At 38.6% G+C, this 144,179-nt stretch overlaps 1 protein-coding gene across 3 annotated transcripts; it reads right to left on the bottom strand.

Annotated features, from left to right (window-relative positions):
• Positions 1–13,151: 13,151 nt before the first annotated feature.
• Positions 13,152–119,224, bottom strand: PLCL2 (phospholipase C like 2). 3 transcript variants are annotated; one of them, XM_054190741.1, is made up of 7 exons: positions 118,928–119,224; positions 117,584–118,212; positions 57,446–59,932; positions 53,780–53,983; positions 37,175–37,250; positions 22,944–23,053; positions 13,152–14,414 (listed from the first exon to the last, which is right to left on the bottom strand). In XM_054190741.1, the coding sequence occupies exons 2-7, from the start codon at positions 117,911–117,913 to the stop codon at positions 14,235–14,237; spliced, it is 3,387 nt and encodes a 1,128-aa protein (XP_054046716.1). In that variant the 5' UTR covers positions 117,914–118,212; positions 118,928–119,224; the 3' UTR covers positions 13,152–14,234. The 3 variants fall into 3 exon arrangements, 2 of the variants coding, with proteins under 2 accessions (XP_054046716.1, XP_054046717.1); XR_008464754.1 differs by lacking the exon at positions 13,152–14,414 and adding an exon at positions 50,530–50,618 and having other exon boundaries at positions 22,999–23,053; XM_054190742.1 differs by lacking the exons at positions 13,152–14,414; positions 22,944–23,053; positions 37,175–37,250; positions 53,780–53,983 and adding an exon at positions 54,027–54,799.
• Between the last annotated feature and the right edge of the window lie 24,955 nt (positions 119,225–144,179).

Genomic DNA, 144,179 nt, shown 5'->3' on the forward strand with positions numbered 1-144,179 from the left:
TAAGCTTAACTTCTTGTTTGATAAGATAACAACTTGATAATTTTGTGCTAATATTCCATGTCATGCCTGAAATCTTAAATTTAAAATAATTAAAACTACCTAAAATTAGTTTAATGGTATTGATATGTAATTAACTTTGAATGGGAAGACAGCATCCTGAAGATTCCTTTCTAGTGGAGCACCATTAGGCCTGACCATTGCTTTCAATTACTTTATACTGATCTGAAAAAAACCCTACGATTAGGGATACAATTTACAGAGGACATGTATTACTGAAGCGTAAATAAAAGTGAGGAAGTCATTTGTACAGGTGGATTTGCGTCACGCGACTACATGACAGCATTAAACACAGTTAGGAAAGAAGAAACGTGTGATTAGCAACGGGAACCCACGTGGCGTTTAGTGAAACAAGGAATCATGTCTCTGTCATTCCTGAAATGCTGTATATGTTTTCATAATGTCAACACCAGGATTTATGCTGAGAGATCAAAAAGGATTAACAAGGAAGGCAAAAGAATGACTTGAGATCTTGACAATGCACTTCCATGAGATAATTCTATCTATCTGATGTGTAATATATATTGTTTCAGCATGATTAGACGGCAAGAAAGCTTTCTGATTTCTGATTGTAGTAGGATCTGTTATCTGATGAACTGGTGAAAGCTCAAGGTAGACAAACTCGAACTAGAAGTGCAAGTTTTATCATGAGAAAAACTAGCCTTTGAAAAATATAACCTACAAAAATGGTTTAATTTTTAATTTTCATCATTTTACAGCTCTTAGGAAGGAAGGGATGTGGACTTAAAGACCTGCTTCAGATGAAGACTTTAGGCAGGAGATGGTAGGTGAACTGGTGTTTATAACCAGTGTTAGGCAAACTAAATTATCTGAATTGTTTCTTCCTAAATCTCTGAATACCTCTTTTTCTCATGTGCTGAAAGGGTATTTGCCAGAAATTTTCAGTAAAGTGGATCTGAGACCAACTCAAGCCTGCACAATGGCATCCCTGATGCCGAGGAGACGGAGCTCTGTCCTTTCCTTTCATTTTTTGCAGAGGTACAGAATAAACAGTGGCTGCTGAGATCATAAATTTAGCTGTGTGGCAACTTTCAGGAAAGGTGGCAGCAGTGTTATAAATAGGGGCAAGCAAACCAACTGAGATAAAGTTAGAAACAACCACAGCCTGGGCCACAGACTAATATTTACACAAAACGTGGAAAAATTGGAATATAAATATCTGCCAGTGACTAAAGTCAGGATGTTTTATATGAGAAAAGTACCCCAGGGAAGACATCGGATAGTTATTTGCATCATGACTGACATTTTCAAAGATGGGGTCCCACAAGAGTAGCCCAACAAACCTTGATTTTTAGTGGTGCGGCTCTATTTTGAGAATGTTGGTCTACATATAGCCATTCCCAGCAGCAGTGTTGACATCCATCTGGCCCAGCTTTTGCTCACTGGCAGCTGAGTCCCTTCTAACTACTGCATGAGATCTGTCGGTGAGAGTGGCAGTAGTTTAGTTTTGTTGGAGTATCCTCAGAGAGAAAGTCCATAGCCCTGCCACGGAGTAGCCAGAAATAGATTGTGGTGCACCCCAAGTAACAAGTTACACATAAACCATACAGAGCCTTCCTGCCAGATCCCAGACACCAGCACACCTGTCCTCTGTCCCACAGACACTTAGTCATATGTTCAGCTGGGGTCAAGAAAGCAGTATGGTTTGAGGTCTACAAAAATATATTTCCCTCTCAAAATATTCCAGGCCAGGCCAGACTCAGCTCGGTCTCCAAACACGCCTGAGATCTCATTTGTCTTCTGGATTACAGGACACCAAACAACTCTTCCTCTACTTGCAGTTTGCTTCCTCAGGGAAGTAATTTGGAGGCTGAGCTCAGTCCTCCCAAAGGTGTGCACATCTTTCAACTGGCAGAAGGATTGAGATGCCCTCTGTGCGAATTGGATTTGTCTCCCTCAAAACTTGGCAAGCACAAACTTTATGCTACTTGGAAAAAGACGGAAGTGTGTTTCTTAGAAAGGTCTTGGCCACTCCTTGCAAGACAAAGTTATTTGATTTCAGAGAGTTTTCCTGCCTCAGTAAAAGACCGAGCAGCAAAGCCACCTCCAGTATGAGCATTTGTTACAGGTCTCTGGAGACAGCCAGCTCTGCAATGCGCTGATGTAGACATTGAATCTTGGAAGAGCCCATACAGGATTTCACCTCAAAAAACCTCTGATGCATCTGATACTTCGCAAGATCAATGCACGAGGTCTGCTCACGCCTGTATGATGCTGTTATGTCCTTGCATAGATTCATATATTCAAAGCTCCTTTTGCTAGGGCAGCCTTGTCTATCTAATACTCCAGCACAACTCAAAGTCCTCTTCCTTCATCAGTGCTGTGCGTCAGCATCCCCCTTGGCAAGGGGGAGCAGAGCAAGCCCAAGGCAGCGTACACAAGCAATAAAGAAAAGTCTTGCTGCTATTCTTTTTGGATCTATTGTACTTTCTGTTTTTGGCTCCTCAGTTGCTGAGTCCTCTCTGTCTGTCTGTGTGGTCAGCCTGCGGTAGAGGATGAATGCAGTGGTCGTTGGTCACATACTTACCCGAGAGCACAAAAGGCTGGGTGGAAGAGTGTTAGGCTACATATATGTGTCAGCTGCTGGCAGCATCAAGCCAAAAACTGTTGCGTTGGTGGGGAGTGCCTTCACATGTAAGGTGCAGCACACGAGAATAACAACTTGCAAAGCACCTGATCCCCTCATTGCCTTATCAAAAGGGAAAGATCTGACCACCCTCCTGCCCGGCTCTCCGCTTGCTCGCTGCATGTTTGTGCTCCACGTGGGGACAACTGCTGCGTTAGGGGTGGCTTTGGGCTGCTGGCCTCTCTGCCCACTGCTGTGACATTGGGATTTGAAGCACTGCAGGGTCAACGGTTAATGAAATAAGCACGCTCCGTTTCTCAGTCATTTAAACTATTTTCACTTGTGTCAGGTTTCATTTCACAAACTCCTCATGTTGTGCCTGAAACCACTTGGCAGTTTGAAGCTTTTGAGAGCAGTTTCACAATGGATCATCCAGTATGTGGTAATATGTCTTGACGATACCAGAGTAGTGTTTTGTATTTCTTCCCTTCAGACCTTCCAGCTGAATTTGAATTTAACTTTGTTTTCAGTGCAAGCATCCTTCCAACTCCAGATTGCCTCAGCATGCTACAAACCCCTGGAAAAGTCTGAGCTTTCAGCTCTTGTTTGCAGTTCAGCTGGCTACGACAATTTACTTGAGAAATAGTTGGCAGTCCAGCCTATTTTGTCATCTTCCCTGCTTCTTCTGCAATGTTTGAGCTCTTTCAGTCTTAGAAGAGCTGTGTGCCATGAGGAGAAGAACAAAGTCCCACTACGGAGACATTTAAATGCCATAAAATGTCACAACATCAGATAAGCTTCAAGATCTTAAAAAAGGATTAAAAGTGCAGAGAGTTTATTGGATGCTGACATGCAGTTAATAGCACTTTTGCATGCAATGACTTCACACAGTGTTTCTGTGCAGTTTTAAATGTCACGTAAGTGTATAAATTCCATTCAAACATAACCTTTATTATGAGAGCATCAATAACAGAAAAATCTAATTAAAGGATAAAAGGCTTGGTGGAACATAACCTTTTTCATATCAAATTGGTAATGAATTAATAGAATTCTATGAAGGACATTGTTTCAGAGGAGGACTGAGAAGCACAGACAAAACCGTGCCGTCCACCACACGGTTTAGTGGAAGTTCCTCCTCTCTCTTCAGCAACCCATCCTCTCCCTTTGTAATCCTGAGTGATTTTTTATTCCATGTGGCTGCATCAAAATACATGAAAACAGCAGCTGGACCTTTGAAATCCCCCCATTTTGTTCAGCTCGAATCATCTACACTGGGACACTTGCCACCTTGCCACAGTCTATTACACCCAAGCCTGTGGCTGATGAATTACAGCTCTGTCAATCGGCCTGTCTAGCAAATTGCCAGCGTATGAGAAGGAACCCAGTATCATCAGCAGCACTACAGAACACCATGGACAAAGTAATAGCAGGCTACGTTTCCCTCGTTCAGCGCTTACCCCAGAAAACTAGGCCATGGTGTCCTTCAAACCATAATGAGAATTACTATTGAGAGGACTGTCAATCTACATAACAGAAGAAATGAGGCTTGACAGTTCAGAAAATTGGGGATAAGTACAGTAGCAGAACCAATTACTACAAAAGGATTCATTTTTTCTCCACAGTCAGTCTGAAACAACTAGAAATGACCCAGGCCAAAGCTGTTGTCTAATTTTGACAATATATGCTTAGCTGTGTGTAGCTGTTGATTTTATCTGGTAAGACTTAGAATGTGATAAATTTCCATTTAGTGTCTGTCTATCCCTAAACCAAGGTATGAACATGCCACATCACACTGCAGACAGATGATCAGGACAGCTCTCTTCCCTTTCTGTTTCTTTCATTATATCCTATAGAGTCACTACAAGAATAGTTTTTCATCTTGTTCTTTGCATTTCCAAACGTCACTTGCTTTTCTTCTACACTGGTTGTTCAGAAATGATTACTTTTCCTTCCAGACTAATTGAAGATATTACAAGTCATTTGATACATACTGTAGACAGAGAGTCCTCACTGACGGTGAGAACAAAGGTTCAGAAGGATGTCTGAACAGCACCAGGTTTTCAAGTGCTTTTCTCCGTGACCCTTTGCTCCCTAATTCTGCAGGGTCCCCTCGTTCCTTTTTCAGAAGTGCTTTCACTGTCAGCCCCCGGCCCCTTTTCTTTCTCAGCCAGGATCTGGCAGAACAGTCCTTCCTACAGCGAGCTGATAACGCTGTGGTCGCTGGGTCCTGCAGTTCGTCAGCAGCTCATCAAAGCTGTAGGTCTTCATCTCTGCAACTCTTTCACCCTGCCTCGAAACTGCTCTGTGGGGCGGTTTGAGACCCCACCAGCTCAGTGACAGTTGTGGGAGGAGAGGAGAGTAACCGTGATAGAAGTGGCAGGTTTGGAAGCTGTCGGCAGCGGGAAGCACGTGCGTGACAAAACCACATTTCTGGAGTCCCCGAGAAGAGTCTGTCAGCGCATTGCAAGTAAAGCTATGCTTGCTGCCTTCTTGGTACGCTGAGGGTAAGGACCTTTGTGTTACAGGTAGCCAGTGGCAAACAGCAGAAATACCATAGGCCTAAACAAGAAAAATGGATTCAAAGAGATTTTTTTTTTTTTTTCTGAGCATCATCACATGAGCTGACAAACACAATGAGGACTTTGAAAGTAGGCCTGCATACCCCCAGCTGGGTGTCTTTCATTGCTGTTGTCCTCTGCCTTTTGAATTGGCTCTCCAGCTTTATGTAGCTGCCATCAAGCCCTGCCAAGCTAAAGACATCTCTTGATGTCAAGTATTTCACAGATACTTTGCTACAACACTGGGAAACATTCAGATATAAAACCTGGTTTCTGCAGTCCAGTTTATAGTCGGGGTTTGTGGGACTCGGTGAGATCACATAGTTCTGAATAGGTCTGAAATCTGTGTATAGTCCTTCATAGTGTCAGTAATGCTGGGGGGGGAGGCTTATTTTTAACATTTTTGTGGTATGATAATGCTAATTGTAAGTCACATGCCCTAAACACATAACAGAAATATTTCTATATTTACTCAAAAACACAGGAATTATCATGAGGCTTTAAATGCATGATCTATCTACTGGAGCAGCTAATGTTGGCCATTGACCTGTACCAATTGTTTCAGCAGACAGCTCAAAGTTCTCTCAATCATTATGAAATAGAGGTTATTTTAGGCCCTAATGTATGACATTTAATCATCCCTTGTTTAGTGCAACACACTGTAACTCTGAGATTCTGTATAAATTGCAACGTGTCCTTGAACTCGCTGAGTAAGTCAGTCTCAATGAAATCCTGTGGCTGTGACTAGTTACTATAAAGAGAAAGCATTGGCCTTTATGGATTTCTGTATTTTGCAGCCTTTTACTTTATTAAAGGCTCTCACCATTTACCTACCTTATCTGTATTTGAAACAGTTCAGTAGAACCTAGAAACAGTAATATCTGAATACCAAATATACACACTTTTACAGTATCACAGGTATTATCACTTGCAGTGCAGATCATAAGATAATTTTAATCTGGCTCTTCTAATAAAAAGTCTATGAACAGAATCTTAAGTGAGAGGGTCTGATTTTCAGAGAGATTCAGCACTTGGGGGAATTGCATCGATGTCATTTGCATGTTATATACTTAGGCAATTTGCAAAAGCTGCAATTCCAGCCTTGCTCATTACAGTGTTATTTATTAACTGTCATTCTAGTCTGTATCTGTACAAGAAAGCAAGTATGCGAAAAACATAGCACTGCGTGGAAACTGCACTGAGGATGTCTTTTGCTATGTGGATGATAAAAACAGTGGAGGTGATTGATTTTTAGAGCGTGTAGTGCTCCAACCTGTTCTGTGCATCTCCACCAGCATAGGTGCACAGTACCTTTTCAGGGTCCTACTCCTAGGATCATACCGCTCTCAGTAACGTGGCTGTGGTAGGCAAAGCCTATCACTGTGCTTCTGGTTAGCCTGAAACACACTGTTCATATTTGATCATTGTTTTTGCAGTTTTCCTCTGGGCTTCGAGCTGTGGCAGAGATTTTATGTGGGTAGAAAATGCCATTTTCCTTTTGCCAGAATTCTTCTGGGGAGATGCTGTCAGAGTGCTCCATCACATATGATGGATCATCACTTACAGAGAATTATCTCTAATACAAAATTGAGTTTTTATCTTGAACTGTCATGTCTGAGAAGTCTCGCCTGTGACACAGGGGAGGGAAAGGAGCTGGATTTAGTAGCTGATTCCTCCTCCAGGACTGAATACATCCTATCTCTCATACCCAGTTCTGTCCTTAATCTCGTAACTGCTGCCGCCTGCCCTTCCTGAGCTAAGAGGTCTCCTCTGTTAGTACCATCCCCAACTCAGCCTCCCCCAGTGCTAAGCTGTGCTCACCTTATAGTGACCAGACTTTCAGCCCAAAACTATGTGTTGCCACAGTGCTGACAACACTAGTGCTTGTCATGCACTCGGGCTCTTACTATTGGTGAGATATTAGCTGCTACAATCATGTTGGAAAGAGTGCTGGAAAAATACTCAGTTGGCAAATCAATACAACTCTCTCCAAGCGAATAAACTTTAGATACTGGTTGTGAATCAAGGCTTGGAAAAAAAAATGGGAGGAAAGTGTACGGTTCTGTAAAACTGTGCAAATCAACATAAGCACAAAATAACTGCAGGCTAGAGAAAGAAGTTCAGGGAACGCTGTTTCCAGTCCCGCTTGACGACTGGTCCCCGTCACAGACACGAGGCTCCCTGAAATGGAGGGACGGCCATTACTCTCCACAAGTACAGATTCCTGGTCTAAGAGGTGACCCTTGTTTCTCCATCCAAACAAATTCTGTCTTTTTTCAGTAATCCTGGCACAAGTAGCAGCACCGGTACATTATATAAACAGATATTTGAAGATTTTGTTACATATTCTGACTTAAGAAATTTAATCGTTACATGCCTAAGGTTGTATCAGAATCACAGCAGGTATCATCAGCTCTGGAATTTGGGACAGAGACGTTCTACAGCTGAATCCAAGGGATTCTTCTAAGATTTCTGAGAAGGTTTTTTTGATCCATAAAATAACGTCTGAGATAAAAAGAAGTGCTCATGCTGTGAGCCACAGCATAAAGCCCATATTAAAAGACTAACAAAATCTTATTTTACTCTCTTACTAGACAGTAAAAATATTGAACCCCCCAGTACTTGGGACCCCACGCAGACATGCTTTGTTTGTAATCAACTAAGATAGGATTTCTATGTCATAGTTCATAATCAACCGACAGGATTTCTATTTCAAAACCCTCTTCACCAACCAGTGGCACATTTGAGTGGGTCTGATAAGTGTCTGACGCTGACAAACTATGTAGGGATCAGTGCACTTTGTAAAACAGCATCTAGTGAAACCTAACGTACGTGGCACTCAAACACAAAAAGTGCTGCCTTCTCACGATGCACTATTTATACGCCAGTTTATTTCGCTCCTAGCCGCCTTCTGTGGGGGTTATTTTATTTTCTGCAGCCACACAGTATGTTTCTTCTGCTACTTCAAAAAGTGGTAGGTGTCATTTCCTCCAATTCACCGATGGAGGAAGCTGAGGGCCGGAGAACAAAGCCCAGGCCTTTGAGTTCCTGCGCTCCGTTTCCTGGCTCCGCTGCTTTCCTTCTCCCAGACGGTCCCCAACGCCGAGGCCAGCGCGGCACCCAGCCCAGAATGGCCTCTGCTCCTCCAACGTTCATCTCCACGGCAAACAGATAACTAATAAAATATCTAAGCTCGCTCAGAGAGCTCTTGTATGGCCTGCAGGTGGCTCGGCAAGGCTGGATTGCTCTTGACAAAGCACAAGAGGTTCGCGCCAGCTGAATCTCTCTTTTTTGTGCTGCTCCCACTCCAGCTCGAGCTGCCTCCATTCGCAGGCCCGTGCCTCCCAGGCCGCCTCTCAAACGCTGCCCTCCCGCTAACACACATTTCCTCTCAACTTCGCTGTGCCAAAGTGGCCCCCAGCGGGAGCTCGGGCGAGCTGAAGTGGCACAAGTACGAACGCACGCAGCTGGGCACGGAAAGCTAAATTAAGAGTTCAGCCTTCACACCTGACCGCTCTCCCAGCATCGCTGCTCTCTTCGCCACGCCAGATGATATTGTCAAGAGAAGAAACATTACGCTTTTGTTTTAGTGCCACCGTGAAGCATTAGGGATCCCGCAGGATGGCATGCCATCCCGTGGCTGCCCATATTCCTGGGCAAAAATTCTTTCTTTTTCTTTACATCCAATTCTGCCTATCTTCCTCCTCGTCACTGCTGCCTTTAAGTCCTTAACTGCTTTTCCAACTCAGTTGAGCACCATGGATGCTCCCCTGTGCCTGTGAGGGCTTGTTGTTGCTCTTGTACTCAAGTCCTGTTTCTAATCTTTCTGCTGTGCAGATTATTGCTACCCTGCCTTTCCACAGCCACCCAGAGAACAGAGGTGATGAGTCAGAAAGGGAAGTTTAATACTGTCCAGAAACAGAAATAACCAGAAAACCTCAAGAGTTTTACTGTCTTTTTCTTACTGAGAACAAACAAGTTGTAATGAATAAAGGACGTCACATGGGTTAGTTTTGACAATTATCAAACTGACCTGGCCCACAGTTGCTTTCAAAATACTGAGAGCAAAAGGAATCAGGGGGTGGTAAGAACTGTGGAGATTATTATTTTTTTTTAAATGTTTACAGGAGTTCAAAAGACCGGAGGTCATTACAGGATATATGCAGCTCTATTAATTTTTAAACCCAGTTATTAAATATTCCGTTTAGAAAGCTTAATTGGTCAGAATGAGTAGGTGTGAAGAGAAAAAAAGTGGTGAAGCCTTACACCCAGGAGCAAGGAGCTCAAAAGGAGCAAGCTGGTGACTTCACCAGCTTCAGAATTTTGCCCATAATATTAAGACCCCATGGGCTAGTCATCCTCCAGCAGCAGCTCTCCAACTGTTAGCTATATGGGGATAAAACAATTTCACAGTGGAATACAGGCCATTGCATGGGCATACTGTGCCATGAATGTGGCTATACGATCGCCCTTTTTGCAAATTCTACATATTTATTTAGAACCTTCAATAAACACGAGTGTGAACCAAGGTAGCCTAAGGATTAATGAAAGATACACTGTGCACAGGACATGCAGGAGTTTCCTTGATCTGTGCGACAAACAATGTGTACAGAAAGAAGAAATCAGCCTTACTGATAAAATAACATTCATACAGTAGAAGACTAGGAAATCATTGAAACGGAAGGGAAACTCAAGCACTGCAAGAGGGGAGCATTGGGTCCTTTCAGATTAGTTCATTTGATTAGTAGACCAGAGTTATAATTTTTAGTCATCTTGGAACTCAATTCCATTTTCATGCTGGCAACTCTGAATCATCTCTCTCTCTCTGCTGCTTCAACTTCAAAACAGGAAAAAGTGAATGCAGTAACCAGCCATGGAGTCTTACAAAAATATTCCTGTGCTGTACAAAGTAGCTGAAAAAAAAACGCTTGACTCATACAGCATCTTCTACTGTGGCTGCATGGGCCAGTTTGTGGAACTGTGAGGGGCACCAAGCTAGCGCTCCTTGGTGCATGAAGAGAAGGTAAAGAAACAAAAGGGGAAATTTTTCAACACTGTACTTAAACCCTGATCCTACTGACTTGAGTAGAAGACTGCCACTGATAGCAGGAGGGCCACAACTTTACCAGTAAACAAAGCCTGGCCCCCAGCTTTGTGTTGAATGCTTTTGCTGTTTTGGTGGCACCAGTGGGTTCAGCAGTGCCCCTCAGAAATTCCTGGAGAAAAGAGTTGTCTTCTGTAGTTGGCCGGTGTGTTTGGAGGATGGAAGGCATGGAGGGCATGGTCCTGGGCTCTGTAAATAAATATCCAATGGCTGGTACGTACCACAACAAGCACAACCGATGAGGAGGGGAGTTTAGGTGGGAAGAACGCAGATGAAGCTTAGAAAGATGCTCTTCTTTTCAAACAGGCACTGTTTATCCTTTTTCTTGTATTCAAAAAAAGAATTCACTGTTAAGTGTCTACTTGGTTAATCTGTATGTGAACTCTTCCTTTCCCAATTAGTATTTTCTTTTAAATTGAGCAATATATTGACTTATGTCTCCATACATACCCATACTCACTCACTGATTACTGGAGCCAAACAGAAGCAAAACAGTCAGATAAATAGTCACTTGTGTTTTGGCTACATCTTTCATCGTTCACAACTATGTAAAGAGTTCAACTGTATACAGCACATTTAAGAAAATAAAGGCAAAGAAAAACGTAAAGTCAACCTGTGACTAATTTCATCTGGAATACTTCACCAGATCTTGGGTGGTTCTTCTTCTATATTATCTGAAATAAATAGTGTAAAAAATGGACTAACAATAAACATAAATTGCATCATGGATGCAAAGAATGCTTTAAGAAAATACAACTGAGAAAAATATGCTAATAAATTTGGTTTTGAAATTATCATCACTGGGTTAACAATAGAACCTGATACTTCGCTTGCAGGTGTTTATCCTGCATTCTTTTAACACGCAACATGTAAACTCCCTAAAGGATTTTTAACTACACATAATCTTTCAAAGTATCTGCTTGACTGAGTTCATTTTAATGCTTTATGGTACATACAGATCTAGACTGAGTATGATTAATGCACAAAAGTGACCTCCATTTAAGGAATCAGCATGACATTCAAATCCAATCACATTTAAGTGGTCACTTAGCTAAATGCATATATTTTAATTGTTTTTCTTTTTTTTTTTTTAAGCAGATACTATGTAAGGATATTACTCCAAAAAAAGTATTATCTTCCTTTCTAAAAAGATTGAACAGGATCAGAGTAGGCAGAGTTATAGCTCTGCTATGAGGACAGCGGAGCACCTCTGCTATGAGGACAGGCTGAGAGAGCTGGGGTTGTTCAGCCTGGAGAAGAGAAGGCTCCGGGGAGAGCTTATAGCGACCTTCCAGCAGGGGGTTGGAACTAGGTATCTTTAAAGTCCCTTCTAACCCAAACCATTCTATGATTCTATGACTCTTTATCAGGGAGTGCAGCGATAGGATGAGGGGTAACAGTTTTAAACTGAAACAGGGTAGATTTAGATTAGATATTAGGAAGAAATTCTTTACTCTGAGAGTGACGAGGCACTGGAACAGGTTGCCCAGAGAAGCTGTGGATGCCCCACCCCTGGAAGTGTTCAAGGCCAGGCTGGATGGGGCTTTGAGCAGCCTGGTCTAGTGGGAGGTGTCCCTGCTCACGGCAGGGGGGTTGGAACTACATGATCTTTAAGTCCCTTCCAACTCTAGCCATCCCATGGTTCTATGATTCTATGATATATATTGCACAGTTGAACACAGAAAATCTGTCCGCCGTCACTTATGTGATACTCATCTTTCACTTAATTTTTTTTTGCCTTAAAGCAAAGAAAAAGTGCCAAACTAGTTTTAATCCTTTCAATGTTCCCTCAACTCTTTCAAGGTTGTAATGTGCTAAACAGAAATATATAAATGCTAAGAATATCCAAGCATTCAATTCTGATAACCTGGTTGGAGAAAGAGACTCCACGGGCTTCATTTGTGATATAAATTACGTCATTCTGTAAATACCATGCAAATAGTGGTGGGCCAGGACTGCAAACGAAGCTTTACTGGCTTTCAGGCCTTTTTGAAGAACAATGCTAACTGTACCGACGTTTTTCCACAGTCCACACCTTTCAATTAGGACTAAAAATCGGTAGTAAAATTGCAACAGCCTAGGTTTTGGTTTTTCTGATAAAGTGAAACCGACCTTTTATATTTATGGCCCGGCTGTATCTTGATGTGACACATTATTTTACTGTAGATAAATCAGATTTAGATCTGATAGATTTGGCCCTGGAAGACTAATTTCATACTGGCTTGGAATACAGTTCACAACACTGAATTTCATGTTGCTTCCCATCAACTTGAGGTGCAACAGGAAGACTTCCAGCTGACAACATAGAGGACTGTCTAAAAAGCAACGTTTGCAGGTTTTTACAACAGGATAAATGTTTGATTTTGTACAACACAGAATTGAACTAGATCCTGGCAAGATAGTAATATTGAGGCTTACAATCTGTCACTGAAAGAGCTTAGCACCTTCTAAAACTGCTCCTAACCCAGGCAGTTTGACATTTAAAAGTGCAGGCTCAGGATGTGACATTTACTACGCAAATTGTTTTCATCTCTCCCCCCCACCCTGCCTTTAATTTTATAATGACTAGAAAATAAATTTAAGTCCCTAATAATTCAGATTAGGTGCAAGTATACCGATGTCCTTGGACAGAGCTCCATTGACTTTTACAGGAAGTTATATATATGTAGATGTTCATTACAGTCTGAATGCAGAGACAGCATCCTGACTTGGTTACAAAAACAAAAATCCGTGTAGAATGCATGTCTTGAAGACCTCTAATTAAAACAATGCTTTTCAACAGACATCACCATCTTCCCCTTTTTCACCCCAGCTGAACAAAACCAGCATTTTGATCTCTGTAGCATTTTGCTTGTTTTTCTTCAAATTTATTAGCTTCTGTAATTATATAGTCCATTTTATTGTTAAATCAGAAACAGTAAGAGAACACTCTAGGTTGGTATAATCATTTTACAATGAGAATATCAGCTACAATACCTTTACCTAATGTTGTCAGAAAACAAAAACAGAACCAGAACAGCAATTTATTTATTTTTTGACAAACCTGCTTATTAAGATATTACCTATTCTGTAAGGAAGAAAATACTTGAAAAATAAAAAAGTTAAAATTTAGTTAAAAGCTTTACTTGTCTGGGAGCAATCTCATAAAACTCTTTTTAATATGAGCACTTCACTTCACAAAATGAAAAAACTATTTACAACATTTTGCTTGCAGTTTGGTCACATTATCTACACACATTTGCAGAAGATCTTAGGCAAAATAGGTATGTATCTTCTTCTGACATAGGCTATCAGATTGATTGCACATTTTCCTTTTACATAATGGCTCTCCTATAGTGCACTGAAGTCAGTGATCACTGTCTAATTACATTCTCATTTTATTTTATGGCTCAACAATAAAATCAATACCTCTTCAAACCCAAGTATCTGAGCGGCTGAATTACATATAGTGTGAAACATGTGGATTTTACTTGTTTGGCCTGATTTTCAAGAGACTAATTCACCTCGCTAGCACAATTAACAAATTGTGCAAACGAATAAAGGACCTGTGCATCTAACTCGCTTGAAAATCAAAGCATCTTGTCAAATTCTGTCAACTGACTTCCCTCTAGTTACAGCTCATTTAAAAAATGTTCATTTCCCTATGGCACTATAATGAACTTTTCAGCACACTATTACTGAATTACAGTATCTTTTACATATATACTATATTTTGGCCAATAATGTAATTTCCATGTTACACAATATCATTGCCTTCACAAACAGAGTTGCTACATACATTCACAGTTTCAATAGATTGTAATTAGCTTCTCCAGTTGTGCTTTAAAAATTCCAAATATTTTCCAACAGTAAGTGCAAAGCAAATGTCCTATGCAGCTACAATTGGTCACAGAGTTATAAACTCCATAATTACGAGAAGAGCGTTCTCTCATTCTCCATTTTCATCACCTGCTTTTTCAGGTATGACCTCCAGACTTCGGCGAGGCTTTGAGATTTCGGCATTTTCAGTGCCTGGCTTATTGAGTCCACATGAAAGAGTGGCATAATGGATTTGTTTCAGATTCTCCAGTGCTTCATTTTTAGCATATTTGAGAAGATCAGCTTGTCCCTGTAAGAAAAAAATGCAGTTAGAATACACAATTGTTAATAGGATTATCTTCCCCCCACCCCCTGTTTGTTTCAGATTAATGGTACAGATGCCCTGCTCAAAAACAAACCCAAAAATCAAACCAAACCGAACCTCAAAATTGGATTACTTGAAGTTAGTAAGAACCAAGCTCTACCTAACATCTTTCGGGAAAGTAATCTGTGCTGTATTTTTCAATCCATGGGGACTATAAAATGTTTCTGCGTAGAGAAAATTGTGAAGGCTGATTTTAATACTTCAGGGAGCAGTTAAACTGTTTTGGGTTTTGGTTCTTTGAGGTGTTTTTTTCCTAGCAATGTGATTCATTCAATAGTAGCACGGTAAAGGATCAAAGTTTGTCAAAGCACGAAATATGAAAATACAGGTTTGTCAAAGCAACATGTAAGAAGGACAGTGATGACAAAGACTTCACAGGGCTATTTGCAGTTCAGCGCTATCCCCCATTACTTGCCATCTTACTCTTCACTGTAAGTTGTAAAATACTTTACAAGTACTTAAAGTTGTAAAGTAAAGTACTACTCATCATGGTAAGTAAAACTGTAAGAGAAACTGTTCCAGACTTAGGCAATTTGTCTCTGTCCTGCATTATTAGCTACTCTATTTCTTTCTATCGATTAAAGCCCTCTAAGGGGGCAACAGTTCTCATGATACAGACTTTGGACAAGGCAGTTCCTGCCGCCACTACCTGCCTGCCCTGCCCACACGCAGGAATGAGCAAGGCTGCAGCTCATGGTGACCACGTGTGTCCTACCGGTGGACATAGGGAAGTTCACAAGTATGTGCAGAAAGTCTGGAAGAGCCAAAGCGACGGCACTGCACCTGTGCTCCCGAAGAACTGCCCCACAGCTTACAGAAAGGAAAATGATGCTTCAAAAATAACGTATCTTAAACAGTGTAATTTCCAACTGAAGGGGAGAAAAACACACACGCACACACAAACCCAAGTACTGTAGTTCCTTGAGACTGTCAGTTCCTATAAAGTCTAATAATGTACGAACACTGACTGCACCTTTTCCTGTAACTGGGGTGCTCATGTCTGTCCTGTGTAAATTCTGCCTCCTGACAGACACTTCTCTTGAAGAGATGCTAATGTCTTTTCTAGAGACATAATGGCTATGTTGCCTCTCCTTTGCCAAATAAAGTTGAAATCCAACTTTACTTTTTGATTTAAAAATTAAAGGAGAGGTAGAACAGCAGTCAGACAAAAACATGTGTGCACTCATGGTGTGATACTTCAGCCTTTCTTCTTTAGCAACTCAGAACATAAATACTACCCTATGAAGTAAGCAGAATTACGCATTTGAGGCACACAAATTGAAAACAAATATTGCTTTCTTCAAAGAAATAATGCCCCCCCTCCCCTTATCCAAGACTATAATAGTCAAAGTGGTTTTTTCTGATTACCAGACAGAAAAAAATCTGGAAGTTCACCAATAACAGCATAAACTTCAATAGTATTTTCTTCTACAGAAAACCAGGGCTACTTTTTCTTTTAAATCACATACTTTTTTTCCAAACTGACAAACAACTAAAAGCTAATTTAAAACACTCCAGCAGACTAAATGAGTCATATCTGGAGTGCATCTGTTTCTAGCCCAAGTTCCATTTTACATGGATTAGGAGAATATAGTTCTGGAACTTTAATCAAGTTGTTTATTATAGGCAGAGCTGCTAGCAACAGTCTATTAATAAGGTGGCCCAAAATTTCTCATTTTAAAAAAAACAAAACTGCTTTCAGTTGCTTATATGCTTGCCAAACTTTAACTACTTCAGCTGATACTCTCTATACAGGATTTTTTGCCACTGGCAGACTTTATTTTTATTACCATTTAATATTATTCTTTAACCTCATCCACATGGTTCATTCAGTTCTGAGAATAAAGATGGGAAAATGCTGTCAGAATTTCTGTAACAATCTCCCATCCTTCCATCCCCACTCCCACTTGGGGTAGGGACTTGTAATTCAAACGACTTCAGGGACCCAGAGCAGTGGGTTTTGTTTATTTTTAATAAACAAAAATCAGATTTTGAACATGGTTAGTGCAATCACTCAGGATTGTATTCGCGATCATTCTTCACCTCTTGACAGCTCCAGCAATGTGGCAAGACAATGCATATTCCATTCCCACACAATAACGAATATGCGTTATAAAAAAAAGTTGGGTTTTTCCTGTATGGCTCCTCCAAGTTGTCTTGCCACCAACATTTGGTTGCCAAAGCAGGCAGTCCAAAAGCCAGACTGGAGGAAGGGAAGGAAGAGCCTGGAACAGGGACTCTGGAGAGGAGGCGGATGGAGAAAAGGAGGGGGTGAGAGCGATCTCTGAGACTGACCTGGCAAGAAGTCTAGGGCTGCAGAAAGGGAGGTCAGACTGTACTATACAAAGTAGAGACTAGATCTTACTGAAAGAGGAGACTGTGAAATAATGACAAACGAACACAGTGCGGCAACACTGAATTTGGACCAGACAGGTGAGTGCAGAAAGGGAAAGACTGAGGCAACATTTGGGATTGGAATACAGAAAGAAAATGAATTGACAAAATCCAACACAGTAAAATGTGATGAAAATGACACTCAAGTAGAAGGACTAACAACTCAAAAAGAGTGAGAGAGCTTGGTAATGGGATTAAAAGTTGGTGAGACAGAAAAACAAACAAAAATGCAGAGCAGGGAGAAAACTGCAGAATACAACGAAATCAGGTAAGGTGATGAGAAAACTAAAATTAAGACTCATCAGGAAGGATCCCTAGAGGAGGCAAAGTGGGGGCAATATGATCTGGAAAGCAATGGGAGAAAACTGCCAGAAGAGAAAATTAGGCACCAAGTAGGAACACAATACCGGATGATGGAGTAGAGAGAGGAAAGAAGAAGCCAGGGGTTAGTGGGAATGGCTGGATTTTCATCAGGGAACTGGGAGTGTCTGGATAAGACTGATCAGAGAAGAAGAACCTTGTAGACAAGAGAGATCTGGGATAAGGGGCTGTATTATTGTGGACAACAAGGGTTCAGACTAAACACATTCAGCCAAGTGGGATCAAGTTTAAACAAGGGTGAAACAGAAAAATGAATCTGTGTGTATCAGATACTCTCTTCTCCAACACTTAGAAGGAAGCAATTGATTTCTGAATGCCACTGAACTCAGAAAAATGTTTGTGAAACCAACTGGTTGTCATTATCTGCTGGCAGTCTTGATCCAAAGACAAAACAAGAGCAACCACTGCTACCAAATACGGCACAAGCTCAAGTGAGAGAGGTCTGCGCAATTGATGTAAAGTGCCTAGCTCTGTTGATGTACCATCATGAAGCCATATGCTGGGTAAAAAAAGCAGTATGCATCTTAAAAATGCAAGTTGTAATCACAGTGAACAGTGTTGAACAGTAATACAACACATCTGAAAGGCAGAAAAGTAAAAAAGTCATCCAGATCTGAAAAAATTGCCCCCCCCACTCAGTTAAAAGAAGTCAAAGACTTTCCTTCTGGTTATATATCAAATGTCTCTTGTCCAAGGGCTCTCAAGATTCAGTTTCAATTCTATGCTGAAATAAGATCATGTGCCATTGATTTAGTAAGTAAATTAATAGTACTGTTGGTTGACTACAAGCTGGAACACAGCAATCTCTCACTTCTGTGGGCTACTCAAAGGCCTTTCACCTTCTCACTAGCCCCAAATGGCTATATGCCACTTGCTCCTAAAACACATACTGCAAAGCCAATACAAGAAACCTCTCAATGGCTCAAACCCTAGTCAAGCAGATTCATCATAAGGAAGTACAAAAAACCTACAAAGCTGATCCAAAGAGACAACCCAATGCTGGAATCTAGAGCAGTTGCAGAACCAAACCTGTATAATGTTTCTCACTATATGGTAGGGCTGGCTCTGTCAGCCTTTCACCTCTGAAAACTGTAAATGAGTTCAATCCTTTAGTGTTGTCCGGCAAACACGCCACAAAACTCAAATTTACTCCCAGGACTGTGGTTAATGGGCATTTTGTGAAAATTCCCATCTAGGAACAGGCCTTGCACGTCACAAGTGCAGAGCACTGCAAGAGCACTGTCCTCACAGCAGCAGACGGCAATCGCTGCTGCCTTTCCTTCACCATGGTTTAAATTCAACTAACAGAACTGAGCACTATGTAACTTCAGTATCTGTTTCACACATTGATATTTACAAGCTTCAGAAAATGAATCAAGCATCAAGCTGTTTTGTAGGCAGACATGAAAAAGACGTTAAAGAACATCAAAGTACAAAACTGATATTCATTCATAAGCTTTTAATAAACAGCAACAACAAAGGATGTGAACTAATGTGGAAGCCCAATTCAATATCTTTCATACCGCTCTGTGCCAATGTGCCTGCACCAACTACTCTGTTTTGGTTTTTTTTTTAAATCAACATTAAGAATCTTCTGTTTGTTTTGTTGCCTTCAGCTCTTGTCTAAAGGGGCAGTGTTTTTATATCATAGCTCTTGAAAGGTAATTAAAAACAAAACCAAAATGGTTCCTATCAGTTCTCATACCTATGAAATGAGATATCATTTCAGAGCCAATCGTATATAGCATCAACTAGAATGTCTCAGCACAGCTACCTTTATAATTTGGTTTGTATTCATTCATGATTTTTGGTTAGCAGGTTATTCAGTAAGTGTGTTAACATGAAAGTAAAACTGTAGAGATGACATTTGAAATAACTGCATGGGCACCCTTTCCCCCTCAAAATCCCAAGAAACTTCCCAAGAAAATCCCAAACCAGTAATGACGGGGCTTCAGCTCAGGTTCTGGGACCCAAAGCTCCTATCAGGAAAAGAAGCCAATATCACTGGGATGTGGGAGGTTTTCTGAGCACCTACAGGACTAGGCAGCAGCTATCAGACGCTTTACGGATGCCCCATGGTGACAACAGGGCTGCCTGAATCCATTTGCAGGTTTGGTCCATAAAATTCAGATGATTTTTTTTTTAAATATATATTCAAGAAATTGCACCCCTATAAGTGGCTTGAGTGTTCCATTTATAAATACACTTATAAAATTAATGTGGGTGCAGAACCGATGTCATTACAGAGATAACAGATGCCATGAACTGCATGCCTTGGGATGAAAGAAAGTAATTCAGGTTGTCTAATGTGACATGTCTAAAAACTCATAGCCAACAAGAAGCATCTAACAAATGCTGGAGTGAGAAGTCCCACCTTCATTCTGAGTACTTCCACCAAACTCTCACCGTGTGTTTAAAACAGTTCTTTGTTGCAAAGACTAATTTAAAGATGCTGTTACGCTCTTCCTATGGGCATCTCAAATTCTAAGCCTAGATAGGTTTTTTCCAAAGTTTTGCTATGCCAGGAAAGTCCGTAAATTGTTACATTATGTTGTTTGTAGAAGTCTGCTGCCAGTGTACTTAGAGTGATTTTCTTTCTTCAACTGTGTACTCTTCCTGGCAGGAAATGTGATTATCTATGTTTAGAAAATAGGAGTGCTATCAGTCTGAGTAATGACAATAAATAAATTACAAGCAAATGATCTTGCAAACTGACTATTTGAAAGAGAAGAATATTCTCATACTGTACAATCTCTAAATCTCTCAGATAGGCAACAAAATTCACTAAAGCAGACTAAATTTACTCTAAGTGATATTCTGAAGTTAAACAAGTATCGGTATGTGCATATATGGGGTGCATAAGAATGGGAATATACACATACACAAATTGAACAGAGATATTTCAGCTGAATTCAAACATACTATACCAATAATAAATTTGGCCACATGGCTTCAAATTAGCAATAATAAAATCCTTTAGAACAGCAATTGTAACGTGTGTGCGCGTGCACACACATGTATAGATATTTAATAGCTACGTCAGACGTTCTAAACAAAGAGTTCCCCTAGAATTAAGCTGTCAATTTTGTTATTTTATCCAAGTTTCCATTGCATCAACTGTACTCAAAATGTCCCAATTGAAAAAAAAGATCAATATGTACCTTGAGGGTAAAATGCAACTTAATTGGTTTGGAAATAACATCAGCCACACCATGTGAGCATTCTGCGAGTTCTCTGAGGGAGCTGAGGATGGTGCTCATGTAGAATTATTTAGTAATGCTGATCAGAGCCACACAGCAATTCCTAAATCATAGCCAAGAGACCACGTAAAATACTCTTTATAATTACAAGGACAAAGAACAAAAAGTTAAATCCATCTAAGCATGGCACTGCCTTTGGTGTGTTGGTTGCTCAATTGTCTTACTTGTTGAACAGCAAAATTTGGGGCCACTGAATAGACAGGGGTTTATTTTTGTGCTGTTCAAGAGGGAAGCTAATTTGACACAGGCAGGGAATTCAACAGAAAAAATAAATTCTTAAAGTGGCTCAGATTGTCACTCTCCTGATTAATTTTTGCTCTAAAAAATGCAGGCATCCCTGTCCTCACGTATTTTTTAGAGAACTAGAAAAATGGAAAATGGAAATGGAAAAACAGTATTAGATCAAAATTATGCTTGCAGGTCGTTTTCTCCTGACAGGAAGCGTAGTGTCTTAGAAACGGATGAACTTTTTGTCTTTAATTATGTAACACAGGACAAGTTATGGTTACAGCCTATCGTTAAGAGTTTGGAGTGAAAAACCTCAATGTGTTACTTCAAAAAAATCACAGCCTCTAACTTTCTGTACATCTAACTCTGAATAACAGCACTTAATAGATGTCTATGTGAACTGTAATACTTGTAAATAACTTTTAAAATGCAACAACATACCAGAACCTTCTGTAACACCTCCTGTTAATGTTTTGACAACAGGCTGATTAAAAATCTCACTGATTTTTTTGATAAAGTACTAATTATGGGACAAATTGTACCTTCCTACAGAAAGGACCTTAATCTGCAAGTAGAAAAAAAACAAGTCAACATTGAAGAGATTTTCTCAATAATCTCTTCAAAAGGAAGGCCTTTTAACTTCATAATTATGTTAATCCTAAGGATATGCACAAAAGCCCTTCAGTGCTCTGAAGAGCCAGAACTATCATGTGGGTTCTCCGATTCCTGGCTTAGGCAGAAATCACGACTTCACATTTCAGTCGCTCATCAACTGCAAACCTCACCCCCGCCAACCCTTATGTTCTGAATGGAAAGCAGAGACGAAGCAAAGGTATTGCTGTTTCAGGCAGCATGAAAATAGATCTCCCTATCCAAGCTGGTATCTGATACCTTTGACGGAAAAGTAAAGAACGGGTAAGAATTTATTTCCTTGATGTTTGCCCAAACCCACTGAAGTGATTCCTCTATATCCCCTAGGTAGCACAGGAATGGTACTTGATCATCCCATACACTGTCTTCAGGAAACTCCACTCTAATAAAGGAAAAGTGACAGTCTGGTCCTTTTACCTATAAGCAGAACCTGCACGCATATTTTTAGAATGTATTAACTGTACACGCTGGGGCAAAGTTAACCTCTTTTTGATTCTCCTCTGCATTGGACTTGTGCAGTGTAACACAAGGGGGACCAGAGCACCAAGCAACACCGTGAAAAGCTTAACAGTTGAAACCAACACGAAAAGCTGGAGAAATACATGTGTACTACTGCTTTTCTGTAGTTGTTCACTGTAAGAAGAGGCAATAGGGAATTCTATTTTCAATAAGAACTAAAAATAAAAAGTAAGCGGGAGAAAATAATTTTCTTTATAATTAAAACAGACTTTAATGTAGTGATGAAATATTTGAGTGGGAGACAGGAACTCATTAGTGGATGTAAACACAAAACTTGAATAATTTGGGCTAGAAGGATAGTGTCATGGGAATAAATTAAGGGAAGCAGTTTTGCTATCTCTATAAATTTTTATATACTCTGCTGAGATGAAAGACCAGTGATAAGAAACCTGAACTGTTCCACATTCTGGTTTCCTGAGGGTCTCTGACAGAAAGCTTTTTTATACTTCATCGCTTATTGTCGTGTCAAAATGTAAGCAGATGCGCTTGACAGAATGCAAAGAGAATCTCTAGCTCATATACCATCAACTTACTCCAGTCTGGATTGTTAATGTAATTTGTATGTATCATTAATCACCATTCATCACTGACTGAAATAGCAACAGCTTCCCTTCTGTTTTCCAATAACTGCATTAACCTTAATACCCTTTCTCCCTTTCAAGTCACAAAGCAGGGTTTAAACAGCAGCACAGCTTCCTCCCAGCTCAAGTCGCCTCACAGAAATCAATAGTCATTGTTTCACCCATGTATTCAAGATTACAGGGGATGCTGTTCACGTTAAAGGGTTGTAAGAAGAAAATGTCAGACAAACTAAATGAAACAACCCCCCCCAACAATAGAAAATAAGAAATATTCACACAGAGAGTCTGCTGTGTTTTCAAGTTACATAAACTAAACTGAATATGGTTACAAAAGTGAATAAATCCAGTTGAACTGTGACACAGAGTAAAGACCAGTAACAATATTAGAATGCCAGTTGTGAATGGAAAAATACAGTAACTAACCATGGAATACACATTACCTTTAAAATTGTAATGTTCCACGTAAAACTTTCTACTGATTTTTGCAGTTTTCTTTCTTTTAAGCCTTCTCTTGCTCCTATATTGTGCAGGTTTTCATGAAACTCCATTGCTGTGGAAAATAAAAGAGGGAAGAATATAATAACTATTTTAATGCATTTTTTGATCACAGAGAGAGATTTGAAACTCATAAGGAAAAACGACAGTGAAAAAGCTTCAGAAATTCTATTCCTCAAGCACAAATGTATCTGGACTAGTAATGTGCAATGTTACACAGCATGCCAATACACACAGATCTCTCCAAGCCAAAATCCACACTGAAGTACCTGTTGGGTCACTGCCATACAAAGATGGAGCAAAGCAAATATTTACTATACAAAAATCTTCTTTAAGCGCAACCAAACTTGTTGCACCATACATAAAAACCTTTTTGCGAGTTGCTATAGATGGGAACAGCAATTTCATGAAATACTTTATCCGAACAAATTTATTTTGTGCCGTGCTCTTTTATGCACTAACTTTACATCACAGTTGTCCGGCTAACAGTTTATATGTTGGGGCAGCCCAGAAAATAACCTTGTCACCATACCCTGGAGGAGAAAAAGAATAGTTGTGAAGAAGGGGCACCAAGCAAACCCCTAAGGACATTTTACCACACCCATGTAAACTACTGTGTCCACAAAAGCTCTATCTGATAAACTGGAAACCAAATTATAGCTTAATTAAAAATTATACTTTTAATTATGTTGAGATCTTCTATTTGCCCAGGGAGTATATGTGCTTCAAAATTTACATGTAAGTAATTATCATGGAATAACCATACAAACTTGCATTGGCTGTCAATCCTAGAGTAGACTGACTTTTAAGGACATTATAGTATCTATTCTTCGTAAGCTCTCTACCCGACACTCATGTCTCATTACAAGAAAAAGACTGATACACACACACATACATTTTTAAAATTATTCATAAATTCATTTGAAAGACGAGATTGTTCCTTTTAGCCTTTCTTACTATTTTAAATTTTACTACAAGCAAAATAAATGGCAAATAGTTTCCCTGAATTAAACGACTGCATCATTTTTATTTCCAACACTTCTCCATAGCTCTGCCTCTGCCCCTAGAGTACAGCTTCAAGTAAACCATTCATATTCTACTTCCCCAAAACAGATTTCTAACCAGGTGAGAAGTTAAAGTTCATTCATCCACCACTGTTTCCAAGTATCCAATTCCTGCTCACATCATCAAAAAAAATAAACTCCCAATATGATCATGGAAAGATTATGCACAGATCCATATCTACAACAATAAATTTCTAGAGCCACCATAAAAATACAGATTTTCTGATCTGTAATATGAATTTGGAGACTACACTGCTAAACTTTTGGAGTTCAGTACCTCATTTCCATCTTTATACATATTGCCCTTCAAATCCACAGGCATTAGCGATCGATAATAACCTTGAACTGAAGCCACTCAGAGAGAGATTAAGAATAATGGTGAGGGTCTGCATGATCAATGTGAAATTGGTGCTTTGTAGATTTGAGATTATTCTTATGTATACAAAGTCAGTAGTATCTCAAACACAAACACAGAAGAGCTCTTTTCTGGTTCACTGACTACCTTCTGTGGTGACTCCCTTCTTTACACTCATGCTACGCTACATTTCTGTTCTGCCAAAGCCACTCCACTCCAGCTGAATATTCCTGGCAGTCAGCAGCAACATCTCAGGGCCCTTTTTCAGAAAATGAGACAAGTCAGACCATCCTGCCAGGGCACACACATGTAAACCCTCAGCAAACAAGTGCCTCCTGCTTAAACAGCACTAATCACCCCCCTATCCTCAGCATCTCTTCTGGACTGGACAGGGCCACTCCTCATTATCATGCTAAACTAAAGTCATCCTACTCTAAATCTAAACACACAACCAGGGACAAGGAGATTTGAATTTATTTCTGTTTCTATTACTGGTTCGCCTGATAAATTGAAATGAGTTATTTCACCTCTTAGTCTCAGTTTGTCCATCTGCTGAATGGACCGAATAGTATTTGCTACACAATATATGGACAACTTAATTTTAGAGTACGAATGCAGCACAGCATGTAACTGTTGCCTATATGTCTCTTGCTATTCCCCTTCTATGTCCCTGCTTGGTTTTCTTGCATTTTGCCTTAGAACTATTTCATGCATTCATAGTGCAAAGTAATGACAAAAGTGTTAAATTCCAAAATGAAACTGACTTCTCAGAAGATAACAGAAAAAGGAAAAAAGAGGAAAGAGCTTTTCATTTACAGCTAAATTAATAAAACAGAAAATGTGTCCATATGAACACGTGTAAAAGTGCCTTTAAGATATGCTTGCAAAGAAAACTGAATGTTAAATGTCTTTTTTTTATAAATACACAGGATTTTCTGTCTCCTTGCAAGTAAAAATTCAGCTCTCGCTCTACTTAAGATATAGTAAGCAAATTACTTTTACGAGGCCTAATTACTTCTAGAATTTTTAGTCCATTAATAATTTTGACCTGCCTGAGAGCTCCTGGACAACAACAGACATAATATTAACCTGATTTATCACTCTATCTATTTCTGCATACGCCACCTGCTCAATCCAAGAAGCACGAGTTACTCATGTTTTACATTTATACTGGCAGATGCTAAAAAGAATATTATCCACAATTTTCTGAGTCATCACAAAGATTATATAGGATATGTATTCTTCTTGTGTTCAGATCGAATTTCCTGCATTTTAATTTGCTCCCATTGCACTAACGTTTTTACCTATAATGAAATTACTATTGATTGTTGTCTTGAGCCAGAAAGATCAGTTCTAAAAGCTTCTTCTGATTGGAGATGACAACTTTACTAAAATCCATATTTACACAGAATCATTGAGGTTGGAAGGCACCTCTGGAGATCATCTAGTCCAGCTGCTTTGCTCAAAGCAGGGTCAGGTAGAGCAGACTACCCAGGATTGTGTCCAGTTGGGTGTTGAATATCACCAAGGATGGAGACTCCATAACCCCTCTGGTGTGTTTGACCACCTCTTCCCGTGTTTGACCAGCCAAGACCCCGAAGGAGCCTTCTCTGGCCCAGGCTTAACAGTCCCAGCTCTCTCAGCCTCTCTTCATACGGAAGAAGCTCCAGTCCATTCATGAATCATCCTTCTGGCCCTTGCTGGACTCTCACCAGTATGTCTATGTCTCTCTTGTACTGAGGTGTCCAGACCTGTATGCAGCACTGCAGATGTGGCCTCACTAATACTGACTAGAGGAAAAGGGTCACCTCCCTCAGACTTCTGGCAATGCACTTCCTTAGCTATGTGCAACTTCTTGTCCATCAGGACACCCAGGTGCTCTTCTCTGAACCTGCTTTCCAGCCAGTCAGCCTCCAGCCTGTATTGGTGTGTGCACGGTGTCATTCCTCTCCAGGTCCAGGACTCAGCACTTCCCTTTGCTGAACCCTGTTCCTGGGGTTCCTGTCACCCCTCTTCTCCAGCTTGTCAAAGTCCCTCTGAGTAGCAGCACAACTACCTGCTGTATCCAGCCTCCTCCAAGTTTTGGATCTTCTGTCAGCTTGCTGAGGATGTGCTCTGCCCCATCATCCCGGTGATAAAGGAAGAGGTTTAAACAGTAGTAGCTCCATTATCAAGCCCTGGGGCACACCACTGTTGACTGTCCTCCGGATGGACTTCATGCTGCTCATCACAATGCTTTGAGCCTGGCTGGTCAGCTAGTTTTCAGTGCACCTCACTGCCCACTTATCTGGCCTCTACGTACTTCCTTAGTTTGTCTGTGAGGGTGTTACGAGAGACAGCGCTGAAAGCCTCAATAAAGTCGAAATAAAGAACATCCACTGCTTTCTGCTCCTCCACCAAGCAAGCCACCTCATTGCAGATGGCTGTCAGGTTGGTCAAGCCCAATTTCCCCTTTGTAAATCCATGCTGACTTTTCCCAATCACCTTCTTGTCCTTCATGTGCTTGGAAATGGTTTCTGGGAAGATTTACTCCATCACCTTCCCAAGGGACTGAAGTGAGGCTGACTGGCTTGGTCATACTTTTTACCCTTCTTGAATTTGTTAAACTGTGGTAACTCTACTGATAATGACAGCGTGATGAGGGTTCAAACATCATTACTTGATTCCCTTCTGAGTTTCTGCTTGTGGAATATTAGGGCACTTACTTTGCATAAGCTGCATTAATAAGTCTGGTCAACCCTACTCCACCGTAAGGGCTAGCTGACAGAAGCCACAGAATTTCTTATTCTCGCAAAACAAAAACACTTCCATCTTTCACAATATGACTCAAGTCTTCCATGTTAAAGGCCAGCTTTTCAGCGAAATATTCACCCCCACTGTTGTAAGTCATGTAAATACACTGTAACATATGTAACTAAATAGAAATATCATGATGCAACAGGAGGTTTTTAAACAGAATAAAATACTGCCAACAAATGTTCTCAATCACAATCAAAGATTTCACAGCATATCCTTCTCCACTGCAGTACACTTATTTTTTTTTTTGAAGCATTCTCATAACCAGTCCTTCAGTATTTCCCAATAATTATTTTCTCCTTCAATGCTGAATCACTTTCTGGTTCCCTAGTGAATGCTGATTAGTTTAGTTTGAATTTCATGATTGTCTTGGTTTTGCCCTCCCTCAGACCCTCCCCCCAACCCCTGAATGCATTAGATAGCTTTACCACTTCTTCATCCCTCCCGGGAATACCTTACCATTCAGGCTGCTCTTCTGAAATTTTATGGACAATTCTTTTCTCATTTTCAATAACTTCAAACAGCATGAGGAAAAGAGAAGTGCTATAAAGCTGATCAGTGCAATAGGAACCCTACAGCACGTAAGAAGGCTAATAAAAATTTGCTTTGTTAATCTAGCAAAAGGAAAACCAAAAGAGGAGTAACTGCTCTCTAGATACATATCAGTCAGGTAAGACACTGGACATCAAAGAATCATTTCAGCGAAAGGGCAATATTAGGACACATGTCCGTCAGTAAAATTGGAATTTATCTAAAATTGAGACCATTGTAGATGTGGTACAGTAAGCAGCCTTGAAAAGGAGAAAATGACTCAAATCAAAAACTCATATTCATTTTAAAATAGAGCTTGACATGATCAATTTCCAAAAATTGTACCTGGTAGTAGACTTCAGGACCTTCCAGGCCTGTGTTACCTCAACCAGCTGCATACTCTGAATAGTATTACATGGCAGACCTCAAACCTGCATCAATTTATGCTCAGCATATTCTGATGGAATGTTTATGTCTAGAAACTAAATAAGAACCGATATGACAGTATAGGAACTGGGATGTCTTATTGCTACGACATACTTCAATAACAAAAACCTCTTTCCTAAGTAAAACATACACGACAATACAACAGTCTTGATGGGCTGATAAGAATTCTGAGCCATCGCTTGCCAGAATTAGAATGTTAGCTTTATTTTATAGTCGTGGATTTTTAATCAATATTTTAATTATCACAAATATGTTCAGAGGATCCAAAACCTTTGATAACTAACAAGATGTCAGCTTATAATATGCATGCTATTGTTTTGCTGATGCTTGAAATGCTGGAACAAGGAAGATGTATTTCTGTTGCTGCCCTGTGTATTGGATATGTTGGCTTTGTAGTGCCAACGTTACAGCTTCAGGGAAAAGCTTTATTTGGGGATGCATTTCAGAAACAACATTGTAAATACTATTAAAAGTTACTCCTCTCCAACTGCATTTAGCTTGGAAAAAATAGTTTCTTAATTTCTTCGAAACAAAATAACTTCATATGAAATTCGCTATCCTTAATTACTAACTAGAAATGACACCTCTTGAAATTCGGTTAGAAATTCCTCCCACTACTGAGCTTTCACTATAGTTCCAAGGTAGTGTACTTACGATATTGATTAAAATGTGACATATAAGGCAGCATAAGTGATTCTGCTAGTTTAAAACTAATTGAAGCATAAAAATTACATATATTACACAAGTAGCCTTAAGTCACTGAGCTGTATGTTTATATTTTTGCTTTTTTACTGTACAATATATATATCTTTATTGGAAAACTGTGATAAGTATGTTTTTATTAAAATCAAGATGTGAAAAGAGACTGAAAAAAAGGAGAGGTGGAGTTCAGACTGTTTGGAACCCTGTAATATTTAATTTTTTCCTAAGAGTTACTATCACAAAGCCCTGGCATACAACCTCAGTTTATAGGAAAAAAATTCACACCTTTTCTTTAACTGAGAGTTGAGACAGTCATTTTTCAAGGAATCCTTAGCAAAAGAGCAAGCACAACACTTGCTATACTGTATTTCTAAAGCCAAACTTCTACTTGACATGCTCATTTGTTTTCTTTGATGAAAGCTTTCTTGCCAAGAGCATGATTTACAACCTAGCTGAGACATGACTACACAGCAGGTGGGCTCCTCCTGGTATAGGTGTTTACTCTTAACAAAGAACTTTATCAATGAAATAGCGCAATAGTAAAACTTTGCCAATAAATGCATATACTGAGCAGGCCTAATATGAAATGGGTAGCAAACAATATTTGTCTATACATGTATAAAATACACACTGATAATACAGCAGTTAAGCACAACTTCAGTCAAGTCAAATGTAATTTATTTCATCCTTGGTAGAGAACTTTTTGATTTAAAAGCAAACCAAATACTTTTCAAAAGAGTAATACCTAAGTAATAAACATTAAATAAACATTAAATATTTTTTAAATGGAAGGAAAACATCATACAGCTCTTGATTAGGTTACTACATATTGCAGCTCAATTACTATGTACACTCATCTCGAATGCTTACAGTTTCTGTGAACACATTGCATCCATGGATTTGTTCTTTACAAGAAAATAAATCCAAGAAAGCACTTTATAGATCAAAATATTTCTTCCTACACTGTGTAGGTTAAATGGTAATATAGGAAAGAATTTTAGGAAAGAATTCAAGCTGTAAGTACTCACTTCCACATATAAATATTTAATCTGTACATACAACTGCTACACATGGCAACATCTTCGAAAGCCATGGCCTTAGTTTTTTACAGCATTAAATATGTTTCTTAATATTTTTATTTCAGATTATATTCCCTAAACACTCATGTATTTCAACCTCACAAACAATTTCCTCTTAAAACAAAATCTGTCAGAAAAGTGATTGGGAAAGGAGTCTGGCTACTAGATCACATCAACAATATATCAAATAAACCATGTTACAGAAGCAACAGAAGTCACTATATCTGTGAATTCTCGTATATTTTGCTTATAGAACACTTCACACAAAGATTCAAAATGAACCTTAATAAATTACTACTTAGAACACCTCTGTATTATCTAAGGATCACTACTAAGTGCAAAAACTGAACCATAACAGGAACAAGGATTAGACCCTCAAGCACTTCCAAGCACCTGCTTCCCACTGAAGTCACCCAAAACATTTTACGTCATAACTAGAGAATCCGAATGTCATTGCAGATTCTGAGTGCACTGTGCTTCAGCTTCAAGAAGCTCCAGGTCTGAATTATTTGCATTAAAAATATTTGGATTAATACTTGACGAAATAATGTATTAATTAAAAAATACTGAACAACTAATTTAGTTATTTCAACTTCTTTGGCAACGTGCAGTATCTCTGTAGTAAGTGGAAACGTTCCCCAGACACAGACAGCCACGTACTGCCTCTACTGAAACACATTTTGGTACCTGCTGCCCTTTTATTCTTTAAAAGTAGCAAAGACAAATTCTATGCCTGAGATAACCTTCTTATCCCAAACAACAATGGCATTACAGCCTGCCAAAAGCCATGCTCTCTGCAAGGACTGAATTAGTATTTAGTCTTCCAATCCAAACTCATCCATTTCCATACGCAATCACAATAATTCAGTTTTCAATGTGAGACACTTTCCTTAATGCCACTTATGACATAAGATGGTCACCAACTTCTTATGAACGTCAGAAGAGATTCAAAGTAGTTGCAGCACCAAGCTTACACTGTTATGAAGTTATAAAGAGGGTATCTGTGGCATCTGGCCTTGATTTAATGAAAACTCGGTTACTTCCAGGAGCTGAGTAACCAGCTTCACCTTCCTCAATCACTTCCAAGAACATTCCTGTGTAACATTAATCTTCTAGTCAATGAAATGCACATCAAGCTACAAAACACATAAAACCCACTCACTAACACTCTTTCTGTACCTCCGACACAGCAGTCCCACAAAATACACAGAAAACCAAGCCTTCACATATTAAAACATTTGCTCTGAAAAGAAGAATCTTGGTATTTTACCCCCAATGCAGGGAAAACTTTAATCCACAAGGACAGTCCTCCATGAAGTCAGACTACATTTCTGCATGTGGGTGAAGTTAAGCCACTACGATGTATGAGAATGAATTAATACTGTCTATAAAGGGCAGAAACACAGAGCTATGAGGGAGAGGATTTTTCCAAAGACTGCTGTATCCATCTTTTATTTATCAGCCTTGATCCTCAAGAGAGAACAATGAAAGTCTAAGGAAAAAAGATCCTGATTTTATTGAATGCTAGAAAGCAGTCTTAATACAGACATTGATTATGGCACATTATAATTTCTCCCAGTCTTCAGATCCTGCTAAGCCCACATATTTTCACTGGCAATAGTAATTATTATCTCTTCTGCTTCCACAGAAATGTAACTTCTCCTTTCCTTAGTATCACCTTCTGGTCCAGAGAAGTTGGGTACCTTTTTCTTTCAAATCGCCTGATTAACACAATTAGTTAAACCCAGAGCCATTTCCCCAACCTCTAATTGTTATTGTTTGTTGCTATTGTTTAAAATATGAAGGGGGATGTATATCTGAAAGCCTGTTCAACTTTTCAGCGCTTTAGCTAATAATACATATTACAAAACTTGTCTTTCAACCATACTGATTGTAACGCTTTACTAACTCTGCTTTTTTTTTAAACCCTCATCTATGGATAGGTTGGAAGAGTTGGTTAGTCTCAGTCAGCAGCTGTTGTACTAGTTCTGTTGTCACATGTAGATACAGATAGTCCATGGGGAAACGAACGGACTCCTCAGCCTTTCCTACTGTTTTGGATTAGACTGTAGTTAGGATAACAGTGTGGCCTTTGAGCCAATCTTAGTACATAAAATGTCTGCTGTGTTTCTGCACTCTAGTATACTTCTCTATATCTTAAGAGATATAATCAATCCTGCCTCTTTAACCATTTTAGCAGATAGAAGGCAACTGCTAAAAAATACAAACTACAAGCTAATATAACTGATTAATTTTGTAAATATATCTGTACTTGGAAAGGCTATTTAAAATCAATAATTCTATTTTAGCCTCTTGTAATTTTATTCTGATTTCCAGTACATAATCAAATTTTCCAGTCATTTTTGCTCACTGAGGTTGCTGAAAGTCGAATATGTAGCTCTGGCCAGTCATCATTAATACAAGCTGATCTTTTATTGGTCTAGAATTGCATTAACAGTAGGAAAAAACAAGGCGTCATGTGAAGGAGCAAACTCAGAACAATACAAAAGTCTGTGCTGGTTTAAGTGCTTGCCCTGAGAACAGCAAGTGAGATCATGAGAATATCCAGCCATATGGGAGATGTATCCTAGGAATCATCCACCCTTGTGCAAAATACATCAGATTCCCCCAAAACCCAACACCATCCAAGGTATTACAGTGAGCTATGTATGAGGAGCAATATATGAAAAACATGGTGTACGATTGGTGTGAGTAACAATGGTGAGAGAGATTTGAACACAGAGGAAAAAGATCAATCACGTATTCACCCACGCTACCTAAGGTGATCTAAGTGCAATTCTTCACTCCCTCCATCCCCCAGTAAAATGTGGCTTCAAGAATATTCAAGGCCCAGGAGAGGAACAGGATTACAGAGGCAGGGAGTATATGCAATGACAGTATAACCTGACCTGCTGTGGAGTTGCACCTGAAGATGCTTAGTGGAGCTGCGTGAAGAAGAAGGACAAATAGGAAAATGAAGAAATGTAGAAAAATGAAGCAAGACAGAGTAAAAGAGGAAAGAAAAAAAACCGGTAAAATAATGGTAAAATAACAGTAAAATAATGGACTGAATAAAGAAAGAAAGAGACCTAAGGGAAAGGATTCCCCCCAACATGCCCTTTATTCACACCTCTCCTTAACTATTGGAGACAGTCTATTGTGCAAATAGACCTTCAGAATGATGCTGTGACACACATGGAGAAAGGAGTTAAAACAATTTGAAAGCTGTCCTAGAACAAATGGGAACAAGGAGAGAACACAGTAAAACAGGTATTTCAGAAGAATGAACACTGTCTGAGAGGGGCCTCAAAGTGCTATTTTATTCACAATAGGTGATGTTGGAGATTTTATGTGATGGTGGTAAACATTGTTGATTGTCTAACAGTGAATGTCACGAAAAATATAGTAAAGTATCTGATTCTAAGATTTAACTTGAAGATCAGCGTGTCCTACTGATGCAGCCAAACACATTAAATATTGCTCAGTTATGAAGGCCAACGGTAATGGACAAAGCAGCATTTCTTCACTACCCCACATATGAAGCCATAGTTTAAATGCAGTGGCTTCTAATCAAAAATCAAGACTCACTGATGAGAGGAAGTATTTCAGAAGATGTGGATTAACAGGTTCTACAGGACTTGTGTGAACTCCACAGTATCCATACTGCAAACACTGTAAACTCTCACGTCAGGGGTAACTACAAAAATGTTGGGAAAAACTGATCTAGTAATTTCCTTTCACTTTTTAAATAAAAACACAGTTGCGTGCCTATATATCCAGTCAAAAGTGCTCCTCAAGATTTAATTATATCAATTTCTTCCCCTCTGTTAATGGATTATCTAATCTGCACATAGCATGTAACACAGAGTATTACTTTTTCTGCATATTACACGCTTTCTTTTGGTGGACGCTAGTCTAAAAACAATTTAGATTGCAAATAACAGGAACAAATACAAAAGAAACAGCTCTGTAAATGCGTAGCTTTGCTGGAAGGCTTAAGCAGTTAAAAGGGGAACCGAGAAATATAAGTATTAGGACAAAATTGATTTTATTACTTTGATTTTCAACTACAGGATGTATTTGCAGTGCTTGTATGGCCACCATCATCATCTTTTTCTGCATGCAGCTAAGACATTTTCCCAATGGATATTGTGCACCACATTTATCTTTGACAGCACCCAGAATGTCTGGATATTCCCTTTCTTGAAACTGTATCCTGTTTCTGACATTGCTGAAGGACTTCTTTGGAGTACGTGTTAGAAAATGTACTGATTTTATGTCTTTTGCTACTTGCAGTATTTAATAAACTAAGTCCCTGCTGGTTTAGTCACTGTACAGATGGAATAAATAAGACAGTCCCTGCTCCAACAACTTAGAATCTGAGGCAAAAAGGTAACAGATGGGTAAAGAAAGAGTGTGGAGTATAAGGAAGCAATGAAAACTATTTTGGTTAAGGTGGTAGGAGGACATGTGTCAATCTAGCTGTATCTGTGGGATAATTTTAAAAACCAATTCAAAGGAAGTAGCCTGGTGGATGTTTACAGTGAGCCTGTGGGACAACATGATGGAAAGCATGACGATGGCTGACAATCTATCAGGCAGTGGAAACTCTCGCTACCAAATGAGCAAACACAAGAAAAGCAAAAGCAGCTCAGTCCTGACGTACAATGAGGAAAAAGCAGAGAAATGAATGTTAGGGACAGACATCAAAACAACAGCCAGGAAAATGACGTACATAAAGCAAGGCTGTAACGGTCAAAGAAAAGGACAGTACAGCTGAGATCCCAGAAGACAAGAACCAGAACAAGAGTTCTGACTGAACAAATGACCATACAGAAAAAAAAGCTGGAATGCATATTTATGCATTATATTAGCAGTAAACTGACACTGTTAGAATTGCATACAATACCTTAATTTCCTGAATTAAAACAGAAACCTTGGAGGCTATTTCTTGTGGGTACTGTCAAAGCTACTTTTTCCCCTACACACATTAATTTACCCTTCCTGATGTTACATTTCACACATTGTTTATAATCCTCAGTTTCACAAGATCCTCCTGTACTGTTTCACAGTCATATCTACATTTGGTTATGTTCAATAATTCTTTGTCACCAGCAACCTGTGTTCGTTCATTATTTGACCCCCCTGATCATTTATTTAATGAATACTCGGAATATCACACGTTCTTTTGAGTTCCCACTGCTGAACACCAAATTGAATTCCTAGGCTGTGGTTCTCTTATTTAACCAGTGATGAGCTCAGGCATAATTTAAAGCAAAAGAATGCAAAGGAAGATTCTAAAGAGAAGTACAAGAATGATGTGAGTTGGGTACAAAGGAGGCTAGGAATGAGGTAAGGTGACCTGGACATTCAAATTCTTTACCCTAGAGAAGATACAGGAGCATTTTAGGTCTTTAACAGTTAAGGGGATGGACTGGATTATCTTTAAATTCCCTTTAGCACCTCCATTCTATTTTCTTGCAGGATCTTTAGCTGGCTTAATAGCAACAAAATAAATGGCACTGCAATCATTTTGAAGTTATGCAGATTTTTTTCTTAGTTCTGTTAAGAATGAGAAGTACAGTGGGAACCAAAGCAATATTATGTTTCCATATCTTTTCATTAGTTACTGTATCTAAAATGCTTTCAATAACTATTTAATTAAGAACAGAATGTGTCGAGTTGAAATTAATATGCTGATATGAAGAAAGCAGAAGTTTTTTCATATGGTTTAATTTTAAAGAACCAAAATGAGAAGTTTAATGTTCTTAGAAAAATTAATAGCAAAGAACCTGAATTCTGAAAAAAGCCATCTCAAGAATAGTACCTTTCCCTATTCAACAGGCCATCAACCTAAGTAAAAAATAATGGTGCATTTATTTTAAAATTAGGTCTGAACTGTAAAGGAGACTAAAAGTCTTATTATCAGACTTAACTTAGAAAACGGTTTAACAGAGACAGTCCACTTTGTCTATTTAACAGAATTCTCTTATAAGCCTGCTCATGACAATAAAAATTTTACTCCTTATTGTCAGCTTGAGTACTTCTTCTTATTTTAGCAGCTTTTTCACTCTTTGAGACACAGAACAAAAAAAGCCCAAACAAGGGCGTAATTTTGCTTTTTCCTTATCAAGAAACTACACAGGAAAATGTATAATCTTTTACTCAGAATTAAATAGAGCAGCATCTACTGAAATCATGAGATCAATTAGTCATAAGAAAATCTTCTAAAACCATTGATGTTAAAAGGTAATTCAGTTCAGCTCATTCATCTTTAAAAGTACCTTGACCCTGCAGGGCTAAAGCTGCCCTAAATAGCAGGATCTATTACATAATCCATACTTAGGCTTATGTCACCATGCTGGAGGTTTCTCATTTAAATGAGATCAAAATCTCCACTATTTAGCGTGGGCTTTAAGTCTTTAGCATTCTTAAACAAAGGATTCTTGGACCAATCTGCACTTCATGTAAAATAAGGTTGCAAGACTCAAGAAAATCAGACATATGGAATCTGTATGAGCCAGCAGAAACAATTCTGAAGGGCAACAATTTTAAAATATGAGGTAAAATAGGCAATTATCTTTTGCCTTACCTCTAACCAAGGATCTTAACTGCTTGAGACACTGATGAAGCTAAAACAATATGGCACACTATCACCACAAAAACGGGAGATGGTTCAAGAAGTAAGTGTACAAGTCTACAAGACAATGTATGTCTTATGGCAGCATGATAGATTTTGAGTTTGGTATTTTAGATAAATCTCTTCATCTACCAAAAAGATATGTGAAATACTGTTTTGTCAATCATGGCATTTATGATTATTTATGTTTGACAGCTTGAAGTAAGTAAGACAAATTAAAATCTTAAAGTATTTTGACAGTTCTATAGTTTGACTAAAGTTCACAGAGTCTGAGGAATGTGGGCTGTGAATAAAGGGGAGATCTAGAAATTCAGAGTGGGTAAGCCTTCCTCCTGCTGATCTGAGTTGGACAACACCGTTAATAGAAAAGAGTTTGTAAAGGAAGAGTGGGGGTGGAAAAGCATTATTTATTTTTAACTTTTCAGGAAAAGAGAATGAGGAAAAGAGACTGAAAGTTACAGGAAAGCAGACAAGCAGATCAAAGAATGGAAGAAAATAATGGAAGATGTTCGGAGCAGCACTAAGTTCTTTGTAACATTTTTAAAAAACAGCTTGTACTCACCTGCTTTCTGACATTGTACTATCTTCTCATATAAGCTATCTGTATTTTCAACTAGAGTCCTGATGGTCTGAATCATCTGTAGAGAAAAAAATTAAAATATAAAAAAACCCAGTAAAATTCAATTTTTACTGAAAATTTTTAATCTGTAAAAGATGCTTAAATTTGAACTCAAATCAATAATCTAGTATTTGTTGTTAACATAACGAATACATTCATTTTCCTGGTCATGACCAGGTAGGGAAGTGCTCTAAATGTGACACAGAGGCATAAAAAAATACAATGGTTTTGGCCTGGTATCTGGGAACACTGAAGTAAAATGTCTACTCCATTGCATATCAAAGCCAGTGGAAATTATACAACTGTCTACTAGGTAATTCACTTTTGGTGGCTTGGGTGAAATAACCTGGATACAGGTTTCCTCTTACTCACTCCGACACTCAGGATGATGACCACACACCACCCAGTGCTTTCTTTTTCCTAGGGATCATCCCATTTCTTTTCCACATTTGTTCCTCTACATTTTCCCTTTCTGTGGCTTGACCTGTACATATGTATGAGACAACACTCCATGGAGGAAAACAAATCACTCGAGGCTGGTACTGAAGGATAACAAAAAATAAATGATTCCTTTACCTGATCTTTCTAAACTAAAAGCCTTTCATGGAAGCTCAGCTGAAAGCACGCCGATTAAGATGGAACCGTGCAGATTTTCAGCCTAGGGTATGTACTGAGAAGTAACGACTTTGCTTCACACCTTACCCACTGACATCTCTGGTATCCACTCAAGCAGACAGATTTCTCATCACTAAAACAATGACTAAAGTTTGACATGTTACTTATGTGGGTGTTCATGTAGATCTTTCTTTTCCTTCGTTGACCACAATTGCTGTTACGAGCAGGAATGTTCCATGTTACAGAAAAAAACCCCAAACATCTCTAAGACTTTTCCTCAGAGAAATAATACTCTAAGAGGCACGACTACAGTAGTCCTTCCTCACATGTATTAGAAGGAGCCTTCTCCAGCTGAGTGACATTGAGGCTGTTTCTGTGAACATTGCTCTGAGGAATACATCAATTTGGATAAGCAGGCAAGTGAGCCTCAGATTTTTAATGATGGCAAGCGTGCAAGTCAAGAGGAAGAACACCTGCACAGATGTAAACTGCTCTACAGACTCCTATTATTCCCAGCTACACAAAAATCTGGTTTATTTAAATTACAAAGCATTTAAAAATAATTCTAGTTCTGTTTCTATAATTAAGATTTAAAATGAGAGAATAAAGAAAATTATGCAAAACTCACAACTGCATGTTTATGCTATCTATAAACCATATATGAACAAGCAACTTTATAGAGTATGTGGAGGTCATCGTACTGGATAATTTAATTTAATCTTCACATCCTGATTAACCTCTATTTAATTTAGAAGTATCTATTTACCTGTATTTACATTAAGTCAGTTTTTAAAAAAATAAATGCAAATTATAATAAATGAGGAAAAAATAACTTGGTAAGGTTGCTAAGCTGCAAGTGAAATACTTTAGCTTACTCATTTTTAACTGAGTTGTTCTTTGAATATAAATACCAATATTCATTCAAGCAAAAACTGGCTATAAGTAGAATTATGCCGATTAATAATTAGGTGTAATAAATTGAAGACAACTATTTTAAAGAGAAGCATACTTTAATAACAGAATACTGTATTTCACCCAGATAGCCTTCTATAGGGAGTGCTGCAAACTGACTATTCCTGATGCGTCAAGGAGAATGCTGCATTTCACTTTGTTTCATTATTATTTGGTCTTTAAAATGGTATTCAGAAATTGAAATGAAGCCACTATAAATCTGCTTGAAAGGCAAGGATGTTACCTGTTTCAACATGTGTGTCATGTAACACATTTGCTTCTGTAACGCACTTAAATGAAGAGAACCAAAACACAGTTGACTTCAACAGCAAATATACTTCCAATAACTGATGTTATTTTGCTAACTAGCTGAAAGGACACTGTAAAGCATCCTCCACTGAGTTTCTGCTCCATTGAAAAATCACCTTGAAAAATGAAACACTGAGCACGTATGGCTCTTGTTTTGTCAGGATGCTAACACGCAATAAGGACTACAGTGGGATTCTCTGTTAATAAGAATCCTTTCACCTGAGAACCCTTTTGACTGGAGTTCATAGCAGAGAGACCAACCGTGCTGCCTAGTCAAGGTATTTGTTCTGCAGGAACTGTAAGAAATACTGAACTGCCCTATGTTAGTCTACTCTGTGTTCCTGACCCCATGTGTATAATAATATATTTCTAAGTCATCTCAGTTAGGTCCAATTCCAGACACAGAACACCTCTATCTGCTCTGTTTCCTTCATATAATACATTCTACATGCACATCTGATAACTTAGAAATAGCAGAGAACAAGTCTCATTAGATTAGAAAACTTACTCTGAGATACAGCACTGATTTTCAGAAATAAGAGAATTTGTTTACCTTCTGTATTGACCAAGCAAGAAAGCTGTACTCGTTCTGCAGATGAAAGGAAATGAAACTAATTGCTGCATTAGTGCTCTTTCATGACAGCAGGGCTAACATTGAAGAAGAATTTATAATAACATGCAGATTTAATATTTCACAGTTTTGGTATGGAAAGCTACTTTGCCTAAACATGAAAAGCAATGCCCTCTTTGCAACTTTTGAAGAAAAACGCCAATGCATTTCATGTGACAGAAATTATTCTAATATCAATTTTTATATTACCAAGGCTAGAAACAGTTACTTTTTTTGTCTTTGGTCTCTAAAATATACACAAAGCTGTATTTACGATTAAATACAGATTTAAGATTAACAGCACCACTAAGCAAAACTGGCTGAGCTAGCAGTAATTCAGGGCTTGATTGTCACTACCATTCAATCAATATTATATTACACCCCAATTGTCTTGATGTCCTTCACTAAAGAAATAAGGGAGCAATATGCTGTGTGCATGAGTAGGTGTCACCTTTTAATTGTGTTTGATTAATAATGTAATACTATTAGTTCATTATAATTTTATTCTTATACCGTTCTTTGCCATGCAGTCACCTTTATGTATGCAGCTACTTGTTAAATGACTCTCATGGAGTGTTTGAACATATAAATGCTTTCCTGTGTTCAAGCCAAAATTGTAAGATCATGAAAACATTCATGTAGGTATTAACAGAGACTGAAAGACTTTTGGTAGACACAGCATATGGCACAACTGAGTATAAATGGTTCTATTTAAACAGAAAATTAGCCTGATCCAAATGATACTTGTCTGTACATGTGAGCTTGGTATAAAAGCGAAGTAGAAAATGATGAGTAAGCAGAAGCTTCAGTGTGAAAAACACTATGTCTGCAGCAGAATGAGAAATGAAACTCTCAAGGCAAATTAGTTGTGGAAATTGAGGAGAAACACCAAGTAAAGTCTAGTATATATTAGACTAGTCTATACTGATCAAGCCAATCAATAAGAAGGTATTCGCTAACCACAGCCAACTTTGAGAATATTATCAGTGCCAAAACGGGAAAGAGAAATGCAAACAAACTTAATAGAGAACACCCAGTTACCAGCTTATCATTAAAAATGTATTGCAAATTACCCATGTCTATTCTAAGAAAAGAACAGATATTATATGAAGTTCAGTAGCTACACTTTCTAGCAAGTCTTTTACAATATTAATTCCCATCTCTAACATACGTCTGTTTTTTCTGGAAGTAAAGATTCAAAATATCCAACAAATATTTTTTAAATACACAATGTGTAACACTTGCTGGAATTGCTTCAGCTCTCCCTTCAATTCCCACCCCACCACGCCACCCCAATCTTAGTATGACCAGAGAACTGCTCTGGTACTCGCTACATACTGGACTATCTTCCTAAATTTTTTGGTCAATGGAAAATGGGAAATGCAGAATAGTATGCTTTATGAGCCTTGAAGTCACCACATTTTTGCAGAGGCCAGGCTGGCAGTCTGATCTATTCATCAAACTCTATTTGTTAAATCATGCATCCATTTTACCTAGTTATCAGAAGAACTGTAAGTAATTCTAACAAAAGGATAAATGTCAAGAAAGATGTACAAAAAATTAAATTATTCTTGACTACTCATAAGGGGTTTTAGAAATAAACACAAAGTGATTAGTCCAGAGTTCTCGGTGAGGATTAGAGACCTGTATTATTGCATATTGTCCCTGCCTTAAAAAGTGTGATGACAATGGTTAGAAATCAAAACAATTCTTCCTCCCAACTGATGAAACTGTGTTGCCAATATTGGTACCACTCACCACTTATGTCACCTTCACAAATCAAATTAAGAAGTCATATACTTAAAAAATATATCTATCCTCTTCTTCAGCAAAATCAAATGTATCACTAAGAGAGACAGTTAGAGAAAACTAAAAAAAGGAAAATACACAGGTCCCTTTAGGCTTATTTTTTATGTTGCAGAGCCTTGTTAAGTCTGTTTTGTTGTTTTTTTATTAAAGAGATAAGTGCTAAGAACTAACACTGTCTATGTCAATGCACATACATAAATGCTCACCCATGTATTTGAGACCTTTCATTCAGTTTCAGCTCAATTTGAACAAGTATGGATCTATTTCTACTAGGCTCATAAAGACACGTCTTCTGGTAGAAAACAGAATATCCTGTTTATGCCTCCAAAAGTATATGCCAGGGAAAAGACGTAGATTGAATTCAACTCTAAATATTTTAAACATCACATTTAACAAAGAATACAGACCTTGAGAAAGAAATCTTAAAAAACCCACAAGGATTTATTAATTACTCTGCATGTGAAACTGATGAACAGAGAGACATTAGGTGCATTTTAAAATGGAAAAAGCAGCCAATCATAAACTATGTCTGATGAAACTCAGTGAGAGAAAATATCTTCACTGACAGAGTTGTAACACAAAGGATGAACTTTATTTTTAGCAAGTAAAGCACACTACATATTTACATTTTGAAATCTGTGAATATCTATTGCTAATTCTCTTAGACCTGTTACATTCCAATAGTAAAACTGAAACTATACTTACAGCAGGTATCAATCAAATTTTATTAAAATGGCTCTCTCCACAAAATGCTGATTGCATTCTCCTTTCATCTCAAATCTCCACATATTAGAATATGCTTAGAATATAGCATATAGAATAGGTATAGTTCAGAACCCACAAACTACACCATTTCTGATAACAGTTTAGTATGCAGTGGCCAAACCCATTTAACAGTGGTAATAAAAAAGTAATTTGCATTTTCCAGCCATTGATTAAGTCCAGAATAGTACAAATAGCACCATGAACAACTAGCGAAACACAGGGCATTCCAAACTACAACACGTGTAGTATCTGCACCATTTCAGAAGATATGTGTTACCCAGAGAGGGTCAGAAGTTGCTACCATTGCCTCAAGCCGTAACAGCAAGAAAAAGAACTCTGATAGGGACAGCATATAAACACTTCTCTTCTCAGGAACCATTGTATGTACTGGGAACTCAAACAAAATATAATCAGTTCTAATTAAATATATGTGTAAGCTGTATCCAAGCAGCCCACTTTTCAATATCAATGCACACGAAGGCATTTTTGTTGTGGCACTGGAACAAGCGAAAGAATTGTTCTCGGTCCTTTCAGTGACAACTACCACGGTCAGCCTGATCTGAAGTTGCACGGAGTTCTTTTGAACTACATATACTGCCTTTGATTTTCCACTGGAGAAGAGTGGTGTTACAGCAATAAGGAAGGAAATGACTGGAAAATCAGATTGTAAACTTATATTAAACCTCAGAACTCAGACGAACTGTTCTAACGGTGTGGACACCACACTGAAACCACTCTGAAACGTCCAACTTCTAACCAGCACCACCATAAACAACAGATGTGGACTTCTAGTAAGCAGGCGACTCATGTTTATGTTACTGAGCTCAGTTCAAAACTTGGTAAGCAGTGATAAAAACCTTCCACCTACCACCCCTGAGACTGCTAGCACCACCAGATCAGGGCTACTCAGTTTTAAAAGTAAAGGGTCCTCAAATTCAAACAGGAGTGATACACAGCAAAGAAATGTGTTGAAGTGATTGCAAAGTAGAATCTTAACAGAGGAGACAATATACTTTTCTCTGTCCCAAGCTCAAGTTACGGTCTTCCAGAAGATCTCTTAGCACAGCTTCAAAATATATAAAGAATACCTTGCTAAGTTGCATGGGAAAGATAACTGAATAAAGATAGCTGAACAGTTTTCAGAGACTACAACTTTCTGATGACTACAAAGGACAAGTGATGAGACAGGAAAAAAGCTGCGAACGCCCCAGCGGAACGGATTTTTATTATTTTTCTTTTAAGGTTTTTCTTCAAATCCCAGAGAAATATAGGGGTGACCCTTTTCCTCTAGTCAGCATTAGTGAGGCCACATCTGGAATGTTCAGTCCAGTTTGGGTCTTTCCAGTACAAGAAAGATACAGACTTACTGTCCAGCGCAGGGCCACAAAGAGAGTTAAGGGACTGGAGCTTCTTCCGTATGAAGAGAGGCTGAGAGAGCTGGGACTGTTAAGCCTGGGCCAGAGAAGGCTCCTTCGGGGTCTTGGCTGGTCAAACACTGGAAGAGGTTGCCCAGAAAGGTTGTGGAGTCCCCATCCTCGGTGATATTCAACACCCAACTGGACACAATCCTGGGTAGCCTCCTCTATCTAATCCTGCTTTGAGCAAGGCAGTTGGACTAAATGATCTCCAGAGGTGCCTTCCAACCTCAATGATTCTATGGAAATAAGGATTTTTGCAAAGCTGGCATCTCCAATCAAAAGAAATGTTCAGAACTGATCTTTCTGGCTCAAGACAACAATCAATAACAACTTCATTGTAGATAAAAATCAGATGTGGTTTTGCCCAGACAGTCTAAAGCTGCTCTATAATCAAGAACAACTGATCTTTCTACTATCCAAGCATAGTCCAAAGTGCCAAGGTAAGAAAACAAAACTGCTAAAGGCTACTTCTGTATATACAGAGGACTCCTCACATCAAACTAAATTTGCTTCAAAGCAGTAACTTTTTTAGCAAACATATTGTCTAACTTAGAAATTAGTTCTCCAATTATGCAAGAAAATAAATATAGCACAGAAAACATAGAATCACTGAGGTTGGAAGGGACCTCAGGAGGTCATCTGGTCCAACTGCCCCTGCTCAAACAGGGCCACTTAGTGCAGGCTGCCCAGGACCATGTCCAGATGGCTTTTCGTTATCTCCTAGGGTGGAGACTCCACAACATCTTTCGGCAACCTATTCTCATCCTCAGTCACCCTCACTGTCAAAAAGTGCTTTCTGATGTTCAGACAGAGCCTCCTGTGTTTCATTTTGGGCCTCTTCTCCTGGCACTGGGCACCAGTGAAAAGAGCCTGGCTCTGTGCTCTTTGCACCCTCCCTTCAGGCATTTATACACATTGATGAGATGCCCCGAGCCTTCTCTTCTCCAGGCTGAACAGTCCCAGCTTTCTCACCCTTTCCTCATAGGAGGTATGCTCCAGCCCTTTCATCACCTTTTTGGCCCTTTGGTGGACTCTGTCCAGTATGCCCATGTCTCTTTCATACTGGGGAGCCCAGAACTGGACACAGTACTCCAGGTGTGGCCTCATCAGTGCTGCATAGAGGGGAAGGATCACATCCCCTGACCATAATGTACATCATATATTATGATACCATTAAGCATTATGTTTCCCTTTAGACTTTAAAACACTGTTATCTTCCGAGACAAATGCAGAGGAAATTTCTATTACGCTTCCTGAACTCATTGGCATATTATGATAAAAACATAAGGCTGTACCTAACTGACAGTGGCAGTACATCCCCATAAGTGGGAAAAACATGAATAGACTTGGTTTCACTTTTTCAGCCTTCCTTTCCTCTCTCATCTCTTTTTGAGATGTTTTATATTCTAGGAAACACATACATGGAATAGGTTTGGGGTTTTTTTCAGAAACAAGCAAGACAAGATTATGCCATAATGCAGTGCAGGAGCATGAGAGATGAAATCCACTTACCCAAACTAATTCTTGTAGGCCCGAAAAAAAAAACAGGACATCACCTGTTCCTAATTCTGCAGTATCCCAAAACAAATTAGATTTCCCACAGCTCAAAAAAATTTACCAAACAAACAGTCCACAAGTTCTTCATTAAAAATTCTTATTTCTTAAGTCCTTATGAGTAAAGTATTTGAGAAAGACTATGTTGAAGATAAAGTAAATAAACCAATCACCAACTCTCTTCTAAATTATGCACACAATGACATTAAACTCCTTTAAATCATTTAAAGTAATTTCTCCTTGCTTTCCTGACACTCTGGCTGTTACAGTAAAATTTTTTTGGGCTGCATCAAAAGAAGTGTGGCCAGCAGGTTGAGGGAGGTGATTCTGCCCCTCTACTCTGCTCTCATGAGACCCCACCTGGAGTACTGCATTCAGCTCTGGAGTCCTCAACACAACAAGGATGTTGGAATGGGTCCAGCAGAGGGTCATGAAGATGATCAGACGGCTGGAGCACCTCTGCTATGAGGACAGGCTGAGAGAGTTGGGGTTGTTCAGCCTGAAGGCTCTAGGGAGACCTTATAGCAGCCTTCCAGTACCTGAAGGGGGCCTACAGGAGGGATGGGGAGGGACTCTTTATCAGGGAGTGTAGCAATAGGACACAGGGAAATGATTTCAAACTGAAAAAGGGTAGATTTAGATTAGATATTAGGAAGAAATTCTTTACTGTGAGGGTGGTAAGGCATTGGAACAGGTTGCCCAGAGAAGTTGTGGATGCCCCATCCCTGGAGATGTTCAAGGCCAGCCTGGATGGGGCTTTGAGCAGCCTGGTCTAGTGGGAGGTGTCCCTGCCCATAGCAGGGGGGTTGGAACTAGATGATCTTTATGGTCCCTTCCAACCCAAACCATTCCATGATTCTATGATTTTTAAACTAAAGGTGATAGAATGAAAACTTTATGTAAAAAGTGGACAATAAGGAAGCACATGTATATGAAAGGAAAATATCCTATATCTGTAAAAAGAAGCAGATATTTTTATCATCCCTATGAAAAAATGAATAGGTAGTGTTATTTTTGAAGCTAAAACTATAAATAACAGTTCCAATAATGACAAATTTTTCAGACGGCAGAAGTCAAAAAGACAAACAGAAAATTAAGAATTTATTGAGAAAGAAAAGGAGAACTACTATGGGAAATAAGGAGTACATTTAAGAGAAGTTGCTGTGCATCTGACCTATTTTTATGCTCTTCCATAAACATAGCATTGGACTACATTAGAAACAGGACAGTACGCTAGATGAACTCCTCTTCCTAAGTAGTCATATTATTTTATGCTCTTATAAATACCGTGAGTCAGCCATTAGCCATAATGGGATTAGTGAGAGGACACAAAACCTTCACCGTTCATGCTCTCAACAAAAAATGAAGAAGTCTTGACTTCCCAGATGCATCAAGTTCTCATTATCAGAGCTTTTCAATCAATGTAAAACAGCTCATACTTCACAACATTTGGCACTGGAGCCTGACTATCCAAAATTAGACGTTTGTTTCTGCCCTTGTGGACTGAAAAGCTCAACATAAGCTGAGGTTATCATCTGCAGCTCTGTTTTTGGAAGTGTAATTGCAACATTCAATTTAGAATGACTGTCCTGTTATAGAATAGAAAAATAAAAACTTATAATAAGCAACATAACTCCCTTTGAAGAAGCTGCCCAAGCTATTCACTGTATTTTCCATTAATAACTTGTTTTCCATCAGTTTTTGTGACAGACTAACAACTACACAACCAGTAACTATTTAAATTCATCTCAAAAACCAGGATCTACAGTTATCATCATTTATTAAACATGTCAAAAACCATTACCTGGGCTATTTGAAACCTTAAATTGCAGTGAATGATGCATGTTTTCCCTTAGATCTCTTCACCCCTGAACTGTATCCGTTTATTACCTAAATAAATACAGTTCTAACTCTGCAGAGACTTGATAATGAAAGTAAACATACTGTACAAAGCCAGAGGCAATAACGGAAATAGTGAGACAGTGTGTGTTATCAGTATTTAAATATTGCATTTATATTGCCAACTCTGAAAGTTACTGTTTTAACGCACATTGTAACAATCCACCACCAAGACTGAGAAAGTTGTTTAAACTCGAAGCACCCACATAACTCACACCTTGATGATCTTTGCAAATCTAAGGGCATCGTTAAGTCATGCATCTTCAAGAGTACTTAGCTGTGTTGGCTAGATCAAAGTTGTTGGAGCTGTACCTACTGTCTCTAATCCACTTACTGCAAGAACATACCCTACTGCAAAAATCAACACAAGCAACTGTCTTAATAGTTCTTTTCCTATTGAAACATCAGGTTAAATTCAACAATTACTCCAGCTATCGGGGAAGAGCTAAGAACTTTAAAAGGCTAAAATTTTTATAGTAATTTATTTTCAATGTAAGCATTTGAAAAGGGACTTTGTCAAATGTTTTTGGAAAATCCAACCAGGCTAATCTTCCATGTCTACATGCATCTTGACTTCAAAGAACTCCAAGAGCTTAATGAGCCCTTCACTTTATAAAAGCTGTATTGACTCTTCCCCAACACAACATGTTTCTCCATGTTTCCTCTAATTTTCTTCTTCAAAACAGTTTCTACCCATTTTCACAGAACAGATATCAGCCTGTCTAATCTGTAATTTCTTGATCTTCCCTGGAAACCTCTTAAAACACTGGCACCACACTAACAACTTTGATAGTTGGTTTTAAGTGAGAGAATACACACAACAATTAGCAGTTTGGATACATGAACTCTTGAGATCTTTCAGAACCTTTGAATGAATATCACCTCTTTCTGGTAATTTTTTTCTCAGTCATTTCGCCTTTTGCCTTTCTATTGGCATTTGTTAGAGATGAATTCTCCCATGAGTCCTTCATAAAGAAGCATTTCATGTGAAACTTCAATCTCCACAGGTATGTGGAAGCAAAAATTAATTTAGTGTTGTGGCTTTATTTCTTTTCCTGAGGCTTTCTTTCTGGTCTTTCTGTGTGTCATACACACTCTTTGACAGGCTTCCTGTTTCTGTTATTTTCAGAAAAGAAGTAACTGTTTTTTAAGTCTGTGCAGGTCGTTCCTGAAATTCTTCACTGTTGGCTTTCTTATATTTTTTATTTAAACATGGCAGGGTTAAATATCTATTCTGTCTTCCTCATTTGCACATCACTTCAGCTTTTTGGAAGATGCCTTCTTCTGAACAACACCTCCTCCTTTTTGTTCTCCTGAAGTGTTGTTTGATAAGTGGTACATATTTACTTCAAGCTCCCTGTGTGGTATCTTTAGAGTGTCTATGATGTCTGTTCTTTTGATGACTACTCTTAGCTTTTTGTTTTAACAAGGTTCCTTATTTTTATGTAGTTATGCTCTTAAGTATAAAAGCAAGGAATAATAGCTTTTCAATCTTCTGTGCAAAGCCTAAGTTCTTTGCTTTATAAACCAGATGATGCTATGATGCTAAGAGTTATATTGCAACGTGGAACACCCAGGGAGCTGGACTCCAGAAGACATAGGCTCAAGAATAACATTCTGAACCAACTAGGAAACTGAACAGAGCTATCACAGTCTATGACAGTTACATATTCCTCAGAAAACGGTACCAGATGGAAAAATCTGGATTTTCTTCAGGTGCACAAAGCAGATAGTGGTAAGATGCTATCACGTGATTTAAAAACACGAGATCCAAAGACTGAGTTCAATTACAGGAGACTGATGACCAACTCAGCCTTCTCTACAACAATCAGAAATTGAGTATTCAGATCAAAAGTTACACAAGAGTTAAAGTAACATGTTCACTCTCTCCATTTTAGGAGATAAACTGGGAATTACCAGCACTGGATCTAGTATTTTTTGGTTATCCCAGAAGTTTGCAACCTCAAATTTGTGGAACCAAGACCTCTCAACTGAATAACTCCGGCACATTAGTTAGATTAGATGAAGTAGAAAAGTCTTCATCTACTTGTTCTCTCAAGATACAATTCTATAACCACAGCAGAATAACTGAAATCCCTCTTACTGTATTTGCGAAGTAACCATAACCAAGCACCTACATTAACAACAAGATAACTAAGACAGATTTTATGAACTAAGCATAACTCAAAACAGATCTGTTAATCATTCTTTTTTAGGCCCTCTGAAAGAGCCAATGGATGTATTCTTTGCTTCCTTCAGACTTATGACCTTCAACGCGATATGCCCGATACAGAATTGCCGCACCCAATTCTACTGTATTGATATCAAGGTGAGTTTTAAAGGTAGAGAATACTTGGAGATTTGAGCAGTTGCTGAAGTATGAGAGGACTATTAACATTTTACAAAAACCTTGACAATCAGTCCTTCCTAGACAGTCTTTTAATAAGCCCTACTAGTACCGGTCCATTCTATAACTCTGCAAGGTATATTGTCAAACTATCTACTTCCCAATGGGATGGACATGTTCAGGTTTGAAATATAGGCTATCATATTTACTTTATGTCATTGGCCACATTTTCAACTCCATAACATGAAGTTAACTTCCACATGATTGCATATACAATCTGCTGTATTGAGTCAGCAGTTGAAACGAGCTAACATTACGATAATTGGATTTAAGTTTACTATAGAGCTACTGATCACCAGTCAGATTCCAGTTTACTAGCTTTGCTGTCTTTTAATACCTCTCATTTTCATCATCTCACAACTGCCACCACCAGTAAACACAGCCCTTGACCCTATCCCTAGGGTGCATATACAAAATCTGTTCATCTTACTTGATTTCATTTGAATCAAATACACACCTCCCATACTGTAGTCTGCAAACATTTTGAATTACAATATAACTTCAAGATTTTAAAAAAAAACACCACCAGAAACTGTGAAAAAATGGATCTCGCAGCAATATCTAATAAGGATTTAATAACATTTAATCCTAATTATTGTAGCAGCATTAATTTATCTTCTTTCACACAATTACAGTCCTCTGCCTTTTCTGTTAGCTTTCCTCATAAAAGTAGATGCCTGCCTGCAAAGTCCTTATCTTCATCAGATGGGACACTTCACCCTCCACAAAAGGCAGACACAGACAGTAAAGTTCTCAACCATATCTGGCTTCATTTGTATGATCCTCTAGCATATCTTTGCAGTGCTATTATACTCATCACTGAATAATGCTGCAGACTTAGGACAAGATAATGTTTTGTTTCTCTTGCCATAGCGTAACTTTTTCATGTTTACTTACTGTTATCTTAAAGGTCATATGACATTTAAAAAAAAACATGCAATGGTGTGGAAGAGGCACTTGCCTTAACTCCAAGCTTCAGTCTGCAGCACTGATCAGTGATGGGTGTGATGACACCAACAGAGTGCATGCTGAAGTATCACATAAAGGAAGCTGAAGTTCATGAACGAGAGGGAAAAATAAAACATTGTTAAACACTGAAAAGATGTTAGGGCGAAAAATAGTCAGGAGCATGGAGAAGCTAGAGAAAAATACACAACTTAAACTTCTGTCTTTCTCAAAAAGTCCTAGTTATATTTTGTTATCATTATTCTGAAGAGATACCCCAACTCCTATAACATGGATAAATGCAAAAGATCCTTTTATTTCCTGGGCAAACTTCTGGTCCGATAATGCTGGTGACAAATTACTCATTCAACTCAAAAACACAGTATTTTAACCTGTGAATAGTACTAGCCCTTATCACAGCTTCTCCATTAATACAGTGGTGAATGCTGACAATTTAAGAAAGCATTATGTGCTATTTGTTTACATGTAAAAAACCCAAGTATCTAGTGATATGCTAATTACCTTATTATCATTTGCCTCATTGTTTCTTTAAAACAATGTGTTCTACGCTGAAGATGTTCTCACCTTCCCACGTGCCCCTGCAGTAGTGCACTCATTTGTAATTCCTTCAGTGTGGACTGACTGTCCCACTGTAAAGGTCTTACAACCTTCTCACTTCACAGAGCAAGGATGCATCCTTTAAGCACTCCCAGTGTAAACAAATTCTGAATAATTAAAAATCTTGGCTGAATGTTTCTATGTTTATTATCGTTTTATAAAAAGGAGAGTATTTCTGGCAAATAAGAATGCATTCACTAGCCAAAAATTACCATGATCCTGAAATGGCAGTACTTTAAGAATATCATTACGGGTGCCACATTGGGAATGCACACAAGGTAATGACAGCCTATGCATTTATAGTGCTAACCAAGGTTTACTTAATAAACACTTAACACAATCTCTGTTACCAACATGATTTAGTAATTCCTGTACTTGAAACACTGGAGGAACATATTTCAAATATCCATATTGAGGCCTAAGCCATCAGAAAATAAGACAAGTAGGTAATCATTACTTTGACAGTAGATCTACCCTTTCTTAATTCTGGGTAAGGCTTTTACACCCACCTGTTAATTAATCATGTCAAAAAAATCCCCAAGCCAAAACCAACCATTGAGATAAAATGTGTCATTTGGAGGGCTCACTATATTAATTTACACAAAAACACACAAAAAGAACACTATTTATGACAGTACCAGACTCTAAACATCTGCTGCTATAGCAATTTTCAATGTATAAGCTAAATAGTGTCACATCTCTTCTCCTCCCCTTGAGGAAACGATGATACGGATGTCTCCCACTGTTTCACAATGTGCTTTCAGAAACAAGAGCTATCAGCATGGCTCCCATGGCTGACTTCAATTTCCAGTATACCTTATGGATTTTAATTGCTTAAAACCCTTTGTGAAACTGGAGAGAGTATTGGCAAGACCAAAGTTTCACAAATTGAAAAAAAATATCATTATTTTAATTTTTAAGCTTTATTTGATGAAAATAACCTTAATTTTTACTTATCTTCAGTATCATTTAGAGCTAAAAGCACTATCATACTCTTTGTATGAAACTGTGTCTTTACCCTTTACGGAAGAGGAGATGGAAAAATGCTTTGAACATGCCACTAACTAAATATTATATTATGTTTATATGTGAAAATAAAGTATAGATTTCCAAAGTACAAAATATTCAAATCATGTGTAGACTACAGGATGTGGGGGAAAAAAACATATGTGAGAGACAAAGAGCAAACCAAATTCAGATTGCAAAGATTTCTGGAGTCATGAGTCACCTCTACCTAAGTGACATTCAAACAAAAAATTTAATCCAGACTTACAAAAATATTCTAAGTATCTGGAAGAGCTTAATAGCCCAACAAGCAGCAGCATCACATCAGAACAAACTGCAGGTAGAGGCATCTCCATGAACAAGACAGAACTTCATTACATAGTGTTGCAGGTGTAACTGCAACAAGCGAGCTTGTTTGGATCCTAATTATAGTGATAGCCTATAAGCTACCACTATCTTCTTGTAACTGTACTACCATTCCAATCAAATTTTCTTGTATTTACATCATCACTGAACTACATAAACTCTACCTAAATTGCTAATGACCAATGAGTGCTTTTTGGACTTTCATATAGCATTATTCTAAAGCTACTTTTTCTTTAGAAAGTAGTTTAAAATATAGATAATAGATAGATAGATGGATGGATGGATGGATGGATGGATGGATGGATAGATAGATAGATAGATAGATAGATATGAAAATGGGCTACCAGTTTCTTTTCCTTCATTTTCTTTCTTTAAATAGCAAGGACTGATTTTAAAACAGTGACTTGATCCTACCAGGTGAGATTTCTCATTTTAGCACACAAAATTAATGCAAAATTATCCTAGAAAGCCTTGCTTGTTGTCAGAAATCATGGAATAAATAAATAACAGGTCAATTACTCCGTGCCAAATTACTTCAGTGGAAGTAAGGAGGGCATTTTAAATGATCTGGATCTTTTTTCCAGATTTTAAACTAATGCAAGGTGGACGTAAATCAGTATTTCTCAGTGTTCTTCCTTCCTTCTTGCAAAATGTTTAATTTCCAGTCTCTAAAGATGCAACTTACCCACATACTGAAGTATATGGCTGAAGTTAACATTACAGCTGCTTACAGATGTAAAAATGCCTAATCAAATGAGATCTATAAGAAAGATATAGCAAGAGAAAATACAAAAGAATGTGTAGCATTTAACACTTCAAGGTGCTTGTAAAACTACAATTCCTAAAAGCAGTTCCTGAAATTTTTCTATTTTATGTTAAGTCAAAGCCAAAAGAAATCGAGGTCCACAAACTGGAAAATGTGACGTAGCGAATTATTGTAAGAGAGTAACAGATATGCAGGAAGTTTCAAGTTACTGCAAAACAGGTAAATTAATACATCCTCTTCATGTTAAATCCTCTTGATTATAACCACTTTGCCTTCTGAAGTGTACAAACACTTACGTATTTGCACACAGTATATTAATCTCTACGTTTTACCCAATATGAAAACACTATCAGTTGCTGTACATTCATGGGAATGACTTTCAAGCACATGTAATGAAGCATGAAATAGAAGTCACAGGTTAAAATGACCTTTAAAAACAGGCATGGTACTGTGTATTACAAAAAGCAAGTCTTTCAAATAGCATATAAAATAACCACAAAGGACTACTCACCATGTCATATGCTGTTACAATCTTTTTCAAGACCTCTGGAACAATCCCTTGGAGCTCCATAGTCGGATACTGATCATTGAGATTCAGTACTACCAAGGGTGTATTATCAGGCCCAACCAAGCGCGTAGACACTGCCAAAATGCACTGCATAAGATTTGCTACAGGAGAGAGGCCACATAATTCTTTGAATGAAACTACTGCATTCTGCAAAAAGGAAAGAAAGAGTTCCCTTTACAGTTAAATGTGAATTTTAACATCTCATTCTTTCAGGATAAAATACTTCACTGTTATAGTTGAGCTACAATCTGGAATTGCCACAGCTTTTCCCTGAAGAACTTTCCAAAGCAACCAATATTACACATATATTTTACCAAAAATGTTAAAAATTCAAACAGAATTTAATACTTGCCACAGGAAAAAAAAAAATCTATTTTGAACAAGTATGTCTGGTCCCTATCGCTACTAAAATTAACCATGTAAATAAATTAACTCTAAAACAGCCTGCCTATATATTTTGAAAAATTCTAAAAGACATTTTGAAGTAGTTTTTAAAATGCCACCAACAGAAACAAAATATTAGGTGCTGAATGTCCAAATAAGCAAAGTGAAGTGGAAGGAGGAATTCAGCCCATTTGTAACTTTAAGCATACCTGAACTATAGTCCAGACGTGCTGTGGATCTGCTGGCTCCCATTTGGTGTGATTCACAAACCCAGCACTCCACTACTGATGTCATTCCTACCACAGCATCACACTTAAGTGAATTTTTAAGGTATTTTAATATAAATACCAATTTTGTACCTTTCCCTAAAATTTATTACAGTTGTATTTCATATCCAATATGGTAGAATATAAAACCATACATTTAAACTTGAAGAAAATTTCCAGTATTAGAAATACAATGTGACTCCAAGTAGCCACTGAAATTCCATGATGGGAATATTCTCAGCACTGTAATGAATTTAGGATTTTTGTACCAAGTGGGAGCTGGTGATCTCTGGCAGGTCTGGAGTTTGTGTTCCTGTAGGAAACAAAAACAAAAAAATGGTATATTTAAGTTACAAATGTGCTTCAGTTCTCCTTTCTCTCAGGTCTTACCCAAGTGGGGTACCTGACTAGTTTTAGGACACAGATTTTCATTTTAACAAAAACCACTTTCCATCTTGCTGGTATGGAAAGACTCATTTGTGGACAAACTTCTTAGAGAGACATAATGCCAATCTTAATGCAAGCAGGAATCAAACATGAAATATATTGATGTCCTTTAATGGGTCACAATACCCAAAGTAGACTTCAAAATATCTACATATAGCATATTCATGCAAAGTTATGTGAATACTAAGTTACACCTACTACAGTGACTTACAGTGTACTTTAACTCTAGTTAATGTTTAGTAGCATCTCATAAATGTCCAGGAAACAGAAAATACTTCTTATAGCTGGACTATACCTTAATGACACAACAATTACAAAGTTGAATAAACAGACATTGGGAAGTCTACTCAAACAGATTTTGTTTGAGATAAACATCACGTGTAAGGCATTATGAAGAATTTTACAGAGAGGTAAACAAGGACCCAGGGAACATACATATATTAACTAATGTCAGGCAGGACAGAACTATGGTTATAACTCTTGCTTTTGGACTTCCAACCCTATGTCCGGAGACTATCCCTCACACTGTCAAGAAATTCAGACATGCAACATCATACCCACTTTAATCACTCATGCTATACTGTTATCAGTGATGAATGTGTAACAACAAGTTATGACAACAGCTTTTGTCATGGTAATGTAGTACCTTACAAGGAAGAAAAAAAGGCTAGTTATGTGTACACAGATTTAGAGAAACCATTAAACTCACTACTGCATGCTATCTTTTTTTTTCTTCTTCCACCTTATATTTTAAACAAAACCCTTTGCTCTTTATTATCCATCTTGTGGGGACATTATGTATTTCTGTATCATAAAAATCATAACAACTTATAACACAAAATTTCAATGATATGGAAATTAAACAAATCTCGCATTCCCTGACATACGTTGGCATTTATTTTGAGTGGTTTATTCACTTTTATTAGCCATAAACCCTTTAGTTACGCAGTTTAAATTATGCACATTATACAATCTGTCAGTAAAGCTATGCAAAACTAATATTCCCTCATGAACCTAAAATATCTTCTTCATAGCATTTTGAGAGATGATAATGACGAATTTAGTTGATAGCACAACTTTCAAACTGACAGAATAAAATAAATAAAATACCTTGTAATACCTCATATTCAAAGAAACCACACTGTAGAGCCTGTTTTCAATTATATCAGTTCCGGTAAAAAGTTTAAAGTAGCTACAAAAACTGTATGTTTTCACTGTTTTCACTGTTTCCTCAAATCTTAGGTTCAACTCTTCCCTGAAATGTATCTTAAAATACAGTATCCTTTATATGACAGAATTCTAGCGTGCAACAGGTTAACTACAGGTTAAAGTTCACTTTCTATGTAGCCCATAATGTGAAACACTTATAAGTCAAAATATCATCTCTGCATTTTTTAACCATCTTTAGTATAGCAGTTCTATACACCAAGCGGAACGGGAAAGCTTCGTAATGCCGTACTAAATTCTCCTTTCATATGAAGAAAAAATATTTTTTTTACTATTATACAATGTATTACTATTAAAATCTCTTCAGTATTAGATCATTCATGAAGAAAATTTGTCTACACTGATGTGACTTTAAAATCCAGAATCAAGTCTGAGACATTTCCTTTAATCGGTTTCCCCTTAACGTTACATAAGAGTGAGAGGATTTAATAGGTCACTTCATTTGAAATGACTGCTGAATTTTATTGATCACCGCTAGTATTCCATCACAAGTTTATAGACAGCTAAATGCTTTATTAAATAAAACACAATTTTACAGCTCACTTTAATCTATGTCTAAAAGGGTTTATTTACCTGGAATCTTCACTAGAATCTCCAAAAAAGTACATTTTTGAAGTGGGATCTCTCAGGTTCCACAAAAACAAACACCTCAGCCTGTACTTTTTCCTGAAATTCAATGTGTTTACTAAATGTAACCTTCAAGGTAAGGTAGTTTCTTCTAGAGGATGTCTTCTAATACCTTAGCACTAATTCCATGTATTTCTAACATACAGTTGGTAGGAAGAATCACGGAAAGCAAAGGGTCTTTCTGGAAGTGCTGCCTTCTGTTGGGAATTAAGGAAAAATAAAAGCTATGCTAAACATACTTTCAGGTACAAGAAGGTTTTAATAAGCAGCAAAGTCTCCTTTTTCTATCATCTGTATTTTCCTCCTGCACTTCCATTTAACTTAACTGCTTAAAACTAAAATATTGCTGTACTTTCCTCTAGTGTATACCTAACATTCCTGCAAAGACATAGGACAAGTCAACAGGCTTGAGTTCTAACACTGGAGTCATATTTCCAGTTCAAATTCGAGGAAATATGCATATGCATCCAAGGTCACCTCAGCAGATGGTATCACCTAAAAGGTTCCTCTGACGTAATCTATTTTTAAAGCTGTTCAGCATCAGACCCAATTAACCTAACTTACAAAATGCAGGCAGACTCTAAACAACACATATTCCATATGCATTGTAATACAAAAATACACTTCACAATTGATAAATTCATCGTAAGAACTGTACCTGCATATTTTCTCTCAAATCCGTGGCATCCCGAATAGGCTGGAGAGCATTCTTGAACACTTCATCTATTGTTTTAATCCATAATGTTCTCATAGAAGCATATTCCCTTGATTTCTTGCCCTTCCTCACAGAGAGGCCCCGTTTATGAGGTTTCCCACCACCCCTTCGATTAGTAATGGCCACATGCACAAACAAGGAAGCATGTGCTAAAATTTCACCAGTTAAAGACTGCAGAGGAACGTGCCGGTAACCAGTCTGTAGACACTCAAAGGGAATAGTGTATTGCCCAATAAACTCATCGCCAATGTAATCATCATCCAGTACTACAAAACGCACCATAGCTAGTTCTGGCAAATTTATTTGAAATTCAAAACTTTCATCAAAAATAGGATTATCCCCATTCTGATGCATAGTTTTCGTCCTTTGCTCTGCACAGTCGGCAGGGATTCCATGTATTTCAACATAGACATAAGGATCCACAACATCACCTTTGGCACCTGATCCTTTGGGTTTAGGAAAGTTTTGCCCACTAATGATTTTAACATGAAGCAGCTGAGGTGAAACTCCAGGCACAGTGTCTTTCGTATTCGCGCTGAAGAAGGATACTTCTTCTCTCATGATAGCAGGACGAAGGACGTAGCCACAGTTTCCATTTTGTCGAAACCAACCAATATTAAGATCCATCATTAAGCCAGGCGTCTGAAAGTTCATTGCTACTATCTGACAACCACATTTCCAAAAGTCCTGGGGATTCATATTACTCGAGTCAATCCTCATAGGACTGGGGAAAACTCTGGCAAGAAAACGTTTGTTATAATTTACAAAGTCTCCTGGGTTTTCATTGGCATATTTGCTCGCAAGCACTTCGTTAAACGAGCACACTTCCCAGTACTTCTGGAGCTGAAATGAAACCTGAAACTCTTTGAACTGAACCGATTTACATATGCTTACCAACTCAGAGAGTTCTTTGCAGAGCTGAAATCGTTTCCCCGTCATCGAGTTTTGGTGTTCTACCCCTTCTTTTCCCACTCTCTGTGACATTTCAGCTCCTTCATCTTCATCTGTAACATCTCCCTCTAGTCCGGAACAATTAGAGGAAAGCTTCTTTGCTTTAATTAGTATTTTCCCTTTAAGTGATTCCGGTGATGGAAGATAAGACTCTTCAATGTTTGGAGACTGTGTATGTAGTTTGTCCCCCAAAATTTTCTTCATGTGTTGCACCATCACTTTCTGCTGCTTAATAGAACAATGATTTTCTAAACACAAAATAAGAGGGTATTCTGAAGCAAAAAATGCGTACTTGTTAATAATATCAATCACACTACGGAAGACAATCTGTGATGTCATTGTATGCCCCGTGTAAATCACAGGCTCATTGTCCGGACCATCCCATACATCCAGTTCGACACTTCGACAACCCATTTTAAGAGCGCGAATGTAACCTGTGATGTCAGAAGGCCCTCGAAACTGATCCTCTATCAAGTATGTATTATGAGATGAATTTATAAAATAATGAGATAAAGGTTGTTTCATATCTTGACAAACTTTTTTATGTTCCGGATCAAATATGTGGCAGTCCGGGGAAGTAAGGTAATTCGTAAACCCATCTATAGAAAGACAACCCTTCTCCTGTCCCTCTTTGGCTGGCTCATATTTCTGAATAATTTCAAGGCTTATTTCTTCCGTGACAAGTGCCATACCCTGTTCTGCTTCTAAAAACATCATGAGGTCCTTGGTATCTAGGAATTCTTTATTGCTTGAAAACTGAACCAATAGGAAATAGATTTCAGGTCTGGTACAAAGCTCATGAAAAACTTCAATAAACTCTTCTTTTGTTACTTCAGTACCAGTTTTTTCCTTGGATCTATGTAACTCCTTGAATTTTAGTTCAATTTTATTAATTTTTAAACCAGGATTTAAGTCTTTTATAAACTGTACAGCATTACACAGGGGTATATGTCCCAAATTATCTACATCTGATTCACTGAACATTTGTGAAAGCCATGAAGTCCGCATATTATCTTGAGTACTTTCTATCATATCTAGAGTATGCTTCCCATAAGAAATCAGGTATCTTAAGCCAGTAACCCAAATATTTGCAATGTCTGCTGAGTTAGCAACAAGATCTAGTGACTCGTAGTTTTCTCCATATATAATTGAAAATGCACAGTCTTCTGATATCTGATCATATATTCCATTACTGCGAAAAATATCTGTATTTTTTCCTGTTCTTACTTCTTTGATTGATTTAATATCAATCTTTGCTTTTTCAGAATCCTTTTTTGAAGGTTCCCAGCGTAGAGACTGCATATCTGCATCTAAAAGAAAGTATCGGTGATACACCCTTGAGTTGGATCGAATCTTTTTGAGCTCAGAGCCTTCAACCATCGCATTTATACAGTCACTTGCGCTGCTGATCTTTTTCTCAGTTGGCATACTGCTAAACGACACAGTCTTTTTCCGTTCTCGCTTTTGTTTCGTACCATCCTGGTGAACAAAGGGGGAAAAAAAGAAAACATGAATCAGTATGATTTTGCTCAACATTGAAATAGGTTCCAACTTACAGCTGAAAGTTCATTAAGTAGTTCAAAAAGGTCCAGCATACGTGTGATGACCAGTGAGACAGAAATTCATATCAGAATAAAAGAAAATACTGATAATGGCTTAATGCTTGTTCTTGCCTGTGTAAGTCATCTTCTAGGGTCTTTTTTTTTAGCAAGTTTTGAATGCTAATGAAATAATAATGATGTATAAATGCATTTTATTTTATCAGTAATAACCTATTTACAGAGATAACAGGTTCTACAGCCAAGGCAGTAGGAAGTAAGCTTTCCTCTGAGTCCTTATACAGTCCTACAGAAACTAGCTGAACTTTGTCAGTACAGAATATCATGGCTTTAATATCATGCTGACAGGGTCCTCATGAACACCAGAGAAATATTAATACACACTTAACACATAAAATCCATAGGACATGACCACTAAACGAAAGGAAAAAAATATGAAGAAAAAATAATATAATTTAGCCAACTCTACTTGCTGTTTGTATTAATTCAAACTAGTGCAAATAAATGAATAACAGATCGCTTAAGTATAATCAATGTCATGAGAAAGAACTGAATTTATGGAAACTGTGGTTTTGTTATCTGCATTTTCTGAGACTGAAAAAAATGCTGTGTTTTGGGGTTTTTTTAAAAGCATCGTGTGTCTTGATAAGCTAATTTCAGTCCAAAATAATACTTTCATGATATAATCTTTGTATATTAGAGATCGTATTTAGAAGTGTTCTTCTTATATTCCAGAACTGCTCAAAAAATACGTTTCCAGCTTTATACAAAAAGAATGTTGATTCTTCTTCAAATAGTTTTCCATTTGAAGTATGTTCCAGTGCAAATCAGCATTGCTTACATGGCAGAAAGGAGAGAGAAAGAAAACTGCAACGCTGAACAGATGTTCAAATAAAAACCATCCATTAAAGAACACATTTCCAGTTCAGGGCATATGTACTGTATGTTTAATTTTATTAAATTAAAAATGTAGTGTTCTGGTTTTCTAATTTAATTTATAAGCATCTGAAAAGCCTTTCATTGAAAACAATGATTACTAAAGTATGCAGGCTTAATATTTGCTGTTCCGTGTTTGAGAAAATTAATCAACAATAAGATTCTTGCACCTTTAATGACAGCACAATTTGCTTTATCCAAGTTCTCAAGGGACCAGTAAAAGTGAATAATAACCCTACAGAGGACTGTTTTATTTCTAACTCCAGATCAAACACCTGCAATAGATACTGCACAGGGTTGACTTGGAATCTCACTACGTGTAGTTTGGGCATAAGACTGCTTTTAAACAAAAGCAAATTTCTTTAATTAAAAAAAAATAATAAATTACAAATGTGATTTTTGTTTACAAAGATTTTTGTTCTATTTTAAGCCTAGCTTCTTGTCTGGCTACCTGTCTTATCTACATCTCCTAACCTGAGAAAGTGGCAAGGGACAGCCCCACAGAAACATTCCTGTCCTGTATTTTAGGATTTGGAATGAAGCATGCTGAAACTCCTTAATGCTCCTGATTTCTCAGTCACAGATCTGGGAGGGGAATATATTTCTTGAACTCTTCAGTGAAAGACAGCTGACAGATAACCTCCTGACCCCAGAACTATCAAGGCCTGGAAGTATGACCTTGCCTGACCACAATCAGTATTTACCAAACACAAGGAATGTCTGTGCCTTTCTCTATGATCATGATTGTGTCTGATCCAAGACACTGTATGGCAAGGGAGGAAAAAAAATCTGCCATTTATTGATGTCATCTCATGTAAATAGCTCCACCTCAATGCAACTCCATTCCCAACTCTAGTTACCTAAAGACTGAATTGGAGTTTACACATGTTGATCAGAGGAATAATTCAATCTACCACACCTGCAAGACTATTTTGCTTGCCTGCCAGATGAATTTGAAGCCAATTTGACAGTATTCTGCATTTCTGCAGGGTAAAGCAACCTCACCACTTGGCTTATTCATATAAAACCTGCTGGTGGTAGACATCACTGTCTGAATGTGACGACCGTGGAGAAAAATTTTAAAATTAAAAATTAAAGAGTTCCTCACAGCTCTGAACTCCAGAATATCCTTGAGAAGTTTTGCCTTCTCCAGAGATCAATGACCCTGAGCTACCAGAGTGCCTGTGCGAGTCCCCATCCTGACAGAAACATGACAGTAACAACCAATCTGCATAAACAGAAAGCCTTAAAGATATTTTCACAAAGACACTGGCCAAAATTATGCACCAAATAAGTGACTGTCTGAAAAGAAACAGAAGAGAAACTCTCACTCATAAGCTGATAATGTAACTGCACAGAGTGTGCACAAACTGTATGAAACAGGTTTGTGACTCTCAGAGATGTAGTCTGGCATGGAGGAGGAGGCAAACATATTCTGCTGTATGATGTAGAGGATTTCACCCTGAAAGCAGGGTGGCAAACGTGAACTGGGTTGGGTCTCTCATGGCCTTAAGCCTGTCTTGAATCAAAAAGACTGGCACATCAGAAAACTATATGTATCTGAACAAACACAGGAGTCACTTCTCAGCATTCATGAGACTTACGTGTTCTTGATGCTGTTCCAAGATGCTCAAAGTGAGCCTGGCTCTACAGTGCAGATGCTACAATTTTTGTGTGGAAACAACTTTCAGAGTCATTCTAGGATCTCTCAAACAACAAAGACCATGTCAATCTTCAGATTATAACAGGTACCGTCATCATAACTCAGAACTTCCCCTAAAAACTGCCTGTTCTTCAGAAGACTTTATAATTGAAACTAGAATGACCACCTTATCACTACATTTCCTAAAACCATGTGTGCCACATCCAAGGTCACCTGCAAGAACTTTTGAGAAAACAGACTAGACCATAGATAAAACTGTTGTGAAACTTTGCTAATATCTGCTACAAGTGACAACACAAAGAGTTTAGTTTATCCAGGAGTTGGCAGCAACAGAAAGCAAAGTATCTAGCAGTTTAAAAACCAGAAATAATCCCAGCTGACATCTATGGCACTTCAGAGACAGAGACAGCTGGAGAAAAGAGCAAACAGGGAAGAGTATCATCTCCACAATAATTTTGGTTTTATTACTCTCAAGGTACAGACAAAGAAATGGTTGTGTGACTAAAACAGCACTATCTACAAAACAGAATTCTGGAGACAACAAAGAATCTTGAATTGGACCCTGCGAGATATGCACATCATTCCTGAAGAGCAAAGCTTTTAAAATATGCAACTTCACGATAAAATTACTTAAAGAGCAGTTCTAATAACCACAAGTACTGACAGCGACAGTGGTAGAGTTCAAACAGAGATTTGATAAGGTAATAGATCAGAATGATAGAGGAAACAATGAATAGTGCAAGGCTGGTAAACATCTACTAAAGGAAAGTATGCAGAGAGTGAACTTTACGACCTGTAAATGCCCCAATGAATCACGCCCCAGAAGAAACCATGGGGAAAGCAGTACTTCCAAAAACATTCGATCCCGGTGTTAACCAAGACATTTAGGTACTGCTTGGTACCATGGAATCTAGAACACTTTGGGAAGCAACTTACAGGCCCAGGCAGGGGCTCGCCACCCCCCGAGGTGCGAAGTGAGGGGCTGCCACCAGAGCACTGTGTGGGACAGTCCTTCCATCTGCCAATAAAGCATGGTCCTTAAATTTGCCAATGCAAACTTCAGAGATGGGTGTCTGTGATCCTGCCTCTCTCCACAACTAAAGGAGCTACCTGCAGCTTTGATGTGGTACTTAACGCTAACTGGGATTTGAAGCTTAAAGACTCTATCTGCATTTAGCCGACTAAGGTACTCCTTTTGGGACAGAGGACTTTACAAAGAAAAGACAATGGTAACAAGAGGAAGTGGCAGAATGACACATTTTTAAAGCACTCATCTGGGAAGTGAAAGTCCCTGATGTCATTACTCCAGAACATTTTGCTTGGTGGCCCTGAATGCAAAACGTACTAACAGTCCATACAGCAGGGACCTGAACAGTGAATTTTGCCCTCTCAGAGGAATACCCGCCTCCCCAGGTGACAGATCCTGCTGCTTCTTGTTTATGCTCTAACCATACAAAATTTCTGTTCATGTTTATATACCAGAGGTTCATCAGAAGCGTGGAAGGCAGCTCCATCCTAGTCTTGAGAGCATGCAGCGAGCACATGAGGAGCTGAGATTTTGAAGATCCCCAGGCAGAAGGCCTAGAGCCCAATCACTTGATGAGTAGGTGAGTGCTCTGCCAACCAAGCAACTACATAAAAAATGGAGCACAAGACACCTTCCCTTATCCCCAGCACCTCACTGCAGGCTTTTTGATTGTAAATGGCTGAACTTCGACAAAGTGTGAAAAAACTCACACCGCGTATCAATGATGGCAGGCAGTATACAGGAGCCACAGTCCCAAGAATGCCAACTTAATTAATCCCAAACAGGCTTAGAAACAAGATGGGTGCTGAGTCATTCAGCCTAAAAAAGATGGCAATGTCATTACATACGTGTAGTAACAAGACTGTAATCACATACGGTGCCTCAAGAGCTTTTCATAAATCATGCTGGTTTTGCATGTACATTCTGAATTAAGTGACATGTTTGTGCATTTGAGCAATTACTGCTGAGTAGGTGAGAACACAGGCAATGCCTAAATTTGGTTAATTTTATTTTTTTAAAATCACCCTATAATTTAATGTCATATAGCATAAAAGCTGTTTTAGAAGTTATTTAACACACATTTGTAGCCAACAGTTGCGATACAATTCACTACTTTATGACGACAACGGACAGTCTAATGATCTTCATGATGAACAGAGTGAACTACTCTTCTGACACTATACGACTCATTGATGACTTGCTTTTATAGCACATATGATACTTAAGTAGCCAATTTGAGTACGAAAACTGCCTGTCTTCATCAAATGCAATACAGCAGCAATTGCAAAATCCCCTAGCTTAACAAAATGATGTATAACATAAGCCTATTTCAGGAAGTGGTTAGTTAAAAAAAAAAAAATTGAAGCTTTGTTTATTTATTTAAGATTCCTAAGCATTTTTCTTCAGAACCCTCCAAAACAAACCTCCTGAATTTTATAGATTTTCTTCATACTTAAGAAAGCATTCAGGTATGTCTATACACAGTTAGGTCTATTCAAAGGGAAAAAAAACCACACAGATATTTAAGGCAGTATTTTAAAACATTCAATTTCTAAATGCATTTTAAGAAAAAGATGATAATATCAGGAATTTTTTCTTTTCCAAGGTTTCACCTGTGGTTTTAGAGATGTAAAGAGATGTGCAGGCAGACATAGATCAGCAAATGAGTTACAAATACAACGTCAGTACAAAATTATCCTCTTTATAAATACTTTCATCGCAAAAATATTTAGGGTTTTCTACGAAAAAATACCTTTAACTGATACGGCAATGATAAACAGGACCACTTATTTTTGCAAATACAAAAAAAAGGCATTAATTATTATTTATAGATTGCCTACGTACAGCTGCCAGCTCATTCCAGAACACACCATGCAGCACTATAAAAGAAGCTAAGCAAGTTTTTATGTGAAAGAGTCAGTAGAAAAAAGGAAGGAAAATAACAGGTAACTAAAATCAGCAATGTTTCATCTTTGTTACACAAAATTTAGCATTGATTTCAAAAGTTACATCTAGATAAAGGCAGAGTGAAAGACTTCTTTGGAAGAGGGTAAGGAAAAGCTAGAAAGGGGGAGGAAAAGAAGAGAGATGATGGCGCAGGAAAGGCATTTTGTTATTAGAAGCCATGTCCTCGAAGGCAGGAGGTCTACGTGCTTGTGTGGTGGTGCAAACCACATACACATATACTTTAGGCCACTCGGTACTTGGCGCGATTCCCTCCCCACCTGGGCCACGTAATAATAAAATATACCAGAACATTACACAATGGTCTAACAAGAAAGAAAGAAAAGATGGAGAGTAAGAGACCAGAACACTATGGCAACCCCTTATCCTGCCTGGCTCCCATGACTCCTACTGTTTGCAAATAATAACTGTAATTGATCACTCCTGACAACATATGGATTGTGGCCACAGAGGCAGGGATACCAGGACCCCAAGATCTAGCAAGTTCTGGGCTTGTGTAACCAGTGGAAAGCACCAGAATATTCCATTGTCTGAGTTGGGCTAGAGTAGAAAAGTACCTGACAAAAGTCAATTATCTTGGCCCCTATAATAGCAATTCTAGGAAGATCTCTTGAGCTCTCCTGGATGGCAGCGGGCTGTGGCCAGCACCTCCCCTGCACTGGGACACTGCTCAGGCTGATACCTCGAGGATTAGAAGGGTGACTCAACCCCTCTCAAGTTTCAGTTATCACCCGTTGAGGAATGCCAATGCATTGTGAGCATTTACTCTAAACTCAAGAAAAGGGAAATTTGATTTGGGATACCTTACAGTAAGTTAGTGTGAATCTTGTCATCTTCGAATCTGTAAGTCGCTGTTCAACTATTTTGTTAAATCATTTTGTAAACCTTTAAATCAGTTAATGATTAAGCGCTGCTAAAATTCAACCTCTTGATCTGCCTCAAATCACTAAAATTTTGAATCACTGGTAAATCATAACCATGTCAAATATCTCCATCCAGGACACCTTGGTGTACCTTCTCTCAGCCTAATTCTCCTGGAATCAACAGTGCAGCAGAAGGAGCTGCTGACAGCCACCACCCAGCCTCTCTCCGCCAGCCAAGTATCTACATTCTCCCTAGTCAGTACCTTTTAAGTTGCCATTACTAGGAGATTCTAACACAGTGACCCAAATTCACTAAACAGCATGTACTCTCTAATGCATTGACGCAGCTGTCCAAAGCTTGCAGAGCATGTGAGAATCAAAACAAGAAAAAACTCTCCAAGTAATTAGCAGTTCAGCTGACAGAATCCCAAACACTTCGGAAACGGCACATATTAAATCACATCGTGTATAATAGTTTCTGAATGGAACTGTAGCCACTGTTTAATGGTCCACAGCACTGAGCAGTTGTATTTAAGACAAAGTAGAGAGTCCTCAATTGAAATAATAGGCATTTGGGGGGAGACAAAACATCAGTTATTTGGAAAACACAGGGCCTCCCACTCGTCCTGAATCACTATATTTGAGCTCAGCATTTAAATATTTTTCCAAAGTGGTATTCATGGCATATCTGCTGTTTGCAGAAATCTTTTTTAAGAGAAACATATTTTTTCAGTGTGTGGTGGGTTGACCTCAGCCAAACTCAGTTACACAATGTTATAAATAACAGCGAGGAGGAAAGAAAAATATGAAGATTAGCTGCACAAGTAACAACTCTTTTTTTTTTTTAATCTATTTTTACTAGGAGAATTCTATTACTAAAGGAGTACAGACACAGGAACAACTCTTAGCTCAATATTCAAACAAAAATGATCTATATTATTTCAGATCAGCTAACTGTGTGGTTTATGATACGGCTACACCAATTCCCTTTTTAAATCCTCTTAATTAAAAACATTAATTTTCTGTTCTGTCTCTTCCTCCTCCTGCCCCAGTTGCATCTCCCTTCTCCTCACCTCAGCTCCTCAGGCACACATTAGCACCTATCTGACACACAGTAAGTTAATTTACCTCACTACCTCAGGAAACAAAAAATCTCTTTTTTGCTGAATTAGTTTTCTGCAATTTTAGTGACCTGAAACAATTGGCCATGTGATCGGGTAAGTATCAGAGCTGGTTCAAAGTAACCACTAGAAACAGAATTGATTAAAAATGGAAGGAAAGAACAGAGTCGCTCACTTTTATCAATAAATAATTCAATTAAAATCAATGCAGTTGAAACCGTTCTGTTGAAATCAGTTCCTACATGACCTGACAAGGGAACTTCATGTCATAGGGAAAACAAAATCCCTCATTTTAGTCCACCTCACAGAATGTACATCAACAATTTCATACACATATTGAACATAAACGCAAGGTGTAAGAAAGAACTACCAACACCATAAAATAACAGAATCGAGGTTCTCAGGGTTCCTTTGGCTCATTTTGTTCTGCCTCACTTCAAGAAAACAGGACACCAGAAAATTTATGAGCGCTACTACGCTACCTATAAGAAAGAGCAGAGAAAAATGGTAGCCTGTGTTGTCCTTGTTGCTTTTAGAGCAGACAATTTAACTCAGTTAAAGACTGCGACTGCGATGAGCAGGGAAATAACAGGATATGGTTTTGCAAATAAAGCCTAGACTGCAAAGCTTTCTTTGTAAAACTTCTTACTGAAGATCTTATTTAGTCACTTCATCAGCTTACCAAGAGTAAAGAAACCATTTTTTAATACATTTTTTATGTTGCCGTCTTAAGTATCCTTAGGTTCTTCAACATTCAAATGCTCTCACAGCATGTCGCAGGGGAGGTTTCTGTGAACCTCTGCCATGAGGCAGACACTTCTTCCACCAAGATGTCCAAGACGTCCACAGGGATGCTGCCGCCTGCTCCCTCTTCCTCAGCTCTTTAAGGTGACGCAAGCTGAGCAACGTAAGAGAATGTCCTAATGCCAATGCTAAAACTCCCTAAAGCAGCATGAACACATTTAGCATCTCAAAATGTTAAGTATATTATAATCCTCACCGTTAGTGTTTGCAAATCATGTTGGTTAAGTTCTACGGAAAGAACTAAGAGAGAAATGACAGCTTACTTAAAAAATGTTCTTCACTTAAATGACAGAACAGTGATTACAGTGAACTCCTGGTTTTCCTCCTTTTCAACAGATGTTTTGAAGTTTTAATTATGAGCATCAGCCTTCACCATAACAGAGGTTATATACCAAAATGGTTTAGCCATCTCTTCTTAGGGACACGCATCTAATGGCAAAACGTATGCCTGATTTCTTGTAGATCAATTAATTAGATTTTTAAGAACAAAATATTAAATGAAAGTGGTATTTCAATATATTAATTCAGCACACACAAATCCGTATGTTTTTCAAATATATGTAAAGTAAACAATCCGATATTGCTTACTCAGCTGAAAATAAAGGAGATGTAACTCCTTACACTGTGTTTGATGTTGACCTAAATTTAAACAATTGTTTATAGTAACGATGACTTCTCTATTCTGCAGTTACATGCTGCCACGTGTTTGCCTTATGGCAGCAACTACCGTAACTCACAGAAATGCAGTTATGTTTACAAAGCAATACACATAATGAAATAACTTGATAATATTACACCTGAATATTAAAATATAGTAATAAAAATGACATTCAAACACCACTGAGATTTTCTTCCATATGTAAGTACATGTGCCTATTTATGATAGTAAAAGAAAGGGTCATTTGGTTTCGAGGGTTAATTTGCAACACAGATGAGCAGTGGAAAGGGAAAAAGAAAAGTCTAATCTCAAAAGAAAATAAGTAAGAAGCATGTAAGGAAACTGCCCAGACTGCTGTGAGCACTGAGAGAGCCAAAGCTTGAGTTATGCTTGGCATTAACATTTCAGTTTTCAATTTTATTGAGTCAGTTGCAGTTCAGGCTTCTGGGTTGCATTTCCAGTGGAAGCAAAAGAGGTATCTACTTTTCACAAACTCAATAAAAGCAAAACATGTATAGTCCAGATCCAAACAAGCAATATTTTAACCAAATTCATATAAACTACAATAATTATTTATGAGAACCAGCAGCTACTATGTACAGTTTAGTCTTAATATGAGGAAACTGCATTGACAAGTTGTTAAAAATTACTTAATGGTGTGAAAAGGTTAATAATCCTAGATAAGTAAGTAGAAAGTATTTTAGACTCCTAATTTCTCATGTACTAAGAAATTGGTCTATTTGCCATAGTTCAGATATATTTTAACTACTATAGAGAAACATGTGCGTTACAAGCACTTATTTTTTCAGTCATTGATGATCAGAAAAAGGAATAATAGTTAAATATGCTTTCAGCTTGAAGAATTACAAAAACGCCAAAGCTGACTGCAGAAGATGATACTGGAGGATTCTAACAAGGAAATGGGCTCAACGGGTTTCAGTAGAGCTCAGGAGTGAAGAAGTCTTTGCTGTCATCCCTAAAACGAGCAAGACGCTCTTTCTGCATACACGCACAACTATTTAAACTCTGGGCATTTTCATTTTCAGTTCTTCAATAATGTTTTAAATACTCAAATGTTATAGCTCAGATACACTTGCCCGAGCATTTTAATTGAAACCTACCAAGAAGATTAAATACGCAGAATACTACAGCAATCATTCTGAAGTTGAATCTCGGATTTTTTTCAACTGTTCATAGCTGCAAGTCAGTTCCACTGGTAGAAAGCACAGCATTTTTCCATTTCTTGTTTCAGGCATAAACAACAATTTGACTGAATTGGCAAAATAAGTAACTTCCGAAACACAGCTGTCAGGCTTCGCAGTTTAAAGGAAAGAGACAGCATGTGGGTGACTTATGAAGATAACACAATAATCACTTTTTAAGATTTTTGTCAGTTCAGATGCAGCACAGGCTCTGCAGAAAGCTGCTTCACCTCTCCCTGTGCTGCTCCTCTTCAGCATCAGAGAGGAAAGAGCAGCCAACAGCAGGGCCAGCCAGAGGTGAGTGTGAGCACTGGCTGAAGCCTCCCTACCCTTTCCCACTCCTGTCAGTAGAGTCTTCCCAGCAGCTTTTCCAAAGTTTGCCACAGGCATAAGGGTTGGCTTTGGTTTGTTTGGGGGTTGGTCTTTTTACCAACTTTCCTACCTAGCAGGCCCAGACACTATCCGATCTGATTCATAATTCTCAAGGCAATTTCTGTGCAGATTTGTGCAAACACAAAGTGTTGATCATAAGTTAGAGACTGCTGTTTCCATATTACTTCCAAATGAGCAAAGTAGAATTAAATGAGGCTTTGAAAAATTTGACAATGGTGCAAAAAAAGCAAGATTCATTGAAGGTGTTCTGAAACATGAAGATGGAGGTGGCAGTACTCTGTTTGCAAAATAGGGAAACTTAATGTGCCAGCCTCTCAATTGTTACCTTTGAGAATCAATTCATGAAACTAACTACAGCTCTCCTAGTAAATTAAACTACTTCCAAAGAACTTAAGTTCTAATTATTAGAAGTAGCATAGTTGTATGTATTTGTATGCATATGGCATATTTCACACTTTTGTATGATTTGAAATGGTATAATTGCAGAAGCCCATAGGGATCATAGAATTATCTATGTTGGAAGGGACTTTTCAGATCATCAAGTCCAATCATAAATCATTCTGAGGGATCACGCTGAAGGACACTTTGAATGCCAACAGTGAAGTTATTGTCAGTGAGAGTTGGGGTGCCCAAGCGCTTCTGCAATTAACTGTATTAAGTTTCGTTACGTATATTGACCTTCCTATGTTCCGCATGTCACCCCGAGCTAAAGGATTCAAGAGGACAAACCACCTGATAAAAACCACCTTCTAGAGAGTGCATCTTAGGGTGCCATCACAGGTACATACGCCATGATGCAACTGATGTTACATAAATTTAAATACTAAAAAAACAATAATATGGAAAAGGATTACTCCATGCAGGCAAGATTCATATTTTTCAATGTTGCCAATGCAGCCAACAAATGAAAATAATTGTGTTTGTTATGACTCATTTAGTCAGAAAGCAGAAAAGTGCGTTGTCTCTCCTCTACTGTGGTAAGTAGTCTACATGATAGTCCCTTAACTGTCAAACAACTCTTGCTCACAAAAAATGAGCAGCAGATTGACCATGGATGACCAATAATTTAAAGGACTGACTTTTTCACATATCCATACAGGTCATCTCACCCAACCTCTCGGCACAAGGTTATGACTAAATCACACAATTTCACGTTCACTGATGTGGCAAAATGGTCATTTACACCTGTACTGCCAATTCATACATTTTGTCCAAATTTCAACCCAAATGTCATCTGCTCTCCTGAAAAGTTCCCGGTGTATTTTTGTGTCCTTTCCTGTTGCTGAGTGTTTTCCAGGAGCAACACAGAAGTAAAACTATCACCTAAAGGCTATTTTATCCAAGTAAAACATTCAGGCTTAAGAGGAATAAAATGTAGACTTTTTTTAAAATTCTGAAAACTATCATTAACTTTGCCCTGCAGGTTTCTATTCATCAACCAATTTGCTTCATTCCAGTGACTGATGAAAGGTCTCTTCAGACCTGCTTCTTGACTAATGGTGATTGGACTAGCAAATTTCATAAGATAACTCTAAAGAAAGAGAGGGAACTTCACAAGCTGAATTGTTCCACTTTCGTAGTTTGAGGTAAGTTACTTTTTGTCAAGGAGGAGAGTGACCATTACCAATATTAACTCTTCAATGCCATGAAGAGTTCACGTGCATAATTCAGTATTAAGTACAAAAGTTGGAACTTCTTCCAATTTACTACTTGCTAAACAAGGATTATTTTGGAAATTCCTCTTTTGAGTTGCTACCTCAGTCTCATTACTTAGATGCTAATAATAATTAAACAGTGATAATTAACTGTTTATTTTTCAGGAGGACAATTCTTATGAATCACAAAAAATATGTACTAGGTTGCCATCACTCAGCACTCACACAGGCAGAGAAGACGTGAACCCGAGTACCTTTGCTAACCACATACCGCTGCTTCTGATATGTTTGCCTTGTTGATTTTCAGATGTATGTAATTCACAGTTGTCGCACAATTATAGAAAATTCTCATTCTGAATGCTACATCAATGCCCTTCTTCCCTCTTAACTCTGTTCTTTAATTATTCATAACAGTTACAAGCACTTAGAAAAGAACAGTGAACTATAAATATTTAATACAAGATGCCTGTAACAGAAAGACACGAGAGGGACTACAAAAATCACATAGTATGAAGTATTTGTTTATCCTAAGCCAATAAACAATAAGCAAGGCATACACTATTTAGATCTTAAATTTATATAAATGTTCACAGCTTTGACAAACCAAACCTAAGTCTGTATGCTTTATCAAACAACTACAATTAAACAAATAAAAATTAACAGGTATAGCAGTTTTGTTCAGACTTTTACTATTTTAAAGGGGTCTGTTTTGATAGTTTGCTACAAGTTTACCTTGTGAGAAATGCTGAAGAAGCATCACTACAGGACATTACTGTTTCAAGCAGTTAAAGGACGCAGGAGTCAAGAGTAAATACACTGAAGACAATTTCTGAAATCCCATCTACATCAGCAGTATCTTAGCAAGCACTTGATGATCTTAACACAAATTCTCAATATAGATTACAATTCTAGCACTTGGGGTGGTAAAACAGGATGCAAGAACTTCAAATATCTTAAAATAAAGTTTACAACCCTTCTATATGTGGAGGGCGGCTATGGATCCAGTATGCCCTCAAACTTCAGTATAATATGGCAGTGTCCTGGTTTGAGGTAAAACAGAACCAATTTTTTGATTTGTAATTCTACTTTTTAGCTGGGCCTTTTCTAACTGACTGAAGTCTGAAATTAACCGCATATTGGTCAGAAACTGTTCACTCTCAGAGTGATAAGACCTGGTGATACCAAGGAATGGTACGCACAGAGGCTCTTGCTGATACTTATTGCTGTAACAACCAAGGTCAGCTAACTTCGCTGTTTGCCCCGTTAGAGGGTCGGAAGCGGAGAAGCGTAGAGGGGTCCCACCCGCAGGGAGGAGTGGACGGGACAGGTGACCCAAAACTGACCAACAGGGTATTCCATCCCAATGCATCACGCTCAGTATAAAAGCTGAGGGATCAAAGGGGCAAGGGGGGCTCTGACTTGTCTTTTCTTCAACGGCCGACGCCTGAGGAGGACCCTGTCTGTTCGTCTGCCTTTGATCCTGATCCGATTACTCCTGACTCTAGTTCCGGAATTCAGCTCCTGTCCATCTGGGACTTTCCCTGTGTCTGCTGGTGACACGATCGTCATCCTGGGAGCTGGGTACGGTTTTGTACGTATTGTATACTTTTTTTTCTTTACTTTTTATTATTCTATTATTATTTGCTATCTTCTTATTTATTACTATTTTCATTAAAGCAGTTTAGTTCTTTTTCTAAACTCGTAAATCTCCTTATCTCTTCCTCTCCTCTATGAGGAGAGAGGGGGGGAAGGGCCATCTGTTGTTCTGCTTGGCCTATCCAGTCAAAACCAAGACAGGCAGGTAAAAATAATACTACTTTTACTTTTCAGAGCTCATTGTCTTTAATACTTGACATGGGCAATAATTAAAATATGGTAAAACTGTAATTGTGTTCCGTGGAGAAAAAGATAATTAATTATCAGGAAAACAGGACTCATTTTTTTAAGTCACTGAGACATACTAGGAAAATATCTTCCATTAAAATATTCGTGTACCATATCTCAATACACTATGTGCAGCTTTCTGAATATCTTACACATCACAAGTCCTCAAAAAGTCACATTGTAGACCACAAAAATTAACTCAAACATCTAAAATCTAAAACCAATCATAGAAGCAAACCAATTTTCTCATCCGTTCACTTCTAACTGAGTTACTGTCTGCTCACTCTGAAACCAAAAGCCTCCACTGGTTCTGTTCACAGCACAAAGCGATATCCCTGTCCTTTGAAATCAGGTCAGTCCCACCACAAAGACCACCACCTGCCTAAACCAATGGGAAACAATGAGCATGCCTTGGGTAGTCAAGAAAAGGATGAAGAGAAGTTTAGATAATGCTTAGAAATGATATTAATTTTCCATATCTCAACCTTATAACCAACTACAATGCAACCTCACAGTGATTAAATGACTTCATGAGGAGAAGTTTTGTTCTTGTTCAAGGTACCAGAGACAGAAACTAGAACTGCTCCATTACAGTCATCCCCCTCACTCTTCCAGCTTCCTACATTCAACTGTTTATTTTCTATTTTGTTATAATTACTGATTTAACAAAACTTTCCAAAGATGTTTTAATATTTCAATAGATCATATTTCATTATTTCAAAATTATTTAAACATTTACCTTCAACGCAGAAACATTTGTGCAAAAAATGTTTTCTTTTCCTAATAGTGTTAATCAGAATTGAAAATAAATCACAGTAACCACTTTTGAACATAAAGCATACTCAGATAGTGTAATCAATGTACAGTGGAAAGTATATTTACATTATATTTGAAAGTTTGCCTGTACAGTGTACAGTAACATAAAAAAAATCCCAGCTGTAAATGACACCAGTGTGCCTGAAAAGTAATAGAATCAACACAGTTATATCTGTAAATGCATCTTTTAGTTACCTAGCTTACTTCTCTCAGTAGCTTAATTATATCATCAAAAGAAACCTGCTGTCAGAATCTGTGTAGTCCCTAAAAACAGAGCTGTCTCTCAGGTCATCTATACCAATAAATCTAGTCAAAAGCAGACAAGCCTCCAGTATTAATAGTTACATTTGAACCCTGAGAATAAAGGCAAGCATTCGAGTGCTATAATAAAAAATTGAAAGAACTACATTTTGTATATTAAACAAGTCTCGGAATAGTTTAACTAATACACAGACAAAAATAGCAAATCTTCTAACTTCTTACAAAGCCAAAGGGATTATTAGATTAAAAAAACAATGAAAAGCACTGACATTAAAATTCAAAACTCTTGGGCTTTTTGCTTTAAAAACAGATTGTATGTAAAGCATTTTAAAAGCACATCTTTAACTAACTTTACCTGGATTTCCACACTCTTTGTTAAATTCATGCTACAACATGACTCAACAGAACTTAAGTCTGAAGTGACAGAGGAGCCAAAGGAAAGTACAAAAAGTGAGAGGGAGCAGATGCAGCATTAGTGGAATGCTGCTTTAGAAGATTTAGATTTCTGTACTAAGACAGAACAGAAAGAATACATGTAAGGGAGAATAATCTGCTGAATTAATTTGATGCAATGGATAATTAAAAAGCTAATAAAATTATTAAATTATTTGAATACTGCATCTTGCATATTTATACATTTGAAAATAGAATTCATTATCTATTATGCACTTTGAATTCTGAACTAAAAATAGTCACATTATAATTGTGACTATTTATCAGCCAATTCTCTGAGGTACAAAGTTAACTGAACATGGCAAAAGCACTCTGGCAATATTAACAGAACTGCCTATTCATATCGGTAGTAACTTGTTGCTGGCCAATTTTTCTTTATCATTGGATTTTAACTGTCAGTATAGTTTAGAAGGAAAAAAACAAACAATAAATGGTATAACTATTTCACTGATGTTTGATAATTTCTCAATGTATGTTGATGCCTTATTTCAGTAACTTGCTCAATAAGGCAACAATTTATTGCCAGTCTATACAAAATCGTAGTAGTCTAATGAAAGAATTCTTATTAGTCCAGTTATGACAGTAACACAGTTGAAATTATGCATGGTCCTTACACACACAGTTTCTAGTATATACCCCTTTCTCTGATGTTATGGTCAGACTTCCACTGCCCTGACGGATGGATGCTACAGGCAACGGTTTCATTTGGGGATGAGGCCAAGTGTCAAGGCAAGTTGTCGTTTTCAGCCTTGAGTTGTCCTGTGAGCAAGCTGTCCTTTTTCAGAAAGAATATGATGTTGGAGTTTGGTGCCTACTACAACTAGACAAATCCAGACAAAACCTGACACGCCTGAAGCTTTTAGTATTATTTTAAGTCAAAGCCAGTGGCCCCTTAGTAGCAAAGTCTACAGAACACTTCAGTTAACGTCTTACAAAGCTCTCATCTACCCTAAGAAAATAAACCAATTGAGATTAGGGTAATCTGTACTGTGTTAAGAAAAATAATTACTTTCTGAAATCTTACAGTTTAATTCAGCTGTTCTGATACAGTCAAAAGACTGTCTTCTTAAAAAAAAAGGTTCATGACTCTCTTGTGTGTATCCACCACTTGTGGCCAAGGGCAGTGCATCATTGTTTAGATGCAAAAAATTGCATCATTGTTTAGATGCAATTTACAGCTGTCTTGGTAGAAAAAGAGGGTGAATAGTACAGTGCTGGTTTTAAGCACTTCAGAAAATACATGAATTTCCCACATTGAAAAAAACACCTGTTTACCACAGTAGGGATTTTGACACAGGTTAAGGTCTGTTCTGAAGCCTTTCTTCTTGTCTCAAAATTGCCAGTATCGTCTGTGAGAAGACACCAGGCCATGCTCAGATCAGATAAGCCTCTCTGTGGTTTCTTGCCTAGAGAAGATGAGGAATTTTAGTCTCTGTAGTAGCAGAGAGCGTTGTCTTTGAAGAGGCAGGTACTCTACACTTGCCCTTCTTGGAGCAGGGTTTGATTGAGAATGCTATACAACAAGCGTTTGTTTTTCTTATCGAGCCCTCGGGAACTCCTGGCAATGCCGTAATGTCTGCTGAGGAAATCTGAGTGATAGGCAGTAAAGAGAGGTAGTTCAGATGTTTAGATCTGAGGGTTTTATATACATTTCATTTATGTGAAGCCAGAATGAAAAAAATGCAGGGGAAAATTTGTTCTTTGGGCTAAAATTTTAGTCGCCTCTGGGAGACAGGGCATTGTGGAAAGTGGCAGGGTCTTTTCTCTGCTTTGGACTCAGTTGTGTCTGCCACAAGGTTAATGACATGTGATCTCCAGTAGGATTGTGTCTTCTTGGCTACCTGGGGATCCAAGGAGGTCCAAACTCTTGATCTGTGCTTTTTTTATGATCTGAATTTTATTGATTCTTTTTTTCTTGGGAAAAATTGTGGAGCTTACTTGTCTTTAGATCTCCTCTTTTGTCAGATTTAGTTGAAATCAAGAAATAAATTCTAAAGTTAGGAGGACGGCTACATAAAGAGACACACATAGACGATGTGATCCCTGGGATTATTTTCCTAGGAAACCATCTAAAACATAATATATGGCTCATTGGTAGCCCTGGAAACTGCCTGCTTCTATCTCAATCACTTTTATCATCGTGAAGCTTATTCTGCCATGATTTCCTTCTCATAATTCTGTAGCTTGCTTTTAAAAAATAGTTTTTATTGTAACTAAATGCCATCATAAGAAGTCTGTAAATACTGTGGTAGGGAAAAGAATAAAAGGTTCTACGTAAACTGGGATATTTCTGCTGTATTTGAGTGCAGGGCATTTAACAGAGGTTTCTGAAGGCTGAGCTCCTTAAGATTCTGGAAATAATATTGTGCTGATGGGACCTGCAGGAGATGAAAGGTATTTAAAATGAAGGGTATTTATAATAAATTACGGAGCCCCAAATGAATCTGTTACAATGTAATGCGTACAACTGCAACTGTTCTTAAAAAATGCTTAAGTAAATAATCCAGAGCAATAGGCTGGGACCAAATTGTTGTTGATTTTCCGAATTGGTAAAATTTGTGCACTTTTCTGTTGTAAAGTTAGTTTGTTTCCTATTACTACAAGTTCAAATAGCTATCTTACACTTTGGTAAATGACTGAAATAGAGTTTCAATAGTTGCAGCTATTGAAAAGTTGAGTTAACAGAGAAGTGATACACTGATGATTTTTATCACAAGTTAGAACCAGTTCTATATATTTGTTTGTTTTAAACACAATCCATTTTAGGAGCTTTGCTCCTAAAGGTAGTGTGCTCAGTGAAACAAATGGAATAAAAATTCATTATGTAGAGGGTTCATATTGTCTGCAACCTGTGATAATTTCAGAATAATTTAGCAGTTACTTGTGTTCTCAACAAAGTGACAATGCTGTCCATGGCTTCTTTATCCATCATTAGGAACTCCTTCGCTTATTATTTGTCTGTTCCACTAACCATTATCAGCCTCAGAGATGAAGCACCAGAATATATCAACCACAGTAAGACTTAAAAAAACCTTTACAATTTGAAGGACAGTACATACAGTGTGGGGGATGGAAAGACATCCCCTTTTCCATTACACTAACTCTTATAGGGAAAATTGCTTCTCTCTCTAGCATACAAACTAATGCCATGCTTTTAGGAAAGCATGCTGAGAAAGCAACTGGCTATGGATACATTAGTTTGACCAATAAACAGTGTTAGAAATTTCTTTATCATCACAATATTTATGCAGCTAACACAGAGTTTTGTTTTATAGTATATCTTTACAAAACAACAAGATTCATAATGCATGTTTTTCTAACAAATCCACATACACAAGTATATACATTAATCCTACAATCACAGAATCATTTAGGTTGGAAAAGATCTTTAAGATCATCAGTCCAACCATAAACTTAGCACTGCCAAGTCCACCACTAAACCATGTCCCTAAGCATGACATCTACATGTCTTTTAAATACCTCTAGGCATGGTGATTCAACCACTTCCTGAGGCAGCCTGTTTCAATGTTTGATAATCCTTTCAAGTGAAGAAATTTTTCCTAATATCCAATCTAAACCTGCCCATTTCCTCTCATCCTATAGCTTCTTACTTGGGAAAAGAGACCGACCTCCACCTCTTTACAACCTCCTTTCAGGTCGCTATAAGGTCTCCCCTCAGCATCCTTTCCTCCAGGCTAAACAACCCCGATTCCCTCAGCCGCTCCTCATAGGACTTGTTCTCTAGACCCTTCAGCAGCTTTGTTGCTCTTTGGACATGCTTCAGCACCTCAGAGTCCTTCTTGTAAGGGGCACCAAACTGGACACAGTATTCAAGGTGCAGCCTCACCAGTACTAAGTACAGCAGGACAATCACTTCCCTAGTCCTACTGGCCACATTCTGATATATTCTTGATATAAGCCAAGATGTTATTGGACTTCTTCGCCACCTAGGCACACTGCTGGCTCATATTCAGCCAGCCGCTGACCAACACCCCAGGCCTGTAGCACTGCATGGGGTTATAACCCAAGTGCAGGACCCGGCACTTGGCCTTGTTGAACCTCAAACTGTTGGCCTCGGCCCATCGATCCAGCCTGTTCAGATCCCTTTGTAGAGCCTTCCTTCCCTCAAGAAGATCAACACTCCCACCTGACTTGATGTCATCTGCGAACTTACCGGGGGCGCACCTGATAGTATTATCCAGATCATTGATAAAGATATTAAACAGAATAGGCCCCAGTACTGAGTCCTGGGGAACACCACTTGTGACCGGCCACCAACTGGATTTAACTCCATTCACCACAACTTTTTGGGCCCGGCCAATGATCAGGTGATTCACATATCTTTCTATGTTTTGTAAATTAGAGCGAAAAGATACCATTTGAGAGCATAGTCTACCCACTGGTTAATGAGAAAGCACAGATAGAAGGAGTGCTGAAAATCCTTCAAAACAATACTACACATACCACAGTTTACTGTTTAGCTTGTTAATGGTGATTATAAACATTCGGAAAAACCTCCAGACAATATAATCCATGCTCTTCAAGATTCATGACTTACAGTCTATGGTTTTTCCAGAGTTTCTGGATCATTTCTAAGTGATACATGAAAGGTAACTCAAAGCAAGAGTGCTGTTAGACACTTTCCCTCTTAAAACACTACTAGATAACTCCAGGGGTCTATAAAGTCGACAAGACTACAATGCACTAAAAAAACCCACAGAGTTCAAAAAGATTATGAAATGCTGTTATTACATAGATACAAACCTGAAGCAGCTACTGATTTTTGGAGCTCAACTTTCAGCTGCTTCCACCAAACCTTTTAAAGTGATCTATTTTCCTGACCCCTAGCAAAAATCAGTCATTCCTTTAAGGAGGTGCCAGAAGTCAGGAACCCCTAAATGAACTGACATCACCATTGCTTCTTATGTTAATGTGAGTATCTTCAACCTCAGGGAAATCTGTAATGCTTGTGTAGTTCCTAACTAATTAATAATCATTGAAGCAGTATCATAACACCAATATTATACCTCAAGATGCATGAAAACATATCCAAAATTTCCTACTCCGTTTAGCTGTTCACTGCATTTTTCTGTGAATCTATTGTCGCTACAGAATTATGATTCGAGCTTTGTTCCCATATGCCAGATTGAAAAAATGTTATGCAGAGAAAATAGATACATTTTATGGATGTATGCAAGTATATTATTCACTGATTTATAAGACATTGGCAGCTAAAATGTTTATGCAGGCAACTTTCCTAAAATTCTATGCTGTATGGTAACAGGACCGCAATTCTGCTTGAGATTAAAAGTAAATTACTATACCCAAAAACAGACTCTAGGTATATACATAACTTTATGAATAGCATGTCTGCCATACACATCCTTTTGTCAGGGACACAACTGAACAACATACACATCAGCAATACAGGACTCCTCAGGAAAAACTGACAGACTTCTCACAGCTCCGAATCCGGCAGCGTGTGGAGAAATCATACAAACAAGTAACTGGATGGCAGCGAGTGCCAATGGTGAGACTGCACACACATCTGTCCTTGGCTGGTTCCAGAAACAAAACAGCTGAACCCGAAGGGTAAACAACAGTAAATCTTTTGGATACTTTTCATCCAAAGACTTCAACAAATTTCAGAAAGATGTTCCAAATTCAGACTGCAACTCTGACTCACTCTGTGACATTAATTTGTTTTAACTGACTTTAAATGTTACAAGTGTGGTCCAAAGTCTGAGGAAAATAGCCAGACTCATTTGCTGTCATCAGATAAAAAGTGATAAAGAACATGAAGAATATATAGATAAGACTAAGATTTAGGAGCATAAAAGACAAGGCAGTCGATCGTGTATTCTTTACCTCACAATCAACTCCCTAATACCTAGCAACAGAGATGAGCAGTACTTTTATATATGTTTTTCTTTAGTTTATTTGTATGTATGTTGCCACAGCAGACCAGTATTTATAGAACCTGTGACCTTCTGAAGCTTCTGAATACAGTCATAACATTCGCCTGGTAACCTTTTTTTCTTTATTTAAAGACAGTATTTAGATAAATTACTTCTGTTACCACAAACTAGTTTAAGGAATATCACTTTGATTCCCTGTGAAGAACAAATCGGCATTTCCTTCAGGAATAGACCACTCTCACTTTTCTACAAAATACACAACCATAGCAATTGTATACGCCGTTACACCTTTCAATATTTTAATATATTCTTTTTCAGTGATATTATTCACCATCCAATAATTATGTCACTGGTGTATACATTTCTGACTTTCTTATTTTAGTGAAATTACAGTAGAATCAGGAATCCTTCATGACAGTGGTCTAAATTCTAGGAAAATTCCATTGAGGTATGCTGAAACCAAGCTGTACAGCTACTAAATTTAAATATGCACCACATGTCAAGATTTAAACAAGGATTCACAAGACACACTTTTTCTTAAATGGAATAAACTAGACTGCTTTCTACCATTTCTATTTATAGCTGGTCACGAAAATGCACAAAAGAAAAGAAAAAGCCTTTCAGAAGCCAAGGTAACTGAGAGAATAAGCATTCTATGACTTTGGCAACACTACGCATCTTCCAGCTAAAAGCTAGTGGTGATACAGCTGATTCTTCCTGCGAACTGCATAAACACTGCAAGGTGCCAACACTACTGAGCTGCTTCCTGCTCAGGGTTCACAACCGAGAGAGAGGGAGGGAAAGAAAGGAAACAAATACTTATAACGAAGAGAATTACTCCTTCATTAGAAGTGATATTTACCCAAACTCTGCTACGCTATCAAACATTCAACTGGCAATACCAATCCATATGGATTTTCCATAGGGGTGCAAAAAACAAGTTTATCAATTAATAAATTTTAATTTCATCATTTATGAATTTATTTATTTTATTAATGACTTTGACCACTGTATAATGTACTTGAATTCTGGAGAATTAAGACATGGAGAGACTTGTTCAGTTCCCACCATCTCATAACTGTTGTCTACTGAAGCTTTTATAAAAGAACCACCTACGGCAGTATCATTTGTGCCTCCTAGTTAAAATACTGTAACCTCTTGGCTTCTAGAGGCCAACAGTGTGAAAGTACCTTGATCCACACCTCTTCCTTTTGTATCATATGAAGGCAGAAATCATTCTTCTAATGACTTAAATATAATTCTTACTAAATGAACTTCATTAATGAATAATGTCATTGTAGTAAAAGTAGAAGGCATCATCAAACAATGGCTCATAATTTGGGAGAGTGCTCACTGATGTCTTTTTGTGAATTTTTGACCCACATAATTTCAAAGTGGATGCTATCTTAAACATTTTTCTTATTTTTATATGCGGGTGAGACTGCTACTAAAACCACCTTGATATAACTAGTTTTAAATATAAACATAATTACTCAGTATTTTTAGCCATTGCATTGGCATGTAGACTTTGGTCCACTTTCCGAGTATAGTTACGGAGGCTCCTGGGACACCAGTTACCGGGGCAACCTCTGAGGTCACCATCAGCTACCGTAAACTACAGATGTTTCAAGAGACTCCAATTTATGTTAAAATTGCATGTGCCATGCATGAATGCAACCCACCGCACCGCATCGAGACAGTACAGCTGTTGCAGCACTAGAAGACAGCCCAAGTCCAGAGGGCGCTTGAGAAAGAATCCCTCTTTACAAAACCGACAGAGGGGAACATGGGGAGCAAAACAATCATCCTCAAAATCAACACGTCTGAACACAGCCCGAAGCCACGACTTTTTATGTTGCCAGAAGTCTTGTTTTCGATCACATCCCTGATCTTCCCAATTGCACACACTCCTCTCCGTTACCTCTTCCCATCTTTTATGGTTTCCTCACATCCCCAGCAATTCTCCTACTTACCTCGTGTGAATCCTGAATCCTTTCCTCCTGTGCTCTGCCTACATGGCTTGCAGGACAGCCAAGAGGCAGCACATGTTGTAGCCCATTTGGGATGACACCTGCACTGAAAGGCTCGGCAACCAGACATATTGCCTTCTCAGTAACCCACTACTAAAAGAACAGGTAGTGACTGCACATTCCCCGAGTTACTGTAACGAAGAATAAACTGCGTCTCTTTTCTACACTCAGCTGTAAATGTCCATGAAATTTAGAAAAACTAAATTATGTCCAAGACCTCTATCCTTTAGTCTTATTTCACAGAAATCGGCTAGTGGCAGGCAGATGCAGTAACTCACTTTCTCAGGAAACCTGGCTGGAAAAATTATCTTCTCATAGAATTACAATCTAACTTTTATAAATACAAATGGGAATCTTTGGATTAAACTCTGCTATCAAGGTAACTAGTTTATTATACACCTCATTGTCTTTCAGCTTTTTTTTTTCCAGGTAAGTAAGGAGGTGTGAACTGTCTGGATCTCCCAATCATTAAAGGGAAAACACATTATATAGGACACACATTCCAACTACCGTTTGCCTCTTTTAAAAAAAAAAAAATCCTCTTAAGGGTTTACTTTAGCATCCTAGAACCTTAAAAATCAAATTATTTTACCATAGTCTGAGAACTCCAAACAGGAAACACATACAAAAGATAGGTCTCCTGCTGGCTTTATGAAACACAGATAATAGCTTTTATAGGAGAGAAAAGACTACAGACTTGGAGAAAACACAGTGAAACCCATGGTGTTTTCTCATTTATCAAAAATATTTTAGTACTTATACAGTGAGTTACACTGCCACACAGAACTTTCTAATTTGTTTACTTCACTATAGCCACTCTTATGTTTCAAACTAACTTGTACTATTCTCTGAAAGAATCACAGCTTTATATTTAGTTCAGTTTATAAGCCTTTCACTAAGATTTTCAATCAGCAATATAGAAGAGTATCCCCTCTTTATTATGTCTTGTTTTTGGAAGGAGACTAGCCGACCAAGCCTGTAGTATAAGGAAAAAGCTCATTTGTAGCAGATGCCATCAGATCAGTAGAAAAATCCATCAGAGTTCTTTCATTTATAAAAACTTTCAACAAAACACATTGAGATGATCAGTAAGAGTTTTGGCATCATTCTCCAAGCTCAGGACTGCAGACAGAAAAAAGCACAGCTCTGCAACCACTTTCAAAATAGCTGACCCTATTCCTCATCAGCAGAGTGGTACCAGAGGAAAAACTGATTGTTACACTCTTCATTAACTGCTATTTAAAAAAAAAAACAACCAAACCATGTTATATTAAAAATGAAAAACTAACAAAAAAAGAGTGAAAAGAGTGAAAACTCTCTTGAAGTTTTTCCATTAATTAAAAAAAAAGTAATAGACTTTTTAAAAGTTAAAAAAAAAGGATAAACTACTCTGCCTTTCTTACACGTCTTGTTTTCAATATTAAAATAATCTCTTATTCACCTCTTATTTACTAGAGTTAAATACACCTCACAGTACAGGTTCAAATTTCTGAAAAAGACCTGTTTCTACAGTGAGACCAAGCCATGACTCTCCCATCATGGCACACCACGTGCTATGCTGAACGAATAGAAGAGTATAATGAAGCAGTAATGATTCTACCTGGGAGGGGAAAGAAATTTAGCAGTTTCTCGGTGTGTACATGTACATACATGTAAACACACAAAACACAAAAAAAGTAAAAGGGAATTGGGAATAGCCATATTCCAGTCTAACGTAGCTTGTACTTCGAAAATAAGCACAAGGCACTGCATCATGCCAAGTATCGCCACCTGTATTATGTGTCTCCTGTACTATGTACTTTCCTCTTGTTAGCGTTAATGATACAAATATGATTGCACTAGAATTTTATAGGATGTTTGCATACAATTTGTCACACGTAGTAGTGCCCTGATTTCAGAGCAATAGGCTTTCAAAATTTAATCAAAACACACTTCAAGCTGATTTTTCAGTGCTTTACAATTAGCTGTATTTACCCAGACCTGTAGATTACGGGCAGTTTGAATGCATTCAATAATTTATGAACACAAGCTCCATGAAAACCAGTTTACAAGAACTTCTAGAAACATAGGAGTTTTCCTTCCAATGAAAAACGTTACTTGAATTACAAGGTTCGGACACAATATCTGAGGCCCAGGTAAGCGGGAAAAAGAATAGTTGCTGTTCGTTCTGAAAGCTCAGTGAAATATACCAAAAAGGAATGAAAAATAAAATTCAATTGTAAATGTCTATTTAGATTGGTCTCAAAGTATTACCCAATACATTCTCTACATCTTTACATCTGTATAATACATTCTGTACATTTTATAATAATGAAGATAGGCGACATTGCTCTCACTAACACACAGGAGTAAATCAGAAAACATTTCCAGGCATTTCCTCACTTCTAAATATAAAGTCAAGTGATCGTAGCTATACACAAGAAGCAGAAACTCCTTTGTTGAAGTGACATTCCCAACATTCTCTAAGTTTTGAAAGTCCCCCCCAAGAGTGCTAGACCTTCACATTTCAGTGCAAATATTTGTAGATATATTCAATTACTATACAGTGAGTAGCAGATTACTCCCAAAGGAATGTCTAGTACTTTTGGAACATTCTGAAGGGTATTAGCTACATACTCTGACTGGGAAGAGGGAGAGATCTTTTGATCCATCTTCTTCTATGTTTTCTAACACCTAGAAGTGTTTGCGTTTAAAAAGCCATAGCATATACAAAGACTTGTACATAAGTGACTGATTTGGAATCTCTGTCATAATTTTTGAATTCTGCATGTCAGCTTGGTTAACGCATGACTCTATAGGTTTAACCTGAAATAACTTTGTCTGTAAAAACAGGCAAAAAAGGAAAATTAGTGATGATTAGAAGTAAGCTTATCCAGTTCACAGAACACAGACAATGACAAAACTGATTTGAAGATCATGTCTGCCCCGCAACCCATCTTTGCAATTGATTCAAATCCTGTAAAGTCAACATCCACAAATAAGCATAAACTACTGTGGAGTAAGAAAGGATTCCTTTTTTAAAAGTGATTATATGTGAAAACAATTACCAATTACAGGGCAAATAATAAAGGTTGCATTTAAATATATTACCGCATTTTTAGATATGAATCAAACTTAATGATCTATTCCTCTCTTCTTATTGCCTATATTATTTCTTAGCTAAGTACTAGCAATCTGCAAAATGAAATCCTACCTCAGTTCTTCTAGGAGTTACTGCAAAGCACATGAAGCAATTTATAAAAAATTCTAGGCAAAAAAATGCAGTTTAAAAAATTATTTTGAAAAAATCTATAACAATTTTTAATAAGAACTTTTGCTTCCAAAATTGATGACATTTCTACTCTACCCCGTCTCTAATTCCACCAACAGACACTATTTCTGTTAACCACTCTCTAACTACTAGCTGCAAAATAGCATCCAGATTCTCATTGTTAATCTGCTCTCAAATCAAATGTTAAAATCAAGTATTCTGGATTTTCAGTGCAGTGCAACTAAGCAGAATTTGACTCAATAGCCTTAAAATTACACTAGAACTAGCTTGTTCTGGCCATTTTTAGAATTTAACTTATGACCCTGTTGTTCACAAGTCTCCATGGTCTTCCTCATACACCTTTGTAGGAAATTCAAATTAATATGTACTAGTTTTATTTCACGGGTGTTTTTTTTTCCTTCAGACAATACAAAAATCTTCATAGTAAAGAAGTATGCATCCCAACAACAATAATCATGACAGAAGCCAAAATGATTCAACATTTCCTGAACACAGTACCATCTGATTTGTAAATTCTACCATTCCGTACTTTCAATATTGTAAACCACTCCTAGGCAACTAAGAGGAAAGAAAGAGTGAAAACAATTTTTTATTAATTCAGTGACAACATAAAGTTAGAAAGCAAGTTCTTTAGTCAACATCAAAAATGTGATTCTCTTTCTGCTAATGCTACTTTAGTTTGCCAGAAAAATTACCACCCATTTTGCAAAAACTAGCTAATGTTTTTCATTTAAAAGTATGTGCCAAGCCCTCAACCACAAGAGCCTCTAACTACTACTCATAAGGCCATTGATCATACCACAAACATTAATTAATCAACCACTGCAATGAAAAGTACCAAAAAAAAAAGAAAAGACAGCTTTCAGAACATGTATTTTAATTTTACAGCCTTTACAAAACATGTTTACTAAAATTAGCCTGGAAAAGCACTGGGCCAAAAAGAGTTTAAGCACAGTTCATTCTCTTTCCTGTTGTGGCTGGTTTAAGAATAGACTAAAAAGCTTCCCTACACCCTTTTCAGACTGCAGGGTTCAACTAACAGAGTAACCAGGCATCAGGAGTTAGTAAGTTAGTACGGCATGCAAGAAGGCAAAATCTATTCAAGTAAGAAACTGTTTCAGTTAGGCTACAATTCTGGACCACAGTTCCTGAAAAAAATATATAGCTTCACCGGTACCAGAATTACATTGCTGTGATATGTCAATAGTAAAAAGCCTCCCTAAAAAGAAAGCCATAGAAGACTGTCAAGCAGGAAAATCATGACAGAATGACAACTGAAGCACGGCAAAAGTTACGTAAGGTCTTGGCATTCTTCTAATAAAAGGGGTTTTATCCTTATTGATGTAATTAAGTTTCTTCCTTCAGAAACAGGTAAGTCTATATTTTTAAGCTAACTTTCTCTAAGAACACATAGATTATGTAAACACTTTCCATGTTCACCTAGTTGCCTGTCTTTCCCTCTTATAGTCCCTTACTCGTAGCTTTTAAATGTATTAGCCTACCTTAATGAAATCTGAAAAAGGAGACAGACATCTGTTAACATCATTTTATTCCAGCAGTTTTCCTAAATATAGGTGTGAGAAGGAGGGAGACTCAAATTAGTATTTCTTCCTATAAAAAGCGGGCAAAATTAAGGTGCTCACCAAAACTCACCACCCAGGTAGCATATCTATAGCTACCTATACAGTTGCCTCTTCAACAATGGGGATTAACAGGAGAACTTCACAATTGTTATTGTAATGTTCTCGGTTTTTTAGAGATACGTATCAAACATTACAATTATTATTGTAAAGCCTTATTTTCTAAGGCTTTTTTCTAAAGTATTTTCTACTACCAGGAGAAAACCTTGTATGTCTAATCAGAAAGATGCACAGAAGTGTTCAAGAATCTTAAGATCTCCATTGAATCATGTGTTAGATTTAGAATTTCAAACAAAAGTATGTTCTACCCTCATTTTCAGATTTTTTAGAGAGTAAAACTGTGGCTGTTGATTTGGCAAACTCCTATGAAGTCATTTTGGCCACTGTCCCCTCACCTTTAGACCCAAAAGTCAATTTCCAATTTCATCTTCTCCAAAATGGAAAAATACCATTTAATGAGCAAAAATCTGTGGTTTGACTGAGAAACTTTTTCATTGACCCTGTGACTTCCAAGTGCCAGCTTTCTTTTGCTGTAGACAAGGGCTCAGACATTCTACCCACGGATTTTATGTAGTCTACCACTACTGATAAACAGCCTACAGCTGGATTTAGGATCTTACAGTCTCAGTATACATAGTTAATCCACTCTGAAACTTGAGTAGTTGCAGCAGATGGTAATCAGAAATCTCTCATCAGCCCTGGAATATCCTCATGGTGTATCATCCTATAAATAAAGTATACCCCGTTCCCCTTGGGCTGTAGAACTGATTATGGAATATCAGAAGTTTCTCTGGATTATAGAAAGCTCAGAAAGATACCGTGCTGCAATGGCTTACATCTCAGATTTTTGGAGCAGAGTATTTTCAGGATGAAGTTAATGCAGTTTTGAAAATCGTCAGACTCATTTGAAAGCTTATGCAATCGTAATTTTACACCAGAATTTCTAATTTACAAATGCAGTTCTGAAAGCATGTTTTGTCTTAACTGCTGATATTATGAGGCTATTTTGAGTTTTACAGAATTGTAGTCAGCTAAGAATAAAAATACGGAAAACTAATGACCTGATTTGGTTTGCAGAATAAATTAGCTCTATGCATTTAAGAACCAGTGCTACTTATTCAAGGCAGAAAATGGTACATCTGAGGTTTGATCACTGTTGATAGGTAATGAGATATATTAAAACCAATTACATGTTTTGGTTTGTTTCCAGACATCTTCAACAGCAATTCAGCGTGCATCCCTTAACAAATAATCAAGGATTATTACTCCTGACTTTAATCTTTGACAGGGAGGGAGGGTGGAAGCTGACTCCAAACATTGGATTCTTGTCAGCTAATAACAGCCATTATATTGACTATAGCTTTTACATGTTTTCTGTTAATTTCTATCTTCCTGTCCACATACGCATGTACAGAACTCTCATAAGTGTTCAGTGTTTCTAAAAATTAAAACCTGAAACCAAAACTTGCATCACTACACTATGAAATGCTCTGTCAACTTTACTTTCCAAATATCATAAAGCAACATTTATTTCTCCCCTTTAAAATTCATTTGCAAATGAGGACATCATGTTCTGAAAATCTAGAAATAGGGTTATTTTGAATTACTTCCTGAATGTGGCAAAGTCAACAGTCATCATTACCTCTTCTGGCAACAAGTTGCAGGTTCTGGGATTTCCTCGGCTGTAGGGCCAAACAGGAACTTTATTTTCATCCACTCTTACATGAGGTCATAAAACTTTACCAACTAAGAACCACATTGGTATCAAGATCTCTTGTTGACCAGGAACCTTATTTCTTGAAACATGAAAAAATGCAGACTTGTCTTTTAGTATATGTTTACAATTGCAAAAAATTCGCTCAGACAACCCAGTCCAACAGGATTTGATGGTTGCTGCAGAATGCAATACCTGTCCATACTTTAGGATCACAATAAATACTTCAGAACACTGCTGAAATACTTTAGAATCAAGTGAACCCTAATCTGATACTTCTAACTTCCACGCATTTTTATAGTCATCTGCATTAGCAATTAATTTATATAACCTTTTCCAGAGATATCTTCTCCCAACCCATACTTGTCTACACAAAACATCAACAGATTTAGCTATTCTGAAACTTCTGATTGCATCAGCAGTAAACACAGTCAAGTACTCAGATAAACATAAGTAACTGAAGCAATACTGTTTATTAAGTAATAAGTAGTTCACACATTCCACTTTCAGTATTACACTACCTATCTATACTGATATAAGGGCAGAAGCCACGATCAGTGCATGAAAGCAATTACATCCTTTTTTTATAGAGATATAGAACCTAATGATCTGATAGACAAAAAATGGTTCAATATCAAAGGGTGTGCAAGTCTTTGAGATACTGGGGCAACTCAGACGACTTTCAACATGAAATTGCTTTGATCAGGAGAGAAGGAAATTATTTCCTGAGACTACTGACAACGAACCAAACAAAAAAATTCTCGCTGCTTCTTAGTAAAGCAGTGAGGAACGTGCCTGATCCCCACATTTTACTGAGAATCTGTCACAACATGGTGTAAATGGTTAGACATATCCCGCCTGACATACCTTAAAATGTTAACACAAGTTCAAAAATAATTTTCAAGTTCTAATTTTTAATGACATTAATTAAGTACCTGTATTAATTTGGAAGTTTTCTATTACAGACCTTAATAACAATGGGCAACATTGATTTACATGCATTCATTTAAACTTGGGATCTTGAAAGTCAATTTCCTACCAATTTTTGTCATTACACTGTATATTACCTTGTCAAATGTCATTATTGACATATTCACGTCCTTATTACTAATAGCTTGTAATACTTAACACTAGAATTCTCCACTGACAAGGTCCCCAATGAAGGAGGATGTTCTATATGAATGGCACGAGTAGCTTTCAAAAGCTTATCCATTCTATAGTTTAATACAGTAAAGGTATTTTCAAATCATATTTGCAGTTTTGTTTTAACCATATATACACTGAAATAAATACAAGAAAACTGAGGTGTCAGTAGGGCCAATACAAATATTTTTTAAGCTTTACTAAATTATAAAATATAGATAGTATACTTATATAAAAACATCACAAAAACAAGCTGCGAATGTTAGTGCTGCATTTTGTGCCTGTCATTATTTACAACTGGTACAAGCTGCTGCTTTGTAATTAACTAATTTCTGTTAGTAATATGCTCACATTTCTAGCTGCCATGCTATAAAATCTAAGCAAATACTAGCAGCTACTGCAAGCATACTGACTACAGAATTATCTCAGCAAATTTATTCTGCTCTTGGGTGAGAGATTACAAATGTTTGCACACATTTGGCTAATTCCTGAAGGCCAGCAGTAGGAAAAGACATAACCTCTACATTGTCCTCCAAAGTTTAAACAGAAGCGGATGCAAAACCAATTCAGTTAAACAATTACTGTGGTACATTGGGATAGTGCCTAGATGCACAGTTGTAGTGAACATAGCAATTACAAACTGCCAGCCCCAGAGTTTACAAAAATAAATCAAGGGTCCATAGGTTTTGTTCTGCACTCCATAAACTGCTAAGCAAGAAATAAGGTTAAATTTGTCATTCCAGACCAGGAATTTTATCATACATTGAGCTACCAGATCCTTACCAGTATCAAATCATGTACAGGTATACTCCCTTTCACTGCTGACTCTGCACAATGAAATTCCCAGAGAGAATGAAATATTCATAATTAGAGAGGTAAGAGTCCTCGAGGGTACCCCACTGGGACTGGTAGAACTTACGGAAATCATAAATAAAATGAAAGGAAAATGATGCATGGAGAAGCAAGGGAAGCCAGAAGGTACTGTATCACTACAGCAAGCAGCGTGATGAGGGCAACCAGAGGAAAACAAAGAGTGCTTGTGAAGACAATGAAAGAAGCCATATTCATTCTATATGTTCTTTTTTTTTTTTTTTTAAGAAATTAAGACTGGATTTTGTGCAAGTTGATGAAGACGGGAAAGCAGTTGTGCTTGACCACGGAACTGGAGGAAAAGGCAAAGGCAGCCCGACAAAGTCCTCACGAGGAAAAGGGGGGAAGAAAGGGAGGAAGCGGTGACTTCTCAGCAATGTTTCACATGGTAACTAACCTAACCTTTGGGCCACTTCTCATTGAAAAACAACACAACAGTAGAATGAAACTCAATCTTTAGAAATTATGTTCACAGAACAGTGATAATACACCTTCCCCACCACACAAGTCCCCTGAAAGGTAAACACACTAGCATTAGAACGGTGCTGTGCAGGGAGGTTTATGAACGGCAATATATGAACTACTTTCACTCTTACTCCTTGAATTAAGTATTCATCAATAATCAGTAGTTCTGAACATGTGCATGCTAGCTGAGTAATTCTGAAACTAAAAACTAGTGCAGGTTTTTTTTACTCCTTTAAAAGGTACTTTTATACTGTGGCCAAGAACAGACAATATTAGGGCAGTCACTTGGCTGCCATGGCCTGCTACTGCGTCTGTAAAAGTACGAATCTTTTTACAGAAAGATTCTGAAAGTGGTCATTCTGTTTAGAATAGAATACAATAGTTGAGTTGGAAGGGACCTAAAACGATCATCTAGTCCAACTGCCTAACCAATTCAGGGCTGACCAAAAGTTAAAAGGTGTTGTTAAGGGTATTGTCCAAATACCTCCTGAACACTGACAGGCTCGGGGCATCGACCACAGCTCTAGGAAGCCTGTTCAGTGTTTGACCACCCTCTTGGTAAAGAAATCCTTCCTAATGTCCAGTCTAAACCTCTCCTGGCACGGCTTTGAACCATCCTGTCACTGAATACCAGGGTTAAGAGATAAGTATTTGTGTATTTCTGGTATCTTATTTTTATGAATTGTATCCAAGCAACTTAAAAATCACCTAGTTATCTTCAAGCTTGAGTGATTTTTCTATTATTTTACTGTGTTTTATTAACACACTGGTCCTACCTAAATATTACACGCACTCTGATAAAAGTTCAAATGAAATGGAAAGTTACATTTTTAATCTCAAGTGTCTTCAAACTCTATACTCCTACAATTTGGAGAGACGGTTTTCCTCATGCCATTTTCTTTGAAATCAAAGTACTGAAACTCATCTGCAACTTTCTTACTGTTTCTGACTTCAAGTCAATAAAACGATGCTGTTCAGCTGACCACAAAATACACGTAGAAATTTTCTTCCATAGGTAAGTATAACAAAGGGGGGCGGGGAAGCCAGCTACTCGGAGTCACATCTGTGGAGGCGATGCAGAAAAGCCTGATGATTATCTCATTAATTAGAATCAGCAAACACTACCTTTCAGGTCAGTTCTTAATTTGAGAACAGCACATGCAAAAATTCTCCAACACAACATGGGAAGTTAATTTTTTGCTTTTACTGGTACAACCCTTGCACTATTGTGTTTAACACTGAGCTATATAACAGCTGCTTACTTTGACTTCAGAGTGCAAAGTGCAGTATCAGTACGGTTTGGCTTCTTCGTTTCAGCTCTGCACCAAAAAAAATCCAACTGGCTCTTCAACATTCTGTGACATTTCACATTTCCCTTCTACCTTCATCTATTAAACATTACCTTTTTCTTAAGCTTTAAAACGTTTTTTAAAAATCCTATTTTATATTTCAAAGACTAAGAACATAGTAACAGACACAAATACTAGAATCTAGCAGAAATATTACTGTTCCGCAGAGTGTCTTTTTTCCTCACCACCATTCCCTAACTTCTAAGTTGATGCTAATTAAGAACAAGTATGTTCTTCCCACATTCTGTTTAACTTTGGCAAGTTTTACATGTTCAATTACAACGATTAAGGAGTGTAAGACTGCCAAGAAAAAAAAAAGGCAAGCAGATAAAAATATCCCCTTCAAACAATTGTTTTTAATAGTACAACATCCATGTTCCAGCATTAACAATTCTAGTACTTACCTATTCCTAAATCTTAAAACATGAGCAGTTTCTCACTCCCGTTTGAAAACATCAGGTTTAATAAGACTAATATGCTTTAATAGGGCTAGTAAACTTTCCCTAACAATGAACAAACAAAAACCCAACTATCTGGCATTTCATAAGTTGACCAAAACTTGTTTGATAGCACGTTTGCACAGCAATCCCTTCTCTGCAACTTCTATATGATGTGAATGAAACACGCTCTGCAGCTCACACTTTGGCCTTCTACCAAACTGCAGCCAGAAAGAAAACTGTCCAGAGGATAAATCCAATGCTACCTTGGCACTGCTTCCTCCTGTTTGTAGTATTAATACTGTGCTTCTTTTTAACCTTTTCTCCCTAATGTGTTTCAGTACAGACCATTCACAGATATTTTTGGTGGTGGCAGACTCAGATGCCAAGCTTGGGAATATATTTTTCCATCAGTAACAGTTCAGTCTACGGCTGCCGTCCTGGCTCTCTGTTTCTCTAGGCTTCTGATGACCTGTTTGCTCGCCTCTTCAGCTGCTGCGTGCTATGCTACCCACTCCACGGTAAACCAACGTGAAAGTTCTTCTATAGCAAAAGGGCCTTCTTCCCAGTTTCTCCATTTCTGTTCCATAAAACCACAAGAAGAGCCTGGTATACTAAGGGCACTCCCATACTGAGCTCTGTAGCAATACAGAAGTAAAATTAACACTACCATGTTTTCTAAAATACTCAAAGAAACATTAGTCAGAGAATGTACAATGTATGTTCACATGTCAACCAAAGAGCACTCTAGCTGGCAATATTCTGAGGGCTAGAGAAACTAGTAATAGAATCATGCCAATTTAATTAATGCTAATTTGGCACTTAGTGTATCTCTCATTTAATTCAAAACCACTGATGTATAAAATTGCACCTATTTCTGCCAATGTAGTCAGCAACAGGAAAACACTTCAAGTGAAGCTTTCCATTTTCTGTAAGCCTTTAATAGTTTACTTTTTAAAACCCCCACATACGCTTAGGAACAACGAGGAGAATCAAAAATCTTTTATTTTGTTTATACAAAGATAATAACAGTTTTACCTTTAACTTACATTAAGTCAATCATCTAAACAAAAATTTTATAAAAACAAAAATACACGAGAGCTTTCAAGAGCAGTTAATTTAAGGTCCTATTCTAAAATGGAAAAAGAACGGGCGATACAAAATCTAGAACCTAGTTCTCAAACAAAGTCCTGCTAAGCTACTCACCTGTATAAGAGGAAATAAGCAATCTGAACAACAGAACAACAACTACGGTAACGTCTCTACAGTTTCTGTGTAACAGTTTTTATGTGAAAGACAAACTTTCTTTTCCCAAATACATGAGTACTGTAGATCGCAAGCCACAGAACTTTCTCTTTGAATTCAAGACAAGTTTTTGACAGTTTAGGAGCAATTACTTGTTTTAAAATGTTATTAAAATATTATCATCTTATCAGACTTCTTGACCTACATGTACTAGATCACTCCTAAAAACTGACATACAATTACTGAAATTATAAGGAAGTTTGATGCACTGGGTAGATAGTGAGATGAAAATTAGAATTTATCAAAGTCTCTCCCTGTTACTAAAATTAAACTTGTACTTTGAAAAACTCGTGAAGATTGCAGCTCTCTGGCACTGAGAGTGAATTGTCACCCTTTTCCAAATGATCAGGGCCTGTCATTTTTTTCTTGTTAAGACTGAAAATACATTATAAAGCCTCAAGATTTTTTATTAACACCACTCTATTCTCAACTGGCAAAATGATGGGAAGAGGCATATATGATTGCAGAAGAGAGAAACTGGTATAAATGGCAGGGAAATTTGAAGACAGAACAGTTGCAGCACCAGCCTTGATGGCCTGCATGCTGCGCCAGCTTTGCAATCATTCAATCTCTATCACAGATTGAGCCAAAATTTTTACTTAATGTATACAATACTTAAAAAATTAAGTACTCTAAAGAGCTGCTAAAGCATTTAAAGACAATCACTTTTCAAATCCACACTAGCTGTATGCAAGTTTTCTGATCACAAATCTATCATATTCCCTACATTCATCAACACCAAACCACAGGAAGTGGTTTGCTTAAAAGACGTCAGTGTATCAAACCAAAATACAGACAGAGAAAGCCCAAACCATACCTACATATATTTATTTGGGAGAAGTGTATTGCTCTGACGATTCCACTCTGGGACATGGGAAAACCATGGTCTGGCTGGGATGGAGTTAACTTTCTTCATAGCAGCCCATATGGAGCTGTGTTTTGGATTTGTGATTAAAACAGTGTGGAGAGCACATCAATGTTTTGGCTGCTGCTGGATAGTGCTTGCACAGTGTCAAGGCTCTTTTCTTCCTCACCCTGTCCCCACTCCAGAAAGCAGGCTAGGGATGGACAAGAAGCTGGGAGAGTATACAGCCAGGACAAATGACCCAAACTGGTCAAAGGGATATTCCATACCGTATAACCTCATGCTCGGCAATAAAACTCAAGCAGCAGAAGGGGAGGGTTTGTTTTCCAAGGTGGCTGTTGCTCAGAGACTTGCTGGTCATTGGTCTGCTTGTGGGAAGTGGTGAGTGACTTCCTTTCCATCGCTTGTTTTTCTTTCCTCTTTCCTTCACTTTTTAAATTGTCTTTATTTTGAATCACAAGTTTTCTTGCTTTTGCTGTTCTTACTCTCTCCTCTGGCCGCGGGAGGGGAGGGCGAGTGAGTGGCTGTGTGGGTCATGGCTACTGGCCAAGGTCAACCTGCTACACATGGTAACATCAAGATCCTCTCCAGCCCTATTTTCTGCTAAAAGGGTCATCACTTGCACCTTCTTGGGATTAATAACACTGTCCTTGTTGTATTTAAAAGACCAATATATGAAGAAAATAAGAAAAAAAAAAGCGGAGAAAAAACAGCCAAGAAAAATGCTGCAGAGCAAGCAATGAAATTGGTAAATTTCTGACTACAAAAACTTACCAATTCAACTTCTTCTAGGGTTGTATTATCAATACTTTGATAATAAACCTGTATATGCTTCTATAAGTCACAAAAATAATTTTAGATTCTTAAGTTAGAAAGAGCTGTTGTACCACGTTGTCCAAAAGCTGTGTTGCCAAAGTGCTTCCAAATTTTTTCTCAGTACCCCAGAAACTGCCATTTGTTTACTCTAACCAGCCACAGTCCAGATTGTTTTTTCTAGATTCTACTTCCAAATTATCTGTGGCTTCTAGTACTCTAGACAGAAAATGTGTCCAACAACCTTCTGAGGAACTAACTAATTCTCCATATTTCCCTTGGGAGGAAAGGAGATTTTTCTCAAAGGTCTTGACAGAGATCGGAGCTCAAAGCCTCCAACTAGTATCAAAAGTAACGAAAGAATTCTCACTTGAAAACAAAACTACAATTCCTGTGAATCCTCCAGGCAGAGATTCTGCCATTCTAAGCAACTAGATTTATAAGGTCATCTTCCTTAAGTTCTTGGAGTTTGTATTTTATTCTATGTTCTAACTTGGATATAGAACAACAACAACAAAAAAATTTTAAAAAGGACTGAAATAATACAAATAGTTTTTATCTTACTTTCTTTCAATCAGTAATAAAAACATGGCAGCAATAAAAATTGAATCCTAATCAGGAGCAAGGAATAAATCCCCTCTTGTAGCCTCAACTTTTAGGGATGAACACCGAGAACTATCATTTTCATATCTGCAGAATATTCTCCAGTTTCAAATGATTCAGACTGACCTGCTAAGGACCCTCCAGATCAACTGGATTTTATCAGTTCCCAACAATATATTACTAAACACTATGGACAATCATGAAACAGTTTTCTGTTCATTTTCATCTCTCATACACACCACATTTCCCCCCCTGCTGAGCTTGTAGAAATAATTCCAGTACCCACCATGAGACAGCCACAGGTATCTTAAGTTCAATGCAAGAACTTTGTTAATGGATTCAACCAGCAAGCAATTTCTGTTAACAAAAGGCCAGCTTGAACTCCTTGAAAAGAGAAAAAGGTGTCAAGAATGAAGAAAATAATCTTCCTCTCTCCCACACGCAGAAGTCATCAAATCATTCCAATCATTTTCAGAACTAAGAAGGATTTTCTTTTTTATATGGATAAAAGAGGTGAATGGAAGGGAAGGAGAATAAATAAAAGAATATAAAGCTCGTATCTCCCTGGAGTGGCTAATTCTGAGAAGAATAATTCCAAGCCGATTTGCCAAAACTAGAAGAAACAGAATGAGCATGTATTGGAAGAAGGCTTCATCTAAAACAAAAAGGAAGACTGTCAGCAATTTAATTCAATACTTTTCTGTGACCTTTTAAATTTTAATAGCTGAGAAAAGCCATTAAGGATTGAATAGCACACAGTTTAAGACAATGAATCCTTTGCGGAAGAATAACAGAACACTGGATACTCAAATAAGGCACAGGATAGAAAGTCACTATGTAAAAATAGTGAAGGAGGCAAAAACAGAAGACAGACATTTAAACAATGCAGACAAACAAGACGGAGAAACACTAATGCCAAACTTTAAATGAGGATGTTGATGTGACAGATGTTTCAGAAACTCAATGTAACAAAGACTGTCAGTGGGAAAGCACTACCAGCAGACAAGTTCACAACGTAAGAGTAAGCCGTTAGCGTAGAAGAGTTCTCCTACAGATGAAAGATGGCTTACACTTAAATCAGATAAACTAATTCTGTCAACACATATCACAAGATCCCTATGCACTGAGATTCCAGGTGTGGCCAAGATACTTTCACATACTGAGGAAAAAGAGGCGGAGGGACACAGCACATTCTTAATAAAAGACTTCAATTCTTTCCAAGTAGACTGGACAGCTGTTATGTTAAAAATACGATTCCAAGATTTCAAGAAATCTTTTTAGTTATACACGACTACTTTATAGGAGAGCAAATGTGGCACCAGAATATAAATTAAGAAGTGAAAGAAATAACATGAATAAGGAATGATTGCTCACCATTTCACCCTATAAAAAGAATTAAGGGGACATCAAATTAAACTAGCAGATGGCAGATTGAAAAAACGAAGAGATAGTGCCTTTTCCTTACAAACACATTCAAGATATGGAACACCATGCCACAGCATATGCTACAGATGCCAAAGGGTTCAAGGTATTGGAAAAATAATGGGAGCAAAATCTGTCCTTTAAATGTAGATACTAAATATGAGAATACCACCTATTACTTAGAAAACCCTTGAGCAATAAGTCACTAAGAACTACTAGGTCACTGTGGGATAGTGATACATGTTTACTTCATCCTTGTACTTCCCTCTGCAAAAAAAGGGGTGGGGAGGAAGCAGTGGACTTTTTTATTATTAAAGTCAAAGCACAGACCAGGGCTTCACTGCCCGTCTTCTCCTTCCTCCATGCTGAGTTTTCTGAGACAACGGGGGACGCTGTCCTTGCTCCCAAGCGCCGCAGAGCTTGAGAAGCTGTTACGGCACCTGCACACCTCCCTGAAGCCTCTCAAACTCTGCAGAGATGACGAGGCTGCACAGCTGGATGCTTGGCTTCACAAAGCTGCTTTGCTGCAGCTCTCACCCAGCTTCCCTGGGCTGGCAGCCTTGACTGCAGACATCAGCTCAAGGGCACAGCAGCCCAGGAGGCAAAGGCAGCGGTGATGGCTGCACTGGCCCTGGCATGACCATATTCTTCAGGCGACCTCCTTGTGAAGCACCTGGGTTGCTGGAGGGGCTCTAATGTGGTACTTTGGTACCTTGTCCTTCCCTGTGCCAGAATCTGGCCAGTGCTGCGAATCAGGGACAGGGCAGTCTGGACATTCAGCACTGAGTTTTGTTTTTCAGTTATTAAAGAGTTCAGCCTTTGCCAAGTCATGCAATCCAGACCCTGCACTCTTCTAAGAGGACTGTCCCCAACTAGTATCTATTCAGTGGGCACTTGCCCATGTGTTTATTTTGTCCTGTTGCCCATAATTTGCCTAGATGATGTTCAGCTTTGCCTTCTTTGCATGCTTCTCAAAGCCTGCATTCAAGCACTCTTCTGCCTGTCCACTCTCAGGGGAGATAGGATGATTGGCAAGATGCAGAAAGGCCATTCTTAACAGAAGACTTAAGAAAGAGACGTGTGTTTGAGAATAAACGACTTTAATTTATACTCCAGTTTTTAAGTCTCTGATCCACTTCAAATGATGGGAGATTCCTGCACCACCATGCTTGCTTTACAGCACACCACTGGAACAGAGCAGTTGCTAACTACCAATTTAACAGCTTCCAAAATCCACCATTTATTTTCCAAGCTGAACACGGGCTAGACGGAAGTGAGTTTTGCTGGGGAACTTACATACAGAGTCTTTGCAACAACTCACGAAGCTACTTTTGCTCATGGTAAGGATGCTGGCTGTCAGAGAAGACGAATATATAAGGTAGCTTGGAGCTACTTTCCATTTCCTTTCTCCTTGGCTGCACCAAAGTGGAACGGCAAATGAGAAGTAGCAGAACCACAGCTCAAGAGACGTGCAACTCCAATACTTTGTACCTTTTCTTTTTCCCTTTCTATACACACTTTCCCTTAATGCTCTGACCTGCTTTGTGGAGTGTTTTTTTAATAATACAAACTTGTTGGAACAGCAGACTGGTATCACTATGGACCATTGGCCCATTTAGAACACCACAGCAACACAACATTTTCTTCCCATGTAGTTAATCATCTCCAATCCACAACATATATATGAAGGGTAAGTAGTATTTTTAATTAGTCTCAAATTAAATAAGGAATATTTTAAATCTCTCTGCTTTTAAGTTTATATTGACAATTTTAAATGCAAGTAGAATTCTGCTTTATTCTATTTTCTTCCCATGAATCCTATGAATCAAAAACATTCCTATGAATCAGGAACAAATATCATTAAAACCACAACTTTGATTTAACGATACTCAAATAGGATATTTTGTCTTCCTGGTAAACTGGTCTTCCCCTTAAAATGCAACAAAATAGAAGTAGTCTATTCAATTAATCCTTCACATTGAACTAAATAGAACAAGCTTACAAGTTTGGCCCAAGAAAATGACAATCACTTTATGCTACAACCTTTTAAAAGAAAATAAATGTTTCCAAAAACATGAAGTGATACAGAATGGACATGCATGCTACAAGAAGAAGAAACACATATAATAAAATAATTTTATGCATATAGTAGAGAAAAGTAAAATGACACTCATCTTTTTATTGTTCTTAGCTACCAACACAGGTCAACTATTAGAACTCAAATAACAGGCAGGCCAGAGAAGAGACTCCCCACAGAAACAACGAAAAGAAAAGGTAATGTGTGGACTGAATTAAAAGTGGAGTTCTATGATGCCACCTTAAAAAACAGCTTTTTGCATCCAATGCTTATTTCCTTCCATTTGAAAAACTGACAATTTGTTTTGAAAGTATGTGTTAAGAAACATTTTCTTGATCACTATTTTCTGTCCCTTACATTGATTTCTGAGACCTTGTTTCTTTATGATATACAAATGCAAAAGGGTTTCTCATCCCTAATAAGCTTTGCAATAACTGGAGGAAAATAGATTGTGAAAAGTTGAGCATAGCAATTACTTTTAGTAAGGAATCTCAAAATAATCTGGTCAAGGAAAAAATGGAGAAAAGATGCCCATAAACTGAAGTTTTTCTAGTATTAACAGCTGAAGTTGCGGCTTAAAACCAGACTTCTTTTTTTTTTTTTAATTCATATATGTAAACAAAACAGGGTTATAAAATTCTAGCAGGTGTCACCTTCTCCCAACCACTTATTGTGAACACTGAAAGAAAATGTAAAATGTGACATAGGTACATTTTTCAGTAACAGTTTTGATTGTCTCCTACAGTTTTAGTACATTTCTTATCGTGTTTTACAGTAACAAATTACATTAAAACAAAGATTTCCTGGAGGCAAGGAGAAATGGCTTTTCATTGCTGATTTAAAACAAATAACGAGTTTGGCAAGCTACAAAAACAACAGGAATGGAAATGAGGAAGTTTCAAACAGCATAATTTCTGTCTCACAGAACTGCAGCTAGCGCAACACACAGAACAACCACAGACATAGCAAAGAGAACTCTCCTGTACCATCTACATAAACGTAGCTGGATGAGACATTTCTTACTTCTGAGTAGTGAAATTTAGGACAGAAGTGCAAACATGGTTTATTTTCTCTGAAGTGTTGCCTCTCTCCCTTTCCTCAATGCAGCAGGTGCAAAAATGGCAGTCATGTTTGTTTTCCCACTGGAACACTGGAGAGAAAATGCTGCTTCCTCCCTGGGATGACCATGACTTTCATTAAAATCAGGGTAGAAACAAAAGAAAAGTATATTAGACACAAAAATTTATTCCACCTATATTAAGAAAGATATCTTATAAACTATGAACCATCATAAAAAGAACCGTGTTTCCAGAAAGACGGTTAAGAAACGTCACATTAATTTCATACATGGTAATGCTGAGAGAAGATGATTTGACAAGTCACAGAGGGATTTTGCTGCCGCTCAACAACTGCCTCTCACAATAAGATCTCCCGAGACGCTTTCCAGCAAGAAATTAACTGGCATCCCAGAAAGAAAAAAAAAACCACCACCACAAAGTACTAGTAAGTGTAGCTTTCCACAATGTTACACCATGCTGAAATCATTTATGAGCTACCAAAGTTGTAGGTAAAGGACTCAAAAATATTTTACCTCATTCGGTCATATCATTCTTGGCATAAAATTCATCCTGATCCACAACCAGAAATCCATTATTTTTCTCACCAGCTCTCAAAAACTCCTCTACTACTTAGCAACAAGGAACATACGCAACACCAACACTTAACACACCTCTTTCTGTTTGTTATCATATGTAATTCTACATTTTTCAAGTAACTCTCTTAAACACTGTGACTATGATTTATAGCTCAGCAATCTGTGAAATCATTGTATTTCCCCTTCACTACCAGCCCTGAAACCTGCTAACATTCCCAAGCCTCCGGTTTCAGAAACCTTGGACTCAGATTTAAATTCCTGCCAAGTTGTTGGCCTGAACTAATACAGAACTTTTTTTTTTCCTTTCTAGTATAACAAATCAAGAGCTTTGAATTGAGGCCTCACTCTTTTTTCTGAAGTTTTGCCTGTCAAGAACAGCATTTTAAGAATTTTTAACTATCAGAACTTTTTTTTTTTCCTTAACTGGTATACTTTAGGTATAGGATCAATTTAAACAACAGTTAACATTCTTCCTAAACATAATTAAACATTAGACAATTAACTACAAAACTCAGGAAATCTTTGCTAAGAGGAACAGTTTGAAACTACTTATAATATACATTAGCACCTTGCTTATCTTCCTAATTAAAAAAAATAAAGAAATAAAAGAATAAGATCAAGTATGTAAATTGACAAAAAGTAAAATGATTTATCAGGATTACATTCTGTTATCTACTGTTATTTGCCCAACATAATAGCTGACTGTATAATAATCAAATGGTCTTCCAAATGTTATGGCAAAACCATGTTTTCTTGAAGTCCTTATGGATCTTTGTATCTCAGAAGCTCTAAATTAATTAAAATTTTTTATGTATTCACATATTCCTATGACAAGAATTGGTAAATATAGTGCACATCCAGTATAGCTTAAGTCAAAGGCCACTGAAAGAAAACCAATATATTAATTTTCATGTATTATGATTTTTAAAGAAAATCAGAGTTTGAGGCCTTGACATGTGATTTTTGAATGTTAAGGTTGGACAGTATTGTAGGTAAACATAACAGGAACGCAAAACAGGTACTTCATACACTTTATCTCAAAGGGTTTCATTACAGTTAATCCAAAGAAAAGGACAAAGTATGCAAAAGAGTACACTGTCTGAAGCAACTGGGGGATCAACACAAAAATTCAGCTGGGGAGTCTCAAAAAGTTCAAGGACAAGGCTAACGAAATTACTACTATGCTTATGAGCCTGCTTTTCATGAGGACTTACTGCAAGTCAAATTCATGGACAGGAATATTCAATAATATTGGTTTTATCCTGAATGTGATTAGAATTCAAGGATAGGGAAGGCTACAAAGGGCTTTAAACTCCGTAATCAGCTGATCAGTGCAAGGCCAATACCATTTACATTGTCCTGCAAGGACCTCCAAAAGTTTGTTAGTGATGTCTTCTAGACAAGTAAGAAGTGGGAGGTTCATACAACTGCATTGTTAACAATTATATAAGATTTTAAAACCAATGAACCAAAAGTTCACTCTGTATTATGTTTTTGAAAAATCCTGGAATAAAGAAGTAAACAAACCCCAGAGCCCATCTGGCTTGTGATCAAAGAAGCCAACAGAAATTTGCAGTGGAAGCCCATGACTTATTCCCATTAACCACTGCAAGTGGTGCAGACCAGACGTTTAAAATAAGGAAGGGTTACGAGATGTGGATTTCTAGAATACAGAACTTTATTCTAAATATTGTACGTACTAAGCGAAAATAAAAGTAAGGAGTAGCTTTCACTATGACTAATTTTGACTCTTGCAAAATTCAGTGACATGGAAGATAGGGGTAGGTTCTGAACCAAAAAGAAAAAAACATAATGTTGCTCTGCATTTCTGTTTTATATACTAAATAATTTCACGTGCATTTGTTTTATACAGAAACTTCTTAAACCTGGAACAACTACGCTATATTTTAACAGAATGCATCAGAAAATTCTTATTTCTCCATCATCTCAGCCACAAGTACCATTTAATAAAGTACTCCGAGCATCTACCAAATTCATATAAAACCTATTTTGTGGTGGACAATTAGGCACCATGTTAAATCACAAGGTGGTATGTTTTCTCAGCAAAAGATGCATTTAGTTGACGCTATTCCATAATGTATTTTTACTAAATTCACCAGAAAAAGCGAGAAAGACCTGAAATAAATTCAATAATTAATTATTCACTTCAGAATATTTCCAATATATTCAGGGATTGTTTGCAGACTGTACTATAAATCTAACCATGAGAATCTAATATTTTTTTTAATAGAATTAATTCAAGATTATTAGGTCTGTGGCAAGCGGTTAATCTTGCAAATCGATTTTTAGAGGCCAAGGCTTTAATCACAAGGCTCTTTTTTATCCCACTCAGCTCCTGCTCCCCCAAATGATTATAGTAAATTTTATATATCCACTAAGGATAGAGTTGAATTTGGGATTAGATGTGGAAGAAAAAAAATATGTATTTGTTGTAGCTGACCACACTGAAAGCATATATTTGAGCTTTGATTTCTGGTTAATAAAAAAATTCATCAACAACTATCAGGACAAAAAGGTAAATTTTCTCGTGGCAAGACAGAAACTCCTAAAATGCTATTTTGGGAGGTTAAATTCAGTATTTACAGACAGAAATATTAACTTCCACATGTAAAACAATGTAAATCCATGTCACGTTCTATTCCTGTTACTCCAACTGAGTGTGTATCGCTTCCAAACAGAAGAAAAATAACATGTAATGAGACAGTTTAAAACAAGCAGTAGACTTAACTGAAGCTTTGAAACTTAAGAATTACATAAAGACAGCTTTGCTCACAGAGATGCTTAGAAATTATGAGTCAGGCACTGACTTTGTCACAAAGTGGACACATAAAAAAGCATGAGGATTCAGAAATCTTCAGGAATTCAGGAATAACAAAGGTGTCTTCTCCTGTCTCAATACAGCAGTCTGACTGAGCAGGAATAGGCTAATAGGGATTACTTCCCTCCTCAGTAGCCAGAAAGTTCTGAAGAAGTGAAAAAGAAAACAAAGCAATTTCCCTCCTCAAAGGAGAAAGAAAAAAAAAAAAGAAAGAAAATGGAAAAAAGAAAAAAGGAGATAACCCTAAGAAAAACTCAGGAGAGCATACTAACAGACATCTCACATCATTTCCATTTTCAACAGCTCAAGTGACAAAGTGTTGGGATTTCCTTCCAAGATAATGCTGTTGTACCAATCTTGTGGGACTTAAAAACTTCTAGTTATTTTTATCCTTCATTGCTCACTGTAACCATTTAATAATCTTTTTAATCCTCAGACGAATTCTTCTCTGAGGTGAAATATTAGATGCTCTTCTATTTTCAGGAAGCTATCTGATCTCATTGTTAGACTTTGTCTGAGTTTCCTAAAGACTAGAAATGCCTTCTTGGCTCTTCTGGTCTCTGACACAGGCATCCTGAAGAGCCTCGCACACTATAAAAGCAAATGAAGTAAAATAACCCATTAACATGAGCATTAGGCAAGAACCTTAAAACTCAAAAATCCAGGACATACAAAATACTATAAGATTGCATTTCTACAAACAAGGTCCTTCCTCTTTCATATTTAACAGTTTATTATAAAATGATAGCGCTTTTATTACTACTATATTTTGCAGCTTTATGCAATGTCCATGCTATTTTTTACTGTTACTAGGCAAACAAATATACTTGACCATAGCTAGAAGCTAGGTGTGCTCATCAGCAATGTTTTGTGTCACCAGCACCATAAAAAGACTTTATAACATGTAAAAAGATTTCTAACAGAACTTCAGTCTCCTGGAAAGATGTTAATGCCAGCCACTTCCAACACAAACGTCAGCAGCAGCACAGACATTCTAATGCAGTTCTTCAAAGACAAGGTTTTAAATATTTAGTAAAAGGTTTTAACAGCACTCCCCCACTGCCAATTAGTGACAGTGATACCATTTAAATCTTTGATGATGACAACACTAAAAATAAATAAATTACAGTCCAACTTAGTACCACAATATTACTAAACCTTCGTTATGCCATATTGGATTTACACATTTGTCTGGCACACATTTGGAATACTATTTTAGTCACACACTGCAAAAAACTAATAACATGGAAGGAAAAAATACATGAAAGGGCACCAGAATGAAAAACGCACAGAAAAGCTTCAACAGGCGGGAAAACTAAACACATTAAGATTCTTCAGCCTGGAAAAAAAAAGATGACATATAGAAACTGTCATGAACACATTTCAGCTCATTTGTGGAACAGAAAAAGTGAGTACAAAACAATTGTTTGTTATCTGTTCTAAGACGTGAACCAGGGGTTATCAGGTAAACAAGTAGCTGCCAGGTAAAACCAGGCAGAAAAGGATTTCTTCACACAAAACACAGTTAATAAACTGCCACAGGACCTTACAGTGGTGAAAAGCTTACAAAAGTCAAACTGGTCTTTGACAATTAATGGGGAAAAAAAACATAAGGATTATTAAACACAAAGATGTCTTAGCTCCAAATCATTTAAGGCTGGGAGCAGATGTCAGGAAAGGAGGCTTTTTGTATTCTTCTTTCTTATAGCGATGGCTGTTGGTGGAAAGCTAATGAGCCAAATGGACTTCCAGTCTGACCCAGGGCAGACTTTCTTAAATTCACAATAGCTGGCAACTCCTGAAGACTGGGGGAAACAGATGCACCTACCCTAAGCTGTGCAGTCAGCCTTCATCATAGGTTCAATCCTCAAACCCCATGGGACTTAAACCCATTGTGAAGGTCAACAGCCTTGCACTGGAACCTGTACTCTCTGTTACGTCTTCTTGGGGACTCACAAGCAGACATGAACTATTGCAGTGTTGCACACACCACACTGTTCTAGCACTTCGCTGGGAACAGAAGGATCTTCACTAGCTGTTGAAGAAGAAAAGCAGAGTATGGTCAGCCTGCGGTCTCTCTGCTGATGAAGCGGAAAAGCCAAGCTGTACGAGCAATGGGGAGAGACCATAGAAGGGGAGGGACAAACAGACAGGGTGACACAACGGACAAGGTGACACAAACTGGAACCAGGCCAAGCAGGATAGTAAAAGACTGATGTTACAAATTTTTCCACAGCCTTACTTCTAAATCTAAAAAATATCAAAAGATAACACTCACAACTAAAAGCACTTGGTGCCTTCACACTATACCATCACTCTCAGAGCAGACTCCAACTCAGGCTGGCCATTCACTGAAGAAGGACCAAGTGTGCATGTACCAACACATATGGTATACGTTATTTAAGGACAAATAAGGAGCAAATAAAGCCGAAAAGCACCAACCTCAAACAATGGTTGTGAGATGCATCGCTGCAACTACTACAATTGGGGAGAACAAAGAGAATATAAAGAAGAGTTGGAGTTTAACAAATGAAGTACATCCAGTAAACCATCAAATGCTTTTGGGGGTTCTTGAAAAGCAAGAAAAACATAACACCATCCAAACTCAAACTATTTATGTCTGCTCTAGCTTCCTCCACTATGTGGTAGTAATGTGCCACAACTAAATACACTCCCTCATTTCACATAAATATCAGTCTTTAGGATTCAGGCTGGACATGCTTTTTGCAACAGTCTGCTATCAGCATATCTAAAAAAAACTGATTTAGTGACCATTCTCCGTAAATGGTAAAATACATTTCAGTTGATTCAAGATATTTCCAGAAGCCATTTATTTCCAAGTATTACTGAAGTTTTCCTGCCTTCATAGAAAAAGATACATGTATCGAAAATATATAAATATGGCAATGAGCATAAGTACTATTTCAGCAACTCAGAAACGAACTTTTTCTACAATATATACATGAAATATATTAATTCTGCTAATTTACTAAATGAAAAAGCATGGTAGAGTATATAAAATTAAAGTTGCTCTCTTGCTTTTTTTAAAAAAAAAAAAAATTGTTCCTGTACTGTTTAGAGGAGTTACCTAAACTCAATAAACAACTGCCTATCCTAAAAACACCAACAATAACTTGTAGGAAGAAAACAATCTCAACAAAAGCCTTCATAGTGAGATGAATTCCTGCTCTTTTAGTCCAAATTGCACTTTAATAATATAAACAATTAAGCAATTAAGTTGTTTGTTGTTTTTTTTTTTACATAGTCATTTACACTTTATTTTAAGGAATGTAGTTAGAGTAAACCACTGACAGACAACATCAAATATTTTGTCACCAGGAACTAGGTAATGAAATATATAAAGCATCCAGGATTTTCCATCGTAAGAGGTGCTTTGTGAAACAAAAACTATGCAGACTGTTTTGCTGCTGCAGAATTTCACAGTCATTCTTCCTCTCCCATCCTGTGCAAAGAAGGGTGGTAAAGGATGGGGATATGTTCACATAGATGGATGACAACACATCAAAGTACGCACAGAACCTTATAATGCTCTGCCTTTTTTAGTGAAAGCAAAATAATAACGCTGGTAAGAAAAAAGGAAAAAAAAAAAAGAAAAGAAAACAGGGAAAGAAAAAAGAAGTTATAATCACAGAAGCTCAACCATAAGAAGAATTTGAAAATTCTGTGGAAGTGCTTTCTAACAAAACAGCAGCAATTCTTTTTCTTCTGCAGTACTGATTATCTCATGATTTAGAGGAAATATCAACCCATTTTCAGCAATTTTAGCAAAATTATTAGGACATTCATGATACTAATATGCATAACGTCAATTATCTGCTATATATTCATAAAGTACATACTTCTTATACCAAAATAAAACATAGAAATAAGTTTCTTTTATTAAAGTAAATATTTTTACAGTCAATTTGGAAATCTGGCTTAACATTCTATATTTTTCATTTTATAAAACTCTCAGCCGCTATTCTGAAAAGGGGTTTGTTTGTTTGTTTGTTTGTTTGTTTCTGTAAAGGCACTTCCTGTCAGCCTGCGCTTATGAACTATGTACTACAATTTCCAGAACGTGACCATTTGGTATCTGAAAAGATCCCTGAACACAGTATGCAATCTGAAGCACTCAGGAATATTTCATTACTTATTCCAAAGGGTCAAATGACATTAAAAGGAATCCCAGGAGGGGCAGAAATGAATCACATCTATTTAACTTTCCCAAGACTGCACCAGTTCACAATGTGACCCTCAGTACTGCTGATTTCCAGTCACATGCTATATTGGACTCTTCACTGTCTTGAACATTGATGGTTTGTGAGGTCAAGGTCTACGAGGGAAGAGGTGGGTGAACTCAAGCATGCTCCTCTTCAGAAGCAAGGGACAGACGAGTCTATACTGACAGTTCTTGAAAATCAACTAGTTACGTAGAAATTAAGAGATGTACTGCAGTCAAGATCACAGAATCACACAGAATCACAGAATGGTAGGAGCTGGAAGGAACCTTTGGACATCATCTAGTCCAACCCCCAAGACAGGCAACATATGCTTCCAAAGGATCACTCCACACATAACCTCCTACAACAGGGAGAAGTAAGTACAGTGATGGTAGTACTCCATGTTTAAAAGGCATGCCAGATGTGAAAATCAACTGTAAGACAGTAATAATAGTCTTTCTAAACACAACTGTGAAATAGGGAAAGATGACACTTGCTACTTACTCTCCTTAAAGACAAACAAAACAGCCCCTTTCAAAGCAGTTTTCTTTTATGTCAATGCTGCAATCTAGTAAGTATATTTTAAATTTATACTTACTATTATTTTAATATATTTATAAGGAAAGATACTTTCCCATAAATTACACTTCTGAACTAGATTCTACAACACCATATTGCCCAGTTTACAGGCAGCAAAGAGTAAACATAACAGATTCTTAGTTTAACCATGGAATATAGAATTTGAACTTAAATTTAAAACCCATAAACTATGATAATTTGATTGAATAAAAAAAAATATACAACTGTATGACAGAAATGAGACCATAGTTAAATCTGGCTGTTCACCTGAAGATGGAAGACTACATGCATGTTAGCGTTAAGTTAAAAATCAGAAAGAACCTGACAAATTGAAGATATGATCTGGAATAATTAGAATGCAGCCAGTACAACAAGTACAAGCTTTTAAACTCTGTGCAGATGATTGCTTTTGCCCATATACAAAACGGAATAATCAACCAGCAGTTCTGCATAGAAGGATCACAAACAAAAGGTGATTAAAAGACAAAGAATATCATACTGACATTTATTAACAGTTGATCCTGTAACAGAGCAGTGGAGCAGAGTAGACTGACCTCTTGAGGTCTCTTCCAGTCCTATTTTTAAACATTCTTCAATGCACATATGTGCTGCTTTTTATATTTTCCACGTCTGCATGTATGTTAAATGTGAATTATTATAAACCTTTCTTCCCCGAAATCTAAGTGATAGTCTATTTATATTTAGATTTCTGAATTCTGAACAAATTGCCAAAGTTGTGTGCAAAGACAGAGATTTTAGAATCAATATGGTAGCATTATAATACCTTTTTTAAGTTAATTTGGTCCTTAAAGATAGATAATTGGCAAATTTTATTTAGGGTTGTTTTTTTTTTTAAATACAGTCAGTAACAATAATATAAAGACCTATGTCCTTATCACCCATGGACTAGCAACGACTGGGAAACTATGCAATTAACTTGTCCTGTCAGTATAAGTTTATATTTTTTAATCTTCCATGAACGCAATCAAATCATGGGAACAATGTATTACCTGTGAGCCATGGGCAGGAGAGCACTGCTCTAATTCCTAGTTTAAAAAAAGTCTAAACTGATAGTCATATCTTTGATCAAGCCTGATAATAGGCACAAAAAAACCTCATGAGGCATTCATCATAATTTTTAAATTCCATTAATCGTATTTTTTACCAATGAACAGACTGAACATGTTTTGTGGATATTCTAAGGATTCGGGGCTGGAGGGGGTGAAGGAGTTGCTATTATTCACGCTAGCCAAGCTCTTTAACTTAGCAAACAGAAATAGACAGGTAAGCTCTTACAGAACAGGAGTCAGAGAAGCTAAATTCATCTGAATTAAGCTCCTGCTTCAAGTCATCTTTTCAAAAAAATACTTTCTCTTCATGGGCTATAGCAAGTAAACTAAATTACATGCTGAACTCGGGTAAAGTGAATACTGTTGTGTATCTGTTTCTACAAACAGACTGTTTCTTTCTTTTTTAAATAGTATTAAATATATCCAAATAAAGTTTTGATTACTGTGGTCTACAGAAAGTACTAATGCAAATAAAAATATATACCAAATGCAATGCACAACATACTCACTCAGTGGCTGTGACATAACGCATATCCCAGTCCAGTGTCATTGTTATCAAGTAGTAAAATGCCTGACAGATATGTCTAATGTACACATACTATACTATATGCAAATACCTAAGGTATACAGCTTTTATATGACAGAAAACATGATTTAGGGAGAGCTATTATATGGTGTTAAGTATTGTTTTAAAATACTGATTACTTTTTTAAAAATACAATAACTATTAGAGGATGAAGAAGGAGAAATACAAATACCAATAGGTGCTGGCAACCTTCTATATTCTACCTGAGTCCAACAAATCAAAGAAAAAGCATCCTCTAAAAGAAAGCTCCAGGATTTACGAAGCTGCAGTTAGCCATTCAGATCTCTCACACTATCTGACAAACCAAAGAGATGAGACAGATCTACAAAAAATCAACAGGAAGAAACCAAGAAACAAACAAATGCAGAAATTGCTCCTCAGAAAAACCTGTGCTTCAATTGTCTAGTTGAAAGCCTGCCCAAGGTAAGAGGTAGGAGTAGTGCAACTATCACAGCCTTGTTTCCTAAATACATGCTTTTTTTTCTGGTGTCAATTAACACGTGTGGTCTGAGCAAAGTATCTTCTATTGTTGGGACATTCATGTCTTTCTTCCAGACAGATCTTCTCTAACTAGGAAGAATTCAGCTCATACTGTAGCCTTTTTATTTCCAAGGGGAAATGGCATGGAGGAAGAAAGTACGAGCTCTTTCTTTCCTCTATATGGCTGTTTTCTTTGAACTTAAGGAGCCTTAGCCACTTTGAGCCTGTGACTGCTCAATCAAGTTTACTTGAAAATGTCCAGCACATTGAAAATTTACTTGGGCATAAATGCATGTATCTGTACCTGTATCTATATCTATACCTATATCTGTCTCAACAACATCACTACACAGGTTTCTTTCCCAATCTGAAATTTGACTAAAAATTTGGTAATTTCATATACTTTAAACTGATTCAGCAACCTAACTCCTTTATATCCTTTTAAATGGAAGCTGATCGCATATGATCTATTCCTGGGTCTCCACGAAGACTTGCTAACATACGATTGTGGCTAAGGTAATTTAGGACTGCAGAGAACCTAGATCTACTGGAAATACTACTTTAGAGTTTACCATGAACGCAAAAGGCTTTCATAATGCCTTCAAAACAATCACAGTGCCAGAAAATGCTGCCTAACATTCTCCAAATTTCGTAGTTTGTACACCTCATACAAACAGCATGAACTAGAGATCATAGAAGATTGAATGAGATAATAATGTATGCTGGCATTTTAATAAGAAAAAAGAAGATCTTGATGCATATGTTGTAGAACTCCCCAGTCACAGAAAGACAGAGATATAAAAATGTTTAGTTTCAAAAGCAAAGCTCTGCTGAAAATTATACCCCGGAACATCTACCTGCTAAATTTGGTTCCCGTCTTCTCACAGACAGGAATTTAGGAGTTGCCAATGCTCAGCAAGTGCATGACTTTACAAAATGAAAGCTTGAGTTTACGCCCAGAATAATAAAGGGATTTATTGTAATATTAAATAAATTATTTAAATTATCGGTCAAGAAATTTATTGACACTGAGATCAGTATTACTATATGCAAAAAAAACCCTGGACTTTTCTTCCAGACACGTGTTGGTAAGAACAGTCCTGCTCACAGAACACCAAGTCACCTTTCTCCATTTATTTCTCTTTGTTGTCTTCCTGAATTACTGCAGTCTCTCTTAAGTGTATCTCTTCTCATTTTATTACTGTAACACCTCTGCGAATACAGACATATTTTTCCCGCTAGATCTCTTTCTGTCGAGGTCCACAGTTTCGCAAACTGTGAGGTTCCGTAAGCACTTATTGTTACTGGAGACCCCTGGAAGCAAGCAGGTCTGAGGATAAATATACACCACAAGCTATTTGCTGCTTTAAAGATTCTCAAACTCCTACCACCTAAAAGTCTCTTTAAGACAGATGCAGAGGAACCTCAAACAAAAACAAAGCAAGCCCCCTGCCAACTGTCAGAGCAGCTAAGAGAAGTCCACAGGATGCTTAAATCCACTTTGAACTGCAAGATAGACTCACTGTAAATTAATTTTACAGAATATTATAGGAACTGTTGTAGGAAATTACGTTATAGGAAACCATAGCTAGTTGTACTAAGGAAAATGTTATTGAAAATCAAAATAGTGATCAAAAAAACCCACAAATAAGTGGTACATAAATTAGTTCACAAATCAGGTATCTGAAGAGCCTAAATCCCATGAATGCACAATGTGACATCACTATCACCTCTGAAAAATCAGAATCTCATAAATATGGAGAGTAAGAAAGTAGAAAAGTCTCTATAAATACAGATACGCGGTCCCTAGCCCTCAAGTCTGGTTCAGTAAAGGTAAGAAATGGAATAGGCTATTCCATAAAAACTGCTACAAATGAAGTGTACAACCTTTAATACTTTCTATACAAGAATGAAAGGCCAAGTAAACTACAATGGTATGAAGATCATATTAGTTTTTCCAGTAATATGGGCCCTACCACCTGTCATCATCTTAGATGACTCTTCAACCTCAGAGAGTATATCCTCTTGTACCAAACAAGAAAGAAAAGGCCAAAATGATGCAGGTGAACAAAACAAATAGAAAGGAAAAATAATGGAACCAGTGAAAAAAAGAAAGAACAGAGACTGCAAGTAAGAAAAGAAAGGAATAAAAGGCAGCCACTGCTCTGGTAAGAGTTATGAAAAGACAACCAATGGACGCACAGACTAAAACCAAAATAAAATACATTTCTGTCCTGATTTTCATGCACAAACATGCGGTTCAAAAGAATTTCATCTCAACTGGAACTATTATTCAAACGTCAATTTTCTGTTTGTGACTCAAAAGCCTACACAGTAATCGGCAGGCAAAACATTAAAAGTATTACATTTTCCATAAATGTGCATTTTACAGATCAACTGCTGTGTTTTGCATGAAGGTATGAAATCTGCGTCTGTACGGCACAGATCTATTTCCTGAGGTTGCTCCATATATTCTTTAAGAGCAGTTTTACATCATTGATGTAAGTTACAAAAACTCCAGGAACATTTTCCAGAAATAGATTACATTTTACTTTTTCCACCCTGTTTTACAGACTTGCTCTGCAAGAGCAGACATCAAGAAGCATCATCAGTTTAATGAAGCAGTATCAGTTTTTAATACTCATGCCAGATTTTCCAAAGGTTTCATATTGAAAACTAGTCACCTACACAACCTGATTCAAACTACCTGTGAACTGCTGAACTAAGCAGGCAGAATAAATTCAGTATATATGAAGATAAGCGATTTTTCCCAGAAGTACTGGAACAGTCATATCTAAAATAAATATGGACCACAAAACTTTAAATGTAGTGTTGTCAGATTTTTCCACTCATGTCATAATTACTCAAATGATAACACAAAGTTGTACTAATCAGTTCTTGGCAGCTAAACAGGTTACTGCTCACATTTTCAAAATGGTGTTCCTCAATAATAATACCAGAAAGTTGAACAACTTTATATTCCAAAGTGCTATCATTTCTGTAGAAACTAAGAACCTTGACTTAGGTATTCATGAAACATAATCCAAAACGTATTTTCTTATCTCACGCTTCTTGGTCTTAATATATCACATCCCTAGGTATTGTATCCTTGTTTGGTCCACAGAGAGGCGGAAGGCTGCTGTATAATCAAATCATACACTACAAAGTAGTATGATGGCATGATACACACAGCAAACAACACTAGTATCTTTCTTGGGCTACCACAGAAGAAACAAAACAGTGTTAGGGAGTATGAGAGCTGTAAAAAAATCACTGGCAAATCCACTAAATATTAAGTTATCCCAACACCAAGCTCAGTTGCCCCTTGTCTATTGTTACAATTTCTTTAACACAAACACAAACGTACACGCCCAGCATCACTGCTCGAACAGGAAGGGTGGGTGCAGGCTGTCAAATGTGTTCCACTGCTGACTGCCCTTGCTCTCCCCTTGGTTTTTACAGCAAGGTCCGGGAGACGGTAACACAACTTGAGATATGCTACTCGTCTTTAATTTCCACACATGTTTTTCTATCTTCCAGCCAAAGAACCTCATACGCTGATTTTGGTTTTTTGGAGGCATATAAATATCTAAGAAGTCAACAAATCTATCTTGGTTTTGATCTAACTGATCATGGCTAAACTCAGTTCTTAAGTACTCGAATTTGTGCTTCATTTTACTGCTAGTAGAGCTGTTACACCAATGGACTAATTTCTTTATGTTCCCTTAACCTTTTCACTGGAGTTGGGAAAGCTAACCGAAGACAAAGTGTCATCTCTCAGGAGCCGTGGATTTAAAAGCACAACTCTGTATAAATAACTGTACAAAAATAAACCCTCTAATTCCTTTCTCCACTGATCTATATTCTCTGTTCTATATGCTGCCCCTACTTTTCAAGCTGAAACATTACCATTCAGAATATGCAGAGCTAAGTATAAATAACGATGTTTCTATAGGTGAAGTGCAACACAGCCTACCGCTAAACGAGCTGTCACTTTTAACAAGAAGAATGCTCCCTATTCTACCTTCTCCCACCCTCAGCCCAATGAGATCCTGAATCTCCCATCACCTGCTGTGTGCCTGTCACACACACACGCGCCAATGGAGCCACAAAATTGCTCTGCACAGGTGCATCCCAAATAACACGGATACTGTGCAATCCATATCCTTCCCTGCCAGGCTGGTGCCCATGTTGTCTTTTAACAAGCCAGCTAGTTTTCTCTCGCCTTCTCCAACAGGAGTTAGAGCCTTCTGCTTTAATAAACCTCAAAACATGACACCAACCCCCCCCAAGCGCGGATGTGCATAAAGCCACCCTCTCACTGTTGTCCACTTCTGACAAAGGAAAAATCAAGTCCCCTCACCACAGGGGAAGAAAAAAAAAAAGAAAAAGCAATACGCCGCCTATCCTTTCATCTAGAGCCAAGGCTCCATGAGCCAAATCTATCGCCCGCATCTCCCGGCCTCTGTCACAGAGAAAGAGCCAAGACCCCGATGGGGAGGAGCAAGTGCTCTTACCTTAATTATGCTGCTCCTCCGGGGGATGCCGGGTTTGCCCTCTCGTTGTTGACTGGTGGAAAATCCTTTCTCTTTGCCGCTGCTCTCCGGGCTGGCAGGAGGGGCTGATCCCGGTTCTTCGCCGGCTCCCGCTAGGGCACAGTCCCCGTTGGAGACCCGGCTGCCGGCACTGTCAAAACGGGATCTCCCGCTGCCGCCACCTCCGCCTCCTCCTCCTCCGCCTCCTCCTTCCCCATCTCCTGCCTTGAAGGCCACCTTCCCTTGGACCGGCCCGGGGGAGGAAGGGAGCCCCCCGCCGCCGGTGCCGCCGCCGCTGCCAAACTCCGCCATCAGCCTCCCTGACTACGGCAGAAACAGTATCGCTGTCCCCCTCCCCTCCTCCTGCAGCTGCTCGGCGGTGGCTCTTCTTCCGCTTTCTCTATATTTACGAGCGGGGGATTTTGAGCAAAAGTCTCTCCCCTCCGCACATTTGGCTGCCGAGGCCGCGCAGCTCCAGGAGGCGGCGGGAGTGGAGGGGGGGGGGAGGCGACGGACGACGACGGAGGTTGGGGGTTGGGGGACACACACACGACACGACGAACGCCTCAGCCCGTTGGCGCCTGGGCGAGCACCAGTCAGTCCTTCAGCACCTGGGGAAGGAAAAGAAACGAAACGTGACAGCCGGCCCTCACAGGAGGCGGCGGCGGGCGGGGGAGCGTTATACCACAGCGCGCTCCCCTTCACACACACACACACACAGAGACAGAGAGAGAGACACGCGTGGGAGGGGAAGGACCGCGACCCGGCAGGTCCGGGGCCGCGCCGGGCGGGAAGGGAGCAGCCAGCATGGGAGCGCGGCCCCGCCGCCCGCGGGGGGAGAGGTGAGGGGGGTGAGGGGGGAGAAAGGTCCGAGGGGACTGGAGGAACTGCGCCGGTCGGGCTGCTGAGAGCAGGAAAACACGCGAGGCGTTGATATGGCGGTATTTTCACCCTTGCAGCGAAACCCACAGTTCGCCGAGCAACGAAGCGGGAGCGAAAAGAGAACTTGAAGACCAACACACACACCCCCAAACCCTCCGGCCCCAGCCCGGGGGAAAGCCCGTCCTACGCACGGCGGGGACGACCCGCCGCAGCCCCTCTGCGGGGGGGGGGGGGGACACGACCAACGCCAACGCTGCCCCGTGGGGCACCCTCCCGGGCGCCATCGGCAACTTTTCGGCTCTCCCCGCTGCCCGACATCCAGCCGCCCCACGGCGCGGCCGGCAGCACCCCCAGCCCTCCCTCCCCACCCTCCCGCCCCGCTACCCGCCGCGCCTCCGCCCCGCACCCGGCCGCCTGCCCGCAGGCTGCGCCCCCGCTACCCACCTCGGCGGCAAGGTGGCGAGGGGAGCCCCCCCTGCTGCCGCCGCTGCAGTAGCCGCTTTTTTTCCCCCTCTCCCCTCCTCCCCTTTATGGTCGCCGCCTCTGCCCGGAGCCGGATACAGAGAGAAACTGATTCATGTGGTTGCTTCCCTCGCTCTCTGCTGCTGCCGCCGCCACCGCCTCCCCCGGCTCAACGCTCGGCAACAGCCCCGAAGGAGGGAAACGCCGGCAGCGCCGAGGGCAGAAGCAGCCCCGGCAGCCCCCGCTGGGAAACTCTCCGAGGAAGGCAGAGTGAGCGAACCGGGCTCCCCCCCTCCCTCCGCCCGCCGCTGCCAATCACAGGGGCCGGCCCGGCGCGGATTGGGCGGCCCCGCCGCCAGCACCCCCCTCCGGCGGCTCGGGGGCGCTGGGCCAGAGGGCAGGACCCGCTCCCGCCCGCCCCGCCGGCGGCCGGCCCCTTCCCTCGCCTCGGGCTTATCGCCGGATTCCTCCACACGCTCCCTCCCCGCACAGGGGCTCCAGGCTAACGCGGAAAAGCCCGCGCCCGGTCGCATCCTCCGCTCTCGGCTCCCTCTTCCCCCCCCGCCGTGGGGTCGCACCGGACGGCGGCTCCTCAGGCGCCGCGACCCCTCCCGTCGGGGCCCTGTGCCCGTCAAAGCGGGCGGCACCGGCCGGGCAGGGCACGCGGAGGCCGGGGGGCGGTGGGGTGGGGCGGGGCGGGCGGTGGCGGCTAAACGGTCGTTCCCGCCCGCCGTGAGGTGACCCGCCGCCGCCGGGGAGATGGCCTCGCCCTGCCGCCGGGGCTTCTCCGGAGCTCAGGGCAGCTGGGTGAGTCCGATTTGATCCATTAATTAATAAAGGCGAGGAGGTGACGGAGTGCTGGGATAATAAAAGCTTCATGAAAACCGCGACTTGACAGTCACCGTCAGAAGCGTGTCCGCAACAGAGCAGGCACGGCCGGCGTGCCCTTGCACACCCCGCACCTACTTGTTTACGTTTGCTGTGAAACAAACACGGGTGACTTTGTGCACAAGGAACAATTCAAAGAGACACACATTTATTGTCACATCTTGACGCGGCTGTGTATTGCAATAGCTTGATATTTTGAGATTGTTAAGTTGAATAAAGGGAAATGAAATGCCACCGTTGAGGCACTCTGCTTGAAATCCAGAAGTTGAGTCAGACGGGGAGGTGCTACGCTGAGAGCACAGGCAAAATTTGGAATCGCAGAAACAGGAGCATGAAGGGTCGCACCGAGCAAGGAGACACCCGAGACGGCCCATGGCATCTGACCTTCAGCATTTGGCTGAAGTGCTTAATGCAGGAGCTGGACACAGATTGTAGTCAAAGGAAAGCACTATGGTTTTAGTTTAGGTTGCCCCAGTTGCCCTCTGGGGGTGGCTGGCTGCGGGGCCTTGGCACCAGAGATCAGACACCTATCATAGATACCTAGAATAAGGCAACATAAATAGTCCCCTTTTGGTGTGCTGGTGCAAGGTCATGCAGTGGAAACACTGGAGTGAAGAGTACATTTTCAGTCCTGCTCAGCTCCAGGGCTTTACCATGGACTGCAGAGGAGTGCCTCCATCTGTTGGTGGCCCACAGCCTTGAGCTGTCTCCAAAGGGAAGGCACCTCCATCTTCTCCTTCAGGACAGCAAGGGGCAGCTCACTCCTCCAAAACAGAGAGCCACGGAGGTGATGCCGCCTTCTGTCCATGTTTAGTGATTAGACCACCTGGAGCTTTTATTTTAATCCCCTCTCTTCCTGAAGGGATTCACTGCCATTAGACAGCTGCCAATTTACAGACTGCTTCTGGTGAGAAACTGAGAACTCCTCGGGAAGCTGTAGCACACTATAGGAAGGAAACCGAGAGACACTGGGCCAGAAGGAAGATGGAGCACAAGTGGGAATGTGACTGCAGTTTAGCAGTAATCATAGAATCACAGAATGGTTGGAGTTGGAAGGGACCTTAAAGATCATCTAGTTCCAACTCCCCTGCCATGGGCAGGGACACCTTCCATTAGACCAGGCTGCTCAAAGCCCCATCCAGCCTGGCCTTGAACATTGCGAGGGATGGGGCATCCACAACTTCTCTGGGCAACCTGTTCCAGTGCCTCACCACCCTCATGTAAAGAGCTTCTTCCTGATATCTCATCTAAATCTCCCCTCTTTCAGTTTAAAACCATTACCCCTCGTCCTATCACTACACTCCCTGATAAAGACTCCCTCCCCATCTTTCCTGTAGGCCCCCTTTAAGTACTGGAAGGCTGCTATAAGGTCTCCTCGGAGCCTGAACAACCCCAACTCTCTCAGCCTGCCTTGTGGGTCTTACTAAATGGTTGTCTTGGTAGCAAGGAAAGGACCAAACAACTCACCTTTGAGGTGAGACGTCTAGTAACTAATATGCTGCCTGCAAGTCTGCACAATGGTATTCGTCACCATAGGAAACAGGGACCATGAAGTATGATCCAGCTTGGAGGACCACATGGTCTTATTTGGAGGGTATTGCTTATTCAGTATCATTTCTAGTGGGTCAAGGAAGCTCAGAACCTGACACCTACATCACTCATATATATGGCCCCTAATAGTAATCAAACTATTAACATTGCTTAAGTTTAAATGAAAACCTTGACATTTGCAGGATTTAGGCTGTAAGCGACTGAGGAACACCAGTATTAAACTTAATATTTGAAATGGCCAAAGTTTGTGGTTTTTATTAGCTGGAAATACAGTGATTTTACCACTTGCCCTTATCTGAACATCCCTTGCCTGAACATCTTGCCTTGCGATTTAGGTAGGAAAAGGCAGCCTTGAATATTAAAGGAAGGTTCAGTATTGTATCTGCAGATGTGCACATCACAAAGCATCCCTACGGGAGACACTCTGTCATTAGGATCATCACTGTTTCTTCTGGAGGATGAGATTTACACGCAACAGGTACAAAATGTTATTAGAATCATTTGTCACTGAGCCTTGCCAGTAAACTGGTGAGGAAGAAGATGTGTGCTTCCTGTCATGTTGCTACTTAAGATGCACATACTAAAAAAACAGTTTTAAAATTTGATCAGCCCTGTCTCAGAGAAAAAAAGAAGAAAAAAACCCTCCCTTTTCAACTCTGCTTATCTGTCCAACCCGTATAGAAACAAGATAACACCACTGAAAAAGAAATCATTTCACTTTAGCCTTGGCAGTTCTGTAATGAATGATATCAAGACCTGCAGACATTGCCAGACTTTTGGCTGTAAAAGTGATGGTTTAATACAAAGGAACCAGTAAAATTTCTGAACCTCATCTTAAGGACGTATGCCCACAAGTCAATATAACAGTACCAGCATTAAGCTTATTCTAATTACTGAAATTTAGTTACTGATAAAAACATGGTATTGGACACTAAAGAAAGATGGAAGTAGCAAGTAATTATTACTCCGAAACTGCGAATTCTTCTGATTACCATTCACTGATTTTTGTTATTGCCCTATTCTGCTTTACAGAATTTCCTTGCATGAGCAAAGTGTTTATTCAGATGCATTTTGAATGCACTAAGTTGAAAAACACTTCCATATACAAAATGAAGCATTTCTGATAAACCAAAGTCCCAGAAATGGCCACTGAGGTTGGGCTACTCTGGAGAGACGTTGTTTATCCCAGTGAGCTCAGGTTTCCCAAGTCATTCCTGTTATACTAACGTAAACCATGTACTTTCTCTGCCACAACTTTTTGAAGATCATGGGGTGAGGAAACTTTCTCGTTATCATTATTCAATAGTGGCCTCAGCAGGCTCTATTTGTTTAATTGTTAAATGAAATAAGGATTATAATGGAATCAAAAGACACCTCTGTGACAATATTTAACTGTGAGAACTTGCTGTCATGTGCACATATTAGCTATTTTCATAAAATCCTATTAAATATCAGAGTTCCACAGCTAAGCTAATGTTACCCATTGAACTTTTCTAGCTCAAATAGTGTGGCAGTAGAAACCTGCCAAGAAACAGGATATGTTTAAACCCCTAAACAGTGACTAAATGACCAGCATTTAAATAAAACGAATACCAGATTATTACTGATACCCTAAACATTTTTTATTCCTAACATGAAAAACTTTAATTAGCAATTATCTTGTTTAAATGTTGCTTTTCTGACATCTCTTCTTGGAATATGTTTTTTCATTAGTATAAGTATCTCTACAATTCCGGTGATAATTTTTTAAATTGCAAGACTTGATTGTTCAGGTCACAGCCTTGCACATACTTGTTTATTATACTTGTTTATAATTAAGTATACATGTTTAAGCAGTCCCATTACAGTCAGAATCTAATTCATAATTAATCCAAAGCAAAGTTTAGCTATAAATAATGCATTATTGTATACAACATCTGTAAAGTGCAGGTGCCGTATGCACATAAAAAGAGCAGACGGTACAAGTAGGGGAATATGAACGGATGTGCACTAAAGACAGCAAAAATGTAGGTAGGCAAACATAGGCTAAATTGACAGATTTGTTTAAAGGAAAGCATTTGTTAACGTTGTGTACTTGAAATTAATTATGTTTATAATGTTGGAAAGTTCATTATACTAGCAGTAAGTAAGAGGATTTTTTTTTTTTTTCGAGCAGATCAACCATTTTAGCCTATTAATTGCAGCCTCAGGAATGTTTACTCTATCCTACCTATCATGCCAATTAGTTTGGCTACCAGCCTACTAAATTTGACAGTTGAGGATTAACAAGAGCTTAACAGTAAATCAACTCTTCCCCTGCAGACTATTGAATCCAGAAGGAGGTTTTTTTCAAATCAGGTTCATTCAAAAGTTCTTCTCTAAACTGCCCGTTATTAAGACTATTATACTGTGGAGGCAGTTGGTTGCAACACAGCTTTAAATCACCTTGCTTTGAAAACGAGACTCTCTGTTTATACATTTAAAAAAGGTCAATATTTTTCAAAACTGAGCAACAGTATTCTCTGCCTTTTAAAATAGTGAACTAGACACTTTAATGGTAAGTTAGAACAGCAGGCATGAAGGGCTTTCTGCAAATCAGGCTCCCTTAAGGCCTCAGTTTGCAAACTAGAAATTAAGTCTCTTTTGAAAGTCTTGACCTAGGCACTAATTTTGAGTAACTCTGTTGGGGATCCTGAAGTTATCTTAACTGGAAATGAGAGCTTATCGTATTCTAATAGCATGTTGCTTGTTTGCCACTCTTGAGAAGGCTGAAAATCAAAACTTTTTTGTTTGATTTTAATATCACTGTTTGGAAAAACTTGTTTTGTAATAATAATATTGGAGGTTATACTGGATAAGGTTTCTATGGAGCAAAATTTGTATTTTCTTCTGCTAGAAAGGACAGACACAGTGGATAAGACTTGCATCATGCGCATTTCAGCTGAGGCACATATGTTTTAGCAGAGAGCCTGCAACAACAAACCTGTTCTTGGAGTGTTTCTGATGCCTCATCAAAAAGAGCATACAAACAGTGTTTGCCATCTCCTAGGGTTGTACTCTGCCCTCTAAGGAGAAGTTACAGAGTTACAGAACGGGCTGAGAGCCAGAATTCTGCAAAGGATTGGATTTCATTTTGTCCCTCTTTATATTTGTTAGTAACTAGTAGATATGTACAGAGGCATTTGACTTCTGGGACATAAGGCATTTCATAAGTCATCTATTTTTGTAATTTGAAGCATCTGAGACTGTTATTACAGGAGCATGCAAATAAAATAGCCCACAATGAGCTTTTATAACTTCTTCAAATCTAAACTTCTCTCTTGCAAACTAACCGAAGTGTTAATACTGATCAACATCTTTCATTAAATTCTCACATAGATAAAGCATAAAGCTTTTAGTTTCTAATTTCAGCATGATATGCTTTGTGAATTCTCTTCATACCAGAATATTAAACACTTTCACTGCTTTGAGGAAAATTGCATCTCTTCCATTACAGAAGAGTAAATAAATAAAATAGGTTGACTTATGTCAGCCAAGTTCCTTCTAAAATTGTCTTCATTTTATCATGTCCATGAGGGTAAACACTGGGTCTACACATACTTAGTAGGAATTGCAGTGTGTTATGTCTTCACTTTGAAGACATAATAGGGAAGTTAGCATGTACACACTTTGAAGACATAATAGGAAGGTTAACACATACACACTTCTGCTGATAAACAGTTAACAATATTCTGGTGTCAGTTTCTCTTGCTAGAAATAATACCACAGAAAGAGGAAAAGATATGTATAAAAGAGGAATGAAGTTCTTTTAATGAATGGCAGTCAAAATCCACATTACTCACTTCAGCCTAGTAGCTTTTCTGAATTATAAGAAATCCTATGGTATTCTTAGTATATGTCCACAAAAGAGGTGGAGGGAGAACAGGAGCTGATTAAACTTGTTGTACCCCAAGACACAAATGCATTTCCTTTTAGTCATTTGAGAAAAATCCCACAGCACAAATTATTTGAAGCGGTTTTTAAAAAGGTTGCTAAGACATGGTGGAACATAGGTTTTCATGCTGTTTGACATGGAGACTGGTAGACTGCATGACAGCAGCCAGTGAGATTGTATCCTGTACTAAAGCTTGTAATGCAGTTCCTTAATCCCATTAATTACTTTCGTATTGCTCATATATGTAAAGTTAACGTTTCTTCTTGTCCCATAGGGATGGCAGGCTTGGGTATGTTGCACTAACCAGCACAGGTTTTAACAGAAGTCAGTTCCATCATTTGATTTGTTACCTAACAAATAAAACACCTAATTACTGGATTTCAACTTCTGAAGCATAAGTCAACAGTCGTATTTGTTTTTTTTATTTTTAGCTCTAAAAATGCTAATAAGTTACAGTATTTATAGATGCTTTCATATGCATATTCAAAACTTCTTTACTAGAAATAGCTTTATGGTTGAAACATCTGGTCAGAAGATCTTAACTAAGCATCTACTGTACCGTTACCACAAACTGATAGGAGTGCAGCAGGCAGAAAAGTACTCTTCTTAATTTCTCTGAACATTTATGTTTTGCATAAACCATCCATGAAAATCAGAGTCCTGACTGTTAATGTAGCTTTTCCTATATTTTCTGGAATTTTCAGATAAATGTATATACACAAAACCTAACTGTTAATATACAGCAGCTTAATTTTCTGAATAAACAGCAGCTGAAATAAGGGGAAAGCACCACTTCTGTCAAAAAACAGAAGGGAAATTCCCCACTTCTGTTCTTTGTTATGGCAATGTAATCCTGGAAGAAGAGTCACCAGGATGGAGACTCTCGTGGGACAATGGTAAGACTAAGCAGTACTTGAAGAATTTCTAGTTCTCTCACCTTTTTGCCTACATGTAACAAGAGTCTGGGAAAACTGTGTTGTTCCACCTGGCACTCCTCTAACTCCTTTTTATACAGAAAAAAAATCCTTCCATCCTTCATTCTCCTCCTTTCTGTTAGGGATCTATACTTTTGACTTTTCTTGAACTCATTGTACAAATTGCTTCTTCCTCCTCTATCTATGATAAAAATCTACAACCAAGTTTGATCCTCTAAGCATTCCTAAGTCACTGCCCAAGGACAGAAGGAACAAACCCCAGAAAAGCTACAAAAATAGTAGATAGGGGAAGAGGATGAATTAAGAAAATTAATGAAAAGGGACAGCAGAGAAGGAGAAAAGGACATAATGGTAATAACTATTAACATTTGCTTATAGCAAGTTTCAGGATTACTGTCATCATACTCCGTAGCACTAATGTGCTACAGGGAAAAAAGAGTGAACTGTGAGGTAAAGGGCAAGTCAAAATTGGAGAGGGAGATGCAGTCAAGGAATTGGTAAATGGCAAGCCATGGTAGGAGAAAGGGAGTAAGACCTGTTGTCCACTGGAATTAGAAACGTTGAAGACAGAAGAGTACAGATGGAAGTAAAATATATTACTGCAAATAATGTCTTGAGATACAATATAATAAAATTCAAAGAATGAACTTAGCTGTCAAGGGTTATGACTATACAGGGGAAGAGGAAAACTAGACAGATCTAATGAAATGATGATGAATGTAAGAGCTCCTTACCTTCAGATATGATAAGGAAGTAACAGGCACAAGCTGAAGAAAGAATTTTTGCTTTCAGACTGCATTGCTAACATTGAGATGTTCCCTATGCATTTTGTCCAGCAGAAGCAGCTGAGACCTAAATGCATGCTTCTTGACTGTTTGACAATAGTCATTTCAGTACTTAACAAAGTCACTTTCTGGGGAAAGAGGATGTTGGGGTTTTTCTCCATTTAAAATACCATTTTTTTCCTCCCCTAAGTTCTTAAGTTCTTCCTAAGCAAGAAACAGAACATGAATTTGCATGCCTATGAAGAATAAGATGAGATTACCGATTTTCATCATTTTTTTATTCACGTTATTTGTATCTGCATTACAGAAAAGACTAAAGGCCCCAGTCAAGATCAAGGCTCACCGCTGCTGACACTGTATAAATATATGGCATCATCCAGCTCAGAGCTGGCACATAGCCATCCAGTTTGGAACACAAACAGTGTGATCTTGCATCTGCTCACAAAAGACCACATAGACATTCGCCGGGTAATTTAGGAAATGGCTAACAGTTGAAAATGGATCTGGGACCTCCAAAATTCCTGACACCCTTTCTAAGCACTTGATCATCTCTCTTCTCTGGAAAAATGTCTTCTGGTGCATACGTGTGTAGCTAGAAGGAATTTAGGACAAAGAGCAATGAAGAAACGAAGCACTGTGTGCCCAAAGGATCTGCCAGTGTACATCAATGGGTTTCACTGATTTCTAGCAGTCTGTATCTTTGTATTTTCATTTGTCTTAATTATTTTAAGGCACCTCATACACTTTAATCTTATTTGAAGTCTCAAGTAAAAGGCAGTATAATAATACCAGCCATTTTACATAAATGATTCTGTACAGGTGCAAAGGGTGATGGTGTCAATGAAAGGAAAATTATCTTGATTAACCTTCATTAAGTGCAGCATTTTAACATAAGATAAGCAATAAAATTAACGGACTGATTACTTAACTTCATATCTTTTAAAGCCTCACAAAGGCTCCCTGGGCATTTAGAAATGCAGGTGTGTTTATCCCAACTCTTTAGAAATAAGTTCAACTCTTTTTCTGACCAATTATCTCAGAACTTTCAAGTCTGCTGATTTCAGTCATTACTTCTGACTGAGGAGGTGCCACTTAAAATGTTTAAACATTGTTCAGCTGGAAAAAAACAGTTTCTTTAGCTTTTTTTTTTCCTATCTAGCTTGTTGAATTATTAATAATGCTTTGTTTCATATTGTTTATCAGCATGGTCTCTGGATGATGATTATGCACACACACACATGTTCTCTGGATGATGATTATGCACACACACACATGTTCATGACTATTTTCTTTGTTTCCACATTCTGCGGTGAGTATCCTTTGTTTTTCCCAATAAAATACAAAGCTGTGCTCTGGAAAAAAAAAATAGATGAAGTTACATGAAGCAGATGAAGTAGATGTTTCCAGCAAGATGAATTAAGTGAAAGGACCAAATAAAGCTAAAGAACAATATACAGCACTGTTCCCCAGCACCAACCATGGGAAACACCTCACAAATACTGGTTGTAAATGTAAACATGAGTTGCCCACGCAAAAGAGCACAATTGGCCAGAAAAACAGTAGGTTCCATAAATGGGTACTTTATTTGAATTTCTGGGGTTTGGAATCAACTTAAGATTTTAATATGTGAATGACTTACAAATCCAGTGGGAATCCAAAATGAATTCAGCAAAAAAATATTTACCCTAAGGCATTAAGATGATTTCATTATATGTGAACTGGTTTTCCTCAAATTGTCTAGTGTATTTTTAAATTTAAAGAGGAGTAATGTAAGATATACAAACTGCATAGTAATTCTTTCTTTTCTTTCTAGCTGACCTTTCAGTTCACTAGCACAAATTTCTCTGAGAGATCTGCCAGGCAAAGCAAAGCTTCCATCTTGATTTTACACTTCAACACAACAGTTTGACCATTACAAATCCACCAAGTATTAAAACATACTATTCTACTTATGGAGCCACTATTCTTTCAAATGCAGACTGTAATTAGCTATAGCATCCTTTTTGCCTTACCCTAGCCTGAAGGAGTAGTGTTAGGGAAGTTGATATATGGGTTCCTTGGTTGTCTGACTGGCAAAACGTTGGTATAATACAAACAGGAGGGCAGTTATTCCCAGAGAAGCCAAAAGTGCTGGGCAGCAGCTTGACATTACATACTTTACATCTTGCAAGCTATGACTTAATTAAAACTTAAAGAAATTATCTGAATACCTGTGTTTTGTTCTGTAACCCAGGGATCTCGGGGTATTCTTTACCATGTTGTCAACTAAAAAGTATTACATACAGGATTTTTTTTTTCTTGTAAAAAGACAGCAGTAGAGAAATTCAACACGTAAATTAAGGGCTCTCTGTCTACATACACGAGCATGAAGTTAGGTTGGCTACACCAACTGAGGGTATGACCTGCAAGACTGCAGCTACATTAGTTACCCTGGAGGGAATTCTGTTTGATTCATAGCGACATGCTTGGGCTCACGTTATATTCGCTTTGATCAATATAGAGAGAGGATTGCTTGTATTTAGATTTTTCCATTTTTTAATGTGGCCAAGAGCAATCAGTTACACTGAACCTTCATGGACTGCAATTCATGGACTTGGGACCTTTCAGAGAACTAAGGATCAGGAAAGAAAGGGGGTACTGCATCCTTCAGGTAAGTCAATTTTGAAGCTGTATTCATTTTTGTATCCCCCCCCCAGCAATGGAGCTGGGACTCCAGGAGCAGTAATGCACAAAATAGTCCCGCACTGCAAAATGAGTGTCAAAAAACCCGTAGCTCTGAGTCACTAACAAGATAATCGTGATCTCAGTCAAAGTCCCTCTGCTTTCCAGGCCTATTCCGTGTTTCAAATACCTAATGATGTTTCCTTTCCATTCCCTGGTATTGCTGCCTTTATATAGTTACAGTCTTCTTTGCAGTAATGCCAATCATTAATGACAAACTACATTCCTTAAATAAATAAACGACTATGTTATAATTTGATACTGTCCTTTTTTTATTTTGCTTCACCTTTCTGGGACTCTGCAGGCTACAGCCATTTCCAACAGGTCTTCTTAGGGCCTTGTTTTACAAAAGACAAAATGTTCTGGCCTTAATCCAGGAAAGCACTTAGATACATGTTGACATTTAAGTAGATGAGTGGCCTTAGTGAGGTCAATGGGACTACTTATTTGTGTAAAGCTAAACCTGTCCTTAAATATTTTGTTCGATAGACATAGACCATTCAGCACTTTGAATGATTGAACCCTTCATGAGGTCATAACAATTATTATGATTGCACAAATGCTTTATGCAATAATAATTGCCTTCCAAATTATTCGAAATACACAAGTTTATACTCAGTGAACAATTACTGTATTAGATTTCAGTCCAACCCCATGAAAAAGGTATGCAATTACTTCCAATAAGTACCAGGTATTTCTCGTTGTCATTGTGTATTTCTGCAGTGCTGTGGGCTGTCGAGATTGAAAGGATAGGACGTACTAGGGTCTGAGTGTGACCTCAAACCTGCCCCACGGAGCATGGCTAAGTCTCTGTCACCCCCGGTTTGCCCTCTGACAAACATTTGCAGCAATGCTAGTTCCTGCATCTTTGTGGGGGAGCTTTTTTTAAAACAAGGCCAATGACCAGATCCCAAACTTGCTAGCGCTTTTGATAGAAAAAGAACATCAAGCTACCTCAGCGCTATGTTGCCTGTCTAATCATAAGCTAATACTGCCGTGTGGCAGCTGAATGCTGGTTCTTTGCCCTATAATCCAGCAAGTCGATTATTCAATGTGAGGCATAGCTCAGACTTAGTTTTTATTCTTCCTCTCCAGTAACTGAATGGCTGGCTGCCCTCATTACTGATGTATTAAGGGAAATTCACAAAGAATGAGGTTTTGTGGTCACTCACCAGTTCTTTCTTTGAGGTACCAAGCACAGAAGAGAAAGAGGATACACCTTTTATGGCACCTGATAGGAAAGTCCAGCCATGTCTGGCCCTTAGAGGCCTCTCTGACACTGCTTGCTTCTGAGGTGACATATCGCCTGGAAGGCTTTAAGAGCTCAGTGAACCACTCTACTAGGAGGAATTAATTTGTTAACAAGTGACACGATCGTGGAGTCAGAACAATAGTGCTCATCTTCCAGCTTCCTTCAGACTTTCATCAAATAGCTTAGATTAATGATTTTAGTAAAAATTCCAAGGCTTTCTGTTAGAGCAAAATACCTTCTTGGTCCTGATATGTATACAGTACCTATATAAGTAAACAGGAAATATTAATCAGTGAGATCCTCATTAAGAATTTTCCAGCGCTTGTGTACTTATATTTTTTTATTATATTCAAGTTGTTCTGGAAGAGGAAAAGTGAGAAGCTAATGCACTGCTTTGAAGGGTATCATCTTCATGCGTTCTTCATGCTACATGTGAACTCTGCCGCCAGCTGAATGCCACAGAAGGTTATTACGGAGGCGTTCATCTCTGACCTTAATTTTCCAGCACACAATAATCAGTGGAGTAATCAACAACTGAAGATGCGTCACTCCTTCTTCATAGCATATCAGTGTTCGGCGTGAAGTAAAACATTACTCCACAGGTAAAACTAAGAAAGTTTATAAAGCTTCTGAGTGTAACTAGCTGGCAGAAAAACCAAAAGTTGCATTCGGTTCCATTCAAATTAACGCCTTGAAATTTGAAGACTATCTCCAGTCGCACTTGGGCTACGCAACCCTTTTCACTTTCTCAAAGTGACGTTGTAAATCTTGCGGCAACGAGCCGCCTCGCAGCTGCTCGGCACTTCCTGCTCGCTCTACGGGAAGAGAGACCAGGCCAAAAAGACGGGCTGCCTCTGCCTCTGGTCAGAAGCAGGAAGTCAGGGAGGCGGCCGAGAACACCACGTTAACCCAGCCTGTTAAATCCTCACCAGCACTTTGTCTGAGCTTGGCCAAAGGTTAAGCGTGTTCCTATGAGCTAATCTCTTCTGCCTTAATTTTGTGCTGACTGCCTGTTGCATGTGAAACAGGAAGCTATGGCCGGACTGAATTCCAGCCAAAATATTTTCTGATTTTGCTTTCATGCTTGTTTGTTTGACTCGGCAAATCTATTATTTATTAATTGTTTTTATTACAACACCTAGCACTTCAGTAATGCAGGAACTGCCAAAGCATTTTGGCTTTGAAAATAACACTCGTGATCATCCAGAGTTGTTAAGAATATCAGTTCAAAACACTTCTGCGTATTTATTTAGTTACAACACTACCAGTGTGCTGTTCTAAAGAGAACACACCTTCGGAAAGTATTCAAGAATGTATATTAAGAAAAAGGAACATTCCTCTTTCCAAAGTGTGCAAATTTTAAACATGGTTTGAAAGAATAAGCCTAGTCATTAAATTCTAACACAAGAAAATAACGTGCTGGGTTTTTTAATGGGAAAAAACTCACAAAAGCCTATGAGAACCTTGACCCAAACTCCTCTTCAAACCTACCTGGAATAAATACCAGTTTTATAAGTCATAGGCTCAAGTGTGTGCAGTTAAGCTTTCTCTTTCTCTTTTTCTATCAGTGTTTCCAAAGTGCCTCCCTCTCACTGGTTACCAGGCAACAGAACGATATTGCTCTGCATGCACATCCCGCAAAAACTGACATTATAATGTATTTTTGCAGAGTTTCTCAAAGAAAATAAAGATGTCCTGAAATACTGTCTTGTGTGATAAATAGCTACTGCCCAGAAGACATTTAAACACTTAAAATGCTGATTTCTTTCTTCATAGAAATGCAGAGATTGAAAAAAACCCCTCTTCTCTAATAGAGGAACTCCCATCCAAAGTGAATTTATAACGCTAAAATAGACCTCACTGCAGAAGGAAGCTGCTTCAGTTGTTACTTCAGACAATTAACTGCCTTTTAGGTTCTACAGCCACTTGCATAAGCCCTTATCTTACAATCAAGGCAAAACTAATGAAGCAGCTACCGACAGCAAGTTAAAGTACTTTTCAGTGTCCTAAAGACTAAAATGCTGTCTATATGACAAAGCTCTTTTTTCCTGTTTTGCTTGCTGGTTTGACGTCAATAAAACAGTCAAGAAAGTTCAGCCGTTTGCCAAAAAATCTTTGCTTTTGATACCACTTATTAAAGATGGGCCCAGATCCGATCTTACCACACACCTTCTCTTAACCCAAATCATCATTGGGAGGGAGGGATGGTTTGCAGCCCTCCATCTGGAATAAAGCTGCATTCAAGACAGGTCTGATTCTAGGGCTTGACCAAAGAAACTCTAGGTCCTTTCATGTTGTTGTGATTCAGTTTCAGGTTTCACATTGTAGGTCAAATTCACCTTTATGTAACACTAAGATAAGAAATTGAAGGCTTTTGCAGTTTTTTCACTCCCGAAACAAAAGAGAAATCTTTAATTATCAACAAATATCCCATGTAATCCCATCAAAATATGCAACGTACTGAATCCTTAACCTAATTCTTAATTACTAAAGCTGTATGCAGCTCAGTCTCACAAAAAAAAAAAAAAAAAAACAAACCCCAGTATCAGTGAATAGCCCTCACTGGTGTTTTACACAAATTTATCTTAAAACAATGTCAAGGCTGAAATCTCAGAATACTCAACAGCCTGTTTTTGATTCTGCAGTGGTCAAATTGCATCATTTTATAAGAAATTTTTTATTTAGATTATAAGGGTAGCTTTTATTTTTGTTACGCTTCTGTTAGAGTTTTTTGTTTGCTTTATTTTAGACGTAAAACTGTAAGTGATTAATGTTTTCAGCCTTGATAAAAAACAGTTCCCAGAATGATTTGAATCATGACCTTCAGGACAGACAGTGCATCAGGATATATGACACCTGAAAAAAATAGTTCTGTTCCCTAGTGCTGTTGATGTAAAAGGGGTATACAACTACTTGCTAGATAATAGCCGAAAGATTTGTGGTTCACTTTCTTGGATCTGGGAAGCACAGTACAGCATAATGATGCATTCTCAGCTTGTCTAGATAACGTGAATAGCATTGCTCAATGCATACATTTGACATGTTATTTACTCCAAAAGTCAGCATAGATGAGCATTGAGGCTGTACAATAAACACCTCAGTTCTGTTTCTAGCTCTTGCAGGAGGGACCAAATGCAAACACTGGATTAACTTATTTACAGAATGGCTGGAGCGTTAGCTGGCTATTGCCTGTAGTAGGAATATTACGCCTTGGTCAAAAGAAAGACTCCAGTCTGTACTGAAATATAAATAGCAATCACAAGAACTAACACCTCAAGGCATGACCTGGCTTGTAGTTTACTGCCATTTCTTGTATGCCAGTCCTTCCCCATGTACAGCTTCTTCTAACTGATCAAAAAATATCATCGGCTTATTTTACAATTCGTAAAATCCAGTACACTCCGGAGTACTTACTGAACCTTATATAAAATGCCCTAGTGGTAGGCAACAGCATATTTTCTCTGCAGAAGAAAGCAAACAATTAAATCAGATGGGATGAGACTGAGTGAAAAGATGATGTGTCTACAGAAATCAGCTAGGTCCCTTATGTGTTCATTGTAACAGTTGACTTCATACATAGAAGTAAAATTTTTTTGAGAAAAAAGTTCAAGTCAGGCAGCAGAGGGAAGATGGTGGCATCTGGACCCCCCTGAAGCCAACTTCATTTTTTATCATATCCAAGTTATAATATCTGAGTAGTATTACTAAATAACAGGGGAGAAAAAAAAAACACTTTAAATGAGTATTTATTTTTTATACATTGCCAATGATGAGAAACGATATTTGCATATTGAGTCCCTTTCCACATATACAGGCACACAACTTGCAATCCAATTATTTTAAGCTAAGCTAAATGAAAAAATAGATTGTGCTATCGCCTAAAAACCAATCAATAGCCACTGTAAAGATCAATAGTCTAAAAAACTATTGACTGCTCATGTCACAACCTGTACTTTCCATTCCACACTAAATACGATTGTAGATCAATATTTGCCAGATGTCCATTTGGAAACAAAACATTCTGGTATACAGTCTCTGTCCTTAACCTTGCAAAAAATATTGGTCTTCACATTTCATTTAAACATCCCCTGGTGTGCTGTAGTATTCCACTAGCAGCATCTCCCAGAAGTCTCGTTATCTGTCTTTTCTAAACGTAGTGAGGGAGATACTTTCCATGGCTTTCATTAGTCCACCCCACATCGTGCGAGTCAGACTTCATCGTTCTGACAACAGAGATGTGTTTATTCAGAAGGGGATGAGAGGAAAGTGCCTGATCTAGTAATGAGGGGCAGTTTCTTATCTTTAAACAGAGTTGGCTATCCAGACTCACACCCTGGTCAAGCAAGCATGCTTCTCTTGCACACCTATGCCATTAATGGATCTCCTTCTAAAAACAATATCACCCCTTTTTTAAAAAACAAAAGGCTGTACAATATCAAAGCTCCCCAGCCATTAAAATCCCAGTCCCGCTGTTGTGCAAGCTGTCGCTCCCCCAAACAAATGTGGGGCGCTGAATTTGTTGAGTGCAGGAATGTTCCCATTTCACAGTTGCAGATGGCACGGGCACAGGCACGCGCGCCCCGAGCCCCAGGAGCTGCAGCACCAACCAAGGCTCCACTGGTGCGACAGAGGGGCAGTGGCACGGCCCACAGCACTTCCCTGTCCCACGGTGAGAACTGAGCAAGCCCTGTGGCACTTGGCATCCAAAGGAGGAGCTGGATCTTGTGTTGTCAGAGAGGGAGAGAAGGTTTAAATAGGTAATTTTTAGAGACTGTCAAAACTGAAAAGTGTAAACATTGTTAACATTTCTTTAAAATTCTGGCAGGGAAAGGAAGCCGCCTGGATGCGTGCCATCCTACAGTTGCAAAAACGTTTAGCAAACCATATGCTGCCCTAGAAGACAGGTCCTAGACAGATCCTCCCTGGTAGGTTTGAGAGCAGCAGTGAGCAGGCCTTGGAGCGCTGCTGCCGTTGCCCCATGCAGCACCACGGGGCTTCCTGTTGCTGCAACACGGCTCGCTAAATGTGCCGCCACACAAGGTCCTACAGATAGCGGCAGCGCTCGTTTTGAGATGGGAATGTCTGGATGCATCTCTTTTTCAGCTGTAACTAGTTCCTCTTTCCATTTACCTCCATGTAGTAGGGATTCAAATGTCCTTCTGGTTTACCTGCAGGTTATTAACTAGAGTCTAAATTTCCTTTGCATTTGGTTGTGCATAATATGGTTCTGTAGGGAATGTTTCCCTTTTATCAGTATAATTCTGCAGTAACTTACGGGCATCTTTAGTTCTACATCAGCAAGAAATGAGCATATGCAATTTCGGAGTCAAACATTAGGATTTTTCACAAGTTTTTTGTAGCTTAGAAAAAACACTGATTTAATAACTGCAGCGTAGATGTTTTTAACATGCTGCCAATGACTGCTATTCAACATGACTTTGAAAATTAACATGTCAATTGCTTACATTTTCCTCTCTTGTCTGAGCAGCCCCACTGAATTTGTCAGCACACTAGTGTAACTGAAGCAGAATTTGGCCCAGTGATGCAAGATGCCATTAGCATTTCAAAACAGGCAACATTTTGCAACAATGACAAATATCCTACAACTCACATAAATTACATATATTTGCACAGACTTCTGTCTGGTCGCACAAAAGAGTCATTTTTTTCCGTAAATTCCAAATGGCTAAATCTGGATCCCTCATCCTCAATCAGAGGTTCCTGCATGCCTACCATCTCAACATTAATTAATTGCACACTTCTCAACCCTGTATCTTCTCAGTCCCATAAATTATTCGGCCCCTTTTAGCCTGACATTAATTACAGTGCCTCACAATTCACGCTGACACACTTCATCTTGAACTCAAACTGTGTCATGGTGATAGCTCCAACCATACATTCCAGTCCTTCTACAGTTCATACTGGTCTCTCCCAGCTTTAGGACCTCTAGCCTGTAATATAATTATCAGCAGCTTCATCATTGTATCTTGTCCACTGTCCATCTTTGCTCCTCCTGCACTTTATGTAGGTTCTCCACTCCTTTTTCAGGTCCAGGGAGAAAACTGCAGATATCTTTCACTCCTGCCCATAGCCGTGAACATCAAGGAAGGAGAAATAGGGTATTTTAGCAGAGACTGGGGCACAGAGAAAGCTTAAAAGCATTGAGAGGTTTTCTTGTAGATGAATATCTTTTCCTGGCGGATTGATAGAGGAGTTGGTTTGAACACTGCAGTCACACCAATAGCTTGGCAATTTTTCAGCTGCTGGTTATAATCTAGATTTTCATATTGGGGAAAACACGAAAATCCCAATAGTGACTAATTTAGACATACTGGCCAGGGTTGCCTAGTCGGGAAAAAGAGCAACAGCGTGGTCAACTCCTGCGGGAATTTTCCGGCCCGACAGCTCTGTGGCATCTGTATTTTGGTGGCTTCACTGAACGCTCCCGGGAGGAACACAGCTGCCAGCTGGAGACTGGCAGAGCCTGCGGGGATGATCGCTGCCGGCAAACGCCCTGGGGGCCTCGCTGCCTTCCCCAAAGGCTTATTCCCAGCTGTGGGCTGCTGGTGCTGAGCAGAAAGCCACAGCCCGGGAGGCAAACAGCGGGGGGACAGAGAGAGGTCTCAGGAAGGCTGCAGCAGCAGGAGTGCTGCAGAGCACCGCACTGAGAGAAAGAAAATGGCGAGACGAAGGTAGGGGGAAAATACCCCAACCTCTTTCTTTCTAGCTAAGTACTGTGTTCTTCCTCCCTTTCCCCCCATCCTGTTTTTAAGATTTTTAGGAAGAAGCAGACCCCTGCCATGCTCTCACAACCTCCATCTTCAGGGTGAGCGTGCTGCCAGGAGCCCACACCACTTCTGGAGCTCTGGCTGTGCATTTCAGGCACGGCCACGATAAAGCTGTCCCCAGCCACAGCCAGACCACCCCAAGTACAGCCAGACCACCGCTGCTGTCTCAGGAGGTGCTTCCATTCCCTGCAGCTGCAGGGAGAGGTTTAAGCTGGATGTCTTACATCAGTTAGGGAGCCTGGCACTATGCACTGCCACACCGTAGTGAGAAGCAGGACTGCAGGTAAAGGAATGGAGCACTATACTCCATATAAGAGCTATGGTTCCCTAAATGTCACAACTGCTGGCCTATTTGTTACAGGAAAAAAGCAGAGAGAGTGGAACAGCAGAGCAGACAGAGAAGGAATCCAGCTTGGAGGTAACACCAATATTTAAGGGAAGGATTATTTCCAATCAAAGAGCAAAATCAAGGTTAGCAGAAGGCACCAGGAAGGGGCAGCACCCATGCGGGAAGGGAACCTGCTCAGAATTTGCATTTTCATATTAAAGAAATCTAATATGATCTTTACAAACCTATATGCCAGATCTTTCCCTTACTCCAGCAGGTTATTATTCTCCCTCTCAGCTTCACAATCAGAAGCCTAAACTCTAGTAATATGTCCCAAACCTTTTTAAAAATAGGCTACTCTAGAATCTTTTTTTATTTGATTACAGGACCACGAAAATTTCCAGATGCATTTTTTGGAATTACGCTGCCAAGAAACTGAGAATCTTAGCTGTCCCAGTCAGCTAATACTCAGGACAGCTGTATTTCCAGAAAAGATATCAGCATTCCCATCCAAACAACAATGACTTGGAGAAGCCCGAGCAAACCAGCAAGAACATGATGCAGAATGCTGTAGAAACCATCAACATATTTTACTAATTAGATTAGAATTAGCTGGAGTTTTAGTTAAAATATGTAAGCATTTACTGTGTTATGTGCCCTGATGATGTTAACATGATGTTGAATTAAAGTTACGTAGAAATAAAAGCTTTTTCAATGAGCAATGGAAACCAATATTTTCCTAGTGAACTTTTGAACCGCTGTTATTTCAAAATGTATTAACACTGCTGGTAAAGGAAGAAAGACAAATTTATGACTGACAATTTGGAAATTCCTGCTTTGTGAGCCATTCTGAGGACAAAACAGGCGTGAGAAATGACATCTAGCCTCTATCTCCCCAAGCAATTTGTGCTCTAAAGCTAACCAGGAAACAATCCCAGCCAGTACTCAAACAGATGCCAAGAACAAATATAATCAGTTAAAGAAAATATGTTAATAATGCTTTGATCCCCAATAGATGCAATCAATACCTAAACAAGCCAACAAACGTACGGCAAGAGATGTCACCATAAAAGAATCGAGCGATCAAAATCTACCCCAATGGTGGTCAAGTAACATCTTGTGCTTCTGTAACTTGGTAAAGCTATTTTGTTTGTCTATGATTCAACAAAACTACTGTGTCACCAGTAAGTTTGGGTTTGAATAGGAAGACCAAGACAGAAACCACGGTATTCCTTTTATTTTGGTTGAAATAGAAGACACTCCTACAACCAGGAAGTGATTCTGTAACACTGGCAAAGTCAGGGTGAATCTTCCCCCAGAGTATAGGACGTGCACAGCAACTGTGAGATAGCAACATCACCACACATCCCAGTGCTGAAGAATGTCCCTGACACCACCTGGTACAGCACTACCTAGTCATTTATTAAAAAATGAAATATTCAGCATAGTTTTCCCATTTGTAATGCGGATAATGAAAGTTTTCAATAGTTATTGGAAAAGTTATTTCAAATCTATTAAGGAGAAGCACTTTTTTTAACAGGTAAGTACTAATATCAGTTTTTCATCCTTGTCACTGTCTTTCTTGTATCCCATTTCTTATTGTTACCTTCTTATCTTACGTGTTATCTTCTACGGAATATGTTGGCAGAGTATGCGAGGTAATAGAGCAATTAAGTCGGACTGGCACGACAGGCCAGAGAACCTCATGCAACCATCTATGCATCAAGCCCATATACTCTCTTTGGGTTATGCCCAACAAAGGTGCCTGTTCTTCACTCTTTAGTTTTAGTGCTCTTTCCCTACTCTTTTCTTCTTCTCCAGTGGGCTGAAATAATTCATAACACTGGAGGCATAGGAGCCGTGTGACTCATTTCCTCGCCTGTGGGGTCCATCAGCTGAGAGACTGTGTTTGATTTCTCTTTCCTTTCTTACATAATTCTAAAATACAGTAATCAATTGTAGCATAACTTTAAAATTTACCACAGGCCACAAAGAGAAGCAGTGCATTTTACAGGAGTGGAGTCTATCTGCACAGATATTATAACTAAGTAAATACTGTATCACACAAGCTCCGCAAACTGGGATTTGACATAATACATTTGAAATATTTTTTAAATGGTTAATTTATTGACTGCCTCTCTAAGACAGACTACTCAGAGAATTCAAATCCTATTTATTCCAGCCCTGCAAAGAGCTTAGGGAGTATCTGATAAAAGGTGTAATGAATTGTATATTGTACTGTATATTGATATTGTATATTGATATTGTTTTCAATGTAGTTTTTTGAGAAAAATTGCTTTTTTCAGTGGATTCATACCTACAGGTCATCACAAAATTTCTCCTTCCCCCTCTCCCTGCTGTCCTTATCTGCCTTTCTCACTCCTTCCCTTATTTTTAAATACCTCCCACATTTCCTGGCCCCATGCTCTCCCTCCCTCCCTCTCTCCACTCTCCATCTTTTCCACCTTTTTGCACTATTTTTATTTTCTTCCTTCTTTCTTTTGACATCCAGGATCTTCATGTCTACTACCCCCCTGTATGACATCTTTCCTTCTGTCCTGTTCGTTATTCCCTGCCTCCATACAGTATCAGAAATACCATAAATGTCTGCCTGCATCTTGAACTCCCTTCCCAGAGCCTCCCCCTGTCCCCTGTTCCTCAGAACGCTTTCTGTACACGCTGCATACCCTGCAATCTTCTCCTATTATCCCTCCCGCTATTCATTCAAGCTCTTGAAGCCCATCCAGTTTCTGCTCTATACGCTGGCTCTTTTTGCTGCCAGAAAATAGTCTAGTTCTCATATTTCTGGGCAAGGAAACAATCTCCATTTCCTATCTCACTTCCTGGATACCGTTTCACCATCAAATCTCTCTGTCCTTTATATTTGACCCCTCTTTCTCCTCAGTCCTAGCAGATCTTCAATTTCTGCCTTGCTTTCTGCCATTTAGAGCTTCAGGTATCACAGCATCATTTATCCTTAATGCATATCTGCCTCTTTAATGTATAACCAATCCAACATCAAATATAGATAACCAACTTACCCCAAACTCCTCCCAGAATATGGATTTACTGTAAGACAGTTCTTTCCAGACAAATTATTTGCAGGTCAAGTTTCATTGTAGAATAAGGAGTGACATTTCCCCCTATGTGTAAATCACCTGAAAATCCCGTTTAATAGAGTTTGGTGTTCTGCGATGTTTTGCATTTAAACTGACAACAGAGATTTTTGTTAGCATGGTGGCCAGGTTAAAATCCTCAAAGAACTAGTAGTTATTTTCTCTGAATACACGGCTTTCTCCCCATTTCCCTATGCATCTGTCAATGCTTGTTGCTTTTTGTAAATATCAAAGGTCTTTTAGGCGATAACTGCTCTTTTGGTCACTTCTACTTACAGCCTTGTACATAATTTTGATTATAATTTCCTTCCAGTGTCCCAGGTCTCTGAAACTAAGGTCAAGCTTCTCTTTTCTCCTCCTAGGAATGCCCACTTCACAGGTTACGTACTTAGCCTCCGGTTTGGTGGGTTAATTCTCCGCTAGATTTTTTTGAGGTGGCAGAAGTCATGTGTGGCCTAGCTGTCTGCTGATTCTTTGGAAGGCTTAATTACAGCAGTGTTTGCTTCAATTCTCCAATAAAGTAGCTGTATTTCTAGATACAGTATAACCTTTCATATTCAAGGAAAAAAAGAGCATTTCACTTGGGCTTACAGTTAACTCCTCTAGTCTAGACTTCAAAGTGACACTGTATTTATGAGATTCAGTAAGCACCAGTCCTGAGGGCTCTTGGTCTGAAAGGCACTGCAAAAGTATCTGAAAAGCAAAAAGTTTGGAATCTTCCCTCCCTCTTGGAACAAAGTTATGATTCATGATCAGCTAGCAGGCTAAAACAAAATTAAAAAAAAAAAAATCAAATGGAAAAACAGTGATTAGAGAGTCTGGTCGCATCACATCTGGCATATTCAGGTTCAAGACATTACATCTCAGGGAAGGCAAATTCTGCATTTTCCACTAACAATTGCTGAAGAGATGTTATCCAAACTGCCTTCATTATGGACAGATATTCATCTCAACTTCTTGGAAATGTTTCTCTAGCAGTAACCAGAGATGAAGCCTCCATTATTTTTCAGTGCTGCCAGTTCTACAGTTAGGATGGAAACCCGAAGATTAAACCTGCCCATCATTTGCACTCGTGATCAGCGCTGCTCCTTTGTTGCTCAGGATTAACCCCTTTGTCTCAGAGGAAGCTTCTTGTAGGTCACAAAACCCGGAAAGGTCTCCAAATAAACCTGATCAGGGAATTCCTTTCCTTCAGCCCTCTTCCTTTGCTTTGATATACCAACCGCGAGGAGAGGGAAGTACTAATGTTGCACGCACTTCAAACAAAGTCATCCTCCCTGTGCCAGTTCCTCTGTCAGGGGGCCAGCTGCTGCCATTATTTCATAGCACAAAGTGGCTGTACTGCATTAAAGAGCGTGGCCGATTATTTTCATTACTGTCTATACGGCATGTAGCATGCCGCTGCCAGCTTGTAAATTCTAAATGTTAAACAGTAGTTTTGATTATATTTTATTATTGGAAGAACAGTCGGCTCTTCTTGGAAACATTTCCGCCTTACCTCTCCTCCAAGACACCCATAAATGATTTCAGCTTTTTCAGGATAGGGATTTCAAAGTGCCCTTTCAATTATAAACCATTTTTACTAGCTTGGATGGTACTCTGGTTACAATTTGGTTTTTGTAGTTCTATTTTGAGCAATATGGCAATCTGAAACTACAAGGGAGGGAATACCGCTGGTTCTTCCAGCAGCTGGAGATGAAGCACATTCCAGGGTTAAATGGCTCTTGGTTAATACTTGCGGAAATTTTGTCTGTAATTATTCTCAATGCCTGAGAAATGTCTGCACAAGTGGGAAGATTATGGTTTTGTGGTTGTTCAGAGTTTCTGAAGTTCCACTTGTTCCATTGTGTTCCATCTCGGAGTCTGCTAAAAAAGTTAAAATATAGCTGAAATTTGACGTTTCAGAATACATGGCCGGTGCAGACTTCGACGAGTAAAATTTGTGCGGTGCAATTAGGGAGAAAAAAGGTAGCTGGAATTCTTCCAGATGAGCCATCCTCAAGCACATTGCCATAGACATTCAAGTTCAAATGCTTTTCAGTTAGCAAGATCTTTAGGATGGATGCACGCATATCCTGTCTCCTTCTGCGCCCAGCGCAGGTATATAGCGTGCATTATGCCGGCTCACTTGCCGAATCTCAAGAAATTAAAGAGACCCTGAAAGAGAGGAAGGACAGTAAATGACGAAAAGTGCACATGGACAATGTATCTTCAAGATCACTACAGAAAGGATCTGTGCACAGTCTGCCATGATCACTGTAGGCCAATAGCACAGATAAAAGAAGAAAAGATTTAATCCTTTCCAAATAGAAGGACGAGGTTTGTTTGACATCCTAGGTGTGACATGATGCCTAGTCCCTAGAAATGTAAAGTCTGTGAAAAAATATAAGCAGGTTAATGTTCTGATTCTGGTGAAAGTCTGATTTAACATAGGTAGAAACCGTCTGAAAGAAAAACAAAATCAGTTTCACTTTCTGAAAACATCTATCTGCAGCTTTTTGCTTGCTTTATGGAAAAAACAAACACGTAAAACTTTATAATATGGGCCACTAGTCCACAGGCAGGGAGAAGAGAGTAATAATTTTTTAAAGGTTTTGTAACTCTACATGGAACAAATCAAAACCCACAAGACCAAGTTAAACTCTGAGCAGCGTACCAGAAGTTACAATTCCTACTGTCAAATTCCCATCTTGTTCTAGTGCAGAATTGCCCTCACCTCAGTTCAGTCAGCAGAAATGAGTAAGATAACTGAAACCATGATTTCTATTTCTACACCTTCCAGCTATTTGTTTTTTATGACTTCAGGTAATTGGGGCAAGACTCTGCCAAGCTTTTAGATGAAATGCTCCAAGAGAAGAGGGGAAACAATAGGCGAGGAATGTTTTCTGGGCTTATACGTATATATATATATTTATATGCTGAGCAGAGGTAGAGGGTGGATGACACTGCGAGGCTCT

Source organism: Rissa tridactyla, chromosome 2, assembly GCF_028500815.1.
Source record: "Rissa tridactyla isolate bRisTri1 chromosome 2, bRisTri1.patW.cur.20221130, whole genome shotgun sequence".
Taxonomy (NCBI): domain Eukaryota; kingdom Metazoa; phylum Chordata; class Aves; order Charadriiformes; family Laridae; genus Rissa; species Rissa tridactyla.

What these genes read in the sequence shown, in the direction of transcription:
- PLCL2 (XM_054190741.1), bottom strand. Translation starts at nt 117,913, where the DNA reads ATGGCGGAGTTTGGCAGCGGCGGCGGCACCGGCGGCGGGGGGCTCCCT. An exon ending in TTGTAACAGCATATGACATG is followed by an intron (nt 37,251 to 53,779) that starts GTGAGTAGTCCT and finishes TTTTCTCTACAG; the next exon opens with ATGATTCAGACCATCAGGAC. An exon ending in AGTACAATGTCAGAAAGCAG is followed by an intron (nt 23,054 to 37,174) that starts GTGAGTACAAGC and finishes TATTTTCCACAG; the next exon opens with CAATGGAGTTTCATGAAAAC.